This window comes from Emys orbicularis, chromosome 9 (assembly GCF_028017835.1).
Source record: "Emys orbicularis isolate rEmyOrb1 chromosome 9, rEmyOrb1.hap1, whole genome shotgun sequence".
Lineage (NCBI taxonomy): Eukaryota > Metazoa > Chordata > Testudines > Emydidae > Emys > Emys orbicularis.
The window spans coordinates 84,058,318-84,202,496 of record NC_088691.1 but is presented as its reverse complement, the minus strand read 5'-3'; the positions used below and the strand labels follow the sequence as shown (position 1 = coordinate 84,202,496).

The window sequence follows — 144,179 nt, the reverse complement described above, 5'->3', positions numbered from 1 at the left end:
TGCGAACAAAGGTCTTGACTACAGCTGTGCAAAATTTGACAGGAAAACCAAATCCAGAGCTCATGCAAAATTGAAACACTTAAAAAAACCAAGTCAGGATTAATAATTTGAGGACCTTGTGGATAGCAAAGACGGCTAAACAGGAAGACTCCATTCTTCAAATCATGGCTACTAAATCTCCAGAGGAGGGGGATGGTATTCAAAAATGGACCCTTTATGCATAGACTATGCATAGCACATTCCCAAATACAGGCAGGGAAAATCTGTTACTAGCACACAGCCTGGCAGAGCAATTATCTACACTGTGGATTTAATGGGCAAACTAAGGTCTTTTTTCCCTGGATCACAAACAAAAGAAATTATAATAAGAGAATCATAAAATTCTCATCTTCCCAGATGTAGTCCCAAGCATACAAACAAAACTGCGGGAGCTGCTTCTCATTCATAAGCTTCTTTACCTTATGCTGCCAAACTAAGGATCAAATATGGGACAAAGGCGTGCAGCTTCTGGGACACTGAAAGTGCAATGGCCTTGCTAAACCAAATCAAAAGTGAAAAGAACACTGAGATTTTCCAAGATGGATTCAAAGAGGAGGAGAAATACTACTAACATATTTAAAAAGTTAGTTTGTTGCATACAGTATATGTTGTTACTACTCCCTAATGCCAAACTACATTCTTTCCCCTGTTTCCCAATATAGGCCCCTAACCAACCCACTGGATCTTGGCAATCTCCTAAAGAACCTCAGCAACATCTCCAAAACCACTCAGTGGTGGATTAATTAATTACACTGGTCCAAAGTCCATGGCTTGCTCCAATATTTTATGTTAAATCTTGGATTAGTGCCAGAATTGCACTGCTTGTCTGAGGGGTAGCAAAATAATAATAATACTTAGCACTTACAGTGCTTTGCAACCATCTATCTCAAAGTGCTTTTTCAAGAAGGATAAGCATCTTTATCTCTATTTTACATCTGGGGAAATGAAGGCACAGAGAGGCAAATTAACTTGCCTAAGGTCACATGCCAGTCAGTGGCACAAAGGTAATAGAACCCAGATCTCCAGACTTCAGAGGCCATTTTAATTTCCACTATCTAGAAACACCAGGGTCAGAAATCACAACTTTCCAAGGATCTAGCATTCAGATTTATCCCTACTGATTCATGGGATACTGGGCCTTAAGTAAAATCATTCTGATTACAATCTTGCCTTTCCCCTCCACATCCTCTTCTTCAGTTCTAACCTGATTTGCACAGCCTGGAATCAGTGCTGTCCACTATCCGAAAGCTTGCAACTCCCAGCTTTCAGATGATGAAAGTCATTAATCTCTAGCTCCCAACATTCAGGAGACTATCACTGTTAAAACCATATAATTCAAGGATGGGGGTGGGGGAGAAATTGAGAAGTTAATTCTTGTACTTCCATTGTGGTTTCTTCTCTCAGCAATGCCTATGAAATTGCTTAAGACTCAACCAGCTGCTGTCTTCATAATCAGCTCTTATTTCCAAACTCAAGAGAAGCTACAATCCAATTAAGTGAAACAGAGAAAGTATCAATTTTTAAAAGTCCAGTATTTTTTTCATGTAATTAGACCCATAACCATGCATTAAGCATGGAAACTGGAACTGCTTAAGAAGTCAGCACTAGCATCATGGACTCAACCTTCCCCTTAACTTTGCTAGGAGAGCAAACCACAGCAGAAGAACAGTTTTTCCTAATGTTTTGCAAAACTATTGAAAAGTTTTATATAGTTGGCTTTCAATACACAATACAAATATTTTAATAAATGAAGGTCAGATCCAGCAATAGAATCAGTAGGAAAATCAGAAAAAAATGTTACTGTTATAATTCAAAATTATGTTAGTCAAGTGCAGATATCTGGCTGTTCAGTTCCTTTCCAGTATGATGCGACTGTGCAATTGGCTATGAGATTAATTCCCCCCATTTACACTGTATAGATTCTTAACAGGAAGGTTGAGGAAGAAGCTGGATGGATTCCATTGAAGGCCTACAGAAGTTATTAGATATATAGGAAAAGAAAAAAATCCAGAAGGCCTGAATTTTGGGACATTCCATTCAAAAGCCCAGTCCTGCAAGGTTCTGAACATCCTAAGCTATCATTGAATCCCATGGGAGTTAAGGTTGTTTGGCATCTTGCAGGACTGGGCCCCAAATAAAAAGACATGACCTCAAGTATTTCATAGTGGGTTCCATGTGTCTTTGTACAATTCAAGGATGCTGGATTGGGGATTTTGGCTTGACTCTATAAAGACAGGAACTATTTAAGATCTAGATCCTGATTCAGATTTCAGTTGAAAGGCTCTGAGAGGGTGTGGAGTAGTCACATTGATGTGAAATCCTTGCTACACTGAAGTTAATAGGAGTTTTGCCATTTACTTCAATGGAGACAGGATTGCATTCTAGGAGTCTGGGTTTCACAGCACTTTTAATATTTTCCTGATGTTCCTCCTCCATAGTTTTTCTATTTACTAAACATTCCTATATCTATATAGTCTTTTCAAACTACTATATATAGCTAGAAAGCTTTCAAATAAAAATAAACTTACCAATCAAGGTTTGTTTCTTTTCTTAGTAGAATAGTGTACCAGTTGATTGCATTGTTACAGCAAGGGTATTTTGACAGAAATATAACAAGGTATTCTCTTACATTTGCAGAAAATACAAGGCACAGATACCTTAGCAAAATAATATTTCTATAGTACAAGCAATAGTTCAATGCAATTCTGTTTTTTCTCTATGCCCCAAACACAGAAATAATACTTTGTCCTAACATGAAGTTTCAGCAGCATTCACTTGGGGCTGAGGGAGGGGAGAAGAAAAGGGAACAGCAGGAGAAAGCTAAAAGTAAACTTATGACCCCAGATACAGTGATATTCCAGACCCTCATTACAACATCCAGTCAGGTGCAACGGAAATGCATATGCAGCTGCACAGATTCAGTGAAAGCTGCTTGTTTATAAAAAAAAATGTCACACCAGGATCTTAAATCTTATTAAAACATGTGATTCAATTTTTGTTTTCAAAGACAAAAAATAAATCTAAATGTCACAATCCATGTGATCACCCACTTTCATACTTTTCCAAGCACACGTAGCTCCTGGTCTACCAATTTTAACTGTTTCCTTCTATTGAAAAATCTAACTCATGTTGATTTTGTGGGGGGAGGGTTTAAATCAAGACTCAACTACTGAAAGAAATGTAATTTGTCCTCCAGGACATTTCAAGGTTGAACAGCTCTTGTCTTATATTTAATTTTGAAGGAGAGTCTGGGAGATCTGTTGTTTGTAATCCTGCAGCCTTGTAAGTAGCTGAACTTCAGCAAACCATTAACACTATGGCACATAATCAAACATCTGGGCTGGAGAACAGGCTACCAGTTTTCAGCCCTTGGTTGTCCCCCCCCCCCGTAGCAGGGTGCTGGTGCAAAAGCACCTAATTAGCCCCTACCCAGTCACCTCCAATCAGAGGAAACAGATTGGGGCTGATGGAAAAGGCCTGATGATTGGTAACACCTGCTGGCCTGACAAAAGAACTATAAAGGCTGGGAAGGAGCCAGAAGGTGGGGGTCAGACAGTCAGTGAACTTAAGGTTTCCTAGCTGAAGGCTGCCTCTGCCTGTAAAGGCGGTGACTAATCCTGCAAGACTTGTATATAGATAGACACTGGTGGTGGGAGAACCTTATATAAATAAAGACCTAGGTGGTTCACAACCCTGAAGCCTCTCTGAGCCTTATTGGGGGCAGCATGCAGGCCCCAGGAAGTGGAACCATGTTACACTGCCATGTCCAAAGTATTACTCACAATATGAACATTCTTCTTCCTGTTTTTCCTAGCTCTACTAATGGGCCTGATTCCAACTTTTTTTGGGGGGGGGGGGGGGGGGTTGTTTGGTTGTGCTAACTTTAGACCCAACCCAAAGTCCACTCTGAAGCCAAAGGAAAGACTCCCATTGACTTCAATAGGCTTTGGATGAGGCCCTATTTCTGCTTTTGAATTGTTAATAGCTACTTAACACATTTTCATGAAATATCAATGATCCTGCAACTTATAGCATGCAGGAGCACAGATGTGTCCAGTAAGGACACCACTGGGGGGTATGGATCTGGATTCATAGCATGCTCCCAGCCAGTACCTGGCTCGGCCTGGAAAAGCTAATGATCCAACCAGTGGACCAAATTCAGTGATGAATCCTGGTCACGTGCCACCTGAGGCACGCTGGGCATATGCTAAGAAGAAAGACCCCACTGAAGTTAATGGGGATCTGGGGGGTGGTGGCAGTTCACCTGTGTGCCATCAATTGAAGGATTAGGGACTAAACCATTTGTTATTAACTAAAATTATATAGCTTTTGCCAGGACAAAGCCATGACTTTTCCCTTGACAAACAACCAGCCTCGACCATAATCAATTAATGTGTTAATCTGCTACCACATCATGTTTTACTAACTAAATGGCAGATTTCTGTCCCCTTCTCACTTGTTTGCTTTTTAATGTTCTTTAATTTATTTCATTTCCATGCATCTCATTTCATGAAGTGTTATTTTATTTTATTTTCTACATTGTTTGTATTAAGAAAATGATTTTTCCACCAGTGCCTGTCATGAACTGTTAGATAATTCCTGGGAAGAAATGCTTAGTGAGGAGAAAGTCCTCGGGGCTCTTTGACGAGCATCCAGCCATCTCTTTCTTGGATCAATAATAGTCTGCCTCCATAGTCCTAAACTATTGATTAGTGTCAAAACTGTTTCAAGTCTCTCATTTTGATTTATGGCATTTGCCTCATTCCTAACACGCACTATTTCAGGCATGAGTAAAATCAGCTTTGCTTTTCCTGCTCTAAGCTGCAGCCCTGCACTCACAAAAGTGTGAAGTTGCTTCTTAGAATCCAGGTGGTTAGCACAAACAAATGCAGTTTATTAAAACGTATATAAATAAAAGATATAGCCATGTAATCTGAGGCAAAAGCTATCTAGTTCCTGTGAGATTTGGTGCATCTTATATAAGCAGAGGTGCACATTGAAAATAGCTCACTTAAAAATATTTGTATTTGTCAGTACAGCTCTTGAAAGTCAGTAAGTGATACCCGGCTATGAGGAGCAGTCATACAAATAAAATGGTGGCGTTTCTTTTTGTGTGGAACTTGCCTCTCTGTTTTATTTTATTCCCAAAACCCCAAAGCAGATTAATTTAAACAGTCACAGATCAGAGAACTGCTCGTCAAATTTGAGAGGCAGCTGACAGGAGGGAGTCGCTGCAGGTTCTGTGCTTGGAGGTAGCGGGACTTAATGAGGGATGTGTTTGATCCCTCTGTGGGTTAGTTGTTGATTGTTTGTTCTCTGTGTATGGGCTGAGTAGCTCAGCCGTGGGCCCCTGAGTAAGCACAGTACCCTGCTAAAGGCCACAAGGCTCTAACCTTGGGAACTTCGATTAGTGCCTTGCTAAAGCCTGTGAGGCTCTAACCCTTGGACCTGTGAGGCTATTTGAAGCCTCTGAGTGGTGAGGGGACAGAGTTGAGTAGAGCAAAGCAGGCAAGACTTGGTTTAAAAAGTCACTTGCTAGGCAAACTTGAGAGCCACAAACAAGAGGCAGCCAACAGGAGAGTTTCAGAGGGAGCTCAGACAGGGAGTGTGAGTGATTTTCCTTCCATGTTCAGCACTACATGTGATATCAAGATGCCCAGCAATAGACACTGGTGGTGACTTGCAATGGTTGTATCATGTTCTCTTTCCTGACTAATGTCAGAAGGGATTTCCTGTGCACTAAGTGCAAATTGGTGGCTCTACTGGAGGAAAAGATTCTTGCATTGGAGGGGCAAGTGGAGATGCTACCGAGAATCGGAGAAGCTGAGGAGTTCCTAGAAAGCCAGGTTCAGGAAACACCAGTATCCCAGGAATAATGGAGCTGGCTGCCAAGGAATTGGAGAGGGAGGAGGCCTGACAGTTCATAACCACCAGATACAAGAGGTCACGGTGGCATTCTACACAGCTGGAGGGGATGAGGACAGGCAGGCTGTGGCCACTAGAGAGAAGAGAAGCAGGAAGAATTCCACATAGCTACAAGTTTCAAAGCAATACCAGATCCTCAACATAGAAACTATGAAAGATACCTCTCAAGATCCAGTAGGTCCAAGGAAATGGAGAGATGCAAGGGACAAATATGTGAATGGCAGCTTGGCTCAACTGTAAATAAATCAAGCTTGCCCTCAAAGAGTTCTCTCACCATCCAAGAGAGACAGATGATCTGTGTTGGAGATTCAATACTCAGAAGAATCAAAAGAACATTCTTCAAGGGACAGGCGGACAACAGGACAGTGTGCTGCCTTCCCAGAGCAAAGACACATGTCATCACTCTAAGACAGAACAGGCTTCTGAAGTCAACCGGCAAGGATACATTGGTGATGATTCGCAAGATATCTCACAGATAACAGATGACTTCAGGGAACTCAGAAGTATGCTGAAGAAGAACGTTCAAGCGATCTTTCTTGAGATACTTCCTGTCCCATGAGCAAAGGAAGACAGAAGGCAGAAGATTCTGGAAATGGCTAGGTAAAGCATAGGCGCTGACTTCCCCTCTTTCCTGTGGGTTCTCGACCCCCTCCTCGTCTGCCTCCGGCCCTGCCCCCACTCCACCCCTTCCATGAGGCCCCGCCTCTGCCCCCATTCCAACCCCTTCCCCAAAGTCCCTGCCCCCTCCCTGCCCCTATTCCAACTCCTTCCCCAAATCCCCGCCCCGGCGCCCCCCTTTTCCCCGCCTCCTCCCCTGAGCGCACCATGTTCCCGCTCCTCCCCATCCCTCCCAGAGCATGCTAATGCTGCCAAACAGCTGTTTGGCGGCGGCCAAGAAGCACAGGGAGGTAGGCGGAGGAGCAGGGACACGGCATGCTCAGGGGAGGAAGAGGAGGTGGGGCGGGGGGTGAGGGGAGCTTGGCTGCCAGTGGGTGCAGAGCACCCACTAATTTTTCCCCGTGGGTGCTCCAGCCCCGGAGCACCCACGGAGTTGGCACCTATGAGGTAAAAAGCAAAGGGTTTCATTTTAGTGAAACATTGGTCCACCTTCTGTGGGGAGAGAGGACTGTACAGTTTGGATGGCCTCCACCTCAGCAGAAGGGGAGCCAATCTCCATGGGGACAGGCTGACTAGAGTAATCTGGAGGGCATTAAACTCATAGAAAAAAGGGAGGGGAAAAAAAGAAGAATGATATGAACACTCAGCATAAAATTGAGAAGTTGAGAATAAAATTAATCAAGGAACCAAAGGACATGAAGAGAAGAGATTCTTGAATTGCCTATACACCAGTGCTGGTAACAAACAAGATGAACTGGGATTGCTCAGTTATGAGCAGAAAATGTGATTTAGTTGGCATTACTGAAACCTGGTAGGATGATGCCTATGATTGGAATGTTAAAATAAATGGTTATCGTCTATTTAGGAAGGATCAAGTGAGCAAAAGGAGAGAGGGAGTGGCATTACCTGTTTCCCAGTCACTGATAACTCAGAAGAAAGCAATCTTGAATGCTTATAGATTAATGTCCTAACACATAAAGCGCAAGATGGGGTATTACAGTACAGACCCGTTTATGCGCGAATCCGCTTAATGTGCGGTAGCACCATGCCTCCCAGTGCTACCTATTTAACACGCGAGACTCGTTAACACGCGCTACAGATTTGCTCACTAACTCACTGACATAGAAATCGACAGGAAGTGCAGAATGGAAACGTGTTGTACATCTTTACCGCCGACGGGGGTGGGGGGTTGGGAAGGGGCAGCAACGTTAAAGCGCAGCCGTGGCAGGGCTTTAAGGACGGTCCTTTGCTGCGGCAGCGCTTTAAGGATCCTCAAAGCACTGCCGCAGCAAAGGACCGTCCTTAAAGCGCTGCCGCTTGCCCCTTCCCCCTCTCCCCTGTCGGTGGCCCTGCTGGTAGGGACCCTACCAGCAGGGCCGCTGACAGGGGAGGCAAAAAGGGCAGGAACGTTAAAGCGCTGCCATGGCAGCACTTTAAGGATAGTCCTTTGCCGCGGCAGTGCTGGGCCGCCGACGGGGTGGGGGGGCGCAGCAACGTTAAAGCGCTGCCGCAGCAAAGGACCCTGCAGCGCTTTAATGTCCCTGCCCCTTTTGCCCCCCCTCGGCCGCCGACGGGCAGTGGGAGGGCAAAGGGAGCAGCTGGCCCGGGGCCGGCGATTTAAAAGGGCCCGGGGCTCCGGACGCCACTACCGCAACAGCGGCATCCGGAGCCCCGGGCCCTTTAAATCGCCATGGGAACCCCGGGCGGCGTGGACCAGGCGGCCTGGAAGGGCTGGCTGGGGGATGCTGACCCCTAACCCCGCCCCTTCTGCCCGAGGCCCCGCCCCTTCCGAGGGCCAGAGCCGCCTCCGTACCGGTAAGTGTCCTGAGTTACTTTCACCCCTGTGTAGTAATAATAATGTTTTAATTAGATTACACATTTGATTTTATATTCTTGCAAAGTGCCATTAACAGATAGGCCTGCAGTATTTGGGACACTGTGAATATGTATGTAATCCTAGATAATTATACATGTATATATAGATATCTTAAGATATTTCAGCATGGCCCTCTTAACCCGGGGTCTGTTAACACGCGATCGTGACAGCTTGACTCCCGACATCCGCGTGTAAACGGGTCTGTATTGTAGTTGGTGTCTGCTAGAGACCACCAAATCACACTAGGGAACAAGATGACCAGCTCCTTACACACCTATCTATAATGTGTAGGAAAAAAAGCTGTGTGATCACTGGGGACTTTAATTTGAGTGACATATGCTGGAGGTCTCATGTTGCCAGTATTAAAACATCCTTCGAATTTCTAAACACAGATGACAATTTCCTAACTCAACAAATGATGCAGCCAACTCAGGGGAATTCTTTATTAAACCTTATTTTAGCAGATAAGGAGGAACTGATCACAGAACTAAAAATCAATGATGGCTTAGGTACAAGTGATAGTGGCTTGATCACATTTATAATGTGCAAGCCCAATCAGCTTAGCTTGGAGGAAGAATGTAATAAAAAATATTAATGATAAATGGGATAATTTAAGAACATCTTACTAGATACCTAAAAAAACATAATCCCACAATCAAGGAAGAAGGCTGTACTGGTTAAAAAATAAACTACCTGCATTAGCAGGGAAGTGAAGGCAGCTATAAAAAACAAACAAATATATATATAACAAATGGAAGAAAGGGGAAGTTGATATAAATGAATATAAGTTCAGAATTGTAGAAAAATGATAAGGGAAGCAAAGGGACACTAAGAGAAATCTATGGCCAGCAAAGTTAACAACAAAAAAGAGTTTTAAAAATATATTAGAATCCTGACTATGGTATTGGTCCCTTACTAGATGGAAAAGGTAGAATTATCAATAATAATGCGGAAAAGGCAGAAGTGTTCAATAAATATTTCTGTTCTGTAATGGGGTGGGAGGACAGATGATATAGTTTCATCATATGGTGGTGATACTACTCTTTCCATTCCACTAGTATTTCAGGAGGATGTCAAAGAGCAGCTACTAAAGTTAAACATTTTTAAAACAGCAGGTCCAGATAACTTGCATCCAAGACTTTTAAAAGAGCTTGCTTAGGAATGCACTGGACAATGAATGTTGATTTTCAATAAGTCTTAAAGCACTGGGGAAGTTTCAGAAGACTGAAAGAAAGCTAATGTTGTGCCAATTTTTAAAAGGGGTAAATGGGATGACCCAAGTAATTATAGGCCCATCAATCTGACTTTGATCCTGGGCCAAGATAATGGAGCTGCTGATATGTGACTCGATTAATAAAGAATTTAAGGAGGGTAATGTAAATTAATGCAAATCAACATGGGTTTATGGAAAATAGAGTCTATCAAATTAACTTGATATCCTTTTTGATAAGACTACAAATATGGTTAATAAAGGGAATAGTGATGACATAACATACTTAAGACTTCTGTAAGTTATTTGACTTGGTATCTCATGACATTTTGATTAAAAAACTAGAATGTATAAAATTAACATAGTATACATTAAACGGATTAAAAATTGGCTAGCTGATAGATCTCAAAATGTAATCATAAATGGGGAATCATCATAAAGTGGGCATGGTTCCAGTGGGGTCCTTCAGGGATCAGTTCTTGGCCCTACACTATTTAACATTTTTATCAAATGACCTGGAAGAAAACAGAAACTCACCACTGACAGTCTGCAGATGACACAAAAATTGGGCAAGTGGTAAATAATAAATTGATTCCTTGATTCAGCATGATCTGCATGACTTGATAAACTGGGGACAAGCAAGCAGTATGAATTTTAATACAGCTAAATGTAAATGCATACATCTGGGAGCAAAGGACATAGGTCATATTGACAGGATGGGAGACTCAATCTGGGGAGCAGTGACTGAAAAAGATTTGGGGGGTTGTGGTGGATAATCAGCTGAACATGAGCTCCCAATGTGACACTAGAAAGAGCTAATGCAATCCTGGGATGCATAAACAGGGGAATCTTGAGTAGGAGTAGAGAGGTTATTTTACCTCTATATTTGGCACTGGTGCGACCACTGCTAGAATACTGTATTCAGTTCTGGTGCCCATAGACAAGAAGGATGTTAATAAATTGGAAAGCGTCAGAGAAGAGACAAAAGAATGATTAAAGGATTGGAAAACATGTCTTTTAGTGACAGACTTAAGGAAATTAGTTTATTTAGTTCTACAAACAGAAGGTTAAGGAGTGACTTGATTTAATAATTGGCTCTTCAGTCTAGCAGAGAAAGGTATAACACAATCCAATGACTGGAAGTTGAGGCGTAAATTCTTAACGATGAAAGCAATGAACCATTGGAACAATTTGCCAAGGTTCGTGGTGGATTCTCCATCACTGACAATTTTTAAATCAAGGTTGGATGTTTTTCTAAAAGATCTACTCTAAGAATTATGTTGGGAAAGTTCTATGAGCTGTGTTATACAGGCGGTCAAACTAGATGATCACAATGATCCATTCTGGCCTGGAATCTGTGAATTTGTCCCCAGTCTACAACTGGCTTTGCATGGGCAGACCCTTGTGCGTACAACAACAACAATTGCAGAATTGGGGCTTTTTTAAAAACAAAAAACCAAAAACCAAGGATGCACTTCAGCTGAAAGTTGCAACAGGGCACAACAAAGTTGTTGAGCTCCACCTCAAGTGGGATTGAAAGCTATGCATAAGTGCTGTAAGGTTAAAACTGTTGTCTTCTGCATTAGGCAGTATTAGGTCTCAAATCTCCTGCTTGCCTGCTCCCTTTCTGGCATATACTCAGGGTGCAGAATGGTTAGCTGTGGGTGGGAAATGGCTGGATGAGGAGACATCGGTTTAAAAACAATCCACCTCCTCCTTCAACGCTAGATATTTTCTTCTTTGGCCTTACTCTACTCCTAGGCAAAAAAGTAATTTGCTCCCATAAATGCAGGATTCACTCCATTGCTCTCTCTTTCTTGCCCATCATCACTTTTTATCTTGCATTTGTATATGTGCAATACTGCACCTGCAACTTACACAGGCTCAAGCTTTATGTGGAAAAAGGGCACAATCAGTATTCAGCCATTTTAACTTCCTCCTTCTCCGCTCTGGTTGCCTCATTTGGTAAAGTTTTAAAAAGTTAGTAACCATGTTTAACTTTTTAATTAAATTCTTCAAAAATATGGCAATGCAGAATGCAAGTGAACATGAGATTGTGTTGAATTTCTGTTTCTCACTTAAAATTGTGCCTAAGCTCTTGCCAAAGTACTTTTGAAAATAATTCCACAATAATTTGCTCTTGCCAGATGAACACAACAATTAGAATAGTTAAAGTTTCAACTGATTTATTATTTTTAAGAGAAACAGACTTTCTAATATTTAGTCTAACTCCAAAAAACATGAAGAGAAAATTCAAATGAGGGTAGACACTGTCAGTGATACTGCTATTCACAAAATGAATATTAACTACACCTAATCAGTGTTCCATGATAAACTGAGTCAGAACACTAAATTACTGGCAAAAATCCTCTGCTGTAGGAAATGTCTCTCTCAAGACAGAAGCTGGGAGTAGTGACATCAGCATGCACTTAATAAAAAAAAATTACTTTAGTCTTTTGTCAGAACATTTCATGGCCCTAAAAATGTTGCCAGAAAAATATTCTGGGTTTTGTTTTGTTTTTTTGAAAATCGTATCATTTTACTGCATAGGCTCAGAGAGTATGAGGCCGGTAGATTAGTGAGTGGCTATGATTAGAGATACTGGGAGGGGGATATAGGTTTTGCAAGGGACATGTGTGTGGGTGGGAGCAGGACGACTCAGAAGGAAATTGAAGGTTCTTAGGACTTTCCATTATTGGGAACTCATTCTCTAACCGCTGTTCTTCACATTTGGTCTTGGAAGTACATCTCACTGAAGACTATTTAAAGCTGAATTCTGAAACTTAGCATGTAGTTTGCGCTAACTGCATCAAAAACTGTATGGCAATAACTTCTTATACTGGAAAGAGTGCAATTTTGTTCAGTCTCTCATAAATTGAAAATGGCTAAATTGATTTTCCTTAAATCTTCATGGAGATTTTTTTCACCTTTGGGCCACAATCAAGCATGGAAAACTTCAACCACAAAGAAAAGCCCTCCAGAAAGTTTTGAAATCATGGAGTTATAAATTAAATTTTAAGTACAGCATTCACTGCAATTAATACATCAACATATATTACACTGTTGTCAATATGAATCATATTGACATTGCACCTTGCATCCCTAAAGATATTACATATTGAGGCCAGATCCTAAACCCATTTAAGGCAATGCGAGTCTTGCCATTAACTTCAGTTGGAGTAGGGCCAGGCTCTTGAAGTGATATACCCATGCCATGGATCATTTCATTCACTATGGTGAAGCAGCTACCTCAATACCCAGCAACACTATATAATAAGCACAATACACCAAGAAGGTAATGGAAAACTGGAATTCCCCACACTGAAATTTGGGCAGGATGTAGGGATAATGCCACTACCAAGAGTCATCTTCTTCTAGTCTTAGTCCTATCTGTATGGGCTTGGTTCTTTGAGTCCCTCTTCTCCATTTCAGTCTGTCTTGAAGCAGTTCTTTGGAAAGTCAGAAGTTAATCAGATTCTTTTGTATGACATCCATACAGCTACCTTTTGGTCTTCCAACTCCTCTTAACCTAAAAGTAGAGGGTAACACCCTGTTTCCTACATATTCTTTCAATCTTCTTTTCGCATCTTTTCTGTAATTGGTACCATTTTCACACTTCCCCTAATTTGTTCATTCTGAATATGGTCCATCCTTGTAACTCCAAGCAGCTATCTTAACATTTTTGTTTCCGCTGTATTCATGATCTGCGCCTGTCTTTTCCTCATGTGCCCAGCATTCAGAGCCATCCAAAGTACAGGCCTAATTACCATCTTGTAGATCTTGCTTACTAAAAATAACAACTGCAAACAATCCAGACCTCAAATATACATTTTACCTCAAAAACCACCTCTCAGGAAGCATAATGAGTCCTGTCACGTGCAGGGAGGTTGTTTCCATACTCAGGAAAATGCCCAGTAACACTTCTTGCAACAACTTCTCTGGTGGTCTCCCATCCAAGTACTGATCATGCCCAAGCCTATATGGAATGTGAATACTTATATGCCAAGATTTTTCCGTGAGGTAGATTTCACTGTAGTAATAAACACCATGAAAACTCTGCCACCCTGAATGGCAACATGAGAAGAGGTGACACTGATGTGATTTGGGGGCGGGTAGAAAGAAGAAACATTTCCTGCAAAACTTCAGTTCATTGTAGACATTCTGATTCTGTTGAGCTTTTAAAAGCAAAAGAGACGTTTGTATACAGCTGAAGCTCGTTGCCACTGAGTGATGTAAACTTGAGAGCAGAAGAGCCAAAAAGAAATGGAAAATGGCTTTTGCTATTGGGAGAGTTTGTAAAACATGTTCAGACATAGCTTCATTCCATGGACCACATATAAAGATTGATAGAAAACCCTCTGATCAGAAATGTTTCTGAGCCCACATTAAGACACGGGCTTTCATTGTTAATGTATTAGTGTCAGCATGAGAAACAAAGATCTGCCAACTTAAAATGTCAAATTTGCATCTCTGAACTATAAAATATTAATCTGGTTCCTGCTGTAGTTGCATTTCGTTAAAGACTCCCGAGGGTATCAAACCCAAATCCTTCACATTTCAGTTTTATTTAGTGAAACAGCAGAACAATTTGTCAGACCACATTGTATCCTCCGTTGAAAGGAACTTAACTAATGAATTAGCTGCATTTTGTTGGTGATAGCACCAACCAATGTTTGGAAGGGCTGCTTGCCAGGTTAAAAATAATGTGTTCTACTAATTGCAGGAGGAACCTGGCGACAACCAACGTGCACTGGCTGCAGTGCACAGATTGTGCACAATGTTGTTTGGCTGGGGCCAAGGCCTGCCAAAGAAAATGTAGACGCAACTGTCAACAAGATTTACAGTGATGCTTCCATTTATGCAGCAGTAATGGGAGTTTTGTGATTTTTGTTGAAGGTTGGCACAAACAACTACCGATCCATAGCAACATGCTGATCATTGCCAGAGAAAAAAATTTACATTGATTTAACATCATCCTTCCTGACAGTAAAATGCCCAAACCTAGCAACTCTCTGGCATGTAAAATGAGAGATCAGTACACAGACACACACAAAAAATCTGAAAAATTAGAAACGTATGAACAAATTGGAGCTTATGCTTAATTTACATGTTTGATACGCAATAGAGCTCCAGACAAGAACTAAAGCACAGTGTCTATATGGCATTAAACAATTCCCATTTTTACCTATAAAGAGCAAATGTTAAAAGAATGCAAACACTAGTTTTGATTCTATCATGTTTTGGACAGCACATATGACACATTATATTAATTATTGCACATGGCAAAAAGTGTTCAGAGTTGCAGCTGGGATATACAATTTAGACATAGGCTACAGATTGGTATTTCTCTTATCATGACTCACTCTATTGAAAATCTAATACATTTGGTTCTGATTATTTTATTAGTTAGGTTGCGATTTAATCACGGAGGTCATGGAAATCACGGAATCCATGACTTCCAAAGACCTCTATGACTTCAGCTAGCGCCAGCTGGGAGCTGCAGGGTCCCCTGCTGCTTGTGGAGGCAGGGAGCTGCGGGGTACCCCCGCTGCAGCTCCTGGCCGCCAGAGGTGGCAGGCGGACCCCCACAGCTCCCGGCCACCGCAGGCAGCAAGGGGGACCCCTGCAGCTCCAGGCCACTGCAGGTGGCAGTGGGGGAACCCCACAGCTCGGAGCCACCAGCGGAGGGGGACCCTGGAGCTCCCAGCCCACCGGCAGATGTCCAGGCTCCCCATTTTGTCATGGATATTTTTAGTAAAAGTCAGGGACAGGTCACGGACTTCCGTGAATTTTTCATTATTGCCTGTGATCTGTCCGTGACTTTTACTAAAAAATATCCGTGACAAAAATCTTAGCCTTAATTAGTAGGAATAATTCTTTCTCTGTTGATGCCTGCACGAGCACAAATTCTCAACACTTCTAGGGGTGGAATATTTCTTACTAGCCTAGTCTTCCTGTTTGTTTCCAGTCATCTGCTGCTGGGTACAGTTTTTACTCATCATCAGCACTTTCCCATTTAAGAACTGCACATGTTCGCCTCTTCCTGTTGCACAATTTGGCCAAATCAGAGGAGCTGTGGAGTGAAGAATAATGGTGGAATAGGGAAGTGGCACTGCTTACTATACATGTTCTATGGTCAAACAGAACTTCAGAGCTGCCATTATGACACTTTTTGTGAGCATTATAGTCACTTAAATGTAAAAAAATCCAAGTCGAAATGCTGGGATCGCAGCAGCCAATTTGATCTCATATTAAGGTTCTCTGAGTGAAAGAGTCTTATTTGTTTGTGCAACAACCAAAGGCAGAGCCCAGAGCTTGGAAGAATGGCAGAAGGCCGTTCCATCCTTGTAAATCTCAACAATGCTAATTTCACTGCAAGTCAGTGGATTGTTTTCTCACTTCCTCAGAACTAGCTGGGTGTTTCATACTTAATTTTGGTGTATTTGACTCAGTGGTGATTTATGTCTTATTCAGGCATTCAAGAGATTTGTTTGCGTAAGCTGGTCTATAAATTGAGATTTCCCTGAAGTGTATCCAAACCACCTGGAAGAAAACTAAAGGTCCTCACATTTTCCAAATACACAGCTGTTACATGACCAAGAACAAAATTAGCTAAGAACTAGTTAGTGAGATATTCTATGCTGCTTTTAGTGCTAGGAAGAACAACTGTTAGCAACAATTTGCTCTTCCTTTGTATAACATATGGAATTTCATCAGTTGCAGATAATTTAATATTTTAATTTTCACCAGTGGCATAGTATCATTTTAGGAGTTATCATCTGTTTCCTGCAACTTGCTTCTTTCTGAGAAGGGTTTAAGCTCCTAAAATGAGATGTGGAATTGTACTGTCCTCAATGATTTTCATAAGGTAATCATGAATTAGAGATGATCCCAAGTGGAATAATGTTAGCATGTCTTTGGCCTCTTAAGAAAGCACACTCTTCAGACATTGCTCTAGCTTGTTTCTCTTTGCATTGTAAACAGATGTTGCCGACACAGAGTGCCCGAGGACAGCAACAGCGGGGTCCGTTGCCCGGTGTGCATCACGCCAATAAACACACCAGGGTGGAGAAGCAATCAAAGTTTATTTGGGATCCCAAAGCGGTGCAAGGAGACTGGCACGTCTCAAATCAAGCACACCAACATAAGCGGCCTTTATCTTTTATACATTTTGCAGCTAAGCCTTTCCCTTCTTCCCCCCCCCTTTCTCCCCCCCCCCCCTTCCTACCTCTCCCCCTTTCTCCCTCTGGTTACATTACACGACCTTGGCTGTGCAGCTTGTTCTCACTGTTTCTTTCTGCAAGTAATCTTGTCCTTCAGCTAGAAGCATGTAGGTTTCCCTTATCACTACTGCTTCCCAGCTGCTGGCCTGTGAGGTTAGTAAAGTTTAACATGCAGGGGCTTTGATTCACTTTGGCCTAGAGCGGGGGGGCTTCATCGACTTTCGTGGTCTTCCACCCACGTCCCCCCCCCCGAGTTACCTAGGGTGATGCCTAGTGACACCAACACAGACATTCTGTTATTAGTGCCTTATGTTTTAGAGATCTCTGGTATAAGCTCATCTCACTTTTACAAATTTAATCTTCCACTTACAAGCCAAGGATATACCATGACTGTATCCACTCTGAGTATTTCAGACCAGCACACAGCGAAGCTCTCCTTTCTGCTGCAGGAAACAAGAGATGGTCGCATCTTACCATGTCTTCTATCAGTGTGTACACCTGATATTGTACACGTATCAAGAAACTAATGAGAGTTGTAAAGATGGTGGTTCTTAAGTTTGTGACCATTTACTAAGGCAGATAGCTGTAAATGTGGCACTGATATTAAATATACCCCCACAAAAAAGAATCTTTTAAAACTCCAGGTTAGTGCGTGTACTGAATTAGTAATCTGGAAACAGTACATATGCTGTCAAAGGGTATACAAACAGTTTCATTCTGAATTCCCCCACTAGGATATGGTCTCATTATTAAACAAACAGGGAAACTGACCCCAAATTACATACATATAGCATAACTAGAACTGACACTAAAATGGTGTGGTGTTTAGATGCTGCATGTGATTATTAGAACTGGGAGCACTGGCTGTTGGGAGTCTGAAAGGACAGGAAACAGGAAGGAGGGGGGAGGAGTTGAGGAGGCTGGGAGAGTTACAGAGTGTGCAGCTGCAGCTTGGAAAAGAGACTTCCACTGTAAATAAAGTTCTGTTGAAGTTGTTAATACTTTGCTTGGTGGATACAACAAATGGCTTATATTGGGATCACTGTTTAATATATGTATTAACTTTTTGGAGGATGAAAGGAAACACTGAGTTTGTTAAGTCAGCTGACTCCACTAAAGCTCTGATCCTGTGTGAATAACTTTTTGCATGCTCGTAGTCTCCTGGAGTTCACACAGTTACTCATGGGCTTCAGTGTTTGCAGGCTCAGGACCACTGTTTTTATTCATCAAAACTAAAGTAGATTGGACAGCACAAGGGCAGATTAAAAGTTATGCACACTGGCAAATATAGTTAGATTTCTTATCGACACGGAGTGCCTCTGAACTAGCAGGATCCTCTGAGGAAAAAAGGTCAGAAGTTCTCATGGATTATTCAATGGAGAGGTTTGCCCAATGTACAGCAGCAGTTAAAAGACTTCTCTGAAGCCTAATCATGACATTTTCAATTTCACTGAAAGCTGGAGTAATTTTAAAAGGGATATAAAATACAGAAAATATTGTAATGAGATAGCCATCAATTGTATATCTTCATATGAATGACTGTCTAATTTTGGTCCACTCACCACTAACACGCAGCAGAAGCTGAAAAGGTCTCTCTTAGCCTGTCCATTAAGACAAGAGCAAGGGGAAGCACAATTATATTAAAGGGCAGTAAATTTAGAGCCAATAAAAAGTTAAATAATTATTTATGCAATATATATTCAACCTGTGGGATTCACTGCTGCAAGAGATCATTGAGACACAGTACTGAAGTTGAGTTTTTTCTTCAGACCAAAAATTTTTTTATTGGCATAGAAGATACTAACAGTTTACATAAACTTACACCCAAGTTTACATTACATATAACTCATACACACATGGTATCTTGGCTGATGCAGAAGTATCATCCATACAGCATTATAAGCTCCCTGAACTTACAAAGAAAATTTCAAAATCCTGTTCCTGCTCATTGCCTTACAACCTTTCCATAACATATTAGTTACAGAGACCGAGAGGGCATTTACTGGAAGTCTATTTGCAAATCTATTCCCAGATTTCTTGAAGCAGGAAATGCACTTAAGCTCATATTACACAGTGTTATTTTGTGAACAGATTCAAAAATATTTTTGCTTTATGCTTCAAAATCAGGAAGGTAGTGTACTGTCTCACATGCCAGAAACACTTTCTTTCTGCCAAAATGGTGGGTAACAAAGGGTGGGCCTTGGATTTTCTTGTGCAGTCACTGGTACGGCTGGATTTTAACAGGTATCTGTTTTCTTTGTCCCCAAAGCTGGATCTCAAAACAGATAGAGCTATGAATAATAAAAAGGGGAACCTCTATTGCATTGCATTGGCTTATTGCATTGCTCTTTGTTTTGTTGCATAGATCACCCTGTGAGTGGAATGAATAGGTCTGAATTAAAAAAACTGGAAGTTTTTCTGCCTCCTTGTAACCCAAGCAGATTCAAAAGCATCTTCATAGTATATACCCAAGTGTTATGCTCAGCTACACAAATGTTCAGTTCACTATAATGCATTTTACAGTGCTATCAAACTCACCACTACTTCCTTTCTTCAGAAGCCGGAGCTAGTGCTGTTCTGCCCTACTCACTGGGCATTAAAACCAATGGATTAGGTGCAGACTGTCATTATATAACTGTCAAAGGGAAATGAAGTGTTCATGGTTGGATTTAATAATTAACTGGACAGTTTTCTGAGCACTAACATTTATAGCTATAAAAGCTATTGCAAATGTACAATCAAATCTCATGCTTTAGGGCCTAATCTGACCAATGCAGAGATCAGGTAGGAATTTCTCCCCTTCTCTGTGTACAAACACTGCATGACTAACTAGGTGCATTATAGAGGTCATTAGTAAATAAGGTTTGCAGTCGCCTAAAGCAGCAGTTCTCAACCAGGGGGTTGCGAGCAGGTTCCAGGGAGTCCGCCAAGCAGGGATGGCATTAGACTTGCTGGGACCCAGGGCAGAAAGCCAAAGCCGGAACCCCACCGTTGAAGTCCTAGCCCCAAGCTGCGGTGGGGCTGAGCCAAGCCCTGCCACACTGGGGCTGAAAAACAGTTGTTGTGTCACAGGTGGACTGCAGAGTTTTTATAGCATGTTGGTGGGAGGACTCAGAAAGAAAACAGTTAAGAACCCCTGCCCTAAAGGATAGTGTATTGACCATTGATCTGATCTAGTACTGTAAATTTCATGTACAGTACTACTATTAAGCAGGATGCAGTATCTCAAAAATCATCAGCATTTCATAAATCCCTCTGTATTTCTCCCTCATGGACCACTGACATATTTTGTGATGTAAAAGATATAAAACATACACACTTCACAGTTGTAGAACTAGCTGCACTTCTGTCCCCTTTGTGGTCTGAGTGCACCTCTCAAGTGTCAGGCCTAGGCCGATTCCCCCGATTCCCCGGAATCGGGCCCCACGCCTAAGAGGGCCCCGCGCCCAGCCAGAGTGCGGCAAGCCCACGGCCCCTCTCCCCTGGCCAGAGCTCCAAAGCCCCGCGGCCCCGCTCCCCCGGCCAGAGCTCCAAAGCCCCGCGGCCCCGCTCCCCCGGCCGGAGCTCCAAAGCCCCGCGGCCCCGCTCCCCTGGCCGGAGCTCCAGCCAGAGCAGGGCAAGCCCCGCGGCCCTGCTCTCCCGGCTGGAGCGCGGCAAGCCCCGCGGCCCCCCTCCCCGGGCCGGAGCGCGGCAATACAAAGTGCCGCCGAAGACTTGGAGCACTAGTATAAGCCCCACGAATCGGGCCCCGCACTTGCTAAAGCCGGCCCTGGCCTGTACCTGTCCTGGGTAGAATTCCACAGTGCTTCCACTCTTAGAACAGGCCCTGGGCTGCAGCACCCTGTGTGTCAACTGCACTTACCCAAGTCTGACTGCGTTCACACACCTGCGGTTCTTCCCTTTGGAAGTCTGTGACCAGTGGTACTGTATATGGTGATCAGACATCCTTCTTACACCAGGGCATTGTTTATTTGAACAGTAGGAACAACGCATTTAGAAAAGAAGGATTTTAAGTCTACACACACGTTTATCTCACCTAAAGGCTTACCATCTCCAGATATTAACCTACATAGGCCTATCTTCTTCAGGCACCCCAGCTGGCCAGCAGGCACCTCTGTCTCAACCTGGTTCCCCCAAACAGCTCCACCTTCTCTTGAGAGAGAGACCTTTTTAAAGCTACTACAGTCCTTCTTTGTTCTTAAGCTTTGGCTCTTCTGCACAAAACCAGTCCTATAGGCTCAGCAAGATAGTGAACCAGAGTCCACAGAGACAATGAATGGCTCTGCCATTGTCCCTTAACAGCCCTCTAATGTTTGCTGGATGGTGGCTCATCTTGAGCCATTCTTTCTTTTCCTGTTTCTTTTTTCCCCAACAGCCCTCATATTAAACCTCACAATAACCAGATCAGCACACAGTATTCAAAAACTATTTCAGAGCATCTGCACTTCCGTAATACATACTCTTAAAACATTAAAAGCCTGATTTATGCTTTAATACAGCCTCCTTTTGCATGCAAACACACCAAACAAACATTTTTAGATCACTATCACCTGCATGATAAAGCAAGGTGGTTTACATGCACAATATCCATTTGGACTAATACGTTTTGTGAATGAGAAGTCTATCACCTATGTGTGCAAGGAATGGAATCTGTCCTCAGTGGTACAAGATGTGTGCATGTGTACAAGCTGCCTTTTAAAAATCTAACCCAAAAAGGTTTAAAAATGGTAAAACTCAGTCTAATGGTAAATACGTTAAAAAAAATCTGAACTTACCCTAAGCAAGTTCAGCCTTGAAATAATTAAAAAGATCAATTCTTCAGAACTTGATTTATCCAACAACAAATTTTGGAGACTATAAAAAAAATGTAAAACTCCCTCTATGAATAATTGTTGAAAATAAAAATAAGCAGGCCATAGTTATTGATGGATAAAACAAAATGGCATGCATGATTTACTTGAAAACATGCGATGGGGCCATAAAAAACTTGTTTTGTAAACTACTGTGAGATGGCAAACTCAGAACTTAACCGTAAAAGTTGCAAAAGAAAATAAACACAATTTTGTCCAAATTCATTCCATTCCATTCCATTGCAAAGGCATCTGTTAGTGATTATGAGCCAGTGTGGTCTGTTGTAAAAGCTTTATACAGGTTATAGCCAATATTCTTCAAATATGACATAACTTCAAGTAACTGGTTGCTAAACAAATATTTGATGCATGAGAAATAGCTGTAAGAAAAAGAAAATCTCAGATTGCTTTGTACACTAACAGTTCAATAAGTCCAAAACACTTCCTGCTTCCATTTCAATTGTAAGAAACCCTAAGGGGACAGAGTCAGAGATTATATAAATTGTGGTGTAACTTGTACAATGGTAAATGGAGGGTAAATCTGTGGAATTTACAGGTTGTAGAAGGAAAGTGGTCAATAGAAGGGTGAAAACAAAACAGGCCATGAGCCCCCAACTTTCTCTTAGACTTTCTCACACTATCCTGGTGTCTGTTTTTCAACACACCCTTGGCTTATAAATTATCCTTGTTTCAGTGTCCTGGAAGGTTCTCTGCCTTGTTATATAACACACACTTACTCCCATTTATTAGCATGTAACTTACATCACTATTTATGTCACCTCTACATTTGGCCAAAGTTGTGTGAACCAAGGTAAACATGTACTCTAAAAAGATACAAAATTGCATATTCCAGCCTCTGATCATCTTGTATAAATATGTAAAGGGAATTTTTTTATTTAGACAACTAATCTTTTTCCTACTATCAGTCATTGGTCATTTGGTGGAGATAAAAAGGAAATCTGTTTAATGTCTAGAGTATAGGTACCTTCAGAACCTGCTGCTACAGAATGCTCCCTCAGTTCTCAAGGGCCACTCATTGGCAACCGGATTTTAAGTGAGTATATTTGTCTCAGTCTTGAGGAAGGTGCAGATGCCTTTGCTTTGATATATGAAAGGGTCCTCCCCTAACCCAGACCAGTGAATGAGCTCAGCATTCAAGCTTTGTATTCCCCAAATCACAACACTTGGTTAATTTAGAATCAAGATTGCTCAAGTGCAAATGTCACCTTCGTAATCTCTAAAAATCTAGGAAATCAGCACTGCAAGTCCTCCTTCTTCCCACTTCACGATATAGGTTCTCTATCCTTGTCATACTCACCCATAACCATCCACTACTCACAATGTACATACCTTCTCCACCATACTTGGGAGCAAGCGTGCAGCCTTAACTCTGACAATGCTGATGGTAAAGAGAGATGGGGCAGTGGAAGAGCACAGTAGCGTGTAGTGGGCAAGGGCTGAACAGGGTGCTTGGGTGGAGGTGAGCCTAGTGGCATCAATGATTGTAGGACTTCCCAGTGTTGGTGATTTAGAGCCTCTGGTGTACTAGGCAGCTGCACTATGGGGAACCCTTGATGCACCAATATCCTGGACTGGGACTCCAGGGTCCCTGCAAAGCGCTGATTCCCCACCACTCTAGGGTCTCCCTTACACAAATCCTCTTCCCACCAGACCATCCCTGCTCAGCCTCCCTTCCTGTCCAAAACCTTCCTCAACCCCTAATGCCCTTATTGCCTTGACTTCCTTCACCTGCTTGGCTGTGCACAGCCCTTCTCCTTAGCTGCTGCAGCCCATCCTGCCTCCAAGGGTGTCTGTGCAGAGTGGAGCAGGTGAGGCAAGAAGGTAGCATCAGGAAACACCTGGCATAGCTCAGACCACTTACACCAGATAAGGGGGAATCACTTTTTGTATTTAATTTTTAAAGTGGCCTATATCGAGATGTTATCAGAGTGTGCACGTGAGAGAGAAAGTTGGAGTTTGTGGGACTGTGGCTGTTTAACTAGAGGAAATCAAAGGGAATGTGAGACAAACATCAACAACATTTAAAAGAGAGCATTTTAGAATAAAAACATACATGGAAGACTCCATTGTTCCCTGAAAAATTATGATTCCAATTTGGACAGAAATTTAAATAAGTGATTAGGTTGTGAAACAGAGGGACTTTAGTCAAATATCCAGTCACTACTGACACCTCCAGAAGTCTAAACTTTCCATCCAGTTTATTTAGGTAACTCCAGGGTTAGCTGAGAGGTTTGACCCTTGTAACAGATGCAAGGGACTTAGTCCACTGCATGGGTTAATAAACAAACATGCATAAAATTCAAAGATATTCTTAATGGAACACGGTAACTTTGAAGCCTAAAGGCAAAATACTGCTGTAATCTGTAGCTTCTAGAATGAAGCTTTGCTTTACCAAAAGTAATAGAAATAAAATGGTGGAGTGTCTTCACTTAAAACAGGCATTTTCATAAGCTACAATTCACCCACTTGCAATGACTGTCCCCTCATCTGTTGGAAAAGGCTTAAATGTATCTTACCTGCTCGGTTGGGATAACTGGGTTACTATCAGGTAGGCAAGGGGAGTTCCCGTTCCCCATTACTCTCTTAAAAGGATTCTGCACATAATTAAAAAGAATAGTAAGATCATGATGATAACTGGAAATATATACAAGCCGCATAATTATCCTTTACTACTGACTGAAGTCTCACAGCAGAGTTAATAATTAGTGTCAAATTAACTTTTCCTGATAAATGTACAAGCTCTGGTTGGGGTGGGGGAATCCACAGGGATAGCTGGGCCTTTGAGGGGTAGGGTGACCAAAGCAGGACTCTGCTTTTGTTTTTGTTTTTTGTTTTTGCTCTGCCGGCGGGCACCCTCCCCCCCCCACCCCCCCCCCCACGTGTCCCGATATTTTCTTCCCCTCATCTGGTCACCCTATTGAGGGGGTATCAGAATGGGTAAAGGTGAGAAGCTGGACACATCAAAGAGGGGAGGCAAAGTGAGAAGAGAGCAGAACAGCTCATTGTTTGTGTGTGGAGTAGACCATGATTTTCAGAGGAAGGACCGTAGCTGGAAGAGGGGACAGGCTAGGGATCAGAAGGGAAGGCAGAGTGAGAAAGGGATGGAACAATGCAATGTTTGTGGGTTTTATTTGTCTGAATTCCACATGCTGCCATTTTGCATAGTGTCATTTCACACACACACACACACACACACACACACACTCCTCTCACTTTAGCACGCTTTTGATAAAATGACTGTTCTTGCACCAAAAACATCCAAAAGTGCACATTTTTGCAGGTTTGGATTATAAAAGCCATCTTTGCTTATAAAATATCTCCCCAGGAACATGCCGGTTTGGTTTTGGGGGAAAAAGTGCTATTTTCTTGAAAAACATCCCCATTTTTGAGTTTGTAACAAAATATTTGCAGGAGATGTACTTGTGGGGGGACGCAGCGGTGAGAAGAAGAGATGCAGGAAATGGGATTAGGAAGGCTACAAAGAATATATAGATTTCCCATTGCAAAATAAAAATAAAATGCTGAAAAGTCCTCAACTGCATACGAGTATTTCATGTTTGTGTGCTTCAGTTGTGTGTAAGTGGGACATACTTGCCACAAGCCATCTAAGTGACTTTCCACAGGATCAGAGCCACTTCTATTTAGCTTTGGAAGATGCAGATCTAATGCTTATCTGTTGTTGGGTTTTTTTGGTCTATTTGCTATCTTGTGATTATTTATATCTACTGTGGTCTTTGACATTAACATTAGTTTTGAGCAAGGCAATTGATCACCTCTGCAACAGCATTTGCCCTTTTGAGTCACATTCTCGTATTGAAGGATTTCTATATTCCACGGTATTTCTTCCAAGTCGCCTCTTATGCACAGGAGGACCTACCCATAAACATCTGCAAAACCACCTCATTGTTCTCTTGCTAATCGCTCTTAAAGACTTTGCTGTGATGCTTACAAAAAAATCAGCAAGGGTTAGGCATTGGGTGTTAATGACTGCCACTTCTCATGCTGACTAGACTTGTCTCATTGTTACCTGGTGCTCTCCCCACCGGTTTGTTATAGTCACCTGTTGTCTCCTATTTTATACTAAGGCCTGGTCTACACTATGAGTTTAGGTCAAATTTAGCTGCGTTAAATCGAATTAACCCTGCACCCGTCCACAGAACGAAGCCATTTACTTCGAAATAAAGGGCTCTTAAAATCGATTTCTGTACTCCTCCCCGACGAGGGGAGTAGCACCGAAATTGACATTGCCATTTCTAATTAGGGTTAGTGTGACCGCAATTCAACGGTATTGGCCTCCGGGAGCTATCCCACAGTGCACCATTGTGACCGCTCTGGACAGCAATCTGAACTCGGATGCACTGGCCAGGTAGACAGGAAAAGCCCTGCGAACTTTTGAATTTCATTTCCTGTTTGCCCAGCATGGAGAGCACAGGTGACCACGCAGAGCTCATCAGCACAGGTAACCATGCAGTCCGAGAATTGAAAAAGAGCACCAGCATGGACCGTACGGGAGGTACTGGATCTGTTTGCTATATGGGGAGAGGATTCCGTGCTAGCAGAACTACGTTCCAAAAGACGAAATGCCAAAACATTTGAAAAAATCTCCAAGGGCATAATGGAGAGAGGCCACAATAGGGACTCATATCAGTGCCGCGTGAAAGTTAAGGAGCTCAGACAAGCCTATCAAAAAACAAAGGAGGCAAACGGTCGCTCCAGGTCAGAGCCGCAGACATGCCGCTTCTACGCTGAGCTGCATGCAATTCTAGGGGGGGCCGCCACCACTACCCCACCTCTGACCGTGGATTCTGAGGAGGGGGTAATCTCAGCCATGCCTGAGGATTCTGTGGACAGGGAAGATGATGAGGAGGAGGAGGACGACGAGCTTGCGGAGAGCACACAGCACTCCGTTCTCCCCAACAGCCAGGATCTTTTTCTCAGCCTGACTGAAGTACCCTCCCAATCCTCCCAAGGCAGTATCCCAGACAATGAGGCCATGGAAGGGACCTCTGGTGAGTGTACCTTTGTAAATATAAAACATGGTTTAAAAGCAAGCGTTTTTTAATGATTAATTTGCCCTGAGGACTTGGGATGCATTCGCGGCCGGTACAGCTACTGGAAAAGTCTGTTAACGTGTCTGGGGATGGAGTGGAAATCCTCCAGGGACATCTCCATGAAGCTCTCCTGGAGGTACTCCAAAAGCCTTTGCAGAAGGTTTCTGGGCAGTGCAGCCTTATTCCGTCCTCCATGGTAGGACATTTTACCATGCCAGGCCAATCTCTGAGCCAAGCTTATATTCCACCAGGTCTTCCAGAGAGGTTTGCAGCTCCATCAAATGCACAAGCAGCCATCCGTTTGGAGTCCAACTGACAAGCATTTAACTCTTCTAAGATGTGGGTTGTTACAGATGCAGCCGATGTGTCTTCTATAACTTAAACATCTAGAAATGCAACTACTGGCCTACCACTGACATCAAGATAATGTACACAGTGACTTAATACTTGATGCCCATTTGCATCGGTGCATTCATCAGCCGTGTATGCAAATTTTTTTAACGTGGTGAGAGAGTTCTTCGCTTTTTCAACTGTTGAGTCTTTCACTGTTGCACCGTATGCTTCTAGCCAGTCAGTTGAGTTTCTTGCAGAAAGATAGTGAGCATTTGCTGGTCTTGTTCGGAACCAGTGTTCAACTTCAGGTGAACAAGTGACAATGCACTTAACACTGGCCTCCAGTTTGTAGTGTGTGGTATCTCTTGCTTAAATAGAAAGTATGATGCCACAGCCACGTTTGTTCGCATGAACTGTGTTGTGTCTCGAGCATTCTTAATAGCCTCATTAAGTACTTCTAAAATTGGCTTTGAAAATGGGCTTATAAGGCTTTCTGCATGTTGATGCACTCCAGAGACGTGGTGTTTTGCAGCCTTTTCACATAGTTTGTCAGCATTGGCTTTGCTGATCAGTCTGACAAACCAAGCTCGTCCACTTTTACCAATTCTAGCACTGGAAAGCTTTCCTTCTTCGTAAGCTTTTTTGCAAGAGGTGCACCAGTAGCCATCTTTTGTAACTTCAATAAATGGGAACACATTGACTGACAAGCATCAGGAACTTTAGGTTTTGGAGACACTGTTTCTTCAGTAGGTAGCTGTATTTGTGCTTCAGGCTGGTCGGATGTAGATACACCTCTTGAACCTTCAGCTGACATGTATATTCTTGGTTCATGATGTGTTCTTCACCTAGGCTGGTTTTTGAGGCCTTTGAGTGGAAAAATTGTTGCATTGTTTTTTGTCTTTTCATTTTCACTTTGACCTGCAACATATAAAAGAGATATGAATAAATTAAATGTTTTGTTAGGTTAATGCAAATTTAACATAAGGATAATGCAAATTACACCAAAACACATAACAGTTCTGGATTTCTAAAACAAATATAATTAAATATATATATATATATATAATTTAAATTGACTTTTGAAAAGTAAGCCATCATGGGATAAGATGAGGGAAGTCCTCTTATGGATCCGTAACTGGTTAAAAGATGGAAAACAAAGGGTAGGAATAAATTATCAGTTTTCAGAATGGAGAGAGATAAATAGTGGTATCCCTGAGGGGTTAGTACTGGGACCATTACTGTCCAACATATTCATAAATGATCTGGGAAAATGGGTAAACAGTGAGCTGGCAAAATTTGCAGATGATACAACTATTCAAGATAGTTAAGTCCAAAGCAGACTGCAAAGAATTACAAAGGGATCTTACAAAACTGGGTGACAGGGCAACAAAATGGCAGATAAAATTCAATGTTGATAAATGCAAAGTAATGCACATTGGAAAACATAATCTCAACTATACATACAAAATGATGGGGTCTAAATTAGCTGTTAACACTCAAGAAAGATGTTGGAGTCACTGTGGATGGTTCTCTGAAAATATTCACTCAATGTGCAGCGGCAGTCAAAAAAGCAAACAGAATGTTGGGAATCATTAAGAAAGGGATAGATAACACTGCTCTACAGCCAAAATGCTTCTGTAATAAATGTAGTCAAACTTTAATAATTCTGGGTCACTGAGAACGAAAATGATGCTTAAAATTGTTGATTGGCTCTAGTTTTCAAGATATGCTATTGGGTCAGTATATACGACCCTTGACTTGGGAATGGCGGAGGATAAGTGAGTTATAAAGGGAAGGGATCTCAATTTAAACCAGAAATGACTAAAATACATCTTTGACTGGATCTATGCATAAATCTATGACTGGGTTTGGACAGTACTTGCTTTTTAGGCAAAACAATGAATGATGCACTCTGAAGCTGGTATTGCGTCATACGTGATATGAATTGCATCATGTTATTCCTAGAAGTCATGGATGATGCAATCATAACAAAGCTTACATCACTCTGCTGAACAAGTTGCCCTATATCAGCTCTAGAAATCATACAGTGTCGTGCTCTCTTATTTGTCAGTGTTTGATTTTGCAAAGGGACACATTTCTGTTTAGCCAAAGTGAGCAGAGATGCCTTGTACTTGTGTGAACAGTGCAGATAACTTGTGCTATGTTTGTGGTGAAGTGACTTTTGCATCACAAAAGCGCAGTATAACCACTATGGTTAAGAAAGCCTATCACCTTTATTTTGGCTGCAAAATTGGAGATCAGGACAAGAGGTGGGCCCCACACATATGCTGCAACACTTGTGCAACAAATCTTCGCCAGTGGTTGAACAGGAAAAGGAAATCTATGCCTTTTGCAGTGCCAATGATTTGGAGAGAGCCAACAGATCATACCAACAATTGTTACTTCTGCATGGTGCCTCCAGTTGGGAAAGGTGTGTCAAAGAAGAAAAAGTGGACTGTGCATTATCCAAACATTCCATCAGCTATACGCCCAGTACCCCACGGAGAAGGACTGCCGGTTCCTGATGCACCAGAATCATTCTCACTTCAGTCAGACGAGGAAGAGGATGAAACTTCTGGTCCTGAACCATCAATGTCACAGGACCCACATTTTCTCCCATCCTCCTCCTCTGAACCACACCTCATAACACAAGGTGAACTGAATGACCTTGTCAGGGATTTGGAACTACGCAAGAGTAAGGCAGAGCTGTTGGGCTCCAGACTACAGCAGTGGAATCTCCTGGCAGGTGATGTTAGGGTTTCCATGTTCCCTGACCGTCAAAAGGATCTTGTCCCATTCTTCTTCATGGAAGGTGATCTTGTAGCCTGCAACAACATCGATGGTGTGATGGCAGCCCTCAACATCGTTCACGATCCAGATGAGTGGAGACTGTTCATTGATTCATCAAAGACGAGTCTTAAAGCTGTTTTACTGCATAATGGCAATGATTTGCCATCAATTCCAGTTGGTCATGCAGTCCATATGAAGGAAACCTATGACAACATGAAACAACTTTTGAGGTGCATAAACTATGACCAACATCAGTGGCAGCTTTGTGGCGATTTGAAGGTTGTTGCTCTCTTGCTTGGTCTGCAGACTGGATACACAAAGTACTGCTGTTTTCTCTGCGAATGGGATAGTCGTGCAAGAGATTCCCACTACATCAAGAAAGATTGGCCACTCCGACAGTCATTGGAGCCTGGGAGGAAAAGTGTTCAGCATCCACCACTTGTTGAATCAAGGAAGATTTTGTTACCACCCTTACACATCAAGCTGGGTCTGATGAAGAACTTTGTCAAGGTCATTGACAAAACACAAGCAGCTTTCAAGTACCTCCGTGGAAAATTTCCAAGGTTAAGTGAAGCTAAGATAAAGGAAGGTGTCTTTGTTGGTCCTCAGATTCGTGAACTTCTTCGAGATGATGCATTTGACCATGCACTGCGTGGCAAGGAAAAGACGGCATGGAAAGCCTTCCAGTTAGTGGCAATAAATTTTCTCGGAAACAACAAGGAAGACAACTACAGGTTGTTGGTGGAAAACCTCCTCAAGGCATACAAAAGCCTTGGTTGCAACATGTCACTAAAGATACATTTTTTGCACTCTCATCTAGATTTTTTTCCACCGAACTGCGGAGCAGTGAGCGACGAGCACGGCGAGCGATTTCACCAGGACATTGCAACAATGGAGAAACGCTATCAGGGCAAATGGAGCCCATCAATGCTTGCAGACTATTGCTGGACAGTGACAAGAGATGCTCCATTTAATGAATACAAGAGACAAGCCAAGAAGCGCCGAGTAGACACTGAATAGGACTAAACTATGTACATAATAGTTTTTTGCCTTTTGTTTCATAATAAATTTTATTTATATAACCCTTTTGCTGATTTTTAAAGTGTTACATAAACAGGACAGGTGAAATATTATCATGTAAAGCAACCATAAACACATGAAAAGACCTAGGTTTACAATTTATGATTAAAACTCTACTATCTACACAATATACATAGACATAAAATGTAAAAACTTAAATATCTTAGAAACAGTAGCCAATCAGTTGTTTTAATGGTCATATTTGAATTCAGCACATCAAAATACATAATAAATAGCACATTTTATCTCTGAAGCAGACGACTTCTCAAAAATTGTAGACCAGTGTAATAAGACAGAAAATATCATATTGCCTCTATATAAATCCATGGTACACGAAAATCTTGAATACTGTGTGCAGATCTGGTCACCCCATCCCAAAAAAGATATGTTGGAATTGGAAAAGTACAGAGATGGGCAACTAAAATGATTAGGGGTATGAACATAAGAACATAAGAACATAAGAAAGGCCGTACTGGGTCAGACCAAAGGTCCATCTAGCCCAGTATCTGTCTACCGACAGTGGCCAATGCCAGGTGCCCCAGAGGGAGTGAACCTAACAGGCAATGATCAAGTGATCTCTCTCCTGCCATCCATCTCCATCCTCTGACGAACAGAGGCTAGGGACACCATTCTTACCCATCCTGGCTAATAGCCATTTATGGACTTAGCCACCATGAATTTATCCAGTCCCCTTTTAAACATTGTTATAGTCCTAGCCTTCACAACCTCCTCAGGTAAGGAGTTCCACAAGTTGAAACAGGAGGAGAGATTAAAATGACTGGGACTTTTCAGCTTAGAAAAGAGACGACTAAGGGGGATATGATAGAAGTTTATACAATCTTGACTGGTGTGAAGAAAGTGAATAAGGAAATGTTCTTTAATCCTTCACATAACATAAGAACTAGCAGTCACCCAATGAAATTAATAGGCAGCAAGTTTAAAAAAAAACAAAAGGAAGTACTTCTTCACACAACATAAAGTCAACCCATGGAACTCTTTGCCAGGGAATGCTGTAAAGACCAAAACTATAACAGGATTTAAAAAAAGAAGTAGATAAATTCCTGGAGAATAGGTCCATCAGTAGCTATTAGGCAGGATGGGGAGGGATGCAATACCATGCTCTGAGTGTCCCTAGCCTGTTTGCCAGAAGCTGGGAATGGGCAATAGGAGATGGATCACTTGATGATTACCTGTTCTGTTCATTCCCTCTCAAGCACCTGGCCTTGACCACTGTCGGAAGACAGGATACTGGGCTACATGGACCATTGGTCTGACCCAGTATGGCCATTCTTATGTAAAAATTAATTATAATAATAAAAATGTTTAGTACAGAAACTCCCCAATATAATGACCTCTCAGGATAGCAACAATGTGAGATAACAACCTTGGCAAATGCATTTTAAAAATCTTGGCCTACTAGGAAACATTTATATAAGTTTCCATTCCCAGTCACAAATCTAGCATTCTGGAGCAAAGTCACTAAAATATAGTCCAACAAACAAATGTTTATTTAACGTGCCCCTCACTTTTCCTTCCACTGCACCACATTCACCAGTGTTGTCCTTGCTAAGAGGAGACTCAGAGTTCAGAGGTGCTTTCATGAGTTCACCTCCCAGGTCAGGGGGCAAGGAGGCACCTTGCTCATTCCTCCAGCTACTCACTGTTCACTCTGGCCACTGTTGTTCGTTGTGCCACCGTTCACTGCATCTCTCTGTTACCAATGGCCCTGCGCCGTCACCTTCTGCTGCCACCTACCACTGTGACCTCTGCAAATTGGTCTCTTGAGGTTCCACCCAGCTCTCAGTGATTTCAGCTGAGCTCTCAGTGGGGGAACCTCACTGCTAGTGCAGACGGGCCATCTCTTCCACAGAAACACTGTCCCACAGCAGGTCTAAGCACCTAGACCTGATTATCAGTGATTTCAGCTGTAGTGGTCACTTAACAGAACAAAAGACTATCTATGGAGCCTAATCAGCTCTGTATTTAAACAGTGGAGAAGGGCAGGTCAAATAGTACTTGTGACTCAGGCAGACCATCAAACACCTGTCCCTACCCTCTCTCTTGATGCCCTCAATCAGCACAGGCTAAGTACAGTTCTACTCATACAATAACAACATTTCATTACCCTGGCATTCAAGTGATTTGTAACCCAACCCCAGCCAAAATCTATCACTTGGCAACACAGCTCTGTTTGCTGGATACCTAGGTAGACTAGGTGTGAATGTAAATACAATCTGGTCCTGAAGCCTATGCCCCCCAGCCCATCACTAGCTGTCAGGGAGAGCTCATTTAGACTTTGCTTACAAATCATCATTTGAAATGACTGCACTGACATTGTCCTAAAAGACAACAGCTGTATAAGGAAGCTAGCCTATGTTCATACTTTTCAAATCTATTCGACTTTTTCAGATACACGCATTTTATCATACACTGTATATGTTTTAAAATGTGTATTAATGTTTCAATTTCAATTCAAATTTCCAAACAATCACTAAATTGGCAACACTGCATGTAACTAGTTCACAAAGGGGGGGGGGTTGGGAAAATTGGGGGGGGGTGTAGGGAAATCCTTGGGAGCAGTCAAGGGAAGGAGCTCGGGCAGGAGGGAAGGAAAGGGAGGGAGGCTGGGGGAGGGAAAAGGGGAAGGCAAGAAGTCGCCACCGGAGACTGGACGGAGCCTCCTTGGTGGTGCTCGATCGCTTCCCGGCACTGACAGCCGGGGCAGGAGGGGCGGGGAGCCGGCCCGACCCTTGCTATTTGTACTGGCGCTTGCGGGCTCACTGCAGAGCCGCCTCTGGACGCGCAGCACCTCGAGCACCCGGCATCGCTGAACATGCAGCGGCGAAGCGCAGCCCGGCTCGGCCCCCTTCTGCTCCTGCTCCTACTGCCTCTGGCGTGGAGTGAGGGCCCCTCGCCGCCCCGAGCCGACGGAGAGCTGCAAGTCTCCAACCGCCTGGCCGGGCAGGCGGCCCGGGTGGCGCTGCACTATCTCAACTACCGCATGGGGTCGCCTAGCGCGCTGCGGGCGCTGGGACAGGTCCGGAAAGCCACGGTCAAGGTAAGGGACAGCCGGGCAGCGCGGTGCCCCGAGCCGGGGAGTGTCCGGGTACCGCACCGAGCACAGGGCAGCGCCCCGAGTCGGGGAGTGTCCGGGTACCGCCCCGAGCACAGGGCAGCGCCCCGAGCCGGGGAGTGTCTGAGTACCGCACCGAGCACAGGGCAGCGTTCGGGTACCGCACCGAGCACAGGGCAGCGCCCCGAGCCGGGGAGTGTCCGGGTACCGCACCGAGCACAGGGCAGCGCCCCGAGCCGGGGAGTGTCCGGGTACCGCACCGAGCACAGGGCAGCGCCCAAGCCGGGGAGTGTCTGGGTACCGCACCGAGCACAGGGCAGCGCCCCGAGCCGGGGAGTGTCCGGGTACCGCACCGAGCACAGGGCAGCGCCCCGAGCCGGGGAGTGTCCGGGTACCGCACCGAGCACAGGGCAGCGCCTGAGCCGGGGAGTGTCTGGGTACCGCACCGAGTACAGGGCACCGTTCGGGTACCGCACCGAGCACAGGGCAGCGCCCCGAGCCGGGGAGTGTCCGGGTACCGCACCGAGCACAGGGCAGCGCCCAAGCCGGGGAGTGCCCGGGTACCGCACCGAGCACAGGGCAGCGCCCCGAGCCGGGGAGTGCCCGGGTACCGCACCGAGCACAGGGCAGCGCCCCGAGCCGGGGAGTGCCCGGGTACCGCACCGAGCACAGGGCAGCGCCCCAAGCCGGGGAGTGCCCGGGTACCGCACCGAGCACAGGGCAGCGCCCCGAGCCCTCTTGTTCCCTGGGTACCGCACCGAGAAAAGGGCAACTCCAGGGCCTGCTGGTGCCCAGGTACCGCACCAAGCAAAGGGCAGAGCCCTGAGCTGGGGAGTGCCTGGGTACTGCACCAAGCAAAGGGTAACGCACCGAGCCCGCTGGTGCCCGGGTACCACACCGAGCAAAGGGTGGTGCCTAGGGCAACGCCCAGAGCAAAGGGCAATGCCTGGCCCTGGAGCCCACTTGTTCCCTGGTAACGCACAGAGCAAAGGGCATTGCACAGAGTGCGCTGGTGCCCGGGGTAACACACAGAGCAAAGGGGAAGGTACCTAGCCAGCTGGTGCTCAGGGTAACACACAGAGCAAAAGGCAATGCCCCTAACCCACTTGTTCCCCGGTAACACACAGAACAAAGGGCGTTGCACCGAGTGTGTGGTACTGGGGTAACGCACACAGCAAAGAGTAATACACTGAGCCCGCTTGCAAATAGCACAATGCACAAGTTTCAGACGCTGACACCTCAGCCCTTTTCTAGGGAGACGATAGAGAAAGACTTGGATTTAGTGTTCTTGTGTGTCAGGGGCTGGATGGTGTAAAAGAGACAAGCAAAGGGAGACAGGAGGGCTGGAGGAACCATTTCCAAAGGAAAGGTGAAAGAAGGATTGTGAGAGGGACCAATATACCCCCCCCAAATGTGCCCGCTGGTGCTCCCAAGCAGCAAATCTTCTAATAAATTCCAAAGGCTCCTGAACGAGCTGCTAGAATAGTAGCCATTTCCCAAATGGTCAGTGCTTGCCCCTAGAGCTCTTCAATAGCCAGTACATACAGAGTTAAACTATTCATCAACTCTCTGCGACCAAACCAGCCCAGAAAAACAAAGGCAGGCGGTCTGAACTACACACTTCATTAACATTAAAACAGCTCTTAAAATGCCCTGGTCACTAGTGAAATAGTCTATTTGTCATGGCAACTGTGAATTCTCTTCAGATTTAGCAGACCTCATGCTAATTTTTATGCTAACACTTAATTTTCAACAAAAAAAAATACCTAAACTGCTTCCAAACTCCATGTTTCCAAAGAATTTTCTGCTGAAAAGTACAATGGCCTCTTTTGTTGCCTTAATCTTCAGCTTGCAAACATAGAGTACCAAGGCTGCTAAATGAGTAACCTCACTGGCAGAAAGGGTTTACAGTGTATATATACTGGAATTGGAAAAGGTTCAGAAAAGGGCAACAAAAATGATTAGGGGTATGGAATGGCTTCCGTATGAGGAGAGATTGATAAGACTGGGACTTCTCAGCTTGGAAAAGAGACGGCTAAGGGGAGATATGATTGAGGTCTATAAAATCATGACTGGTGTAGAGAAAGTAGATATGAAAAGTAGTAAACAACACTTCCTTAACACAAGAACTAGGGGTCACCAAATGAAATTAATAGGCAGCAGGTTTAAAACAAATAAAAGGAAGTATTTCTTCACACAGCGCACAGTCAACCAGCCAGAGGATGTTGTGAAGGCCAAGACCATAACAGGGTTCAAAAAAGAACTAGATAAATTCATGGAGGATAGGTCCATCAATGGCTATTAGCCAGGATGGGCAGGAATGGTGTCCCTAGCCTCTGTTTGCCAGAAGCTGGGAATGAGCGACAGGGGATGGATCACTTGATGATTATCTGTGCTGTTCATTCCCTCTGGGGCACCTAGCATTGGCCACTGTTGGAAGACAGGATACTGGGCTATATGGACCATTGGTCTGACCCAGTAGGGCCATTCTTATGTGTATGTGATTATATCATCTTTTGCTATGACTGCAAGAGAGAAAAATCATCTACTTCCTTAAACTTGTAGAGTTTAGATTACATTTTGGATTAAATTAACAATTTCAGTGTCCTGTAAGAGAATAAAATGTGCAGCAAAGGAGAACACCTATTGCCCTATGGCATTAATCGTACTGAAATCAATGGTGTCTGATAGAAATGGGCATAGCCACTGAGCGTGCTTTTACATTTTAGCATGTTATGGGCTAACCAAGAAATCTAGGTCAGTGCTTCCAGCCTTAGCTCTTATTTCTCCATATATGGTAAATAGATATTACCTTGGTGTCAGCCTCTTCTGAAACATACATAAAATGACATTTTGCACACAACTAAAGTCCTATGCTTAAAGCTAGTGGAAGGCAAGCAGAGTGACTCTTCAATGTAACATGTTTGTGCCTTGAAAGACATCTGAAGTCATGAGGTGGGGATGTGGTAGGATTTTAGATAATCTGAAATTAAATGAAAGCTGCCAAGAAACAGCACCAAAGACTTTTTAAATAGGCTGGGACAATCCTCAAGCTATCATAGCTCAAAACACTAACTGTCCCAAGTGCCTTACATTTTTACCTCTTGATGCTGTTTCTTAGTTGCCAATCATAAAACAGACAGACCTAAGACAGCATGCAGACAGGTTAAAGGTTCTAGCTCTGGGACTATGTCAAAAGCAAGGTTTTGAAATTGACAAAGTTTGATCTGAGGCCACTATGTTGAGAGAAACCAGTGCTTTGAAAACACAGGTATGTTTCATTCCCCTGGGTGGGTCATCTTTTCCTCCCTAGAGGCTGGCCACAGCCTGAATCACTTCAGGTTTAAAATTCTGCCCTCACAACCCACCATATCAGGTACAACAATGAAGCAATACCCAAAACACTGACACTCAGGAGCAGCTTTGAGTGGATTTTACAGAGAATCACACTAGCCCGCCTGGCCAGAGAAAAGCAAATTAATAAGGAGACATGTAAACAGGGCTAAATAATCTCCATTCTAATATACTTGGTTAAATGACCCTGCTTCTTTAGATAGCAATATTTGTAACAGAATTTGATATGGATACACTAAGGGCTTGTCTACATTACCTGCTGGATCCACGAGCAGCGATCGATCCAGCGGGGCTCGATTTATCGCATCTAGTTTAGACACGATAAATCGACCGCCAAGCGCTCTCCTGTCGACTCCGGTACTCCACTGGGGTGAGAGGCGCAGGCAGAGTATCGATGGGAGAGCGTCAGCCGTTGACTTACCACAGTGAAGACACTGCGGTAAGTGGATCTAAGTATGTCGACTTCAGCTGTTATTCATGTAACATAACTTAGATCGATTTCCCCCCCTTCCCCCAGTGTAGACCAGGCCTAAGTGTATGTTATGAATTAATTGATTTCCTACTTAAAAACCTTGAAATCTTATCTCTATTTCATTTTGTGCTCCTTGCTTAAACAAACACTTAAGTAGTTTATGTCCAAAATATAGTTGAAAAAAGTTTTATAAAACCTATTAGATTCCACCTCCACCCCATAATTTTAGAAAGTGTATTTGAATGGGGAAAAGGGAAACTGACAACAAAGGTAAAACTTCCTAATCTTTTGACCAAGCAGCAGCACTTGCTCAAATTCCAGTGTCATGCATTATTAGAGTGTATAGTTCTAGGGGTTGAGTTCTCTCTTCAGAAATTTATCATGATGCTGAACAGTATAATTTCCTGTGTTAGAAATCTCTACTCTAAATGAAAGACAAGAGAAGGAAAGTTAACTCTTTAGGGACTACAAAGAAATATAAATTTCCTGGCCCGAGGTGAACAAGTGTTTTTTAATTTTCTTATAATTATAAGAATGATGATCATTGTGTACGACTGATACTTTGTTTTAATTAAGTCACTCTGGGCCTGATCCAGAGCCCACTGAAGTCAGTGCAAAGATTGGGGGAAACCTGGGGCCAGTATTGTGCCCCTCTCACTTTTTGTTCCCATAGTTGCTGCTGCCATTACTGCTGGCTGCTCCTTCCCACCAGGGAGCCATGGGAGCAGCGTGACAGAGCCAGGAGTAACAGTTGCTGGCTATCCCCACAGCCCAGCAGAACACTTGACATCTCAGTTAGTTTGCAGGGATAATGACAGGGCTGCTAGGTGTATGAGTGTCACTCAAGGTGCATGATACTTGGCAGTCCTGTCTGGAACCTTTCTAAAGCAGCTATTCTAGTATACTGAGAACTGAAAATCTATCATGGAAGTTGGATGAAGTTTATCCCAACAATAAGCTAAGTATCCATCAGCTCAGACATTCAGCAGAGAAATGTCAACGTAACCCATTAAATTATTTTCTTTCCTGTTCTGAAATCCTCCAGACACTTCCTGGTTGGCTGACAATAACCCAGCATCCATTGTTTGATGTGCTATATACCAGAGGTCTCATTTTGACCCAGGGACTTGGGGTCATGTAATAATGCATTCTGGGATATCAGCTAACCTTGAAGTGAGAGTGAAAGTGAAGACATGAAAATCTTTTCCCAGAAGGCAGGAAAGGAAGAATTTTAAAAAGGCTAGTTAAAATAAAAACTTATTTCTGTGCCAGCTGCTGCCCCCATTGTGTAGATAGGGAAATCTTTCAACATATCTTTCTATACTTAAGTCAGTTTGTACTTTAGCTTTGCAGCTCAGCCTTGAAAATTTTCTAAATACCCATGTACCAGATGGTGTAGTTACAGATAAGGAGACTACATCCATTTCAAGAAGCACATAATTCTATACTTACATGATAACAGATATATACAAAATTATGATAGCTTTTATTTCCTTCATTAATGTTTATTTTAAACAAATAAAATGAAACTACTGCAGTGTTTTGTCATGAAATTTGATTGTCATTCTTAAAGTTATTTCAGCAATAATAATAAAATGAAAATGTTTCTCAAGAGGCAGAAAGGGATGAGGCCACCATTGAGGATAAGCATCATGGAAGGAAAAACACAGCATTTATTATATGACTTCGGACATTTCTGATAGGGACGTTTTGGCTTAACTACACAGTGGCTTAAGCCACTTAAGTATTTTAAGCCTCAAAGCCCTGATGCTGCACTTAATAGCCTACGGGCAGACTGCTGCATCTCTGCAAGGCTGCAGTGACTTTAATGAGGCTCCCCAAGGGTTCAGAAGTCCCCCCCCCCACTCACTGTCAATGGCAGTCTCAAACCCACATTTCTTCTATTATAAAAGTGTTATAATCCCCTTGGTGGTAATTATTTCATGTTATCTGTGTAAACACAGGACCCTAGAATGTTTTTTCTGCTATGCAATATATGGAAATAATTCCTTGTGTCCCTTTAAGGCTAAATTGCAAGCTGACATAGGGACCATCTCTCCTTAGTGCTGAATGCCTCCTTGGGTGCTCAATCCCTCACAATATTGGGTTTTGGTTTCTATGCCACAAACACTTATAACACTTTTATAAGTCGCTCATAAAACTCCAGGCAGCTACTTTGTTACTATACTAAGAATGCCTGTTCATTTAATAGCCTTTGTCATTTTGACTTGACAGTTGAGTAGATCAAAAGGACAACACATTTTTAGCCAGGGCTCAAAGTGGAAGGGAAAAAGAAAAGAAAAGCAGATTATGAGGGTCAACATTCAGTCTCCCTGCCCTCCCCGAAGTGATCGGAGGCCAAACTCTCCTGTTTGTAAAGGTACAGGCTATTTTAAAGTTGTGCAAGTGGCTAATCCACTGTTGCCTCTTATCTGGAATATATAACCAAGTGTATATACATAGGGCAGGTGACAGGTCCACAGCTTTGCTCTCCTAGTAAAATTTTACAAACATTTGGTAGTAATAGGTGCCTGGAGAAAAATATGATGTGTGTGTGTGAGGGGAAGGAGAGCCAAGTTTGGATAAGTAAAATATGTGCACATCTGCTCAAGGTTCTAACCTCTAACATTGTACAAACAGCCAGAATTCTTTTAGCTGTTCACTTGGAGAGGATCTCATGCAAAACAAATGTAAGATTAACAAATTGTAGCAATTTTTGCTATCATACAGTAATTACCCTTTCATTTAAACACACACATTTGGTAAACAACTAGCACTCTCAAATAAAATACTTAGGCACTGCAATATAGACAACCCCTTAAGGGAAAATCTGTATGACAACATCCAAATAGATTCATTTGGTTTGATTTTCTTATAATTGATTTTATCAAAGAAAAATGTGCAAACATCCCAGCCATTTAACTGATGCAAAATATTAATTTACAAACAAAAGCCTTCAATAGATAAATAACTCATTTATAAACACCCTTTACCTGTATATGTTCAGTAGCTCCCAAACCACTCAAACTCCCTGCTTGCAAAAAATGAAAAATACAAAAGTTAGTGGGAAGATAAGTGATTGACTAGCAAAGGAAGGAGCAGATCCTGCAAATACTTATCAGGCTTAGTGCTTACTAATTTGAGTGGTACAATGGGACTTGTGTTTTTCAGAATCTGACCCTTACATATTAGTTTCTGTGCAACTTGAGTGCACTTTGTACCAGGATATTCTGTGGTTAAGCAGACCACTTCAGAATTAGAGTTGTTAGTTGAAGTGTTTCTGTGAAGATCCACTGAGGAATCTTGCTGAACCACTTCAGTCAGCAATCATCATCATGAAGGACTGCAATGTTAAACCATAGTGACAAGATTTGCAGATCTGAAAAATGCCACATTTCAAATTTGCATGCTCAGACATAGGTGCTAGAAGTAGGGGTGCTGGGCTGCTGCTGCAGCACCCCCTGGCTTGAAGTGGTTTCCATCATATACAGGGTTTACAGTTTGGTTCAATGGCTCTTAGTATGCCCACTATACAAATTGTTCCAGCACCTCTGTGCTCAGATTTTCCAGTTTCCAAAAGTCTCCTGAACCTGTCTGCTAACTGTGGGGCCATTGGTTATTTCCACTCAGCAAGAATTGAATCTTTTTTGTTTGAGTCATAGCTTTTAGGAACTGAAACTTCTGATGAGATGTGAGGGTCTCTTACCTGCTAGCATCTTCAGGGATGACAGACTCAGTCTTCACTTGTAAATCAGTGTGCGACATGAGACAACTAAACTGTATGTAATTAAGGGAACTCCCGTAGGCTATGTTCAAAAATACCACCTTGTCTTTCCAGCACTGATCTGAAGAGGTGAGTTTCATTCTTTTGAATCTAGACTATCATCCTCTTCAGTACAGAATCTTAAACTGTACTACCCTGGCTTTAAAACATTCCTTAATATAAGCTCCACATTTGGGGCTGGAATGCTGTGCCCAGTATTGTACTCCTATACCATCTTCAGACCAGTGTTTTGTTTTTTCTGACTTTTCAGTAAAATATATAAACTACAGGATACATGCTCTGAATTAATTTTGGAGACTACACGCAGCCAGGCAGAATGGTTCGTGGACATACTTGCATGTTTCTTCATCACCTCTTTAAGGCCCAGATCCTGCAAAGACTTACTTATACATGTGCTTAATTTTATGCACTGTGAGTAGAATCCAGTTGAAGTCAATAAGACTACTCGTGGCCCCGTGGGTGCATAAAGTTAAGCACATACATAAGTCTTTGCAGGACTGCTGCAAAGACAGCTCTTAGGCTGTATGCACTTTCAATGTGAATCAGCTTGATGTCCATATCTAACAGTGGTTTTGGAAGGTTTCTGCCTTTATCTTTGTCAAACATGTCCTTTTTTACTTATCTATCACATGAAAAACCACAATCAAACGGAAGTTTGGGTTACATTTTTAGACAACATTATTTCTGATAAAGTGAAGGAAGTAGCCTTTGCACACTCTACTTTGCTACTCTGTGATAACAGCATTATCAGTAATAATTAATTATTATTCAGAGTGGACTCACACTAATTTGGCATTCAGTATAATGAGGAGGGAAGAATCTTCTGTCCAGTGGGCCCTGATCATCACTTCTTCCTGACAGAGATCCCATCTGAAAGTCAGCCGAGGAAGAATTCACCTGGTTTCTAGGTCATTGGGAATGCAGCGACCATGTATGACTGTGCTAGGGTTACCATATTTCAGCAAGCAAAAAAGAGGACGGGAGGAGCCCCGCCCTAGCCCCGCCCCTGCCCCTCCCACTTCCCGCCCCCCTCAGAACCCCCAACCCTCCCCCCGTTCCTTGTCCCCTGACTGCCCCCTCCTGGGACCCCTGCCCCTAACTGCCCCCTAGGACTCCACCCCCTACCTAAGCCTCCCTGCCTCTTGTCCCCTGACTGCCCCCTCCTGAGACCCTCCCCCCATCCTAACTGGCCCCCTAGGACCCTACCCCCTACCTCTACCCTGATTGCCCCAACCCTTATCCACACCCCCAGACAGACCCCTGGGACTCCCACGCCCCATCCAACCACTCCCCATACCCTGACAGCCCCCCCCGAACTCCCGACCCATCTAAACCCCTCTGCTCTCTGTCCCGACTGCTCCGATCCCTCTCCCCAACCCTGCCCCCTGACAGCCCCGCCCCCAGAACTCCCAACCCCCCCCCCGCTCCTTGTCCCCTGACTGTCCCCTCCTGGGACCCCTGCTCCTAACTGCCCTCCAGAACCCCACCCCCTACCTAAGCCTCCCTGTTCCTTGTCCCCTAACTGCCCCCTCCTAAGACCCTCCCCCACCCTAACTGCCCCCCAGGACCCTACCCCCTACCTGTACCCTGACTGCCCAAAACCTTATCCACACCCCCCAAAAAGCCCCCGCCCCGAACTCCCGCCCCCCCCGTCTCTTGACTGCCTCCTCCAAAATCTCCCTGCCCCTTCTCCTGCCCCCCTTACCCTGCGGCTCAGAACATGGTGTTGGGCTCTGTGCGGAGCCGGACACGTGGCTGCGCTCCCCAGCGCAACACACAACCCGGTCCCTGCCCCCCCACAGTGCTGCCGGAGCGAGGGAGCAGGGGAGAAGGAGAAGTGGGGGGAGGAGGAGCTGCCGAGGCCCGATGCAAACGGCCCGGCAGGCCGGCCGGCTCAGAATGCGGGGGAGGAGGAGCTCTACAGCTGCTCATGAGTCCAGCCCGGCAAGCTGCGGGGGAAGGGCTCTGGCTGCCAGAGCCCCATGCGAGCGGCTGAATTTCCTGCAGCCCTCCCAGCCGCGCCTCGCTCTGCCTGGGGGGGAAATCCCGGACATTTTTAATGATTTACAAATTCCCCCCGACACTATTTTTAACACAAAAAGGAGGACATGTCCGGGTAAATCCGGACGAATGGTAACCCTAGACTGTGCCCTGGGAACAGAATAGACAAAGGCAGACACAAAGCTGAAATTGGTTTCCATGGCCTTTCAGAAGAAGCAGCAGAGTCTATGACTGTGTAGGTTAGCAGAAACATTTACAGACTTGCAGGGCCTTTGCAGACTTGAAGCTGCATAGATGTCTTTGGGCTGGATAGGGTCCTTAGTAGTAATTTGTATTGTTCTGTAACAAATGCATATACATATTTGTGCTCCCCTGACTGCATTTGGTTTTCATTGCTCATAGCTGGGACTAAAATAGAACCTATTTTCATAGCAGCTGTGGTGCTACTATTAAGTTTTGCTTTTGATAGATTGAACAAATTGAACGGAGAAAGAACAGCAGAGTTTAGTTTTACACTATGCTGATTTTTAAAGCTGGCTCAATTGGTACAATTTTGCTTCGAGTAGAAATGGGGCATAACTAAATTTCTGAAGCACCTTGGGAGACTCAAACATCTTTCTAAAAATATATGCACCAAATTACACCCCTTTCAATTGGTGGTAAAGCTAAACTAGTTCAAGCTCCTTGTTTAAGAAAAAAAAAAAGGGTCTTATGAACAGTTTCTGGGCATTGGTGTTAGTAATGTAGATGGTGCCTTTCTCTGTAATGCTTTGTATCCAAATCTCTTAAAGAGTTAGGCGTGGTAGAGTAGTTATTATGTCAGCACATAAACCAGCCATTTATGGATCAGCTCCTGCTGCTATTGAAGTCACTGGAACTCTCCATTTCCATTCCTGGGAGCTGGATCAGGCCCTGTATGCTTATTCGTAGCCTTGGACATTATAAAACTGGTTTTTAATAAGAACAGGAATAGTCAGTAGGGCACTAAGGTTATCCCCTCATCTTTTCAAGTAGTACCATGCAATCTTTAATTTCAGATTGGACAGCCAGAGCAAGGCAAAAGTGACCCCAGACACCACCTCTAATAATGCATCGCTGTCTTGTCCCTAATATCACACTGTAGTGCCCACACTGGATACAAGGGAAAGCCACAGCGTGGGTTTCCGTGCTATCACCTGAATACTGTATTTAGCAATAATCAGTCAATATTTTAATGATGATCTTCCTAGGCAGCCAGAACAATATGTGCTAAAATACAATCTGAACTTCCCCTTTTATAAAGGTCTTGTTTCTCTCACTTCCAGACTATCCCAGGAATTGGACATAAGTACTACCTGCAGTTCACTACAGAAGACTACAAAAGCAGCGTAAGTTTGTAATGTAAGATGGTCCTTCCTACACAAAGTACAATACTTACCCCTAAAAACACAGGTCATTTCAATGCTTTTGTGAGTGGATCCTTCATAGGGTTTATTTTGCTCAATGCCTGAGGAGAATAATCCTGACCTGGAGCTATATTGTCCCATCAAGCTTTTAAGTCAAACTTCCTATTGATGTAAAAATCAATGGCACAGTATGGCCCTCATTATCCAAATGTATCTCCTGTGGTGTCCACACTCCAAAATCTGAATAAGTACTTGATGAATTTGTTGAAATTATAACCCTCACTGCACTTACACTCTACTGGGGATTTATCATTACTGATTTCACCATATGCATCTGGGCTTCCATTACAGGCAGATCTACCACATACAGAATGATTTTTAAAATGAATCCCTAGCTCTTCTCTGAATAAAGTCCATATTTATTATACAGTGAAAACTTGTCCAAGAGATCTCTCTTATCAGTTAATCTCCTGTCCTGAGAGAGACTATCCCAAAGTGAACCATGGACAGCTCTGCTCCCCTGTACTAGAAGACCAGCTCTGTTAAGCAACTTAATTTTTGTCTGTTGCTCAGGACAGGTTTGACTGTATTTTTTCTGAACACTGTTTACTTCAAGAGAAGTGCAAAAGCAATAACTGACAAATCATAGGTGTTTGCCCCAATCCTCCTAACCCTATACAAATCCTATATAGTTTCACATAACGTGCCTACTATATATGCTGTGCCTCCAAGATTAACACAATGGAGTTTTTTTGTTTTGTTTTTAAAACGTGGTGCATGCACATAAAGACATGGAGTGAAATATAATCGCTTTGATATTTATGTTTTTAGCAAAACGTTGGGACCTGCCTTGCTACAGTGCTCTACCTGAAGAGGAAACCTCGACCTGCTGTTAATATAAACTGCACATATACCAAAGATCAGAAGCAAACCCGAGAAGATGACTACAGCTTTTACAAAAAAATGAGGCAACAAACCAAACCAATCACTGGAAATGATATTCCTGGTACATTCCCTTTCAGTCATTATTTTAAATTTTGTACTAAGCAGTTTTTGTAACCACTACAAAACCAAGTAAATATGCACAAACGTCTTTTAAAGATATTTATTTTGACAATAGCAGCTTTAAAACAAAGAGCTTTAAAAAAGGGGCCAACATTCCTGAAGATTCCTGAAAAAATGTTCTGGGCTTTGCAGGATGAAGACAACATGATGGACTAGAGATATCTGTATAATTAGACTACAAATAATTCTGTGCAAAATTCTGCAATGAAAGACCCCCTCTAACTGTTTTTAGGGAAATCATACGGTAGTAACAAGTGTCTTTTAGGCCACTGGTGTTCCCTCAACTGAGAGGAGGCATATAGGGGACTGACTAGCAGAATATTTGTATACTGGAAATAGAGTGATAATGTGCCTCAGTCATTCATCCACTCTGGATAGGCTTATTATAACTCTGTCATCATGGAGATTGGGTTTCTTCATTGTGGGGACCCAGTGGATAGTGTTGCTTGCTAAACTCAATTCCATCAGGGTCAGCCCATGCTTTTGTATTTCTGTAACTACAATAAGCTTATTATCAGTTCATTACCCGCCCCATTCAATATTGCAACACAGACTTTGAGGAAACAGTTACTTCCTGGGAGTAATCCAATGTCAGTGCAAAAGTGGTTTCTTGTGTATCTGATATAAAAGCAGAATTATTTTTACATCACTGTCTTTTACTTCCCCTTTCAGACAGCTATGGAAATATTGAACCGGCCTTGGAGCCAGCATGGGCTTTGGCAGTTGCTGGCAGCAGTTACCTAATGTGGGAAAAGTCAACAGAGAACGTAGGCTATTTCATGGCACAAGTCAAGAATGTGAAGCAGTGGGTAAGTGAAGCTGAAATTAAATCTGCATTACAAGGTTAACACATCATCTCACAATAAGCAATGCACAATAAACCAGCAATCAGCAGCTCATAGTCACTGTCAAATATCAGATTCATACAAGATCTCAGTATCCGAAGTGCAAGTATTTCAATCAAAAATTACTTATTTTGTCCAAGAATTTATAGCAAAAAATGTTAGTACAAAGTGTGAGCCAAATCCTGCTTGCTTCACTTATGCAAGTACCTCCATTGATTTCCGTAGGACTAAACATGAGAGTGAGGATTTGACCCCGTGTTACTGTAATATACTGACTTTATACCAGGGGTGGGCAAACTTTTTGGCCCGAGGGCCACATCGGGGTTGCGCAACCGTATGGAGGGCCGGGTAGGGAAGGCTGTGCCTCCCCAAACACCTGGCCCCCACCCCCTATCCACCTCCTCCCACTTCCCGCCCTCTGACTGCCCCCCTCAGAACCTCCAACCCATCCAACTCCCCCTGCTCCTTGTCCCCTAACCACCCCCTCCTGGGACCCCCACCCCCTATCCAACCCCCCTGCTCCCTGTCCCCTGACTGCCCCGACCCTTATCCACACCCCCACCCCCTGCAGCCCCCCAAGGGACTCCCACCCCCATCCAACTGCCCTCTGCTCCTCGTCCCCTGACCACCCCCCTCCTGGGACCCTCCCTCCCCTAACTGCCCCCTAGGATCCCACCCCCTTATCCAACCCCCCCTGCTCCCTGTTCCCTGACTGCCCTCCCGACCCCTATCCACATCCCTGCCCCCTGACAGGCCCCCGGGACTCTCACTCCCAACCCTCTCTGTTCTCCATCCCGTGACCACCCTCACAGAACCTCTGCCCCATCCAACCGTCCCCTCCTCCCTGACTGGCCCTCAGGACCCCCCGCTCCCTTACCCAACCCCCCCACTCCCTGCCTCCTTACCAGCAGCAGGAGCTCCCAGCTGCGACACCCGGCCAGAGCCAGCTGCGCTCCCCAAGCTGCCCAGTGGGAGCGGCGGGCCAGAGCGCGGCCTGCGCGGCGGCGTGGCTGCGGGGGATGGGACACAACGCGGAAGGGGCCGGGGACTAGGCTCCCTGGCCGGGAGCTCAGGGGCCGGGCAGGACGGTCCCGTGGGCCGTAGTTTGCCCACGTCTGCTTTATACTAACTCATTCCGGTTGTCTTTTGGCCTTTTAGCTAAGCTTAAGTATAATGCCAGTTGAATATTTGAGCTGCCCTCTCTCAGGGGACTATATCTTGTATCCGGAGGGTATGGAATCAGTGATCGAATAGGTTTTTTCCATCTCTAACTTCTATGATCGATACGCACAATGTGTTTAGTTTTTGCTCTAGGTGTTTAGGGCCAGATTTTCAGAAGAAAAGTTTGATATTCAAACTTTGGGAAGATGAAAGATCCTTTTCTCAGTGGCACCCTCCAGTAGTTGATGAGGTAGGATTCTTGAACCTGGGATAAGTCTTCATTGCCCAGTTAACTCAGGTGAACAGCATCCAGCTCTGAGCAGCTTTGGTTCACCTAGCCCAGGTGTGATCAGTCAAACTGCAAAGCCATATCCAAGTTACTGTGTCCTCACTGGTGCCGCCGTATATATCACTAGGAGTTCTTGGGGCACATCCCATGGTTCTTTGTGCTGAAGTAAGCTGAGCTGCCGTGGTTCTTTCCCAGTGAATTGTGGGAGAAACTGTCATTCCTTCTGGTTACATGGGAGAAATTGTGGGAGTTCACTGGAGGACTATCAGCATTAGAGTGATTTAGCTGATGCCATCATTTCAAAGTGAGGTTACTAGCTCAAGCGAAAGCAGCATCTGAGCTTTAACCGACAGCCCCAGCAGGGCCAGCTATCTCAGGCTGAAAACACACCACTACACTTGGGTGAGAGGGTTTTGTGTGTGGATGGAGGAGAGTTAGAGGCAAACCCCATGTTAACTCTGTAGTGAAGACATACCCTTCGGCATTTATGGCCATATTTAGCCATTTCAATAAGTGGTATTTGGTGCCTACAGCTCCAGAGGTGATCCTGGCAATTACAGAACAGTAAGCCTAACAGTAAGCTTAACTCCAGTACCAGGCAAATTGGTTGATACTATAGTAAAGAACAGAATTATCAGACACATTTATTGGGGAGGGGTCAACACAGCTTTTGTAAAGGGAAATCATGCCTCACCAATCTATTAGGATTCTTTGAGAGGGTCAATAAACATGTGGACAAGAGTGACCCAGTGGATACAGTGTACTTGGACTTTCAGAAAGCCTTTGAGAAGGTCCCCCACAAAAGGCTCTTAAGCAAGGTAAGCAGTCATGGGATAAGAGGAAAGGTCCTCTCATGGAGTGGTAACTGGTTAAAAGACAGGAAACGAAGGATAGGAATAAACGGTCAGTTTTAAGAATGGGGAGAGGTAAATAGTAGTGTCTCCCAGGGATCTGTACTGGGTCCAGTGCTCTTCAACATATTAAAAAATGATGTGGAAAAAGCGGTAAATAGTGAGGTGGCAAAATTTGCAGAACATACAAAATTACTCATGATAGTTAAGTCCAGAGCAGACTGTGAAGAGTTACAAAAGGATCTCACAAGATGGGATCTAAATTAGCTTTTACCATGGAAGAAATAGATCTTGGAATTGTGGATAGTTCTCTGAAAAATCCGCTGAATGTGTGGCAGCAGTCAAAAAAGCTAACAATGTTCCGAACCATTAGGAAAAGGATAGATAATAAAACAGAAAATATCATAATGCCACTATATAAATCCATGGTATGCCTACACCTGGAATACTGCATACAATTCTGATTGCCTCATCTCAAAAGAGATACAGAGAAGGGCAACAAAAATTATTAAGTGTATGGAATCAAAAAGCTACAGCATGTATTAAATATCCAACTGGCCTTACTAATGGTGCCAGGAAGAATTGCTTCTGAACATTAGTCTAATTTTGATTGACCCTCTTCATTGTCTTTTGTGTGCATCCAGATAACTAAAGATGATTCGATTGACTTTGACTACTCGGTTGTACTACATGAAATTCCAACACAGGTACAAAAACACATATTGTCTGAAATCTCTTTTCATCAACAAAAAAGACAATGTAGAGATAACCTTGATTTTGTTTGCTCTCCAGGAAATGATTTCATGCCACCTCCGTGTCATTTGGACTCCTGGTCATCCCCTGAAAGTGAAGTACTTCTGCTTGTCAGAGAATCAGCGATCAGAATCTGGAGAAGGGTCTGGAACAGAATCTGGGTCTACTAATGGAATTTTCAATGAGGAAGAAGCAAATTTTTAAAAAGATTAATGTTGGCTTTTATATAAAGATTTGAAATGGAAAAAAATCTTGCATTAATAGTTCCAATCGGTATTGTGATAACTTTTCTACACAAATTGTATTGCAATGAATTTGAAGCCTTTTAACTAGTCAACTTTCACCAAAAATAAATCTCTGTAGAATTTCTTAAATGAAAGAAATCACACATTCTATATAGCTACCTAAAAATGTCCTTATAAAATATATACACACACCCTTGATTTTATGTCACTAAATTACTTAGCTGTAACTCAGAATGTGAACAAAGTTAATATATGTGGATAAAAGTCTTGAGAAAAGTATTAATTTTCCATCTCCATAAGAAAAATATTTGTCTACTAATTTTTTTACATTTTTGACCAGAAATATTATGTTAGCTTTTAACTTATATCAACAATAAAACAAATACCATTACATTTGGAGGAAATTGTGTTTTATTTTTGCATGACACTGCTGATTCATTCCTTATCCTCAGCAACTCCAAGCAATCTCCATTGTGGGCATTGGTTCCAAATCCATGGCCATTACAGGCTGCAGACTAGCCTAGGCAACACTTCTGTAAAGAGCAACAGGCAAGGCAGAGAAAACATTCTCTATCACAAACTAAAATAAACATAAACCAAGAAGAAAAATCTGGTGTATTCCACTGTTCTGTGACAACATCTTTAGTGCACAAGCTACTCGACACAACATTGTGCTCCATTATCTAAGCTTTCATTTAAAAAAAAAAAAAAAAAGTTTCTAGCCCTCATGGCTATGAAGGCAACTGTGAAAATATGGCCAGAGCAAAAATTGATGTAGTGTCATCTTCCTCAGCGTGCAGACAGCCTGGAACAATTTGCTTGGAGAAGTACAAATTTGTCGGAAGAAAAATGAGGACAAAGACCCAGGAAGGTCATTCCTAGTCTATTTTTGTTTACAATATGCACAGAGTTCATGTTATTACCTTGAACAAAGATGGATAGAACAGAAAAAGCTTTGTATAGATGTAGCCCCACAGCAGGGCTCCAGCAAAACACAGCTGTTTTCAAGTTACCCAGCTAGTACTCCCAGACTGTCTTTCCTACTGCTGCCTTTTTGCCCCATCCCAAACATATTAAAGTCCTTTTGTAAGAACATTCATAGTTTTTCACTCAAAATTCCTTGCCCTAAGCCATGTGTTCTAGGTTTAGGGCAAGTGGGGTGTCCCCTCACCTCCCACTCTTAAATCTATGCCAATCTAGCTGGGATTGTCTTAATAGCAGGGAAAACAGCATTTTTACTTATAACAAGTTAAGGGAATGCCTTGCAACAGGTGAAATACTATGGTCTACATTCAGGGCCGGCTTTATGACCCGCGGGGCCCAATTGGAATACTTGGTGGTGGTCCGGGGCTTCGGCAGCACTTTGGCAGCGGGGGGTCCGATCTGGGTTTTCCGCGGCACCGGAGCCCCCGCCGTCAAAATGCTGCCGAAGACCCCCAGAGCGGGGCCCCCTTAGGCGCGGGGCCCGATTCCGGGGAATCGGGTGAATCGGCTTAAAGCCGGCCCTGTCTACATTATTGGCTAAATTCTCCCAAATGTTTTAATCAGAGTCATCAAGCTCAGGCTGTATGGAGATAGGGGTAAATTAAATAATGGTATTTCAATAAGTAAGCCCAGATTCAACAAAGTATTTATTTTCAAAGCTTTGCCACTTTGTTAGAATGTTTTGGTCCTTTCTGTTCTTTCACCCTGAGAGGACAGCTGCCTCACAAACCTATGAACAGCTGAAATTCACCCACCTGATGCAATGGACTAGTCATTTACTGAAAGTGTAGGAGCACTGCCTCTTTTTCCATAAAAATTGAGATTGGTGACTGATACAAAGCTAGAAGTGACCCCTAAAAATTCCTTGAACAAACTAATGGTTACTATTCAAACAGAAAACAATGGAGCGGTCTGAACGGTTACCTAAACTCCTTACATAGACTGTGTTACCATGTTACGGAACCAACAAAACCTGTGCAAGACACCATCCTTGTTAGGTAACCTCTTGTCTTAAAAGAAACTTCTCCCACCAAACAACCCAGAAATGTATAGGGTCTGATTCTTATTCACTCATGTGGGTTTATATTGGTGTAATTCCACTGACTAACATGGAATTTCTCCAATTAACACTAGTGTGAGATCAGAATTAGGGCCTAAATTCTGAGTGTTATTCTAAGGCCATGTATATTGAGCAACCGGCTTTTGTCAGTCCCTTCAATAACACTGTATCCCTGTAGAGGGATTTTTAACCTAAATTCAGGAAACACTTGTGACGTTTAGATAGATAAATCTGTGTCTATGTAAGCTATTTGTTAAAAAAAAGTGATCCTCTGATAAGAGGACAAAATGAGGGCCACAAATATATGGAAAAAAGTGACAATTACCCAGTTTTTACTTTCTCAAATATATCCTTATTACTTTTATGAGGGGGTTTATCTGTTTGTGGTAAAGGAAGTTCCTGCTAGAACATTTATTTTACTTGATTAAAAAAGAATAAGCAATGTGTGGGGCATTTTTAAAGGCCAAATCCAGTTGATCTTGTTCACAAGACTACTCCAGGTGAGAATAGCTACATACATGAGCAGGGCAAGCAGGATTTGATCTTATGAGGTTTAGTGTGCATGGAGATAGATGCATCTATTTTGTGTCTAAGTGCACCTGGCAAATCCTTGAAATTGTATTTGTTTACAATAGTTATTTAAAAATAACCATCTTCGCTATCTTTTTGTGAATGCTGATGCAAAGCACGTCACCACAGTTCTGTTCTGTGTCTGGACAACTAGAACAAGGTGCCGGGAACGTTGTCTCAAAACGCTTTCTTGATTTTGAGCTTCACACCCCATCCCCAACCCATGGCCTGTTAACTGAAAATCTGCAGAGAATGTTGTAAGCATAGCAGGAGTTGGAGTGGTCAGGGACAAACAAATGTGCATGTGAAAATCTAAGTTATTCTTCTGTCTAGGTAATAAAAACTCTAATTAAAGCACATGAACAATATCCTCTCTCTTGCCCAATTATAATAGCCTGGCATTTACTCTGTGCAACCACCTGATGGGAAATAATTAATTGATTCTGAGGATCACTGTTGATGCCAATTACAATGGTGGATAAAACTACCTTCTTGAATGTGAGATTTGGGGAAGAATTAGCACAGCTTTTGTTTGTTTTTGTCTGTTAGGCAGTCACACAAAGATCCCATTGGAAAGGCAGAGAACCTGGTGATGGGCAAGCAAATGAAATAGTAGCTAAATCCATAATACATTTCAGTTTATGAAGGATATTCACTTTAATTCTATTTAAGGCTGGTATAATCCTAAATCCTGGGCAATTTTTTTCAAATTCACTCTAGTGGGCTCATCTGTCCTGAGCAGCGCGGGTGAGCAGCAAATTGCATTGACAGATAAATTTGGATGGCGGATTATTTATGACTTTGGAAGATCTTAGATTTTTGTTTTGGAATCAGAGTAAAATAAATATCTATGTTCACTTCCTGAAATCACATATTGCTAATGAGTGACTTGCAGAAGCAAAGGGATTGGTTTGGGAGCAGCCTTCAAGGGCAAATTTCATTCTATTGGATAAGAATTCATCCACCTGATGCCCATCAAGCTGTGTAAATTTAGTCCTCTGAATCGGGATCCTTGAGGATTCAAAATAGAGGCACAATAGTCACAGTATCGTATTTTCCCAAGTAACAAAATAAAATAATTACTATATCATCATTTTAATACAAGTGCTTTAAAACAAAAAATTCAAAGACAAATTATTATTATAATTAAACATAGATTTTTTTGCTAATGAACCGAATTTGTATGTGACCATTTCAGCCGTGATCGCCGGTAACTTCTGAATGTATCATAAAGAAAGGAGCTTTTAATAAAGATACAGTCTGAATTCGTCTATTCGCCCTGGATGTGTTGAGTCACTGAGGTTACAGAGCTTTGCAGGAGAAAGAGTTTGTCAGAAGATTGTGAAAGCTACTAATTAACACTCAGGAGGAGGCAAGTCAGCTCTTGGCCTTGCCCTTTTTCACGGGAAGCTGTCCTGTTGCTTCTAGGTATTTGTGAATTAGGTCCTCTTGAACACTAGGTAAACATGGCTGGTATCTACTGTATTCCATTGTATATTCACCCTTTCCCTGAAGGGGAAAAAAAATCAAAGTTAGGGACACTGTAAACACACACATACCTGGCAGCTAGATTGCACAGTGCTCTGCAAAGCAGTATGCAGTAATAACGGTCAGGAAAGCAAGCAGAGCCACACAATGAAGCATCCTGTAATGTCAGACCAGATTTATTTCACATACAATATATTTTTCTTGGAAAGGAGCAGAGACAAATAGTTTTATAACAACCAACTGACCATCACTAGGTTATAATTTTGCTTCCTTTTTTTTGGAAAAGAATGATGCTGCTGTTAATAATGACCCACTCAACGCCTCACAGGTAGAAGTACCTGCATGTAACAGAGAATGTTGAGCTGCCACATGTGAGTGATTTATGTACAGAAAATATCTCACTTGGTAAAAGTAACTCTAGTAATTAAGTCAACATACAGTCTTAAAAATTCATATTGTTAAAGATGGAGATCTTGCTTGCTGAAGTGCTGCTTTCAAAGATCTCCATTACTTGCACAGAAATTCGAAATGGGCAACACATATTGGACTTGCAAAGTAGCTTCTATGCCCAAGCTTTTCCATTCTGATAGACACTAAGAACAGTGTTAAATTCATGCCTTACATTATCACTTAAGATTAGGGAAGAATTTTTTCCCCAAAGCATGTGAAAATCATTAGTCTGCAATGACAAAGCAAATATTTAGGAGGTATCAGAATTTAGATTCTCATTTTCAGTGTAACAATATTTATTATTTGTCTTTTGTAGAAGACATAAGTGAAAGCCCACCCATCTATAAACACATTTTACTGACTGTAAAATATGGAGGTGTCCTCCTGTTTAACGTATCTTCCTGCCTCCCACCAAAGATGCATTTATACAGCAACACCTACTGGTGGCAATGACTCCAGCTGTGTAGACAATGTAGGTTTCTGCACAACATATCAGTGCTCTGGGGTTCAAAATAGGCAGTATTATTCTCCTCAGTTCTCACTTGCCCTGCCCTGACAACTGTCTCCCCACTCTTTCCCCATATTCCCTCCTCCCAATCCACTCTATGCCCAGGATGCAGGGTAATTGCCCAGGGAGAAATACTCTATTTAAAAAAAACATTTTTTGGACCATGCTTAAGCAATTCCAGAATAAGGATGGATTTATGCACATGCATAAATCCCATTGACTTCAATGGAATAGGGATTTTCTTGAACCAGGGTCATACAGAACTTAATTGGGAGAAAAAATGGCAGAATTCTCCAAATTTCAGTCCTGCCAATACTGTTCCATTAACTGTTTGTTCCGAGTACTCTCCATTCCTTTCTAAAAGAAAAAAGTGCCCTAGAAAGATTAGGCTCCTCATGCAGATGGTATGAAATAGGTTGCTTTGATTCCTTCAGTACTCTATGGTACCCCTACCTGACTCTCTTCAACAAAGGAGACAATACTTGTACATTTGCTGTATATTCTAATCAGCTGAAAACTATGGGCCAGAGTCTCAGGTGGTATAAATTACCATAGCTCTACTGACTTCAAAATAACTGTTGTTGTTGTTACATCAGCTGAAGATCTGGCCCTTTATTTCAACCATCCAACAACACCAACATTTTTTGCTTAGAAGAGAGAAATTTCCATCTCCTAGAACTCCAAGAATCTGCAGTTTGAATATCAGCCAATTTGTAAACATTTACAGTTTCTAAAATCATTAATTATTATTGTTAAAAGAACGTAATGCTACAGGAAGTTTACATGCAATGAAACTCTGGCAAGAACATAGCAGCCTTGGATGATAACCATGTTAAGTACAAATGCATCATACAAGGATCTAACCTTTCACTCTCCTTTCTAAACTTCTCAACAGGCATTGCTTCTAAGAGTTACTGCTACTATTAATTACTGGCATACAATTGCCAGCAGGTTGTATTGTTTTCTGTGGAAACTGCCATGGACCCAGACAGACCAATGGGCACAGGCCTTTCTAAATTTGGTTACTCTGGGGAGGTCTCCCCTTTTAGAAGACCTGGCCTCAGTTGAATCTGGAGCCCATCTCCAGAATGGTGTCAAGTTAGATGATGATATGCCACAGTGTACATGATATGTAACGCTTATTGGACCTTCACAGTGAACTAGACACCCCAGGGCATTGGCTGTTTGTATGGCTAAGCCATTCCCCTTATAGTCCAATGCAAGGCAGTGCAATTTGCTTCCATCTCTGTACCTTTTTCCATGAATGAAACTCCCCCAATTCTATTCTATGCCTCTACCTGTCTTAATTCAAACTACTACTTAAAAGTCCTTCTTCTGTGTTGCCCCAATAGTAATTAAAAAACCCAACTATAACATCAAAATGTGTATGTGCTCAACTTGAGTACAGTAACTCCTCACTTAACGTCCTCCCGCTTAACGTTGTTTCAAAGTGATGTCGCTGCTCAATTAGGGAACATGCTCATTTAAAGTTGTGCAATGCTCCCTTATAACGTGGTTTGGCTGCCTGCTCTGTCCACTGCTTGTAAGATTCTGTGGAAGAGCAGCGACTTTACAAGGGAGCATTGCACAAGTTCCTCTTCTCTGCCTCCTCCTCCTCCCTCCCAGCGCTTCTGTAGGAGCAGGGTTTTATAATTGTACTATGAGAATTAATGTATGATTTGATTTTATCCTGCCAGCCACCCCTTTTGAATAGGAGAAAGGATTGACAGACCAGAACAATCCTTATGGCTGATTATGGTCACCCTTTTGTTTTAGGATAAGTTATAATGTCTACTATGGTTTCCTATATGTATTGCAAATTAGGCACTCTAGTTAAATATACATTTCTTTGTTTTAAGGTTTTAGTAAGTAAGGGTACATCTACACTACCCGCCGGATCAGCAGGTAGCAATCAATCTATAGGGGATCGATTTATCGTGTGTAGTGTAGACGCGATAAATCGATCCCCGATCGCTCTCCCGTCGACTGCTGAACTCCAGCAGTGCGAGAGGCGGAAGCAAAGTCGATGGGGGAGCCGCGGCCGTCGATCCAGCGCCGCGAGGATGCGAAGTAAGTAATTTTAATTCGATCTAAGATACATCAACTTCAGCTACGCTATTCTCGTAGCTGAAGTTGCGTATCTTAGATCGATCCCCCCCACTAGTGTAGACCAGGCCTAAGAGACAGGATCTTGTATTGTATCTATGTTAAGGAGATTAGAGGAATGTTGAGGGCCTGAAGCCCCAATGTGAATTGTTTTAGTTATAAGATTTAGCAAGGCTTGATTTACAATGTATTCTGCTGAATATACAATACTGCTGTCTGTATACCTTTGAAGGTTTCTGTAAGAGATTGTGTGAATGAGGAATGCATGCATCAGGAAAAGATAAGGTGTGAAAGCCATCACAAATGTCCAGATGGTCAAGAAAAAGTGAGAGGCCATTAGATTGACTCGAGCTACAACAGACTGGTAACTATAAACATCAACTGGTGTGTGTGTGTGTGTGTGTGTGTGTGTGTGTGTGTGTGTGTGTGTGTGTGTGTGTGTGTGTGTGTGTGTGTGTGTGACTAAAAAGCATATGCTAACTGTTGTATTTTCAATAAATGCAGTGTTTTTGTCTTCTCCTTTATAAAGATCCCGTGTGTTTTGTATAGCATAACATTTTCCCCACTGCCAAAAAGCTGTTTGGCGGCGCTTAGGACTTTCTGGGAGGGAGGGGGAGGAGCGGGGAAGCGCTGCATCTCCACTCCTTCCCCTCCCTCCCAGAAAGTCCTAAGCATGAAGTGCTGGGAGGGAGGGGGAGGAGCGGGGAAGCACCGCATCTCCACTCCTCCCCCTCCCTCCCAGAAAATCCTAAGCGCCGCTAAACAGCTGTTTTGTGATGCTTAGGACTTTCTGGGAGGGAGGAGCAGGAGCAGGGAAGTGCTACCTCCCAGAAAGTCCTAAGCGTTGCCAAACAGCTGTTTGGCGGCACTTAGGACTTTCGCGGGGGGGGGCGGGAAGGAGTGGGGATGTGGCGTGCTCCAGAGAGGAGGTGGAGTGGGGGTGGGAAGAGGTGGGCCTGCAGTGGAGCGGGGACAGGAAGAGGCGGGCCTGGAGCATTTCCGGCAAAGTCTGCGCCTGTTCTTCTCCAGGGAAGCTGCCGCTGCGAAGGTGCTTCCTAGCATTCTTGCCTGCAGAGGGCTGTGCCTGTGTGGGGTAAGCCAGGGGCACTTCCCAACCACAGTACTGTACAGTATATAATGCCTTTTGTCTACCCCCAAAAAATTTCCTTGGAACCTAATCCCCCGCATTTACATTAAATCTTATGGGAAAATTGAATTAGTTTAACATCGTTTCACTTAAAGTTGCATTTTTCAGGAACATAACTACAACATTAAGTGAGGAGTTACTTTAACCGTAGATCACCATAACCCACATCTTCCTTTACTCCATCCCCTCCCTACCAATTATTACTCTCACTTACAATTGTTGTGTCTAATATTAGATCACAAATAATTCATCGCATGCATCTTTGGCCCATTTTTGTCCTAAAGTGTCTAACACCTGTACAGCTTCTGACTGCTGTAGAAACTAATAAAGTTGAGTACTCTTGAATAAACTACATTAGCTATGCACATGTTTATATTATGATTCTACTCCCTAACTAATTGGATTCTCTTTCCTATTGTTGCTGTCACCATTGTTACCCACTGATAAGCACATCTTAGGTTGCTTATTTCTGTAAATCCAATATACTTCAACAAAAAGTATCCAGAGTTTATTTGCTGACTTACCTCTGTGAAGGATCTCAGTTCTGTGGCGTAGCTAAACATATTATTCAGTGGCACCTGAAATCCAATTTAAATTGTATTATACATGTTATTCTTGTGCAAGCAAGGAATTTTTCAATGTAATTTTGAATTAAAGGCTCCATTCTCCTAATCTTTACTATGACATCAAAAGAGCCAGTTGGTAACACTTTAAAAATTATGCTTTGCGTTTAGTATTGATTTTCTTATATGGTTTTATAAATGGTGTTTATTTCAAAGCATTAATTTTCATTATGCTCAGCAGGAAAACAAGGACATTCTCAGTTTAAGGACATCTCAGCTAGCTTAATGGCACAACCTCAGTACTCTGTAGTTCCACACGAGAGGTCCCACTTGGAAATATCTCAGGGCTGCAGATTTTAACCACAATTTCTGAAACAGCACTGAAAAGGTTTGTCCTTGGCTGTACTTGCATTTAAACCATGTTAAGCAGTGATTCGGCTGCACATGTTACTGACACCCACTGTCAGCAATGGATTATTTTTCCTTATGTAGACAAAGCTATAGATGGAGATAAAGTGCTGCCATGGTGGTTAAAAAATGGTTTTGGGGGGGGGGGTAAGGGATGAAAATTAATGACAAGGCAGCCAGAGATAAGTTGTGCTGAGGTATTTTAACCTCCTACAACTGTTCAGAAATACATTTAACCTGAACTAGCAAGACAATTAAATGTAAAAAGGGACACTAATCAGCTTGAAAAAAATCTCATTTGTCTGAAAATCTGCAATTGTTACTTGTAACAGTACAGGTTTCTATAACTGGAAGAAGTTAGAGGAAAAAATATTTCTTCTACTTTTTAGGTAGTTTACTCTGTGCTTCTTCCAGGACTTTATGTATATTTGGTTTCACTGCTTTCACTGTATAGTTAGTTGGTCAGACTCTCCCCCTGGCTGAAAAGACGTTTGTAAACAACAGAGGAGAGGAAAAATCCTTTTAAAAACAAACAAACAAAAAATAAAAAAAGACGTCTGGACATATTATTTAGAGTGTGCTCTACTAGAAAACTTAATTATTAGTTTAAAAAGTTGGCAGTGTCCCTTTCAATCAGTGAAGGGCATTTCAGCTATACCTCTCAATGCACAAAGCAAGGGAAGTATCAATATCCCTGTTTATAAGATGGGACTGCTGGGCAGAGTTACCCAAGATCATATAATGGCAGGGCAGGTAACGGAACTCAGGTCTCCCAAGTCCCAGTCTAATGCTCTATCCACTGCACGAAACTGCTTTGCTAAAATAGCGGAGACTTACAATAGGTTTAATAGTACTGTTCTACATATTACTATACAATGACATTTAACTTCTTCCACCAGGTCGCACTTATCCCTTGGATATGGTTTACTTATCAGACTAATATGGGCAAATTTCGAGCTCAGAAAAAGCAGCCATAGACTTAATAATAATGCAGGAGAGGAAACAAGAAATTGCTTCTGTTCATAACATAATTGCGTATATTTTAAAATAAAGTTCCTTGTAAATCAGCTTTAGGTCTGTCATTGAAAGAGGAAACAGGTTTAGACACATTGAACGGCACATACATCAGCATACAGAGTGAAATAGCCATCTACTCCATCTTGTCCTGTGATCACTCCGTGACGACGATTAACTCCAGCAATCACAGCTCCTTGGAATTCATTCGGTGCTACAATTTCCACAGACATAATGGGCTCAAGTATACACAGAGTTGCATTTTCCACAGCTGGGTAAAAAGGAAGATGAAGTAGAATTAGTCACATCCTTATGCTTCCGGCATCCATGCATATTACACATTCTTCAAAAATTATCTAACTCAGGCGTGCAAAATTCTATTCAACCACTAGCCCACAGGACCTGGTCCAAAGCCCATTGAAATCAATGCAAGTTTTTCAAAGTGCTTTGGATAAGGCCAAAAGTGACAGGCAAGTGTGTTCATTTCCCATTATAATCATCATGACAGTAAATGGTGAGAAAACAGATGTTGCACCTGGGCTTGAAGATTTCCATGGCAGTTTTGAAAGGTAACACTTAGCTGTAAGTTATACTTGTGCATGGACCATCATAGGAACTAGTGGAGAATCCTGGCTGTGATTACTTGATATTAATAATATTCTGGCACACAACAATGTCAAGAGCTTTCATGATTAATGTTAAGGGTACTTCTTACATTACTGGAGAAGAATGTCTTGACTTCCAACCTCCCTCAGTGAGTACTTGCACTCTTTATATCATAGATTTTAAGGCCAGAAGAGGTCATTATGATAATCTACTCCAGTGGTGCCCAAACTTTTCCTCTCGCGCCCTCCCCTTACCTGTAATGGAATGTGTCCGCACCCCGTTGCCCCCGAGGCCAGGAGCAGAGTCGCAGCCGGGGGCTGGGAGTGGAGCCCGAGCTGGAGCCAGGGGATGATGCTGCAGCTAGGGCTGGGGGCTGAGCCACAGCCTGGAGCTGCAGCCAGGGCCAGGGGCCGAGCCGTGGACACAGGCCAGGAGCAGGGCTGTGGCAGGGGGCCGGCAGTGGAAGTGGGGTCACAGCTTCAGCTGGGGCCAGAGCGGGGCTGGAGGCAGAGCAGGGCTGGGTAGTTTTCCCTCCCCGCCCTCTGTGGGGGCTGGCTCGGCCCCCCCCCCGAACCCCTCCAGACATTCCTCCATGCCTCCTTAGGGGGGACTGGGGACCACTGGTCTAGTCTGCATAATACAGGCCACAGAACCTCCTGCATAATATAGGCAACAGGACTGCACCCAGTTATTACTCCATCATGTCCATAACTTCAATTTGAACTATAGCTTATCTTTTAGTCTTGAAATACTTGATTTAGACGCTTGAGTTACTGTGTCATCAGTAATATTTTTGAGAACTGAGAATTAATAATAAAATACTGAAAATATATTAGTTCAAGAAGATGCAAGCAGAATGTCAAAGCCTCTGAGGGCATAATGTAACTTCATATGATTCAGTGGACATTACAGATCCATAATGTGAATTTCTCGGCAACTGTTGCTAATAGGAGAGTGCCTTGAAGACATAGGACTGTCCTACAGTCTCTACACAATACGACTAACTTTTATTATAGAGCAAAATGATTAGAAAATGCTGGTGCAGATTCAATGGTAAGGTTTACCCCCTATGAAGAATTAATTTGGGGTATTTTGCTGAATGGGCATTAGGAATGGGGAAAGAGAAACCATTTCCTGAAGATGCCGTCTCTTCTAAATAATCTGACTTTACTTTAGGCTCAGCCAAATACCACCTCAGATACTCTTAGAAAAAATTTACTTCCCTGTTTCCTTGGGGAAATAAAAACTCCCTACAGAGGTCTGACACATAAATCATACTTTCTAAGTTTTACTTAGAAGGGGTTTCTATTTGCTGTTTCAGCTTGATAGAGTCAGAAAAGATCTGGCAGCATCATTTAGAACTTTTTCAACAAGCATTTGAAACTGTCAGTTTTAGGGATGGGGAGGAGGCATGATCACAATTTGTAGTATAAGAAGCAGAGACATAAACCCATCTAAAAAGAGATCAGTGCAGAGATGTTGTATTTGACTTTGAAATTAAATATAATCAATTACAATTGCTTGGAACTGAGTGATCAGGGCAGGTTCCTATGACAAGTGTTTTATTATTTCTGCAGAGTTTAAATGCTATGAAAAGTTTTCATCCCTTCTAACCCAAGTGCTATTAGAATCAATAGCTTCTTAGTACTGTTGGAAGACCAGCTTCTAGAAGAAACCCTTTATTGATTTCTCAAAAGTTGCCAATCTTTTACCCTAGCTGGTATGTCATGTGCGTTCACTAATTTGTAATGTTTATACAAGGGAAGATTAAGTTTACCATTACAATATCAGAGTATATGTTCTTTCAAATATGACTGTACAATCTAATTTTGTTAGTGATGAATATAAGCCCAGATGGAGCCATTCAGGGAGTATGAATTAAGATGTACATGTACAAACATTGGGCCAGATTTTGATTTCAGTTTCACTAGTGCAAATAAGATCAGAATCTGGCCCATTGTCTAGGTAGGAGCTTCTGAGTTTTCTGTCTTCAATTCTGTGAATCATTCTGATAAAGTCTATTATCAGATAGCATTTCTAAAGCATCAATTTTTATACCATTAAAGGAACCAATGTTCCACTGTAGCAGCTACCTACTCTGCATGACATTCCAAGAGAGACTGTTCAAACATAATTACTCTTACAGGTGTCTATGATTAGGGAAGGTGTGGTTCCCACAAAGATCTATGCAAAAAGGGTCCATTGTCTCTTTCCTACAGCTTCAGGAGTGAGGTCACATTCCTCAGAATGACTATTTGGAATTTCTACAAATCTTACACATCCACTACTCAACACAGGTTACATTTGACTGCCTGCCTCTGAATGGGAAATGTGTATGAGTAGGCAAGCAAGCAAGGAGCATAAAAATGAAATCAACAGCTTAATTTGGTTTTAACAAAGATTCAATCATGAGCATGTAAAACAGCACATCTTCAAAGTGGTTGATACCTTGTTTGAGGGCCCCTTCTCCTGCTCGGATGAAAGAGAATTCATTAGAATCCACCATGTGATGTGCACCATCTTCTAGGACAAACCGAACTCCAGAAATCTTGTGACCTATCATAGGACCCTTTTCACACGCTTCACGGAATCCCTGTGGAGAAGTGTCTCAAAGTTAGCAATTTTCACCCCAAAATACAGCTTTAAAAAAGGATAATGTTAATGGCAGTGTGTAAGGAACAGTAAACTGCCTCCAGAGATTATGCATCAAGTCTTTTGCTAAGAGAAAAAGCTTCACAGCAAGCATAATCCTAAACTATGAATTCTAGTCCTATTACTTGACAAGAAGAAAAAACAAGACCCAAAAAACATAATATAGTAAAGGAAAGCATGTTTCTCCCTCAGAAGAGTTTGAAAGCTTTTTACTGTCATTGTCTTAGACTTTGGTTTGCTGTCACTTTGGAAGAGGGCTCTGGTGAGGAATTCAGGGCAAGTTTTACTTTAAAAAAAAAATCTAGCTAGGTTTTTATAAGATTGCCCATGATTGTGGTATCTAAAGTATCATCCTAAATAGAGAGAGAATGGCTTGACTAGTATGATAGCATACTTTTTTTTCTAGGCAGTGGTTGGCCAAAATCCTTCTTTTGTTGTGCGACTGAAGTTAGGGGTGCAAAACGGAAGTGTCTGAGAATGACCTCAGTTTGCATAATTAATAAGAGATTCAGAAATACGGCAACATAAAATGGTACAGCAGTGCTATAATGGAGACATTGACATTACCATGCTAATATTAAAAGTTATATGTACTAAACTATACAGCCACATAAAAACAGACACACACAGTGGAGACGTTTGGGAAATTATTCAGGAAATTTAACTTAGTTGGAGTTTCCTGCACAAAAAGATCTCAGATATGTCACAGACATACTACATTTTTCAGAATTTGCTGCTGGTTATACATACCCAAAAGCAGGTACATTCAGGAAAGGGGATGTTAGAAAACCAGTCTCAATGGAAGTAGGATTCTTTTATTATAAATTCTGAAAAACAACTTGTTCTTTTTTGTTTGTTTGCTTGTTTTACACTGAATATCACATGCCAAAGATCAGAAAACTGATCTGTTTACATTGTCTGTTGTAATAGAAATCTTAGGAATTGGGCAAAACATAGCAAAATCACTTTTAGGCCTTGATCCTGCCTGAACCTGAATCAACAGTAAAACTCTCATTCCCGCCAATGGTCTCCTCAGGGATGACAATAGGAGGAAGGTAAGAACTGTGCAATTGTTGTATCGCAAATACAAAATATTAGAAAATATTTGTCACCTTTTCAACAGCAGGTACAAACTGCTTTGGGACGTTTGTTCCAATAGTTCTGTCTTCAAACTCCAACTGCGTGTAGTTTTCTGGATCCAGAGGCTGTAGACACCCTATTACTTTACCAAACTGGCCTGCCCCACCAGACTGTCTCTTGTGAGTATAGTCAAACCTAAAAATACAAAACACTGTGTTATCTATCATAGAAGCTATGCTCGAGTCTAGTCAGAATTCCAAAGGAATATGTCCCTTTATTGACATTTTGCTTTATCCTATTTAGTTATGCATAACCAAAATGGCTATGCATTTCTATTAATCATTGAATAGCCAAGAATATTCAAGGACCCACATGATGAACAGCATGATTCACCATTCTACAAGAGAGTAAAAACAGGCAGGATACTACTTTATAGGTCATTGCAGTCCAAACGCTCCAAAATACTCTATATTAAAACAAAACATAGCCGACAGACACCCGTATGGGATATTAGCATGGAAATCAGAACTCTTTTGCGGCCTCAAATTCATTTTCTTTTGGTGTCGAGTCTCCACTTGAGTCATAATCTCAACTGTGACATCAATTTGTGGATGCAAAAACTGGGATGTCAAAAAATGTCTGAGATGTTCAGATAGGTAAATAAAACCTTGACAGGATTAACTTGTTAGAAAGTTGTCATGCAAATGACACCTTTAACAGAGAATGAAGAAAAATATAGACAACATTTTTGCAAAACCGAAATTCAAATTTTTCATAAAGGGTTAGCTGTTTAAGCATGGATGATCCAGGTAGTCCCTCATGCGAACAAGGATGCACTGCTGGGGCTTCTAGTGGCAGAATAAGCTCCAAAAGTGAATTTGCATAATAAAATGTATTATTGACAAAGAATGTAACAGCAGAGACTGGATTTATGAATCAGGCACTAAAGGGGAAGCTGGGACAGGGCTGATCACAGACCTGCCTAGTCCCACTACTGGAAGCCCCCACTGGCAGGGTTCATTTTAGTGGCACTATTTGCAAAGGAGAAGGATTGTGATGTATAGTGTCTTACACACACACACACACTTTCCAGCCTCCCGCATTAGCTTGTCCCAGCTGCTGCGGCTTCTCACTCCTCCTCCGCAAAAGCTAAAGTGAAACACAGCTGTTCCTGTTCCACCGAAACAAGGTGACTAACAGGTGACCCGCAGTGCGCCGTGGTGCACACGTATCAGCCGCGCCGCTGGGCACAGAGGCTGTAGCGGCTGCTTCCTGCTTTCGCGGAAGCTGAAGGGATCGTACACTCCCTTGCGTGATCCTTGCTCCGGCCTCGCCCTTCCCACTTGTGCTAGCAAGTAAAGCGCCTTGCTCCATGGAGATCCCCCCGTCCCACTACCCAGCTACGAGAGCAGCCGCCGTAGCTGTGAACTACATCAACTACCAGCATGGCAGCCCCAGTAAGATCTTTATGGTGCAGCAGGTGACCAAAGCCAGCAGGGAGGTGAGTGTGTGCGGAGGGGAAAACACAGCGAAGAGGGACTGGCCAGAAACACCCCGGCACATGAACTAGAACGAGTTAGCCTGGGTCTGGAAAGCTGGCCACAACCCAGCGCATTGAAGGCATATACGGCGGAGATATGCTACTTTCCGTGCTGGCTGTGGTGTAAGGAAGTGATTGCTCCAGAGCCACTCCGTACTCCGCTGCTCAGTGCTGATTTAGAAGAGCGCAGAGTACAGAGCCCAGAGCCCGGGGAGGTAGAGTCCTGTTTCCCAGCCCCGGGGGAGTCTCATAGCAGCGTCACACTCATACCAGAGATGTTCCTTTGCAGTGCTGTAACTGAGTATTTACCAGCCACCCAATGTTAAGGCCCCCAGGCAGGCTACAAAATAGCCCTATTATAGTCTCCTTTAGTCGTGTGTGTCAGGACATTAAAATATATCTTTAAGTCACATAGACTTAATCTTCTAATGTTAAAATATTGTTCCCACACAAGACCAAGTTTTAACCCAGGAAAATTTAGGCTAAATTATGGTTCTCTGCTATGGCTTTAAAAAAAAAAAGTGTCCACACAGGTAAAACTAAAGTGTTACCCAGGCTCCTGATTTTATCCTGAGTATTGCTGTGTTTGGTGTTTTGCCTAAAGCCCCAGTTCCTGGAGTCCTACAGTTCTCAGCTTTCATTAAACAAATAACATAGCTCTCATGGTTGCAAATAAAAGCCTGGAAACATAAACCACCCCCGCCACCACAAGACAAATAAAAAGAATGCCAAATTTATAATTTAAAATCTCATGGATTTCAGTGGGGTATTTCCGATAATAAATGTGTTACAAATTAATTCTGCTCTTAAATGGCTCCCAGAATTTGTGATGTGGTCTTTGTGTTTTAAAATTCCCCCTGCTCAGTCCTTCATACATCAGAAACAAAGCACATAACTTCACATTAAAAGAGAAACAGAAGATGCTGTGAACACTTGAAGGCTTAGATTCTACAAAGACTTATGCACATGCTTGACTACTCACATGTGTAAAGTTACTCATGTATGTACATGTCTGCAGGACCAAAGCCTAAAAGTCCATCCACTCAGTGTATATGCGCATGTAAGATGCCTACATTAGAACTTTGCTGTTTTCAGTGACTAGGAGGCCCACTGGGAGATTTGTGTACATTTGTTTAGGTTTTGATGAACAAAAGGACTAAAAATCCTAAGTATACAACTAACAATGTGTACTTATTTGACAATTGCACTTTAATATTATGTGCTCATAATACTTGGCATATTAAAAAAATTGATGATTTAATAAGAAAATATAAACCCTTACTAACCGCTCTGCTATAGTTTTTGCTGAGATGTTTGGTGGGACTACTTATTCATGGGAATTGTAAAAAGATTTGTATTAGTGAGGTGGTACTGTATTGGGCCAATCAGTATTTACTTTTGAAGAGAGGAAGGAAAAGAAGGTTATAACTGTTAAAGTGGGATTTCTTGTTCATCACTTAGCAGGAAAGAACAAAACTGCTTTTACACCTTTCTCTAAAAAGATCTGATTTACCTCTTAGAATTGATCTTTCCCTATGTCCAGGAAGATTAAAATCCTTTCTCCCCTCCACTGAGATCAGCTCCCCTATCCATTCTACCTGTCACCATAAAGCACTTATAAATGCCCACAGATGATTAAGTCATTGTTCAAGAGTTTCTTCCTTCCATACAAGAATTCTGTAGCTCTCCTCAATCCAGAAAGGATCACTGTTGATAGTTATTCCAGGTCTGGCTCCACAAGTAACAGAACCTTGGATTCTTTCCAGATTGAATTGCACTAACCCCTAACTTGCCATACTTTCTCTCATTCTCAATTCAACTCTCCTCTTTAGGAGACTACTATGCATGGATGAAAGTCATGTTTGAAACTGTGCCTTTAGTAACTTGAGTTACAGATTAACTTACATATCAATAACCAAAACTGCTGCTTTATCCACAAACATCTATTTGATAAGTAGGCTGAATTGTCTACTGGATTGAACACGTCAGGAAGCCAGGAGCTCCCGAATTCTAATCCTGACTCTTACTTGATAACGATGTTGCCTTGGACAAGTGACTTGACTAACACTGAACCAATTCTCCACAAGAGTGTAGTGAGGATTAGTCACCATTTGTGCATTCTGAAAATGGACCACAATATAAATGCAAAGTATTAATAAACCTGTTTGTCACAGCTTTGAGCTTTTTCTTCATTGTTCTTACAGATAATAGCTGGGACAGATCTGCTCAAATGTCCCATGAACCAGTTGCTCAAAGATGTCTTAAGTGGCCTTGCTCCCATTACTGGCACAGTCTGAAGACTAATAATTCGCCTGTGCCCATTTTCTTTTTTGTAGTTCTGAAGTATGGAGATAAAGCTGTTATTACATCTGCACTGCCCTCTCCTCAGACGACGTCCTTTTATATCAGATCAAAGCAGCAGAGAAAGCATAAATAACCTGGTGGTGATAACTTCTTGCAAAGACTGTTCTCCAGTTCAACACTTCGTGTACTATACAATCTATTGTGTTGAGATACCTGGTTACAATGTGATTAAAGCAGTGTAGGTATGAATGAACTATGTTCCAATGTGTGCAGCAGCCTTGCTAGTGCCCCAGGAGGTAGCACAGTTCAGGAACATAGCTTGATTCCATCTACAATGCTAGTATGAAACATGTTTAATAGAGTTGGGGAGAGGGAAAGGACTACTGTGTAGTAACTGTGCCTGCCAACACTGCAGCTCCTACTGTACTGATGGGATTTTAGGCTCTGTCTCTATTGGCCAAGGAATCAGTTACCACCTTTCCACCAAGAACGCTGGAAAGATATTGTCATGGTTACTATCAGAACAGCTGGGACTCTCTCAGCAAAAAGCTGCCCTGGATTTGAGACTGTACCATGTTCCAGAACACAGTTAGCTTAGTCTTGAGGATAAATCTATGATAGTCTGTAGTGTTTTCGTTTTACAGCTCAAATACTTTAAGACCATATACAGTTCTTAATTCCTGGAGGGTGAAAGTCACCCAATGCACATGGTCCTCACAAGGCTACTATTATTTGTAATAATTTGTGCTTAGGCGCAGTAAGGATGGGTTTTATGTGGCAGATAGGACTCTGCATGTTCCCTCTGCACTGGATGTATTTCACCCCATTGGACTTTAAATAAACTGGACCATGGATAACTAACCAGATGTGACATCAGGAACGTTGGTGCTGTGTATTAAATGACTAAACTTCAAGTCTGGTCACATGTACACAAAAGATAAGTAAAGAGTTAAATATGTACTGTACAGGGTGGCACTGTGCATTGTCATACTTCACAGGAATAACCTGAACAATCTCCATCAGGTACAGAAATGAGGAGGATTAAAAACAAAACAGTTTAACTTTTTAAAAATATTTCCTCACTTTAGGACATTGCTGATGTTGGGCATAAATACCATCTTAAATTTTCACTGGAAGATCTCCTCCACAAGGTGAGTTCTGCTTTATATACTTGAATTGTGAATTCTTTAGGGCAAGAATCATCTTTTAATTATACACGTAGACAGCACATAGCATAATGGAGCCCTGCTCTCTGTTGGGGCTTGTAGACTGTACCAGTAAATAATTATTTGAAAGTGAGCTGGTTGTAAAATTGGAGCACAATACACACACTTCAGAGCTCCCTTCAGTGCTAATCAGGCCACAGGACTGTATTTAACCAAAAGAAGAAACAGCCAGCTTTGGCACCATGAAAGCCCTGAAAAGTCACTTTTTGCTGTACAATACCATGGTATGGCAATTAGTTGAGAGAGGCAATTAGCATATTTAAAAACAAGGATGTCTTAGTGTCATCCACTGTGAGTTAGATCACATCTTCAATTTGCAGACCTAATTTGAATATATTTCTCTAGCTAAATAACAAGCAGAATACTGTGTCAAATTGATATAAAAGGGAAAGCACCATCACTAAATATATAGCTTTGACATGTTCTATATAAACTACACAGAAAGTTTGTGAATATATTTTAAGGGTAATTAAGATTTTGACCCTGCTTTAATCTTAATGAAATAGTCTGCACATACTCACACACATCAGACTTGCAGAAAAAATGGCTAATACATAAAACAGTAAAATAGATGCATTGTGGAGTTTTCTACGTATTAACTGTCTATTTTACTTTATTAAAATGGATTAAATCCATGTAACTATTTCTGTAACAGGACAATGCCATTAACTGCACTGCTGAAATTCTTTATCTTCTGAGCAACCAACGTACTGCGCCACAAGTGCATTTTACAGTGGAAGGAGAATTTGGGAAGAACACAGATGAAGCAGATAAGAAATTTTACAACAGACTCAAGAGCCTTCAAGAACCGTTGGTTGCACAAAATATTCCAGGTATGAAGATGAGGGAAGGGATTTTGGCAGAAACCTTCACCTTCTTCATTCAAACTTTAGTGTCAAGCATAGCAGCAGTGAGCATTCATTAGTTTTGAATGTGCCAAGATTGACTCAATTTTTTTTTTTAAATTGCTCTTTCCTTGAATACTTATTAGGCTAGTTGCTTTGCTTTAAAAACGTACGGTTCATCACTGTTGTTAGCATTATAATAGCTACTGGAGGCTCCAACTGAGACCAGGCCCTCATTGTGCAAGGCTCTGTAGTTAAACACTGGAATAGATAATCCCTCTTCTGAACAGTTTACCATCTAAATAGAAAAGCCAAACAAAGGATAGAAGGAGAAACAGACCTTTCCCAAGGTCACACAGCAGGTCTGCGGTAGAGCCAGGAATAGAACCCAGGTCTCCTGACTCCTAGTCCAGTATCCTACCTACTAGGGTGAGATTGAATGAGTTTCAATTTCAGTTTTTCACACATTTAATACAAATTATTTGCTTTGGTTCTCAGACAATTATGGCAACATGTCCCCAGAAATGGAGCCCATCAGCCATCTAGCCCGGGTGGCCTGTGGTTATATAATATGGCAGAACTCCACTGAAAATACATTGTACAATTTGGTTCAAATCAGAGATGTCAGGCAGGTGGTAAGTAATGCACCTATCAATGCACTGGGATGATAATAATTAGGAATAAATTCAGAGAAGCTGCTATGTAAGGATACTCCATTGTTAAAACTATAGATTGCTGGAGGATAAGTAGAAACATATACATTCAGATTTAAGGTCTACAATGGAACAGATTCTGTGAATCCGACTGAGATTTGGACAATATCAAGTTTTCAAATGGGTTCTTTGCTCACCATTCACAAAACTGTGTAGGCAATGTCCTACTCTGATTAGGGTATAAAATAGCAGTTTGAAATATGTACATACTGACTGACCTATTCCTTATTCTCTCTATCCTTTGCACCTCAAAGTTGATATGCATTTATATATCAATACTAAAAAAAATTCAGGACACTGAACATAACAGGACAGCTTGCTCTCTCTAGGTATTTATGCAACAATCATGGTATTAGTACAAGGTGTTTCTGGAATTTAATATTCAGTGTCCCCATTTCTGAATTCATGCACGTTCATGTGATTGCATGTTTTATAGACCGTGTTACAGGAGCACTCATACAATGGATGCAATTAGATATCACTATCAAAGAGTGCATCCATAAAGGAGCAAACCTACCCAGTCCTAATCCCTCCCAAACAGTTAGTATGTCAAAGGACATGCTCCAGGCAGAAAATTGAGCTGCTTTATGGCACAGGCCAACCTACACCTGTAATCCATACCCCTCATGTGAAAAGCATACCTCTAGGATTGAGTCAAAGCAAAAGTAATTACAAAGATTTCTATTTTAAACCATTCCAAGTAAATATTTTTTCTGCTCTAGCAAAACAATGCGCCTACTTGATGATTGGAGTGTTCTCCTGGGTCTTCTCTTCATTAATTTAATTTTGCTCCATTTCTCATACAGTTTCTTGGTGACAACAGTATTGCAAATTTATTAGTTATAAGTCTTTTGACATTTTTTCTGGTCTAATCACTTCATTTGATTGGGTTTTCTATTACTTTTCCTTCCTTCATTTATATTCTCTGTAGGTCCAATTTACAGTAGCCTTACATCTGCACAATATCAAAATACTTTCCTTTATCTTTTAGTCTACACTACAGTCTCACAATCAGTCACAGTAATATTGTTTGACATCTCTATGCTATCTGAGTTTGGACAAATAGCAATGGGCTGCATCTCAACTCCAATAAGATCAAAATCCATCTATGTTTGTACTGGTTTGTAACACTCCAGTCTTCAACCATTGTTAATTTACCTAAAAGGATATTCAAAGATAGGATCAAGTCTCAGTTTAATTCTTAATTTCATATCACCAAATATTACCTTTTTTAACCTTGCTCTTGCTATATTTGCTTTTATTAATTTCTGTATGTTTCATTTCACTAAAGCACGTGTTTTAAAAGAATACTGAAGCAGCTCATACCTTGAAAGAGTTATATACCTGTAGTTGGGAAATGCCCTCTGAATTCTTCTCTCTTAAAACTGAAAGAGGGCCATTATTAATGATTCATATAATAATTACTTCTGCTGCAGAAGCAGCCATCCAGCTGGCTAAAGCAGTACAGTATTAGCTAGTTAATGTTCACAGAATTATATGGTATAGTGATCACTGATTAAGTTTGACAAGAAAATAAAATGCATGAAAAGCAAGGCGATGGTCCCTAAGGGAAGGGCCAAAACATGTAGACATTATTTCATGTTTTATCTTTATTACTCTGTCTGATTGTCCATTGAAAATTTCTTCTTACTGAATTGATCTTGATGTGCCCTAAACCATTCAGGAGTACATGGCCTGTGGCTGCCAAAACAAATTATAGCTTTTCAAGTTAGTCAAAAGTAACCCATCTGCCACAGCCAAAAGACCCTGTGGATTTCTTACCAGAAAGAGACTTCAACTTGTCTGAGTATAAGTTTCCTTAGGAAAACCATAGATGGTGTTTAGGTAAGTGGAGATCTGTTGACTCCCTGCTTCTATTGTCTACTTGCTGAGAAGAAATATGGATTTTCTTTTGCAATTACTGTGAGACAACTTACAATTCAAACACATTAATCCTGGACACTGAAACACAGAATAGGACCTGACATTCAGAATAACCACAACTGGCATATCGTTTAGGATCATGCTGTTGTAGTCTAAACAACTAAGGGGCCATCATACATTTTCAAAGCCCAGTTTTGGACATTCAATATGTGCAATTAACTCAGCTGAGGTTGTGCGTGTGAAAGGAACACAGAGTCACAAACTCACTTTGGGAATGAAAAACTGTCACAGAATGGGGATAAAGACTAATCACCTGAGCATCATCACTTCAGTGGTGTTCATATCATTCTGGGAACAGAATTTGTTAATTAGCTTTTCTCCCTCTGGTGGCTGACTTGGAGCAGGAGTGGATCATGTGTGGATTTTAACACAACTGTCTGCAACAGATAAATTTTAGAACAGGGAAAAGCAGACACCATATAACACTTAAATTAGATTAAATTTCAGATCTGTGCTGTGTTCCTTTCATACAGAGCTAAGATAAATTATTGGTAATTGGAATTAGCAGGTTTCACTTATCCTTAGATTTTAGTCTGTTTTTGTGTATTCTGCTGTCCACACCCATCTCTTATAACATGTTACCATGGTGAGACTTCCTGCAGTGCCTGGCATGTCTCACCCTATTAACATAATTTCATTTAAAAGTTATTTTCCTTGTTAGCATACCTTACAGACTTGAGATCTTGAAAATCAGTGGGATTTGTGCTCCTAACTCATTTATGCGCTTTTGAAAAGTCCCACTCTATTCACCGTTCTTAGGTGCAAAAACACATCTGTACAGAAGGAGTAATAAAGAGACCGGGGCCCTATTGTCTCTTCTTGCAAGCAGAAGAGATCCTTATTGAGTGTGTGGAATGCCAACACCAAAGTATCATTTCCCTCTTCCTTGGAAACCTGCAGAAATGCATGTGCTGTAGGGATTGGGTTAAGAGGCTGATGAGAGGCCATAGGAACAGCAATGAGGGAGTTCCCTTTCTCACAGATCCCTGGAGTTGGGAGGCTACATCCCCCTGCTTCCTCTAACCCAGGGGTGGGCAAACTATGGCCCAAGGGCTGCATCCGGCCCTCCAGACGTTTTAATTCGACCCTCGCGCTCCCGCCTAGGTCGGGGGCTTGCCCCGCTCCGTGCGGCTCCCACAAGCAGCAGCATGTCCCCACTCCAGCTCCTACACGTAGGGGCAGCCAGGGGACGCCGCACGCTGCCCCCGTCCCATGCACAGCCCCCATAGCTCCCATTGGCCAGGAACCACGGCCAATGGAAGCTGCAGGGGCGGCGCCTGCGGACGGGGCAGCGTGCAGAGCTGCCTGGCTGTGCCTCCACATAGGAGCTGGAGGGGGGGACATGTTGCTGCTTCTAGAAGCTGCTTGAGGTAAGCGCCGCCCAGAGCCTGGCCCCCTCCCACGCCTCAACCCCCAGCCCTGATCCCCCTCCTGCCCTCCAAACCCCTCGGTCTCAGCCTGGAGAACCCTCCTGTACCCCCAGCCCCATCCCAGAGCCCGCACCCCCAGTCAGAGCCCTCACCTGCTCCCGCACCCCAACCCCCAATTTCGTGAGTATTCATGGCCCGCCATACAATTTCCATACCCAGATGTGGCCCTTGGGCCAAAAAGTTTGCCCATCCCTGCTCTAACCTCTTCACCCAAGGGAACAATTTTTTCATATCTCTGCATGGTGAAGTTCAAACACCTATACCCAACATTTATGCAAAAGGATACAATTTCTCTGAATTCCAACACCTTTCAGATTAGATCTGGCCTTGAAATATTCATATATTATGGACATAATGATTAATTGCCCCAACTGACTGGACAATGGCACATGCAAACATTTGCTACGCTTGAAACAAGATGTATAGTAACAGTGTTTAGTATCAACAGAAACAGAACTAACTTCTATGGGATTCCATCTGGCAGTGTTCTCCCATTCAAGATTATATTATGAACAGCAGTATCAGTGGCTGGAGGACTAATCCAACTGATTGCTGCTGCTAGTTTCCCAAATCAGGTATTTTTGTAGCAAGATTTGCTTTCCCTAAAATATGTACTAGCTTCTGCTGTTTACAATTCCCATGTAACTTTGGATTTTCTTAAATGACCAATTGCTCTACTCGGCTTCTTTGCCCAAACCCTAAATTATTCACAGTCACAAAAATCTAAACACACAACCAAAGCAAAGAATCTCTATAGTAACATAAGTAAATGGAAAATGAGTCAACACTAAAAAAGTTAAGTTGTTTTGGAAAATAAACCCAGTATTTCCCTTGAAAGAGAACATTACATTAGTCATGCCTGACTTTATAAACAGAGCTGTTTGAGCAATCAGTGTGGAGTTAAACTTTGTGTTCTGTCTTTCAGATGTTATTTTGTGGTTAAATGAAGTGCAGCATAGAGCAAAACTAAATTTCATCTGTTTTATTCATTACTCTTTTGTAATATTTTGGACTTTTATTGCCGCCAAGTGACTGTTTTTATGAATGAAAAGGTAACTTAAATCTCAGTCCTTATTGTCTTGTCTTTATGTTGGTTCCAGAAAAGAAACGATGATTACTTGGAATTTGACTACACGGTCCTACTTCATGATATTGTTTCACAGGTAAAAGTTTTATTGTCAAGCAAAAGGGAAAATTAGATTACCACCTATGAATTGTCTTTCTAGAACCCGCCACGTTAGACAGACTGACAGTGAGGTGTTCCCCCTTCACCCTGATGCTTGGACCAGTAGATTGGCTGCATAACAGGGCTAGACGACCCCTTCCACCTTGCATTCTCCAGAGTACTCTGCCTTCATTTGTATGCAGGTAGCAGACCAAGGGTCTCCGCTTATGTCAGAGCTTCAGGGATCTTAAATTCTTTGGTTATAATTCTAATTGACTACAAAAACTAAAGAGAAAAGGGTGAAATTCCTGGGCCGTTCCTGTGAGGTGGAGGAGGTTCTTTGAGCAGCTGCTCTCAGACCTCTCCATCAAGGGGAAATTATTGCTAGGGTGGACCCGTTCCCCTTTCTGGCCATGTCTGAAGGGGACAAGAAGAGGAGCCAAAAAACATCCGGATCTGCTTAAACGCCCTCACAGGGACCAAAATGCTCATGTGTTGGAGCAATTTGGGCACAGAAGGGCCTGGTCTACACTGGGGGGGTGTCGATGTAAGATACGCAACTTCAGCTACGGGAATACCATAGCTGAAGTCGACAGATCTTATTCCGACTTACCTCCCATCCTCACAGCACGGGATCGACGGCCACGGCTCCCCCGTCGACTCCGCTACCGCCGCTCGCTCCGATGGAGTTCCGGAGTCGACAGGGAGCGCGTTCAGGGATCGATATATCACGTCTTAATGAGACACGATATATCGATCCCCGATAAATCAATTGCTACCCGCCGATACAGCGGGTAGTCTGGACGTACCCAAGATGACTAGAGACATGGGGGAGGGGTTAGGTCCTCCATAGCCTGGAGGAATGAAAGCAGTGTACCCAACCAGCATGAGGGCAAGGTCCACAAAGAGCTGTTGGGTCAGGCCATGGAGCTGCCCTCCACACTGGGCATGGCACTGGCAGCAGCACCTTAGATTTCCAAAATGGCACTATCTTACTACACAGTACTGTGTCTCAGGTAAATCTTTTTTACAAAGAAAATAATTTGCATTTGATTTAAGGAAAATGTTTTAGACGCAAAGCTTTAGATATTGTTTAGTGTAAAATCATACACAGATAACGAGATTCCCCTCCCATTACAAATATTACCATTCAGACACCCACTGCATCTTCATTAATATTTGCATCTCGTGAACAACACATACCATACTTTAGTCATCTGTAGGGAGGGAAGGTCCTGAAAGGAATTAGCCAACTAACTGCAGTACAAAGCACAGTTTTTGTTTCTTTTGCAGTCCTGCACTTGTTTTTGTTTCTTAAACAGCAATCGGTATTCTAGTTCAGTATTGTTCTAAGAAAATTTCCAGTCTTCTCCAGTACATTATGTATGTTTTATCCACAGGAAATTATTCCTTGGCAAATGCAAGTTCTTTGGCATCCACAGCATGGAGTTAAAGTAATAAAGAACAGCTGTCAGCCAAAACATGCAGAGCAGGACTAGAAGCATATCCAGTACGGCAATAATAGAATCTCAGAAGCTATGGTGATGGAGAAGTCATATAGACAGACTAAGTGATGAACAATATCCTCACTCACTCTGTGAAACCCTCTATTCCTTCCATGTGTATTTTACTTCATGCCCAAACAAATCAAAATAAATGTTATGTATTTCTTTTCTGTAGTGTAAATGGTGTGATGAAGATATAATAAAATGTCTCAGTGCTTGGCTAATTTGGTGTATTATGCTGGATAAGGAGAATACTTACAGTACAGGTTTTGTTATGCTCTCTCTGAAGGCAACTTTAGGCTTTCCCATGGTACAAAGACAAGCATATTCTCTTTCCATTCGCTGCAGAGAAAGCAGAAAAAATCCAGGACTGTTCCTGTCAGTGACCATGTCTTTGATCACAGTCATTGAAGTAGTTTGAAAAAAAACAAACTGCGTGTCACTGTCATTCTGATATAATCCCTGTTTAGGAGCAGTAACTTCTGAACTGGAAGTGTTCCACAATACAGGTAACATCAACATTCTTATTCAGATTTAAGCTGTACAAGATTTTCTATGTTCTATAAAATGCCAGCTCCATTTAGTGTTCTATAAAATTGTTAAAGGGACACTTTCATCTTGAAATACCATAAATTTTATAAAGTCAAAATTAGTTTTAAGGGAATAACCTCATACAGACTCCAGATCTCCCTGCCAATTAGTTTTACAACCCATTTTCCTTTATAATTTTTAGAGCTTTTTCTCCTTTCTGTTGCTAAACAGGGGAAACTGACTATGGTGACATTCACTGTAAACAAAAGGCTTTCAAATGTACAAAATGAGCAAACAGGGAAGAAAGTGCTCTTCTGAAATTTTAATTATAGTAATCTTAGGTTGTGTTTGTACTAATAGGTAAAAAAATTTCAGACCAAAGTCTGATTTTTAAGATGATAGAAAGCCTTCAACTAAAACTATTAATGCCCAGGAAAGATGACTAAGATGTACAAATATCTATATCTAGACATTTATTAAACCACCACCTTAAGCAGCCAATAATTATTTACATTAATATTTTAGTGCTTTTCATTCTGGAGATCCAAAAATCCTTTATGAACTATGGCCCCAACCCTCCATTGGATCTAAACAAGTGGAATTTGCACTTTTGCAGAGCACTGGTAGTACAACTTGTCAGGAATTTTTCAATTAAATGGTTTTTCATTGGAAATTACCGATTCATCAAAATGGATGTTTTCACAGGAAAAGGTCAGTTTTGATGATACTTTCATCAAGGTTTCTCAAATCCAGACTCAGACCCAGAATGTGGAAGACCTTGGTTCAAATCTCTGCTCTGCCTAATTCACACCATGAACTTGCACTTATGTCCAAGTCATCCCAGGTGACTGCCCCAACTACCAGGCTATTGGCTGCTGACTTTTTTTTTTGGCAACACATGTCAAAAGATCAGTTTCATCCCAATGTGCAGTGGGAAATCTTTGAAATCTCAAAACAGCTTTCCACCCAAACTCTACCCATTGGCACCACACAAGCATAGTGATTCACAACTGCAGAATCAGGGCCTGTATTTTGTGATCACTTAGCCCACCTACATGAAAGATTGTGGCAGATGTTTTTAAAGCGCACAGCAACACTACACAACATCCTAGGGCAGAAAGTAAAGAGCAATACTTTCCCCAGCCAAGACTCGACTGCATAGGTCTCAAATTCAGTTTTTATAATCACCTGAGCATAGATTTCCAAGTGCAGTTCTCCCATTCCAGAAACGATTGTCTCTTTGCTCTCATTGTCAAAGTGGACTCTAAAGGTAGGATCTTCTCTTGTAAACCGGTTCAGGCCTTTTGAAAATTTATCTAGGTCATTCTAAAAAAAAAAAAAAAAAAAAAATTATACACATGCAAAATAAATTAAGCACTTTATTCAACATTCTATGAACAGCAGATGATGGAAAGGTCTGAAAAATTCATCCTAACTAGTTAGCACCGTTCCTGCCCAATAAGAGGTACATGGATTTGCCTCCCAAACAGATCCATAAGCTTATAATCAAGTTCATTCTCCAAACTCTTGTAAGTGTGCCTGCATGTGCCTTAACAAAAACCAAGAACACCCCTAGAGTAGGAAAAGAGGTCATGATTAGGTCAGCGTTAGCTAACCCCAATCTTTTCCTTAGTGAACATGCAGGTTAACACCTTTTACCTTGATTTAGCGGATAGCCTTTTCTTAATGTAGATAAATCCCTAAAGTTAATCAGGGCCAGCTAACACATTTTAATTCACATGTTAAACAATATGAGTAGCATGCTGATAAATGCATCAGTTAACATGTTTTAAGACACCACTCATTTTCACAGCATAGGCAAATACAGAGGGTTTCCCTCAATAAACTGTAAAATGACAAGAGTAGAATGATAGAGGAGGGAACTCAGACTGAAAGTTTTGTATTATTGGCTATAAATTTGATTGACAGGCTCTTACCTTGTTGGAAGGCTTCATGGCTACTGAAATGACAGGTTCAGGGACATGAATCGATTCCTGTAGTAGTTAAAAAGGAACAGTTGCCAAATAAACAAGTTTCAGTACAGCTGGCAATGCGATCATAGCAGAAAACTGAAGGTTTTGTCTCAGAGACCAGGGGTTCCAAACAAAGGTGACTATTTTTATAACATGGTCTTGTTCAGATTTACATCTAACATAGTAAAAGTAGGGATGCAAAATACCAAACGGTAAACTGGTAAGCATTAGTCTCCCGGTTAACCAACCCTAACCGTTAACCCCCAGCCCCGCCAGCCGGAGCAGCCCCGCGCCGGCCCGCCAACCCCAGCCGCCCTAGCTCCCCTCCCTTTAATCATTTAACTGATTAAACGACAATTTTAATCATTTAAACGTTTAACTTTTTAAACGGATATTTATATCTCTAGGTAAAAGTTCAATTAAAATAATGTTATGTTCTTACAATCACAAAGCCAGGAAAATTCTGATTTAAGACTGTCACTTTGTCCTTGACCCACCCTCTATTGTGTGTAGTTTGGGCTTGTGTCTTACGGCATTGGGAATGAAAGGTGTGCATTGAAGAGATCTAAATCTATACTAGAATACTACCCTGATCACCACCAACCCTCCTAAGGAAGGAAGGAAGGAAGAGTACTAAGGTGGAAGGAAAGGGATAAGAACTTGCCCATTTGCCAAGCTCAAACCTTATGCAATAACTGCTGAAGGACAGTGGGATGAGGTGAGCATGACACATTCATATATACAATGTATTCAATTATTTTTGCAAGCATGAGTGAGTGATATTTGTACAGGTTTATATTTCGGGTAACGGGGAGGATTTGTTTTTTATTGAATTATAAAACTGGATAAACATTGCCACAAGTGGACATGTATTAGAACCAAGAATCCTTCTGACCTAACATCATTTCAAACACAGTAAAGGAAACTGACTAGTTACAATTCTTTTATGTATATCAAAAAGGTTTTAAAATCTTAAGCTAATGATTTAATGGTTGATTGCTCATCAATGATGGTGCCCCAGCGACCAATGCAGTTATGGGAGTGATGATAAATGATTTTATATATTGTACATGACAAACCACCAACATATCTGCATTAGTTTTACAGCTCTCTCTCTCTTTAAAGCGCTTTGCCTTATCACGTATTTTTAAAGCACTATAGCTCCTTCCTAATTTTCCTACTAAATTCTGTTAGTTCCTCTCAAGACCATGACAAAACTATATTCCAATACATACAGTAATTATAAGAAAAATATTTCTAATACTGTTGCTTGAATGTGAAATTACCTTTTTTCTGGACTGTGGCTCTTCTAGTTAGTTAAATGGTTTGGCTTCCATGTTTTTAACTCCAAATTTTCTATTTATATTGACACACACAAAAAACGTTTTACCTATTATACCCAACTGACATTATACCTCCCCTGAGAGCTGACATTTGGTATTGTGTGTGTGTAATATCTTATATATATGCCTACATATATACCACAATTTTACATGTTTGTATCATTTTTAAGGAATCTAAACTGGCATCAGAAATGTTTCTAAAAGTTATTTTCAGTTGGATATCCTTTGTCTGAATAAACAGAGCATTTAAATTAAGAAAAAGTGGCTTAAGAACTGAAAGAATAAAAACGCGATAAAGTCCCAAGGTGTAATGGATCAGGTCCATGAAAAAAGTTGTACTTACCATGGAAATGTCAGTACTGGTTTTATCAGTGAATGTATCCCCACTAGCACAATCAATTCCAAACAATGCACATATGTCTCCTGCATAAACTTCATCTACATCCTAAGAAGAGAAAGTCAGGTTAGGTATGTACATGGTATTGAAAGGAAATGGCAAAGCATATCTAATATACACACACAGCTACATCTGGTTTCAAGTGGAAAGAACTATGATAAAAAGGACTGGGCTGGGATTTGCAAAAGGGGCTTAAGAGTCTACCTACTTTAACATTCCAGCTTTCATAGAACCATAGAATATCAGGGTTGGAAGGGACCTCAGGAGGTCATCTAGTCCAACCCCCTGCTCAGAGCAGGACCAATCCCCAACTACATCAGCTTTGATAAAAATGTGCTGTAAACAGCTGGATACAAACTTGACACGAAGATCTTCAGTGCTAATTCATAAAGGGTCTCAGTTTCAATATTAGTTAGCCCAAGAGGAAGGGTGCTAAGCATGTCACTTGCTAACTTTCACGCAGTCTTGACTTGCCCATAGTATTTAGGTTGCAAGAACTCTAGAAGCAAACCTACTTGCTTTCCACAGTTACATGTTTTCTGGATGGGGTAGTTTTTGTAGCATTTTGGGAGGTAGTTTTTAGTTTGAGAATTATAGTAAAAACCTCACAGCAGAGCTATTTCATTGGGGGAGCGAGGAAATAGCCTTGGAAAAATAGACATGAGTAAGGAAGCTGAAAAGGAGAAAGTGACATCTAGCCTTCTTCAGCCAGAAGGCCAAGAGCCATATTGTAAGGCGTCAGGGGCGGAGAACAGACATATGTGGAGAATCCTCCAACTCAATGGGGAAAACAATACAATGGAGCAGATTTTAATTTCCAGTTCCACCTTTGGAAATCTATTAAAGGAAATAGGGTAACATGGGTCAAATGAGAGCAGAATTTTGCCCTGTGTTGCTTTATTTTGAGATGCTGAACAAGCACCTCAACTTTTCAAAAAGCTTCAAGGACAGATAACATCATCCAAAAGTTTTCCTCTATTTTCTAGTTCCTACACTTACCTCCATCGAGTCTGCATGCATGCGAACCAGTCTCGGCACTCGCACCTTTTTCCCTGTCCTGGTGTTGTAAATGTAGTCACTTTTCTTCAACTTCCCCTGATAAACTCGAATGTACGTTAGCTGCCCAAAACGGCCAGCCTGCAAATGGCATTAAAAAAATGGAGATAAAGGTTAGAATCACCATGAGAGTCAACAGCACAGCTATTCTACATGCACTCTGCTCTGGCTATCGCTAAAGGACCATTAATTTGGGTTTATTCGTTTGAAACTATATATCAAAAATAATTTCATCTACATTTCTAAAACAGTCAAACCTTCTCTCAACTCTGGGGTAGAATTTGGCATCTCCTGACGAGTTTCCTACCTCCCCAACTCACCAGTCCAAAAGCTTGCCCGCTAAAATGTATGCCACAGCATCCTAGCAATCCAGATGGTAATGTCTCATATGACAGAGGTCTCTGTCACTATCTATAATTAAAGATGCAACCACATTTTCATTTTAAGCCTTATTTTCCCTCTCATATATGCACAAACCCACCCCCTTTTCCAGATTTTCACAGGAATATAACATTTCCCTCTGAAAATATTTGTGATAAATCAAAGGAAAGCTAAACTTTTCAGCTACAGTTCCAACCACAGAGAAGGAAGGTAACATCTTTCAACCCAGAAAAAGTGGAAAAATCAAATCCTTTTGAAAAAATGTGATGTGTATCAGGAATGAAACCATTTTAAAATTTCCAAATTCACCCATGTTTAGAATCATTCAGACACAGCAGAATGTAAAAATGTTATGAAAATTAAGAAATGTATTAGAAAACAGTCATTATTAACTAGATCTCTGATAGTAAGATCTCCATTTAAAGATTTACTTGTCAGTCTGTGGCAACAGGCACAGACATCAAAGGCGCACTGAGACCAGAGCTCAGCAGCTCTATGGGCCTGTGGGAGCCAGGATAGCTGCTTACCCTACAAATGTTACAACACAGCTATTTTTAAGATTCTAAGACGTCTTTCTGAGCCAAAATGGAAGAAAGGGGCAAGGAAGGTCACAAACACAGGTATAAAAATGGAGCTGAAAGACAGCACAGAATGGAGTCAAAGATATGGGCTAAATGAGTTTGTCTGGACTAAAAGAACTGACTGTGGGTTTTCAAGCCTTCTGTTAAAGCTACAAATTGTTACAGCAATAAACCAGAATCACCTTAAGAAGAAGCGATGTCCATAAATGAGCTATCTGGAACAATTAACAATTGTTTTGGACATTTTTCTGTGGAAAAACTTAACTCAATGGGCAGCAGCATCACCACGTGGGCTATTGTCAGCATCCTCTTCATGGTCATCACCATGTACCAGGACCTGCCATTTACCAATACACCACTATCCCTTTTTCCAGACATATTCTAACTGGACTAAATGAGAGGACATCACCACCCCCTTGGCCTGTCCTAAGAAACAACCACTGTCCTTGCTATTCTCCTCCTAGTGTATCAGCTTCACTGTCACTTTATTCCTACCTCCTGATCACGTGTCTCTTATTTTTTGCCTTCTATCTCATAAGATCTACCAACTCTGGTAAGGTACAGTAGTACACGTTAGAGGCCATCCATGTTTTCACCCACAATTAAAATCACAGACATTTAGGGCTGAGGACCTCAAGAGATCATCTAGTCCAGGGGTGGACAAACTTTTTGGCCTGAGGGCCACATCGGGGTTCCAAAACTGTATGGAGGGCCAGGTAGGGAATGCTGTGCCTCCCCAAACCCTAACCCTATCCACCCAGTCCCACTTCCCACACCCTGACTGCCCCCCTCAGGACCCTCGACCCATCCAACCCCCCCACTCCTTGTCCCCTGACCACCCCCTCCTGGGACCCCACCCCCATCCAACCCCCCATGCTCCCTGACTGCCCCGCCCCCTATCCACACCCCCACCCCCTGACAGCCCCCCTGGAATCCCCCCCATCCACCACCCCCCAAAGCCCCTTTCAGAATGCTGTCCTGGGAACATGGGCGGAGGACTCAGGAGGAGCAGGTGCAGCCGCCGCAGCCAGAGAGAAGCGGCGGTTTCCCCTTCAAAGCGCCGCTTCTCTACGGCCGGCTGTGTGGCTGCACTCCTCCCGAGTCCTCCACCCGCGTTCGCCACGCTCCCGCCACCCGCACTGCCCGCCTGCTCCCCTGAGGCTGCAGGTGAGCCTCCCTTCCTGCTCTCCCCTTCCCCCGCAGTGCAGCCCCCTCCTGCGCTGGCGGCACGTCCCGATGAGGCTGCGGGGGAGGGTGAACAGCAGGGAGGGGGCTGGGGGCGAGCCTCCCCAGCCGGGAACTCAAGGGCCTGGCAGGATGGTCCCGCGGGCCGGATGTACCTGCGGGCCGTAGTTTGCCCACCTCTGATCTAGTCCAGACACCACCCCGATTCTGAGGCAAGATGAATTATACCTGCACCACCTCACCCCATCCTACATCCATTTGTTAATGCTTTTTCCTGGCAATTCATCTTGAGATCAAAGCTATGCTCATGAAATAAAAAGCTGGTTTAAAAATCAGTTCCCAGAATTCAGTGCATACTGAATGTTAGAGTCAAATTCTTTTGCTAGCCAACCAGAATACATGTGGTGCCTTACGCAGGGTGCCACATACTGTAATCATTAGAAACAGCATTAAACATCTACCTCATACAGAATGGAAGAATTCTTATCCCTCTGCCCCTTTTGAGAGATTTGAGCTATATAAATTATGGCAGATCCCTTTGGTTTCGTTTGCTCTGTTCTCTAACCAGGTCACAAATAATGAATGTGGGTACAGTATATGTCTTTAAGGTGATTAACAGAAGTTGTATTCAACACTCTAAGTCAATCAGCTGGAATCAGATGTTGGCAGCAAGAAAAAGATAAATGAAAAACTCAAACAACTGAAGCAAGGATTGGCTAATGTACGGAAATCCATCTGCTAGAAATCCTTAGCTCAGCCATGTCATGAACATAATAATGAAGTAACAAATGCGTCTCATGCACAAATAGACACATTTACCAGAAAGCTTTTTAAACAAAACTCTAGTATGTTTCATTTACAAAACCAATAACCATCCCTGTGTAAGACATTTCCTGGGGATTAATGACAAACTGCCATTAATGGCCCAGTGCAGATAAACCTTACTTAATCCATCAGTTCTCCCAGGAAATGCCCTGTGCCTCAATTGTTCTTGCTGAACTAGAAATTCCTCTCAAATGAAAAAGAAACATTAATAACCCACCTCCAGTTTGAAAGCCAGACCTACAAAAGGCTCAGAGTCATCTCTGACTGAGTTCAGCAGAAGTTTGGTTTTATCCTCAGAATCCCTAAAAAAAAAAAAAAGGGGGGGGGGGGAGGGTTTAAGTGATGAGACAATACATGGCAGCTTCTCCTGACTGTGTGCTCAATCCTGCTAGGTGCTGGAGTGCCCTACACTCCCACTGAATTTGTTTGGGAGTTGCAAAGTGCTGCTCAGCACCTCCTAGTAGGATCTGTGCACCTTGCAGGACCAGGCCCTCTAGAGACAACTTCAGACAAACTACAGCCATCACTGAAGTAGAGGTCCATAGCATTGACATATTTATCACCAGTGTTCACATCATCTCACTAAAATTCCACTGGAAGAAGTGGCTAGCACAACGCTCTATTACACATATTTCATTCTTCATGGAAGATGCCATATTTAAAGCACTAGGGACAGAATTCCAAGAGTGAAATCCTGGCCCCCTTGAAGTCAATGGCAAAACCCGTTGACTTCAAAGGGGCCAGGATTTCACCCCGATCCTCAAAGCAAGTATAATTAGAGAGAGGTGTGCGTCAGGCACAGAATTGGGAGCCAGAAAGTCTCAAGTACAAATCCAAACTCTAACAGTGACTCCCTTTGTGATCTTGGGTGAAACTGGCTTAACCTCCCAAGTTCTAGTCTCCTCATGTGTAGGATGGAGATAACACTGCTGCCTCTTCCAGGTATTTTGAAGATTAGTTAATATTACTGAAGTGTGATTCTACTCCGAAAGAAGACCTAAGGTTTGTCCACACTTAAAATGCTACAGCTGCGCCACACTAGCGCTTTAGTATAGACACTTCCTACACCAATGGGAGGGACTCTCCCATCGGCGTAGGTAACCCACCTCCCTGAGAGGCAGTAGCTAGGTTGATGGAAGAATTCTTCCATTGACCTCGTGCAGTCTACATGGGGACTTATGTCAGCTTCACTACGCCACTCAGGAGAGTGGATTTTTCACACTCCGACTGATGTAGTTAAACTGACCTAATTTTCTATAGTAAGAAAGACAGTGCAGAACATTTCTCTTTACACTGGAAAAAAACAAAAGCAAATGTGGCAGAGAGTCTCAGAGCCCGAATCTACAGACCAGGCTCGCACTACGGTGCTAGAAATAGCCATGTAGATGCTCCCACTCAGACTCTGATAGGATTGGGTAGGTGGGTTGTGGATTTCAGGGCCTGAGCTCCACCTCGAGTGTGAACATCTATACAGCTGTTTTTAGTACAGTAGCACGAATACAAGACCTTGGCGCTAAGACTCACTGCTGCGGGTGTTTTTTTGCAGTGTGGACATGGCCTTTGTGGCCAAGTGTCCTCTCAACAAGTCACGCTCTTCCTGCACATGCAGCAGATACGCATACTTGTAAATGTCAACATAGGGAGTATTCATGAGAACAGAACAGAGAGGGAAAGCACATGAGAACCTCAACTACAGCTGGCAGGTCAAAAATTCAACTTATCAGTACCAATAAGGGTACAAGAATGGGTTAGCTTGGCTGTTGGACCATATGCTACTATTCAATTCGGGGGCTCTAACCTCAAAGCCTCTGGGTTTGGTCTTGCAATTGTGGGATGGAAGTATTATAAAGAAAACATTCCAACCTGGATGCTAGAAGGGCAGAGAGAACCCTCAGTAGCAACTGCTCACACCAGCTCAGAAGTAACACTGATGGGTCACATAAGAAACTTTATCTAACCTTTCTAACACAGAAGGATGGTCATGATAGGGCAGGGGGTTAAGGAGGGGTGAGGAGTCAACTGAAAAATACTGGTGCTCGGGTGTGGGGGGGTGGTAAACGACATTTACTAGTATAATTTCTAAGTATGAAGGTTTTACATTGTACCTATCACTGCATTATCTGAGCAACTCAAATACAGCAAGAGAAACTCGATCATCCTTCTAAGATTTATTTCTACATGAAGAGATGTCTGAAAATATGCACATATGTACAGGAGATTACTCAAACCACCATTTATACACAAAAGGATATATGTTAGCATTGAAGATTTGGGTGGGTTTTTTTTGTTTGTTTTTAAACTATGAGGGCATATCTATAGTAAGAGAGAGCAAACACTTTTTAAATCATGCCCTGACATTTTTAAACATGGCCTATGTCCTAGTCTAGATACAACCTAAGATGTTAATATCAATTTATCCTTACAAAAAAGACCTGACCAGATCACTAAATATGTCAGTTTTAATATTTAAGAGGAAGTAAAACAATGTTATACTACAAGTGAAAAGAATGCCCCATTGATGGAGGGATTTATCATCTTTTAATGATCATGCAAGCCTACTACACCACACTACTATACATGTTTTTTCTTTAAAGTGACTAATGAATTGTATTATTCATGCATTTTGTTAAAATTTCCTGCTCTGTTTTTTTTGAACCTGCTTGAAATCCTGATTCTATAAACACTTTGTACACCCATAAAATAAATCTGTCCTCCCCACCCTCTTCCCTCTGGCACTCACTCCTGGTTGAGAATAGCATAGTTCTGGACTTCAGATGGATTTGGGAGATAGTCTAAGACAGCATCCAGCAGGGGTTGCACTCCTTTGTTCTTCAAAGCACTTCCCATAAGTACAGGCGTAAAGGACTTTTTCAGTGTTGCTCTTCTGATTGCAAGCTAGAAAAACATTTATGAATTACTTCTAATTTTGTAGCAACTCCAATATTATATACATAGAACCAAAAGTAGTCGCCTTTAACACTGTAGCAGTTCAGATTGTCAGCTTTGCTGGGCAGGGATTGTGTCTTTACTTATGCCTTACAAGGTGCCAAACAAATGGTTAACAAGAACAAAAAATGATAATCATTCATAAAGGGACAGGGTTGGACCGGAAGCATTGTTATAACATTAATGATGTATGTAGCACCGTGGTCTCCAACCTTTTTACGCCCAAGATCACTTTTTGAATTTAAGTGCAACCCAGGATCACCACCACTGAAGGCCATTTTGGGCTCCATTCACCTAAGGTCAATTATGGAAAATTTAGTCTAGTGATTTGACTGCCCAATTTAAAGGGGTCCATTTTTATAAATTACTGAGCACTCAAATTAAGGCATCCAAAATCACTTGTCAGTTTTGAAAATTTAGACCTGAAGTTTAGGCTTGAGGTTCAAGATCTCTTAAATGAAGGGCTGGAATCAATTTGCACTGAGGTCAGGCCTAAGCATGAGGCATTACAGATACACATGGCTCTTCCACGTAATCAGGACTTTTATACAATATCCTAAAACTCAAACTACTTGCAAAAAAGGATTGTTGGTGCCTACATTAAATAATTTTACTTGTCTTTTCCATTAGCACAAACTCTTAACCATCCACCTTGCTTTTATTTTTAAGCTCTCTTGATAGAAAGAATATTTTGAAATAGCAAGATGGTTCATAAGGAGGATACTGGAAAAAAAACTTACAGATCTTGAATTGGAAAAAAAGTCTTGCTGGATGCTTTTTTCTTTTCTTTTTTTCCATTGTCATCTTTTCTGCTTAACTAGTCATCGAGTGTGTGTGTTTTGGAAACCTATTTAATTATGTTAATGCCTATTATTCCTATTTTGCCAGCCTAATGAGACATTGGAAATGTATGGCTCCATTCAATTCTCATCAACAATAATTTTTTAGAGATACAGAAGTAATTTTATTTCTTTTTTTGTGAAAACTATTTTCATTCCATTGAGGAGCTGGGGCACATCAGACAATTTCTTGCAAATAATGTTTTGGTAGCAGAGAACCAGGTATTTGTTTAAGCACTTGATCCTTAATGATCATCCACTAAAACTGTGACCTTCAGGATTGATAGCCAACATGTTTTCCAAGAAAAAATATTTTAAACGAGAACTTGATTGCCTGCCACTGAAAAAAATTAGTATAAGTAAACCCGCCTTTGCTCTGTCACAGCTATTAAATAACTAATTAATTTGCTTTCAGGAGAGGGGATAAGAGCAAGGCCACTCTGAATAGACAAATTTACTTTTGTAACAGACTGCCTTCCCAGACATCCCACTGGGTACTACCAACAACAAACTCTTAGAATCACTCCTCTCTTACAGCAAATCACAACAGGAACACAGAGTGTACAGATTACTGCAACACTCCCTCCTCTGGCTAGAAGAGCTTTGCAGTTCTCTAAGGCTACTATAAAGGACTGGTCACACAGCAGAGGGGGTGCTTTATGCGTGGGCCAGTTAGTTTTTCTTGCCTTTACATCTCATCAAATAAAGCACAGTGGACCGGATTTTCAAATGTGCAGAGCACCCAGAATTCCCACTAAAGTCATTGGGAGCAAAAGCTGCTCAGCACCTCCAAAAAATCAGGCCTTTTGCCATCATGACACATGTTTTAATAGCATCTTGAGGTATAAGCTTTCTGAGTGCTCCTGAAGCCAGAGCACATGCTGGACAGCAAATTCATGATTAAAACTCCATGGAGCAAAAAATCAATATTCTTTCAATCCTAATCTGCATTACATACATAAAAGGATCAAACAAATCACTTACTCGACTCAAAAGTTAGGGGCCCAGATCATCCAAATAAAGTTTACAATAGAACCCTCAATGCATCCCTAACTTTGAGTGACTATTGTGCCTCCATAATACATCATTAATAGCAGGTACAGGGGGCTGCTTCCTATGGTGATGAGTGCAGTATAAGAACATGAATAGAACAGGAAACAATTACAAAATGGCAATCGCACATTGACTCCCTTGTTATCAGAGTAAAGAGATGCTGATAAAGGCACTTTTAAATCTAAAGCTATGTTTTAAAGTTATGATTTCCATGATCAAGTCTGAGTTAAATTCAGCCTAGCCTAACTGGGTTCAATTCAGTGAAATGGTGCCCACTTATTGGCATGGATTTGGCCACTTTCCTGAGATACGGAAAATACATTCAAACCTGGAACCCTGGTACTCTTGAGGGAATTCTGCACCAAAAAAAATTAAACTCTGCAAAGTTCTGCACATTTTAATTGTCAAAACAACACACAAACAACAGTATAATCACACCATTTTCAATTATTTGCTGACAAGTATTTTGAAATAAATTACCAAAATGATTGAAAATGGTGTGACTATATTGTTATTGTGTTATTTTGACAATTAAAATATGCAGAATTTTAAAATATTGTGCACAGAATTTGTCATTTTTTTTGGTGCAGTATATTTAATTTTTTGGTGCAGAATTCCCTCAGGAGTATGTATATATACTCAGCACTGCTACTGGATCGCAGTGTGACTTTGAGCAAGTCATAATCTCTATGCCTCAATATCAGTAGGGCCATCAACAGTGATAGACTAATGCTTACAGAACCTGTGTGACTAAACAGATGGCTCAAGGATTCAGAAGCGAATAGAGAATATGTTTTTGCTGAACACTAAACCTAGGGTCTGACTCACATTTGAGCCCAGACCTCCTTTCTGTCCACACACAAATCAGTTTGACACGGGTCAGCAAGCACTCAGGACCTAGGTCCTAGGAACCTGCTAGAAGGTGGGTCAGAGCGGGAGTCCTGCTGTAACTCAGGTCCAAGTCCTGTCATTATGCAGTGTGGAAGCAGGTCACATCAAGAGACCTGAGTCACAAATTCTGTGTAGTGCAGTATGGTCACGTTAGCACAGCTGAGACACCTGGGTCCAGGTTTACAATGCAGTGTGGACACTCGAGCACTGGCTTGGAAACACTGACTCCACAAGCCTGAGTCCCACAGACCTGGACTTAGTGCGAAGTGTAGACATACTTATAGAGGAGACTATCAGAGTTATGAAGGGCACATAAAAGTTCAAATCCACTCCAGACCCCACGACCTTTTGGCGGTGTCAGTCCAGTTCTCTGTCCACATTACAAAACCCACCAACACATCTGGCAGCCTTGTTAGCCATCTGAGCTGATGTAGGGAGCGAACGTGCCTCTCACCCATGGGAGGTGGTGCCTCTAGGTAAAGGCACACTTTAAAGGGTAATGGTGGCCCTCCAATATGTAGCACTGTGGCGCACTTTGGGTAATATAAAGAACAATTGTAATGGTATTTAGGCACCTGAATCCCATAGGAGGCTTTGAAAAATCTCACCGCTAATAAATAATACATGTTCCACAAGAATCATCATTTACCTTTAAATCAGTAACTGTAGGGATCTTCTCTTCCAGAAACAGCTCCCCCAGTTGTTCATCTGAGTTAGCAACACATTCAATCAGTTCCTGGCGTCTTTCTGTAGCCTCTACTCTAAATTCAGCTGGGATTTCATCGTATCTAATGGTCTCACTACAAAGGCATAGACAACATGATCAGTTTTGTGGACAGCCATGTGAGTTGAGCTTTCATCCATGTGGGCACCACAGTGGCCATGAAATTTTGAGTCAGTTCAACAGTCTCAGCATCTAGGTGGGTAATAAAGTTACTGAGGTCTATCAATGTTGCATCTCCAACACCACAGCACAGAAGAACTTCAACAGTTCACGTTAGGGCTTTGCAGTGCAGTGGAACAATTTGTACATCAGCCTCAATTCCACCTTACCTTTAGTTTATTCCAAGACTCACATACCAAACGGGCACTACTGGACCTCGTTTTAGAGCAGGAGATCTCCTACTCTTTAGGTTAGATGCAACCAGACTAGAGCTAATCCAAACATTTTCGACTACATGAAATTTTGTCAAAATATCCTGTTTTGTCAAAGCCAAAACGTTTCGTAGAGACATATTGGTTTTGACAAAGTTCTCACTGGGAAGGTTGAGAGAGACTCTGCCATGCTCTCTAGCCTGGTGGTTAGGGCACTTGCCTGGGATGTGGTTCAAGTCATTGCTCTGCCTGATGCAGAGTGGTCTGTGATGAAAAGCTCTATTCTGAATTAGGCAGAGCAGGGTGTCCCACAACCTAGGCCAGTAGGCTATCCTAACCACTTGGCTACTGACACACACACACTCTTCTTCCCAAATCAAAAAGTTACGGTTTTGGTCTGAAAACTGACATTTCAACCAACTTCTGTTTTTGTGAAAACATTTGAAAGGTCTTGTTTTGTTTCCAATGGGGAACAAAAATTATTTTCAAAACTTCCCACAAAACAGAATTGTTGTCCTCTGGACAACTGTAATGTCAGACCCCTTTGATTCATGCTCCACCAAGTTTCCGGCAGCTACAACTGCACCCTAAACTGGCCCTCCTGGCATCTCAACAGGTTTTGAATAAAGATACAAAGTTAGGGGCCTCATCCCCTATTAAATTATGGAGGAATGGATGGATGGATATTTTATTCACAGCCAACATGAAGTGAGGAATGGGATCCTTGCCTATTACCCTCATGAGAGATAATGGGTGAAATCCAGATGCACTGAAGTCAATGGGAGTCTTGCCGCTGTGTTGAATAGAGACAGGATTTCACTCAACAAGCTTAACCAATGGCCACAAGAATAAAAATCTTGCTCCAGATTTCTGCCATATATGTGATCTAATACTGTGTTGTCTTCCCACCTTGCCCACAACCACAGAGATTGCAAAGATTTGGGATCCTCAATCGAATTGCATTCCCTATATCCTTAGTGAACAACAGTGCTGTTTTACCTTCTCAGCCACATTCAGGTGGCCATCAAAGGGATGCAGCTAACAAATCTGGGCAACCAAACATGGACCTCCCAGGCAAGCCACTAACTACCCCTCTCACTACCAAGAGAGAATTTTTTTTTAACGTCTTTTTTTTTTGGCAACTTGAACAATTTTCTACTCAGTTTCAGCATTCAGCAAACAGGGAGTAGTCTCAGCAAATAATAAATGCCTTCAACCACTTACCCAAAGTCACCATCGAAGTATATGGCCCTTTGCTCAAGGAGATCAATAAGCCCCCTGAAGTTTCCCTCCAGGCCAATGGGAATCTGGATAAAGGCTGCATTGTGATTTAACTTGGATCTGAAAAGTTTAAAAATATAAATTAGTTCTCAGTACAAGACAAGGGAGCATTTTAACTCATCTGTCTTACCTGTGTCCTTCAATAGTGTCCCCGGGACCAATAACCTAGCCTTCCCTCACTCAAATGAAAAGCCTCACTGGCTCATGTCATAGCATGAGAGCCCCAGTGAAATTGAAATGCTGGCAGAACATCAAGGTTTGCTTTCACCCATGTTAGTTTGTTTTCAATAGTAATTTTAATCCAGGGGGTTACTTCTCCCTCAAGTGCGTTAGTACTTTGGAGCCAGCTTGTTCTTCTATTACAAATGGAATCTATGCACAGACTTAGAGGATGGGGGGAAAAGATGAGATACAAGGCTAAAGACGACTGCCTGCCCCACCTTTAGGTCCCTACTCCTTCTCCATGAGATACTGGAACAACACACTGCAGCACTATTATTATCCTAGTGTAGAGGTAATCTTCTTATTAAATCTTTATAAATGACTCCATAAACATCTCCATTATCATAATGAGTCCAAATGAGGCACAGACCCAATTCAGTAGCCATGAAACTGGCTTCTTTTTGGTAAATGAAAGTTTCATAACCTAGGCTGACATTGACAGCTATTCTATCAATGGGAGAGTTATTTTGGTACCACCTTATGGTGACGTTAAAGAAGAGTTGTTTCTGTTACCTTGCTACCATCTGATGTAACCTGAAGCTATGCATTGTTCTCAGAACACACAAGCTAAACAGGCTCATTAACATCTACTCTGAACATCAAGAAACATCACAAACAGTTTGGAACTGCACTGCAAACAAGCTAAACACATTAGTTACCTCAATTGTTGCACAGCTCTGGTTGGATTTGAGCCCATTCTGTCCAGTTTGTTGATGAATGTTAAACACGGGACATTGTAACGCTTCATTTGTCTGTTCACGGTCATTGTTTGGCACTGGACTCCTCCAACAGCACAGAGCACCAGGACAGCTCCATCAAGAACTCTTAAAGCTCGTTCCACTTCAATTGTGAAGTCCACATGCCCTGAATGAGAAAAACAATTTTCTGTGATGTTTTAAGCTGCAGCAGGGAATTACACTCAATTGGGTTGTTTTCTCTTCTGTATCCACATGAATAAGTCTTTAGCTATACTGAAAGGGACACTGTCAAGTCAAATTTTGTCCAAAAATTAGATTTTGAAAAGAAAAATGTTTCTGAGAAATTGTTTTTAAAGGAATTCCACTGGACAGCGTTTTGATTTTATCAGATAGAAATCCCCATACAGTGACTACAACTCAAACACTACAACATTATACTAGTGCAAAAAAGCCAGAAATGGAAACTGATTTGAAACAGACTACTGTATAAACAAAAATGAAACAATCACTGATACCACTGCTGATCGTGATTACTAATATTGTCTCACTGTTTTCTTGTGCTCCCCATCTCCCTCTGTATCTGCTGTCTCTTGCCCAACACTTAGATTGTAAGCTGTTGGGGCAGAAGTTGTCTTTTTGTTCTGTGTACAGCACCTAGCACAATGGGGTCCTGGTCCAAGACTAGGGCTCCTAGGTGCTATATTAATACAAATATAATAAGAGTTTATTTTTCATAGACTATGGTGACAGAAGTACAAGATATAAACAGCAGTAAAAAGTGAAACACAGATCTGATATTTACTATGCTTCCAGTTTCAGCAATCCAAGGTGTTATTAGAAGCATAGGTGAGAACATTGTACCTTGCCTATTTACCAGATACTGCTTAGGTACCAACAGTCATCCTCTCTGTTCCAGAAATGTGGTTCATATCTGTTCTGGAGGGATCAATGTTAAAAGTAACAATTTTTTGCCCATTGCTATTCAGCCTTGGTCTCTCTTTTAATACTGCCAACAAAGAAGCTAATTGTCCACATAGTTAAAACCATCACAGTTGTCTACCAGAAGCCAGGAAACACAAGTGCATTTCACAGGACACTGAAGAATGGTAAAGACATTAAGCATTTTCAGTCTATACCAAAAGCCCCTAATTCCAATGAGCTTCACGTGGGAGACTCCTGCATGGAGGCTTCTGCCAAGATGGGGGCCTTGGAGATGAAGTGCTCTGTATCTTAACCCATTTCAACTGGGATTGAGATAAACATTTGGTCCAGTTGCTCTAATGTTCTCAACCACATTCTACAAGAGATGACTGTCATAAAGAGAATCTAAGTCTGCATGTTTGTCATACTCAACCCTCAAAGACTCCAGTAGAGCAGTGAGTTTTACATGGTTACCCCCAAGTACAGTAGAAACATGCAAAAGTGTCAAATACTTTTTGGAAAAGGCTGCTGGGAACAGAGCTGTAATACCTTTCCGCCTTTATTATTATTATGCACTGTTTTGATGGTGCCATTAATGTGCATTTATAGACCAAAAGAAGTCTGTGCCTTGGCCTGAGGAGCTTACAAACTACATTGAAACAAGATGCAAAAAGACTGTGGACAAACCTGCATTCCACAGTTGGTGAGGCAACTAATGATTCCCAGAACAATTACACACTGAATTTCCTCTGCTCTGTTGATTTCCACACTGGCAAACAGACAGAAACACATACATGGAAGTCTCTGTTCAGTGCAACACTTTGTGTGATCAGCTCAGATAAACAGCTAGATTACTCAAGTATCAGAGGGGTAGCCGTGTTAGTCTGGATCTGTAAAAAGCAACACAGGACTCTCTGTTGCTTTTAGCTAGATTACTGTTATCAGATTGGTAACAGTGGTAGGGGAGAATCAATGTCTTCTTTGGACACAAGATATTTTGGTTAGGGTAGCATTTACAAAGTTCTCAGAGTTCACGTTACCTGGTGTATCTATGATGTTGATGTTGATGTCCTTCCACATGGTATATGTTGCTGCAGACTGAATTGTGATACCGCGCTGTCGTTCCAGCTCCATAGAATCCATGACAGCCCCAACTCCATCTTTACCTTTTACCTAAAGGCAAAAAGCAAAGCATTTACTGCAAGAAAATCTCCCAATGGCTTCAATGAGAATTTTGCCTGAATAAGCACTGGCTAAGCATCTTTCACACAGGCAACAAAATTCAGCTGAGTTAGTGGCACAAGTCTACAATTCTAACTAGCTTTGCTCTTTCCTTTGCACATCATTCCTGAAGAAGACCTGGTGGTCAAAAAGCCATTGCAAACTATTTCTATTTCACTGTGAATTTAATAAGCCAACATATCTGGAGCCAGTGAGCACATTCTTTATGTTTTCTATTCCAGTTTGTCACGTCCACCTTTGACTGCATGGAGAAGTTTTCCATTTATGTTGGTGGTGAGTCTGTTGGGGGTTTTTTGTTTGGGGGGAAGGGGTTGCTGGGGCATGTATGTGACAGCAAATGTGTGTGACTTAAGGGAGGAGTCAAAGAGCAACATGAGAAAGCTGTCTCTAGGATTCCCCACTTGGCTTGTATTTCAAACAGGATCAATGGGCCTTTAAGCACAACCTTCTCATTCCATTCAGTACTCTTTGTGGTTCAACAATTCTAGACAACTCAATAGCTGAATCATTGCATATAATGTTCAAAATCCCCACGCCACCAAAATGAGTGTCATACCAGTAATTCAGAGACAAACCTCATGCATCTGTGCTATCCTCCCAGTGTAAAAAAGGACTCGTTCTGTTAATGTCGTTTTCCCAGAGTCAATGTGAGCAGAGATTCCAATATTGCGAATCTTCTCATTGGGAATGATTCCTGAAGAACACTGTCTGCAGCCGTTCAAGAGAAACTGAAAAACAAGAGCAGAAGGCAGTTCAGCCCCTTTTGTCCATGTCAGAACAACAATAGCTCACCATAAGCATGCCTCAAGGAAGGTAACTTGTGACCAATAAAGTGATTCTTTTCTCTGTTTTACTGCGATAGGAAATAAATCAATTAATCTGAGCAGCCTTAAGCATATTCCAGAACCCCCACCCAACTAGGGCAGCAGACAGCCTCCAACCTAAGGCCCAATCAACCCTGCACTTAGCCTACCACTCCCTTGGGCAAGCAGAGAGAGATGCTGCAATGAGGTTTCAGAGAAACTGGCTCCCTGCACCCTCTTGCTTTCTGGGATACCAGGGAAGATGCTGCACACATTCAAAGACAATGTGTGAAGTAGCAGTCTTATTTTTCCCTACGTTTACCAGCTATTAATTCACTCAAGCAGCCTCCTAGTTCTCCTGTTGTGAGGAGGGCCATAGTGTGGATTTAAGAGGTCTTTGGACAATGTATGAAAGCCTATGCCTTTATGCCTAACGGGAGCAGCAGAGAGACAGTAGGTCGCAAGGTGACAGGAGAGATCAGGAACATCTGAAAGTGAGCAGACAAGATAGCCATTATTGGTGAGTTCATCCCTAAAAGTAGTGTGTGTGTGTGAAACTGAGGACATGGACACTTATAGACTCACCCTGTCTCCCTTCTTTTCTATCCCTTCATTCCACACACTGTTCTCTAGGTCTACCTACTACTTTCCTTAGTCTTACTTTCCATGCTCTAAGATATTGCCCTCCATTTAGTTTCCTTTTTTCCATTAATCTCCTCTTAATTTCTAGTCAATGACAATGTGTCCATGGAAGTGCTCCCACCATTATTGGCATCACTATTACAATAATGGTAAGAGGCTTAAATAAAAAAAGTAATCTCTGTGCAGATGAAGTCCCATGCCAGTAACCTGCAGGTGAGAAGCAAAACCTATAGGGAGGGCAGATCAGGGCGAAGGTGAATAAGCATAGAGCAGTTCTGTGCAGAGGCAGGTCAGTAACAAGAGGGGACTAGGAATACAATTAACAGAACTTACAGAGCCCTAAGAAATACGAACCACAACTGCAGGAAGAAGGGACCTGTTCCTTAGTTTAGAGCCCTCAACTAAAGCGGGGGGGGGGGGGGGGGTTAAGCATTATATTCTAACATTGTGTTATAGTAGAAAAGAAGCAGCAACATACTGTATCCAAGTGAGATTGGGGGGTACTGAGTTGGTAGAATGTAATTATCAAGGCAATGTTAGGAAGCTTTGTCTGGTGATTAGAGCTGAGGTATAGAAGCCAAAATTCTTTAATTCTGTTTCCAGCTCCATCATTGAGTCTGCATGGCCTTTAAATCAGTCAAGTCATACTTTGATGTCTGTAAAACTGAGATAACATTTACCTGCCTCACAAGGGTATGCACGGTCTACAGGGACACTTTCAGATCACTTCAGACATAAATTTAAGTTTTGTGAACAAAGACTTAAATATATATATTAAGGGCATTTTTATTTCCAACAAAAGCTTTTATTCTTTGTTTGGATTTAAACATTATCCTGTGGTGTTTGCAACCCAACCACTGCAGGATTGTTCTAGCACTCGAGAGCCACAAAGGACCACTGACTAAACTAGGATGTAATTTGGTCAAGATGCAAAGATTAATCCCATACTCTTGCCAAGAGTCCCACAGGTTTAAGGTTTGTCTACGTTGCACATTAAAGCTTGGCTTTGACTCAGGTTTGAGCCCTAACCCCCCTTCCATCCAGACACATCAGTCTAACTCAAGTCAGTGATCACTCAGGACCGGAGTCCTAGGTCTCTACTGGGGGGGGGGGGGGGGGGGTGTGAGTCAGAGCCAGAGTCCCACTGTGATTCAGGTCCAAGCCCTGTCATTTTGCAATGTGGACACATCTCAAACTGCAGACCTGAGTATGGATGCATTTGCACAGCTGTAAAACCTAAATCTTGCAATTATAAACCCAGGTTTACAGTACAGTGTGAATGCTAAATCGTGGAATTGGAAACCCCACAAGCTTAAGCCCACAAGCTTAAGTCCCACAGACCTGGGTTCACAATGCAGTGTAGCCATACCCTAAGTGACCATGAACTTTTATGAGTTGGGCATAGAACTCTGCAGACGCCTGCTGTTTTGACAGGGCGGGGGGAGGATGTTCAGCACATCTTTTGGGTGGCATATGAGATGGGTTGCTCCACTGTAAACACTCGCAAACCCCCTTAGTTCTGCTCTGAGCCTGGGGTCTGCCTGGAAGTCTGCCAGAACTGTGATGCTTCCCCTAGTCCCCATGAATCCCTGCCCATCGCCCATCCCATGCCTGGGGGGGAGGGGGACCCATCCCAGGCTTTCCCCCCAAAGATCACGAACCCTGCCAGACACAGGTCAGGCAGGCGAGTCCGGGCTTTACATCTAGTGGCAGAGGGAGCGGCGTGGTATTCCCTTTGGAGCTGTGCTCCGGCTCCGCTCCAGCTCCAGGCAAAAACCTGCAGCTCCGCGCTCCGCTCCAAAGCCCTGCCTACTACCCCCAGCCCGGACAGCCCTCGCCCCTGACACGACGGCAACAGCCCCGAGCGGCCGGGGCAGGAACTGGCCCTTTGCCGACATTCCCCGGGCCGGGGGCTACTCTCCCACCCAGAGGAACTCCGGCCTCCGGGCCAGCTTGGCCCCGCGGAAACAAGCGAGGCTGCTCGCCTGGCCCAGTACCTGCTGCCACAACAGCGCCGAGCCCTGACGCCGCCGGGGCCCCAGCACCAGCCCGGCTCTGAGCAGCTGCAGCATGGCGCACCGCTCCCCCTCAGGCTCTGACCGTCAATGTCCTGCTGCCTGCGCGCTTCCGGCCCGGCTGGGTAACACTTCCGGGGCACGGAGGGGACCAGCCCGGCCACGGACTTGGCTCCTGGTAGCGCCACCTGCAGGGCGGGAGGGGGAGGGGCTCGGCGAGCACAGGGCGCTGCTCGAGCCACCGGGATGAGGGTCTGTACGGATGGGAGCCAGGCCCTTCCGCTTCGTGTGGCTTCCATGGGGCGCTTCCCACTGGCGGGGGCAGTCATCATAATTAATGAATGCCTCGCTCTCAACTAGCACGCGCCATCAATGGGGTGCGCAGCGCTTTACAAAGAGGTCAGTGTCGCTGGAGTCCTTTTACAGCTGGGGAAACTGAGGCACGGGCGGTGAATTGCCCAGTGGCAGCATAAGGAAAGGTGTCCTCAGGATTGCCAACCCCAAGCATTCGATAAACCTGGCTTAAAAATCACAAGATTTTTAAAATAATAATAAATATATTAATTATTAGTATTAATACAATAATAATAAAGGTTGGATTCTGTGTATTGGCCTCCTGGATTATGAGCCTTAGGGTGCCCGCAAATCACATTTTTCAAGCTTCCTTTTCCTCAACCATGAAGGTTAGAAAGTTAAAAAAATTTTAAAATGAAAGCTGTGATTCTCCTGTAATCACTTGATTCCAGGAGCTGGAGCTTAAAAACTACACCAAATATCATGCGAGTTGTTGACAGTGTGACCACGGTGAGAAAATTCCCTTCCCTGTCCTACTGTGCTGTCCACCAGCACTTTTCAGGCTAGTGAGGGCTGTGTTTCAGTAGTACTGTATGTGTATAGTATATTAAGTGTTTTGTATAAAATATATAATTAATACAGTGGCCTTCCCCACCCCCAGACACACTGATTACAATATCTAGATTAATCTGGAAAACAATGTCTTAATTCTAATCTAGGCACAGCAATAATGAGATGGAGTGTTTATACCTGTTATTTATATTACAGTACCCCCTAGAAACCGTATCATGTTGGGCCCCTTTGTGATAGAAGTGGGATGGGTACAAAAATTAGTTAGATAAATAGGACTTTTCTGGAATGTTAAAGACTAGTCAGTGGTGGCCAAGCAGTTCTCAGTAATAGGAAGAATTCAGTCCCAAAAATGAACAGGATGGAATGGCTTAAAGGCATAAACCAAGTATAAAGACTTAAGACACCCTGGAATCATAAGTTCAAATTGCAGCAAACCCCGCTGTCTTTCTAAAGTAGGAAAATATCATACCATACCATGCACTATAAATGTGTGTGAAAGGGAGGAAGATGGGGCTTATGTGTCTTTCCGACAAAATCTTAAAAATTAAAGCTGAGTCAGTTCTTTGTTGACAGTAAAGGTCCATTGCACTGATTAAGAAACATGTATACCTGAGGGTACCTCACTGAATTCCCCTCCTGCAATACTGCAGTGCATGTTATTGTCCACCCACAGGTGGGTGCATTTCAGGGGCACTGCTTCGCAGATCATTTGGGATAAACTGTACTATAAATATGTAATAGAAGACTTGAAAAAAATACACCAAACATCTGCTAGCCAGAGCCTGATGTACTAGGGATGGGATGAAGGTGGACACCAGACAGATCCAAGGACAACATCTTGGTAAGAAGCCTGCTGCAGCAAAAGGGCTGGAAGGTTCTGAGATTTTTACTAGGGTGCTGGCCCAGAAACTGCTTGTGGCCTTAATATTCCATATGTCACTGACCGGTATATGTAGCAAATGTTAAGCTTCCTCCTTGTTCTAACTGCTGAAAGGGAAAAGGAACCTCACTATCTGTTCTCTTCCCAGAGGCAGGGCCGGCTCCAGGCACCAGGCAACCAAGCACATGCTTGGGGCGGCACCTGGTAAGGGGCGGCCAATCTTGGGGTGGCGGAGGGCAGCGCGGCGCAGGGCAGCATTCCGCAGGGGGGGCGCTCCGGTGGCGCGGCGCTTGGCGGGGGGGGGCCGCGGGGGGGGACGGGCTCCGGCGGCGCGGCGCTCGGCGGGGGGGCGGCGCGGGGCGCGGTGCTGGGGGGGGGGGTTCCGGCGGCGCGGGGCGGGGGGGGGCGGCGCTTTTTTTTGCTGCTTGGGGCAGCAAAAAAGTTAGAGCCGGCCCTGCCCAGAGGAGACTCTTCTCTACTGCAGGTGTGGAGGATCCCACCTATTCTTCTGTACACAGAGTTTTCTAGATGTTATAAGGAGGCAGGATGTCTGTCTCTGATGTTCTCTACCCCTCCCCTAGCCTCCTGACTGAGGGTAGAAAGGTCTCCAACTACTACTATCTTTCCCAAGAGCATCCTGCCAGCTGTGAGAGGGCAGTCTCCATTATTCTATTTCTCCCCTCCCCTCTCCCCATCTTCTCTGGACTCATGGCTTTTGTGCAGGGGGAGAGAAGGAGGGCTAGGGAGTGTGGATGGATGGAGGGAAAGACGTCACCACTGCATACCTTTTCTTTTAGTCACTCCAAGGACTGCCTCTGCAGCTGCTTGCCATACGGGAGGAGGATGTTGGACAGAGAGGTGCTCTGTAACTGTGGGGCCTATTTCTGCTCCTCCCTCAGATCACATATCTGGGCAGAGATCCTCTGGGCCGAATCCACTGGCTTCCTGGACTCCTTCAAGGAGCAGTGGGTGCTGTCCAGGGTTCTCTGCTCAGTGTCCTCTTCTGGATCCCTGATTTTGACCCTGTAACCCTCACTCCTGTTTTCCATTAGTTTCCTGACTTCAGTTGAGACCTGGATTCAGTGGCTCCTCCCCTTAGGCTGGGAGAGGGGCCTTTAGTTGTGGGCGGGCTTCCGCTCATCCACTCCCCCCCTCCTTCCCCGGAACTCAAGAGGTGCTCAGAACTTTGTCTTGCAGTGGAGGAGTAAAACTGACATATTTGTCAGTTTCACTGCTCCATCTTTATGTGTCACTGCTTACACTGAGCAGCAGCAGAGGCACTAGAGCTGGATAGCAGCAGGAAGACAGTCCTGAACTAGTTGACATTCTTATAGCTGTCTTCACAATATATGGATTTATTTTTTTTAATGAAAGGCTACATTCTGCAGTAATTTATGTCATGCACCCTCCTTCACCAAGCAAAGTTCCCCACTTGCCAATGGTAAATTGATTTTCCAAGCCCCAGTGTAAATCATTAAACCATTTTCAAAGAGGGCAGGGGAAAATTAAAAGCTAAGTTGCACTAAATTCTAATAATTATTTTATCGGGAGACACAATTATGGTGGCTTATTGGCAGCAAGGAAGCAGAAACATTCAGAATATTTGTGCTGTCACTGCTATACAGTTTTTGATTATACTATGTATTGGTGCATAAGCACAACACATGCATTACACTCTGCTTTATTCTGCCACCTATTATAAGCAGTTATCACACCCTGAACACAAATATGTGCCAAAGTGGAAGATTTAAAACTTTAATTTGGTTTTTAATGCTGTGAAATTCTCCTCAGAGTACACTGGATCTGTACTTCAGAGCAGGGCTTAATGATGGCAAGGAGAGATGTATAAACATTCCTAATGCAGTATGTTGCGCTGGGGCAGGCAGACGTGTTTGATGCAATAAGACTGAAATTTGAATATCTAGTGACCTAAATTGGTTAAAACATTGTCACAATAGCTATCCTATCAGTACCATCCCTTAATTCACTGCTGTTCACCACTGCAAAAGGTTATCATATTTGCACTTTTCCATTTTTTCAGAGTAGTTATCAGCATTACAGCCATCATGGAAGTCTGCCTAAATGGATCACTACTTCATATGTAGTTCGTTCCAAACAACCTTAGATCGTTCTAGTAATAACAGCAACTCTACTCACAACTTGAACTTCAGCAAGTTGAACAGTCTTTTTCCAAAGGAAGGCAGAAAATGCGTTTGGTTCTTTGGATAGGAATATATATTCTTCAGTTATTTTAGTTCAACTTTTAATTCGTTAGTATGTTTGGAGATCAGAGTTATTAAAAGAACCAACTCTGGCCTCTAGCCAAATAATTCATACATTTGTGTATCCACACCTCTCTGTACTGTACTTCTATGTTTGGCATTCCTAAATTGATTGGTAACTTTAGATACGTACAAAATGTATATGCCATGGCACATACAACACAAAGCTTGCAAGCAGAATCCACGTCTGGGAAATTCCTTTCTGATTGAAGCCTTCGTCAGCTGTTCTATCATAGGTGTCAATTACATGATTTATTGTCCTTGAAGTTTAACACATGCTTTGTGCGGTGGGTGGGTGGGGTGGGAGGAAGGGAGGATAGAGGAACTACTGCAGCACTTACTGTTTAAGTGTTCAGGTGCACATTAATGTACAGCCAGGAAACAAAAATACCTTGATGGAAACTAAATACACCATAAAATTCTGCCCTTATACTCTTGTATCCCCACAAGTCAATAGGGCTGAACAGGCAGAATTAGACTAAGTTTTGTACAAATAAATCCATTTTCTTTGTTTATATTACTATTAAGGAAACAGAACTTCAACTACCAAGTGCGCCGACACATTTTGAGAAAAATTTGCACTGAGCAGCTGTGACACACTGTACAAGTCACTTCAACTCTCTGTGCAAATTTCCCCTCCTACTCTTTGTGTCCCTAATTGTACTCATCAGGGCAAGGACTGTCTCTTATTATGTGTTTGTGCAATGCTTAACATAATGTGGTTTTTTTATCTCAATTGATACCTCTAAGTGCTACTGTAATACAAATAATATGAACCTCCATCTAGTCAAACTGGTACATTGCGTGTTAGAATTTGTGATCTAATTTGGTGTCATCTTACTCCTGCAATAAGTTCTACTGACTCCAAAGGGATTGCGTTTATAAGTAGGGCAGGTGTAATTTGGCCTTCCAATAAGAAGCTTCTTGGCTGATGCTTAAGTGCTTTGCTGACTCAGTGCCTGAGTATTCAGTTGCACAAATACATCTGAGGACTCAAAATCCAATGTGATGTAAATTTGAATTTTACATGCACAAGTCTCACAGATGTCTACCTAGTTGACGCTGTATGCAAATATACATGTAAATTGAATGTTGGGCACCAAAGTGCAGACGCCAGACTGAGGCCACTGGGAAAATTAGGCACTAAATACTGAGCTTTAATAACAGAATACTGTAGGGTTGTCACAGGTTCTGGAATCACTACACTGGGAAAATGAATTCATACATATCCCAACCATTGCAGGTTCAACCATAAATCTTTCATCAGGCAGGTGGAAGAACAGGTTCTTTCCCTAGTGAAACTCATTTCCGGTGTGTCATCTTTTACTCTGCCAGGGTAGATTTCACTAGTCAAGGATAGGTATGGGGGGCGGGGGTAACCTCATCTGATAATAACCTCATGTGGAGCATTTTATATCTCAGGTGCATTACCACTCAAAGGAATAGTCTTCAACCATCCTACCTTCAAGAGCATAGAATTATTTAAAAGTAAGCAAAGAATGGGATAGGTGTCAGATTTATAAATTTAAGTAACTACACACAGATGAAGTTTGTTACTCACCAGGGATTTTTTCTTTTTAAAATATCCAACAAGAGTTTCTGGATATGGCTAAATAGTTCAGAATTAAACCCTCCAAAAGGCAGAGTCTCACTTTGGGTGAATGCTAGTGTTCAGCTAGTAAACACGTTTTTCTCCTGCCTCACTGCTCCTCTCTATTCCTGCAGCATCACTCCATCTCTACATTTGTACATTTTAAAATACTGATTTGGTTAGTCACTTCAGGAAAACATTAAAGAGCAAAAGATTCTAGTGTCTTGGACAAAAGACTTTTTACACAATGAGGCTTTCATTTATACCACATCCTTGAGCAAAGTATTCTTTCAATCCTAGCACTAGTCAGGAAATTCTCACCACCCAGCAGGGTGTTCATGATCAGAGGCATTACTTTCCTTTGCTAGTGGGACAAACTGGATTTAGGTGTGGACTTCAATTTATCTTCTGAGGCTTTGAAACTTTGAGATGACATCCTCAAACAGCTTTCACACTGAGTGAAAACATGACTTATGGCACAAGAACTAATAGAAGCTTGTTAGAATATGTGATTTTATTCTAGAACCTCTCTGCACGTGACAATGTCAACTGAATTAGAGTTTCTGACACTTTCAGCGTCTGTCCCCTAAGAACATTTAAAAAACGAAAAATAGTACAGGGAATCACCCTCAGGAAAATTTGTGGAAGAGTTGGCACTTTTACTGGTATATTTTAAATACACACAAAGGTATCTGCTAGTTTTCTTTTTTTAGAGTCCTCATGAAAGTTGCTAAATTGAACTGCAGTAACATGTAGAGCACAATACAATGTGTTTGAATCATGAACTATGAGCGAGGGGTCCCAGCAACAAGGAAGGACTAGGTTGGAAAGGAGGAGGGCTGATGGCAGCCCTCCCAAAAGTTGGAAACTTTAGGAAACAATGTCCTCGACTTTACAGTTCATTGCCAGATATTTCCCAAATGAACTAATGAAGTTGCAATCTATTTAAAACCACACTCCTCCTATCTTGTCTTTATTCCTGCATGGCTAGGACAAGGCAGTAATTCAATGTGCATGTTTATGCAATCCCTGGCCTCTGTTGAGTACTGCATTTGGCACTAATGCAATTGTGGTTGGGGAATTGTATAGATAAGGAGGAGATTGTTGATATGAGAATATGGAGCCTGCCTTTCACATAGAGGCTACAAATTCAAGGTCAGTAATGCCCAAATGTTACAACCATTTGAAAGCCGTTCAGTGGTTGCTGCAAAAAGAGTTAATGGTCTCTGTGCTAATGCATAAGCATCTATATTGTAAAAAAAGATTGGAAGAAGCCAGACAACCTGGTGAAGCCAGAAAGAAAAATACAAAACAAAACCCAGCCAGGTGAGAAACTAAGCTGAATACAGGAGATGTTTCATTTGCCTTGACTTAGGCAAAGAACTGTAACACTGGACAGCTTGAATCTGAATTTTCTGTGATGCCATGCATTAGTCAGTGATACTAAAGAGGAATACTCTACCAATTGAAAGAATCACCTGTCTGAAATCCATCCTAGTCATTGCACAGAGATATTAAGAATAGTTTTCCTATCTTATCCTTGTTGCATTATTTTAGCTGCATGTTTTTCTTTTAACAGCCAGCACATTTACTTCCCTACAGAATATTGCTGTATGAAAAAGTATTTATAACAGCCCAAACCAAACACAATGCACATTGTGGTACAAACTAAGCAAAAAACCAAAAAGTTAAAGAATAAACAACTCTTTATTAACCAAAGAATTATATTTTTATACTTTTAGAAACAACTTTTCCTGCATTAACTTTTAGATTATTTAACATTACATCAAATTCAGCAATGTGTATTAGTCCTCCACTGCTTCTTTACAATCATAGTATCTGCTTATTTAATAAAGAATGAAGTACTTTATGTATGTGTCAGTAATGTTTCCTATTCAAGTACACACATAAAAGATGTAAAAAGAAAAGGTCAAGTATAGTCAAATAATATGAAGGGCTATAAGATGTAGAAATTTTTTTATTAAGTTACAGAATCTCCTAAACAGAAGATTTCCTTCTGATTTGATTTTAATATTACATTACAATTCTAATGTCTAAGTGTTCGGTTACATTGCTTGTTATTAGAGAATCTAGGTGACAAAACTGAAACATACATTAAGGGCCTAATCTTGCTCTAAATGAAATCAATGGCAAGATCCACGTTACTGTCAATGAAAGTGGGATCAGGCCTCAAATTTGTACATTGGTTAGTATCCAAGGACAGTACATTTTCAGATTAAGAATTATTATCTGTAAATAAGTCTGGCTCTGACTGTAAGATGTATGAACTACAAATGGGTCTTAGTAACATTAAACCATAGGCACTGGCTTTTACTATAATACTTGAAGAAAACCCATTGCATTAAGCAAGCCGAGAGAAAACAGTCTTCCATTCCAAAAATACACATAACATGCCCTGTTTAAGTGCAAGAATAATAATATTCAACAATTTAGGGATCTGCAGGGGGGGAAAAAATCAATATGGTTTAAGAGTAAACATATTTTAAAAACACCTCTGAGGTTGATATGATTAAAAAAGTGTACATCTTGGCCATGAGAAGTCAAATGCTCTAACTTAAAAATAATAATAGATTCATTGTTCATGCTTATAATTTATATATCATCTACAATACCTTCCAAGTAACAAAATGATGCATGAACTTTGACACAGATAACATACATTAAGAGGTTTACTTTTCCCAATAAGTCATTCAGTTTGTTTTCGCCTAATAATTTTAAGCCAAGGAAACTTTTAAAAAAGAAAACAAAAAGTACAAACAAGGGAAGAACTTTGAAATAGTAAAAATTTCAAGGGAGGGCAACAATTTTTAGGTTTACCAGATCCTGGATTCCTTTAAATTAAAAATCAGGACACAAAATGATACAACACAGCCACAAACTTAGCTGATAGAAGAATAAGAATGACTACGAGTAGCATTTCCTACACATATGTTTTTAAAACTATCATTTACAGAGGGAATGGTGTAATTATTCAGCGTTTAGTTCATATACTCCTACTGTCTGTTGAACCAAATTTGATTCCCATACTAATCTGGTTAAGAATGCCAACAGTCATATCTATTGTCCATACAAGGGAACTGCAGTATATTGCCACAGAAAATAGAAAACCCATCATGCTACTTAACTCTAGCCCTAGTATAGAGAATCTGCAATGGTGAAAAATAATGGGTCACCTTCAATGGAAACACACAAAGGATGTAGAACCACTTAAGAGATACAATATAAAGCCATTGAAATTAATAAACTACATACAGAAAATCAACTATGCAAAGGTGATAAATAAGAATGTTGAAAAACTTAAATTTTACTTAAAAACAAGTTACTTGACTACTTATTTTTAGACTCAGTTAACATTCTGAAATCAGGGCAATTACCATGAATCTGGCGATTTTACAATAGCTATTTAATAATTTTATAGTATAATTTTAAATCTAATTACACCAAAACCACACTGGTATTGCTTCAGCCACAAAAAATAATTTTACAGAAAGTGAATTTAGTTCCTGTGTAAGTTGTACTGCATGGGTAATAGATGTAGTTTTACCACCAAGCCTGCTGAAAAGTTTGAGAGATTAGCATAATTGTAGGAAAAAAGCCTTGGAAGGCAAAATATTATAGCTTACAGTATACAGAAAAGTGATAACCCAATAAAGTGCTTTTCAGTGGTAAATATTTTCTTTTACTGCTCAGACCCAGATGTAGTCCAAAGAGCTGGTGTCTTCAAGAACATTCAGTGGTCAAATGACTAGACGAGCAAGGCACACTAACACTTAAAAACCAGGGATTGGTCTATGATCTAGCACCGTTATCTTCTCTGAAAAAGACCCCCAAAAAGATCCAAACCATTGTACAAGCCATTTATCTTTTGCTGGTTTTGATTGGGACGTGCGATCCTTTCACATTGAGGTTCTCCACAGAAACTTCAGGTCTTCTGGATCCTGCAATCAGTGGTTTTGGGTGGGGTTTCTCCCTGAAACAAAAAACCAAAACACAAATCAAAACCATTGTATAATGCTTGGTGAACAAATATGATGCATTGGCCAAGTATTTTTTCCATTTACAAAACACACAATGAATAATCTAGTTATTTTTATGTAAGCCTTTATGATATGTATTTAAACTGGTTTACAACTTAGAAACATCCTCTGCTGGTAAAACTACTAGCATGTTTCAGTGGATGAGAAACTTTAGCAGCCTAGGCTTTTTGTTGAGTTTATTGTATACCTATGTATTTGAGAAGAGACAGCTGCAAATTGGCATGTTGGCAGAACTCACTGAAGTGAATGGGAGCTGTGCCTGATTAAAAACTGAGCAGTAATCAAGAGCTAGATTTGTCTCTCAGTTTAAATGAGCACAACTTGCCCATGGAATACTGCAGGAGGGGCTAATGCAGCCTCTGCAGTGTTTCCCCTCTAGGACTGTGCAGAAGTGACACATGGAAAGCACTCTGCACGGTTTGGGAGAAGGTGAAGCAAGGACTAGTGCTTCTTACCACAGTATTCCCTACTCACTCCAGAAATTAGTTTGAGCCAGCATTAACTCTTGCTGCATATCCTCCATGGTTGATACCAAGCAGCTGACAAGGGCAGCATACCTCTTACTGGAGTTATGCTGATAAGAAAAAACCAAAAGAGCAGCATGGGGAAAACAATCTATGCTGGACAGACAACTACTGCCTTCATAGATATGGGGCATGCTCCTCCCCACAGATTCCCTGGTCTCTGGGGTTGGATGGCCTTGTCTCCTCCTGAACCTATGCATCTCACCCCAGGGGATACTGCCAGGAGAGGAATACAGCAATTTTCTGACCTTCTCCTGCTCTTTTCCTCAAGGAGATGGACCAATCCACCTCTGAGTAAAGAGTGGAGGATTCAGCCTTAACGCAGTGAACCCAATTTGCATGTGATCAATTTTACCATTATCTCTCTCTCTCTCTCTCTCTCTCTCTCTCTCTCTCTCTCTCTCTCTCTCTCTCTCTCTCTCATTGTTTGAGATAAAAACATACTTGTCTAAAAAAAAAAAAAAAATTGTAAAATTTACAAGTCGAATTATAACCAAATAGGTTAAATGGTCAAAACTTCTGAAAGCCACACCTAGTATTTCCTCAAATTTTAGTTATATCAAAATACTACTCTGAATTACACTTCAGCTACATAATCTGTGAAGCAGAGAGTAAGTATATTATTTCTTCTCGATGTTCCTAACATGAAGTTCTTATTAATGAAATAGAGCATAGTCTTTCCTTTTGCTTAGAAGAAAATGAGTGTATCAGCATAATTAGAGCCGTTACAGAAACCATTTCTACCTCCTTGATGCATCTTCCTTGCTTATATGATGGTTACTTCTGTGTTTTGGAGCTTCTAAATTGCATCTAGCTCCAGATGTTCCAAACCTCATAATCTCCTTCTGCCATTCCTCATCAAATATGTGGGCCTCAGCTGCAAACAGTTAAAAACATTTTTGTTTTAAACTTGATGAAAACATAGGAGAGAGTATTTAGCTACAATTGATATGCATCCGAAGAAGTGGGTTGTAGCCCACGAAAGCTTATGCTCTAATAAATTTGTTAGTCTCTAAGGTGCCACAAGTACTCCTGTTATTTTTGCGGATACAGACTAACACGGCTGCTACTCTGAAACCTAGCTACAATTGCTACATCACTAGTCAAAGCAATTGTATTAAAACACAAAGTTTTGTAACTGGAATTTTTATATAATTTAATATTACTGTCCATTCAAAACCATAAAATGTTACAACTCAGATTACCCTCAAGTATGACCAAAAAAACCCACAACACCTCCCTAGCCCCCCCCACAGAATAGTATTTTCAAAAGTGACTGATGATTTGGGGTTCCTCACTTTTTAGGTGTCCAACTTGATACCCACTGAAGGGGCCAGATCAACAAATCAGCACTTCCTAAAAAAATCAGAGGTGTGTGCTGGAAGACTTACATTCATCCAAGTTGATAAATTCTTGATTCAGTTCTCGATCACCAGTTTTGTTGTTCTTTGATTTTTTAATTACATGGGCACGTTCATGAATGTGATGACCAATAGCCATTTTTTCCAGCCCACTTTCAGAATCTTTAAGTGCTTTTCTAGTCTCTTTGATCTGCTCAAAGAAGGGAAATTATATTGCAATTGCTACTTCAACTGAAAAAGTGGATTATACAAATTAGTTCTCAGAGTTTTATATTTAACTCAAAATAAATTTGCTTTAAAATGAAGTTTATGAAAAAAAACAGATGCTTCCTACTGAATCTATTTTTGTTGCACTGGCTGAAAGACTGATAGCTCAAACAAAGTATTGAGCAAACAATACTCATCCCACTGTTGGCAGACAGGAAAGATAATATTACCACCCAACGGTTTTTAAGAAGAGAATATGCATGCAGGTTATTATTAATTGTTTCAAAATCTGTCAGAGCCCAGCCTAAATATAACCCCTGCAGAGAGTCTTAAACATTCTCCTTGACAACAGAACAGATAAGTATGTGTTGGTATTCTCTACATGAAAGGGCAACTAATTACGAGGCTGTCATGTTGACTTGTCTGAAACTCTTGGCCACTGCTTATCACTGTGTTCATAGGTATATTATTAGAGCCTTTCTGATAACCAAGTGCTGGCTTGAGCTCTGACATGATTGGCTGTGGGATATTTTCAACAGCCTCATACTGCTTGCATATAATCTTTCATGAACCTTGCCTTGAGGGTTCAAATTTAAATTTGAATTTCTTAGCAGAATTAGATGCACAACAGCTGCAACGAAGCTAATGAGAGGGCATCTTAATCTGAAGCATTATGTAAGCATTTAAAAGTCAAGTACTTAGGCTCAGATAATTCAAAGTAGCTATTTTGCACTATTATTGGTACATAAAGTGATTTGAGGTAAAGTCGTGTATAAATGTGGAGACTTTTAGTATCTTACGATTGCAAATATTTAGGTGTAAATATACCCCAATAGGCAAAAGGAATAGGACATTGTACACTGGTTCAAAAAGCAGCAAATGCAGAACTGGTAGCTGTATTACTGACCTATTCAGGTTTTGAGAAAATGGGTATACAAATAGCTTTAGCACAGGATATAATGCCTTAAAGAGTATTTTCAAACAATATCTACTCTAAGATATAGCAATGGTGTAATAGAGTGTACATCTTTCTAAATTATAGAAATGATTCACCCCAGTAAGCATTTTAAAGGAGACAACTTGAGTCTGCATTAATATACAGTCTGACAATTTAACAACACTCTTCAACCATGTCTCAAGAATACTTACACCTCCTGGAGCTGTGCGGGTCTGAGCTGAAGCTTGAAAAACTTTTGGTGGGTCATCACCTATCTTGGAATATGTCATCACAGAAGAAGAACTGAATGAGTGTGCATCTGGATTGAGTGAGAGATGATCCTGAAATTGATACACTTTAAATTAATAAAAATATTAAAGCGGACAGATAACCTAAGAAGAAAGAACAGTATCCCACATTAGACACCTTCTCCATTTCAATATTACTTTTGAGGAATTATATCAGGAAAAAATAGGAGGGAAAAAGCCTGAGTTTGCAGTATCCTCTGTATTTGCCAGTGAATCTTGCTTTAAGCCCTGATCATGCAGTCTATCCACACAGAGGAACCCCTCTGCCCATATACAGCCCTACTGACTTCAATGAGATGTGCTTTTGTGGAGTTTATTGCAGGATTGGTACTTCAGAAGGGAAGGAACTGTCTTTGGCCTGGTCTACACGGGGGGGGGGGGAAGGGAAATCTATCTAAGATACGCAATTTCAGCTATGAGAATAGCGTAGCTGAAGTCGACATATCTTAGATCGGCTTAGAATCACTTACTTCGCATCCTCGCGGCGCAGGATTGACACCTGCCGCTCCCCCGTCGACTCCGCCTCTCGCCGTGATGGAGTTCCGGAGTCGACGGCAGAGCAATCGGGGATCGATTTATCGTGTCTACACTAGACGCGATAAATCGATCCCTGATAGATCGATCACTACCTGCCAATCCGACGGGTAGTGTAGACGTACCCTTAATGTGTGTGTCATATACAGAACAAAGTACACAGTTTGCACTTAAATAATAAAATATTCATTTAATGTATTTGGGAGAATAAGGGTATCAAAATGTTCGTGTGTTCTATTGTCTTCAGTACTGATAATGACAAAACTGTTTTACCAGAGCACCTTAATAAATTAAACACAGTTGACCACATTCTACTCAAGTACATAGACATAACTGGCATACAACTGATCGTATAAAGAATTAAAATTTCAATACTTTCTGGACTAAAACCAAAACAAAAAACAAAACATTTTCTCTCTGCACCCCATAGATATCATAATATGGCTTTTTATAGGACTTCCTGAATAACTGTTTTAAACACTATTATTCTGTTCAATATAAATAATACTTTTAAGACTGATTTTTTGAAATGTACTTACAAAATTTCTTTGCAGTTCTAGCATACTGTTTCTCATGTTTGATATAGTTCTGTCAATTGCAAAGAAAGGATCCTTGAAATCTGAATTCTGTTGGAGGAGAGAAATTATTAGCTACAGGAAAACACAAACAAACAAAACAATGAAAATAGAACTGTGACTCTTAAGGCTGTTCTTTGACAAGACAATCACATGCATGTTTCCGAAGATGCAACCAAATAAACTTCTCACAAGCTTTGTAGAGCCTACGAGCAATTCACAAATACAAAAGAGCTGAAAACAACTCCCTTTTTTAAAAATTAAAAGCCAAAAAGCACAGGTGGGAAACATGGGATTGTGGAGGTGAAAATAGAAAAGGGAAGATCATAGGTTTTTAGAAATTATTGGCATGTCAAAACAAGCACACATTTAGGATGGCATTTACGATTGTTTGGGGTCTCTGTCCCTTTAAACCTCTCTTTGCACTGACTAACCTGTCAATTCTGGTGACATCCAGAGAACCAAACAAACTAGAACTGCAATATGCCTTTCCATTCCTTAGAACACCTTAGACAGAGCATCTCTAATGTGCAAATCTCACTGGTCGCATTCATAAACATAAAGCAGTCAGCCAGAAAAGGACATGAATGAGGATCTAGGGCGGACTCCAAATGTAATCAGTGAAATTCTTCAGACATTGTTAGCAATTGTTCAACAAATGTCTCATTAGGTAGTGCTATAAACTCCATAGAGCAGGGGTGGGCAAACTATGGCCTGCGGGCCAGATCTGGCCCACGAGTTCCCACTGGGGGTCTAGGGCTTGCCTCGCTCCGATGCTCCAGCCGCAGAACAGGGTCGGGGGCTGCTCCACGCAGCTCACGGAAGCTGCGGCATGGCCCCCTCTTGCTCCTACGTGCTCCAATGGCCCCCTCTGGTGCTGCAGGGGCAGTGCCTGTGGCAGTGTGCAGAGCAACGTGACCGCGCCTCCGCGTAGGAGCCGGAGAAGGGACATGCCGCTGCTTCCAGGAGCTGCTTGAGGTAAGTGCCGCTCCAAGCCTGCACCCCTGAGCCTGTCCCCACACCCCCAACCCTGATCCCCCTCCCACACCCTAGCCCCCTGCCCCAGCCCGGAGCACCCTCCCATCCTCTGAACTCCTCGGTCCGAACCCAGAGCACCCTCCTACACCCCAAACTCCTCATCCCCAGCCCCACCCCAGAGCCCGCACCCACCCTGAGGGGGATAGTCAGGGGGCGGAAAGTAGGAGGGGTCGGATAGGGGGCAGGGACCAGGCTGTTTGGGGAGGCACAGCCTTCCCTACCCGGCCTCCATACAGTTTCGCACCCCGATGTGGCCCTCGGGCCAAAAAGTTTGCCCACCCCTGACTTATCAGATCCCCCTTCAGTCCTCTCTTCAAGACTAAACATGCCCAGTATTTTAACCTCTCTCTATAGGTCAAGTTTTCTAAACCCTTTTTATCATTTTTGTCACTCTCCTCCGGACTCAGTTTGTCCACATCTTTCTGAGGGTGTGGTTCCCAGAACTTCAGCTGAGGCCTCACCAGTGCTTAGTAGAGCAGGACAATTATCTCCCATCTCTTACATATGTCACTCCTGTTAGTACACCCCAGAATGATATTAGCCTTTTTCACAGCTATGTCACATGGTTAACTCGCATTCAATTTATGATCCACATTGATCCTTTTCAACTGCCACCTATTCAGTTATTCCCCATTTTGTTGTGCATTTGATTTTTCCCTTCCTAAAGTGTAATATTTTGAACTTGTCTTTTTTGAATTTCATCTTGTTTTCAGACCAATTCTCTAATTTGTCAATGTCTTTTTGAATTCTAATCCTGTCCTCCAAAGTGCTTGCAATCCCTTCCAGCTTGGTGTCATCTGCAAATTTTATAACCACTCTCTCCACTTCATTATCCACGTAATTAAAGTATTAACTAGTACTGGACCAGGAAAGACCCCTACAGGGCTCCACTAGATACTTCCTCCCAGGAGGACAGCTAACCATTGATAATTCTTTGGATATGGTCTTTCAATCAGTTGTGCTTCCACCCTGTGGTAATTTCATCTAGACCACATTTCTTTAATGATATACCAGTATTTGTTACTCATGGCTAAACTTCATTAGGCAGAAAGAGGCGTGGAATGGTGTTCTGATCAGAAACAAACAGAAACAGACATATCAAGAAATACATTTGCTTGACAGACCTTTGAGTAGCCTCTAATTTTTATAATTCTCAGTCACAAGACTTACATTTACACGTCAAATGCATTATATCTCCTTTGGATAAAGCAGACAGCAGACCTAAGAGAAGCAGCAGGTATATGAGTGACTCCTTTCTGACTAGCATGCACCACACTGGGTTAACCTAATGAACTACTGGAGGCTTTAGTTGTTTCATACATCCTGCATAAGTAAGCATTTCTTCACAGTTTAAAAGTTAATTGCATAATTCACAACATATTGTTTCAAGAAAGCACTATGGAAAAAATGATTTTCATGGTCATCCTGGAGTAGGGATGGGAAGGAGATCTTTGCACATCACTGACAAATGACTAAAATGCAAAACTATAAAGTGAGCAGCTAATCCCAGGGCGGCACAAAACCTCCTTATGAGAAAACATGTCCATATCAAAAGGGACAGCCTGAAGGAGAAAAGTGAGCCTTTGAAATAGTGTAATTATTGTCAAGGGTCTGAAGAAAATCCAGTGACATAGGCTTGTTCAGGTTAAGTTAAGTAAAGCATCGGTCTCTGTCCAGACAGGGAAGAGATTATAGGTTGTTACTATACTGCTCCCAAAAATATACTTCAAAACACACAATTATGCTGGCTGAGTAAGTTTAATTTAAGGATGTCCATTCCCGAAGCCAATTTAAACACTTATGTATATGGTAAATACATTGACACCAAAATTCCATTTTTGAATTTGATTTGAAAATCATGACTGTTTCATTAAGAGTGGAACAGGCAGATCAGACTAGTGCACATTTTAGAGTGAGAGATAGAGTTCTCTTGTCAAAGGAAATGTTATCAATGTTTTTGGGTCCCACAAATTCTCTACTCTCTTCTTCCATCCAGAAAGTCTAATCATGGCCATGACTACCACGTTCACTCCCATACTCCCATATACAGGAGATATTATTGCTTAGAAGGTTCTTGACAGTGTTATTTTCTTTCACCGTCAATGGAGAAGCTAATGACACTACTTCGGTCTACTTTTGTTTTGGAGAACCAGTATCATTGATATCATGGTATAGCTATGGAAACAACATTTCCTAATTAACTATTTAATTGCAGAGCAGCAAGGAGCTTGCATATCGTTTGAATGTCTTGTATCAGAATGATAGCTTCCAATCACACAAGCTAGTGTGCATGTTCCTATCAAAGCTCTCAGTATTCCCATTTTCTTTGGCACTGCACTCTCCACCCATCCTGCAATAAACCTTGAGACATTATGTCAGAGGCACTATCATTATGGAAAACGTCTCCATTTGTTAGAGTTGTTTTATGTTGCTTCTGAGTTGGCTACAAGGGCCAAAGAATGACAGTGATACAGGGCTGAGTTTTATCTGTGTAAAAAATGTTAAAAAGGATTTTTTCCAGCTATTTCCCCCCCGCCCCCCCAAGCTATTGAGGACATTCCCCAACAAACTAAAAATGTTGGCACAATTCAAGTTCTGGTCCTAGAGCTGATATTGCCCTGCTAGTAACAAACTATAGAAATGATTACTAATCAAAGAAATTATCTTTTCCCCAAAAGTTTTGTAGATGAAACAAAAGTATATCAAATTTTAAAAGGACAAATCAAACTATTTTGGAGAAAAAAAAATTTCAGCAGCAGTATCAAACTTGATATCAGTGGAATATTTACTCAACCTCAGCATTTTCACTAGATAAAAACAAACATTCCTTAGTTATATCACTCAGCATTTCTAACAAGCAACTACAGTAGTTAGAAAGCACCATGTAGCTACGATTTATTCTTGTTTTAGTTAGAAAGACAATACATACATGTTAGCAAAAGTTACAAGGGCTATTTCTCTCAGGATACTAACCATGCTACCAAAACTGCCAAAGGGCATGAGGGAGCAGCTCACTGCCTGGAAGAAAAGTACCAGTTCCTTTTAGTTATTGTACCGATTATGCATCATGGTTAAGGGAAATCCAGTCCACTTTCACATATAGCAACTGAAATAATATGTTTTTGGTAAATTAAAAAAAAAAAAAAAGTCATTTAAGGGGACCTCAGTGATTTATAATTTGTTAAAACAACATAACAAGAAGCAGTTTTCTGTAGACACAGGAGTACAATTATTTCAAAATGAAAAAAGATGACTGTACCCACGCTGAATAAATCATATTTACACAAATGTAATAAAAGTACTTAAATCATAAGAAATCTGTGTATCATAGCAACCTTTATACTAGAGGTAATTAAAACATAAGGTGTACTTCAAATGTCCCCTGCTTCCTCTCACACTCTCAATTCTGCTTATGTAGCAGAGGCAGTCACAGAGAGGATAATTAAAACCAACAAGTCTGTTTCTACTCGACAAACAAATTTACATAACTAAATTACAAAAGGCTGGCATAAATTTTAGGGCAGAAAAATTAAAGTAAGTGATACAGCTGATCTACTCATAAGCTCTCATTTTATGTAATGCAAGAGATTAATGTAGACTTAAAAATGAAATATATACATATTCTCTAAAATATTCAGATCCCTCAGGATAAACCAAATCAGCTCTACCATGTCAGCAGTTTCAAAGGTCATTGCAAAGAAGTTCTAAGTATATCTATCGTCACATACAGAACAGTCTGAAGACTAATAAATCCACAGTGCATAAATATATTCTTGTACAGATGCATAAATAGATGCAGCTATGAACACTGTCAGATACAGTGCCTGTAAAACTGACTAGTTGGTCTTGAATATCCCTGTATGAGAGAGCAGTTGAAATGCTGGAAAACAAATTTAAATTTCCAGGAAATAAGGATGAGATGTTAAATTCACACACACACACACACACACACACACACACACACACACACACACACAAAATGTGTGTGGCTCGTAACAGTATAACACTTTCTAATAATGCAAGTTCAAAATGGAATACAACATCTGATTGCAGAATATTATACACTGTATGGAGCAATATACATTGCAGCTAAGGCTGATGGCTAGTATTGGGGAAAAATGCACAAGTAACTGTCACGACTTCCTTTCATATCTAAACAATAATTTAGTTTTTGATCATGGTCAATTAGAAATTAAATATCCTTTATTTTATGATAAAAATGTAAAACCATTTAATATTTGCCTAATAGTTTAAATCCATAAAAAAGCTCTTATTGCACTATGACTGGACATTCATGAAGGTGGCTTGCTCAGTAGTAGAGCAGGTTAAAAAAATGGAAAAAGGAAATCAGCACTTTGGGGTTTTTTCTATAGCAATTTTGAATTTTTGGAACTTTTCTCAACCAGTTCTACTTAATAGCTGTGGTAACCAAAATCCAACTGTTTATTAAAAGAAACTAAAAATTCACAAATGTGACAAGATACAGCTCGAATCAGACACACTGAAGACAACTTAAGAAATCAGAATATTACTGCACGTGTTAATGCATTGTATTCTTCCACTCCCCACCCCCCGCGTCCCTCCCCTCCAAAAACAAAAGTTAAAACAAGCTTTGTGATCTGTTTAGAAAACAGTGTTCAAACAAATCTGGAAGAACAGTTAAAATCTTAAAACAAAGAAATGTGATTGCTCCCAGACTGTTGCAACATACATTTTGTTCCTTTTTAAAATGAAGCTTAGGCACTATAATTTACTTAAACACAGTAGGAATTATACTTTCATTAATGACTGGATAATTTCCCAGCATGGACTCAGACAAAAAAGTTTTGAAGCTTTTAAATAAATTAATTCTTCTCAAAGTGTATAATTTAAATCTGTAATAAAGACACTGATATGTCCCTATACAACAGCCAAGGTATAACACCAAGTTTGACTGAACCATCCCTTGAGCAAAAATATCTACACCCAAAAATCCACAGTAGTTTCTAAATATTTATGCTTTGAAATGTTCCTCTATCAAATACATTTCTATTTCATCTGAATTCTTCATTCTTGCCTCTCTAACACTTATGATTGGAGCAAACAAACACACTGAACCACCATCAGGTCACAGTATCCAGCTCTAAGTTTTCTGTGCAACTTGGCCACTGTTTTAGGGCAGCCACAAGGATTTTTTTAAAAAGGATATTGGGGTGACTTTAGGCACGAAGACCAGGCAGATGTATTTTTCTTGGTGCTCTTTCAAAATACTTCAGTGTCCCCAAACACTAAGCTCGTACCAACCACAACTCATGTTCCTTTGTGCCCCACAATTGTTGAGATTAGACAGTGAAATCCCGCTGTGATTTTTTGTTTGTTTGTTGTTTTTTTTAAATAAAGTCAAGCCCATATTTAAGCATTTGCTGAACTGAAGCCTGAGAGCCTACTCCTCCCATGGACTTTAATGGAAGCCGAATCAGACCCCAAGTGGGTCCAACTCTATCTATAGTTTAAACTAACTTTCAGCTTATAAGCATAGGGGAAAGAATCTGGCAGTTACTCTTTTGACCTGCAGGTGACAGTTTGTGCTCCAGCTATGTTTATTACGCTCCAAATATGTAAGTTTGAATTACAGTGACTGATTTTGGCAAAGTTCCACAACCCCCTGTAGATGTGTTATCCTTGAACTAAATGGCAGCGGTTCATATCTAATTTAAAACAAAGTCAAAATGCTTTGAACATAAAATATATTTGTCATGTTATTTAAAAACATATATCCTTTCTAAACCAAAAAATCAGATTAGATTTAGCAACAGAAACATTGCCATAATTGTCACTGCACGACCAGTCAGTTGAAAGTGTACTTTATATAAGACAGACTGTTGCGAATTTTCTTCTCTTTTGCAGAAAGCCTCCAGGATTATTAGATTTCATATCATTGACTTGATCCTCCTTAATTGTTACAGCCATATAACAGGAGGCAAGACATTTAAGGATCAGGCTGAATGCAGAATATGAAGCGTCAATTCAAAGTAAAGAAATTGTATAACGCTTAACATTTTCCCAACGATTTTAGATGTCTAGGTTTCAAGTGCGTCTTACACCCACAAAAGTGGAAATTCAAGGTTAACGACGAGCAATTACAATACTTAGGCACAGACATAACTGAATGAATTATGGGGAAAGCAAGACCCTCCACTATTCTGAGGCCAACATCATATGAACACAACATGGTAAGTAAATTAAATGGAAAACCAAAAACCTAGGGCCCACAGCATTATAGGTTTTCTTCCACAGACTGCAGCCTTTCCACTTCAAAGAGCAGATGGCTTGTGGAGGCTTTGCAGGCCAGTAGCTTCAGACAGCTAAAAGACATTGATAGTGGCTAGCTATGAATCATCCAACTTTGTTGATTTAATCTGCCATACACGTTTAGGGGCAAATTTTCAACTGGAACAACATTTATGCACCCTCATACTGCTCCCAGTAATTAAATGCATAAATTCTTGACTACATTTGTGTGTATAATTATGTAGGCCCAAGAGATGAGTTTATAAAATTAAAGGCATAACTTAGATACCCACTTTTAAAAATCTTTCCTTTAACATTATTAAATAAAGGAAATTCATATATAAAAATAAGGGAAGTTTAGGGAAAACTCTTCCATTGGAAAATTTTATCCCCTGCTATTTAAATATTAGCCATGCACAAGTGTTTTTTTCATCACCAGTTCTAACATAAAACAGCTACAAATGAGTTAAGTAAAACTCTTATATAGTGCTTTTCATTCAGAGATCACAAAGCACTTTACAACAGGTAGGCAAGTACCATTATCCCCATTTTAGGGTAGGTGGAGAGATTAAGTAACTAGACCAACGTCACATAGGCCAGTTGTAAGGCCAGGAATATAACTTTGACCGCCTGTTCCCAGACCTGTGTCCCATCCATTAGACTAGGTTAGAGTCTAAAATTCAAGTGTTATGCCAGATACCTGAAACAATTAATTACTGATAAAGGAAAAAAATCCTTTGAGATTATGAAAGAACTTACTCTCTGATTTCCTCTCAAAGCAACCTGAGAATCATGGTGTCCTCTTTGATCTCGAGCTCTTTCGCCACCCTCTGTAATACTGAGAAATGGATCTCGTCCAAAAGGATCAGAAAAGCTTCTCATCATTTGACGCATGTATTGATGCTGCGCAGCAAAAGGCTCCCTAGGGAGCGGGAGGAAGAAACAAAGAAAACTCATGAATGTTCTTTTAGAAAGTTAACGTGTCCAATTCCAAACGATGTAAAATTATTAGGAAGTAGGCCAGGCCTGCTGAGCAATAACCAGAACTCCACTTAAAGCCGCTAGACACATGGATCTCCAGACACCTCATCACCTTGATAGCAAAAACTGTTTTCAATGGACAGCTCCATTGTAATAAACCCTAGGGAGGCAGAGATTTCCACTTCTTCCCGCCATCTTGCTGTTCATTTCCCATAGATTTCTCTTCTATTCCCCATAACTCTTTTACCTCATCCTCCCATCATCAACCACTCTGGCTCTCAACTCTCCATATTTCATTCTCTTCCTCATCACCTTTAGTGAGGTCTCACATGCTTCAAATCCATCTTCTCTTCAACCCAATCTCACACCTTTCCTGCCTGCCAGGCTTTAATACCATCAATTCTATATTTGTTGCCCACACTTCCCATTCCTTTCACCTGCTACATCTGGAATTCCCTCTCAGTATTAAGAGCATCACCCTGCTCCACTTTTGTCTCCCAGTTGGTCCATACACTAACCAAAAGCCAGATCTCTAAAACTTGAATACTCCTATCTTCATATTAGGCTTGGTTCTTCACCTCTCCATTTGGTTGTTTCCATCTCTCCCACATTTGTTTCCCCCCCACACACACACCTTCTTTGATGCCCATACCATTCACTAAATCCATTCCTGGCTCATTCTCCCTTATTTTAAGCTCTCTGCCCACCTCTACTCTTCTCTCTTTCCCTCCAAATATGCCCTTTTATCCCCCTCTCCCATCTTGGAAAGCGTTTTCTCTCCTCTCTCCTACCCCCACTTACCCCTCTAAATCTGATCTTGTTTTTCCCCATAAACTCCCAATCTGTGTCTCCACATTCCTGAAGAACAGTGAACTCTTTCTTTTAACCTCCTCCAGATCCCCTCCACTCCAGTTACTACCTTCTCTACTACACTGAAGCCAACCTGAACAAGGTAGCAGCATCTCTCCTTTTAGCTTAATTCAAGGGATACTTCTTAATCCTTCCCCTCATCCTTTTCATGTGTATCCATCAGGCTTCTGTCCTCAGTCCTTCTTCTTGGCTCTAGGAAACCTTAACCCCTCCCATGGTGCTAACTGTCTCTATGTGAATGAGTCCCAAATCACCCTCCTAGCCTCACAGGCATGTCGTCTCCAACATCCAATCATCTCCTCATACTCAATAAAGGTTAATTTCTTTCCTTACCACTCTCCATTAAATACTACATCTCAGGCTTATAGCCATGTTGCCACCCTTGACTTTTCTCCTTCCCCCATACCTATATATCTCACTAGGCCCCATGGTGTATGGGAGTTTTTTGTTTGTTCGTTTTTAAAACTGGCTACATAACACTTGTATTAAAAATCTAGAGTTATATTTGTAATATTGGGTGAAGACATTTGTTTATTAAAAACATGATTTTTAATCAGTGTCTCTTTAAGCTATGCATGTACTTTACATCCATGTCAGTGTAGACAAGCAATTCCATGTCTAGAAGTAGTTTTTCTATTGTCAAGAGCAGTCCCTAACCCATCCTACACACATGATTCCTAGTTTTAGCTTCAATCCAAACATGATAAGCAACTATAAGGCATCAAGTGTCTTGGCAGTTATTCACAGGATAAATGCCTTACTCACAGTGTGAGAAATACAAGCACAAGCAAGTTTTCACCTGTACAACCACTGTTCTCAAAACCATAAAGCACAGGAGTGCCACCACAATTTATAATTGCACACATACACTTCCATAAAGCCTCCTCCCACTCCACAGACTTTAAATATGTTTAGATACCAAAATACAAAATGCATATACCATTTCTTAAATAATTTAACACATAGCAAAACTATCTGAAGGCTTTTTCCATCTTCTCCTTCCCACACAAAGGATGAAGCAAGTCAAAGAAACATGAAAAAAATTGAGGTCTTACTTTTTGGCCACCTTGTGGGAAATGTTGAACGATTTTTTATTCTTAACATCATTCCTCCAATATTTCTGTAAGAGCATGTGCATATAACAGTAATGCATTCTAAGAATCTGAAATATTTCATACATAGCACTTAAAGCACTTTTCATCTAAGGATCTCAAAATGCTTTACAAAGGTGAGATTGTAAAATGTAGGTATTGTCTAGGAAGCAGACACAGAGAGATTAAGTGTTTTGTCAAAGGCCACACAATGAGTCAGTGGCCGACCCACAAATAAAACAGATCTCCCAACTCCCAGTCCAGTAACTTATGCACAGGATCTTGTTTTGGGATGTGGCTAAAGGAGAGCTGCTGGTGCAATCCTACATATAGAGTATACAAAATTTCCAGGTTTGCTAATAACCAACAAGACAGGTTTCAGAGTAGCAGCCTTGTTAGTCTGTATCCGCAAAAAGAACAGGAGTACTTGTGGCACCTTAAAGACTAACAAATGTATTTGAGCACAAGCTTTCGTGGGCTACATCCCACTTCATCAGATGCATAGAATGGAACATATAGTAAGAAGATATATATACATACAGAGAACATGAAAAGATGGAAGTTGCCATACCAACTCTAAGAGGCTAATTAATTAAGATGAGCTATTATCAGCAAGAGAAAAAAAACTTTTGTAGTAATAATCAAGATGGCCCATTCCAGACAGTTGACAAGAAGGTGTGAGGATACTTAACATGGGGAAATAGATTCAATTTGTGTAATGACCCATCCACTCCCAGTCTCTATTCAAGCCCAGGTTAATGGTATCTAGTTTGCAAATTAATTCTAGTTCAGCAGTTTCTCATTGGAGTCTGTTTTTGAAGCTTTTCTGTTGCAACATTGCCACCTTTAAGTCTGTTACTGAGTGACCAGAGAGGTTGAAGTGTTCTCCTACTGGTTTTTGAATGTTATGATTCCGGATGTCAGATTTGTGTCCATTTATTCTTTTGCGCAGAGACTGTCCGGTTTGGCCAATGTACATGTCAGAGGGGCACTGCCGTCACATATCACATTGGTAGAGGTGCAGGTGAACAAGCCCCTGATGGCGTGGCTGATGTGATTAGGTCCTATGATGGTATCACTTGAATAGATATGTGGACAGAGTTGGCATCAGGCTTTGTTGCAAGGACAGGTTCCTGGATTAGTGTTTTCGTTGTGTGGTTGCTGGTGAGTATTTGCTTCAGGTTGGGGGGCTGTCTGTAAGCGAGGACTGGTCTGTCTCCCAAGATCTGTGAGAGTGAGGGATCATCTTTAAGGATAGGTTGTAGATCTTTGGTGATGCGCTGGAGAGGTTTTAGTTGGGGGCTGAAGGTGATGGCTAGTGGTGTTCTGTTACTTTCTTTGTTGGGCCTATCCTGGAGTAGGTGACTTCTGGGTATTCTTCTGGCTCTGTCAATCTGTTATTTTACTTCAGCAGGTGGGTATTGTAGTTTTAAGAATGGAAAGCTAATAACTCTTTGTTTTGGGGGACACATGTTCAGTTGACTACTGTTACATCTCTGAAGATCACAGCTCAAATCATAATTACAGGGATAAGGAGTTAGCCAATCTCATTCATACTAGCTTTGGGTTTTGTTTTGTTTTTTAAATTTGACTCCAGCCCATTGTTGGTCCTAGCAGGACATACAAGATTTGCAGTGGTACAGTCTGGTCAGGCATTATCAGACATTAAGAGATGGAGAAGCCTATTTAAATTTAACAACCCATCATGGAGAGAGAAGATGCTAATTCTTTTTAAAATATTTATAACTCATCTGTTGCTCAAGTTTGAATTTGCGGGTTTCGGGGGGGAGAAAGAGGAAGATGTAATGGCGAGGAAAGTTGACGTACGAGTTCCTGCATGTTTTGTTCCCCTATGCTACAAAACTGACTGACTTTCTCAAGAATTTTTTTTTTCTTTTTAAAGCTTCACTACTAGATAAGGATCTTGCACACCAAGCTTCTGTTCTTCACATGTTAAAAAAAATGTTATAAGCCACTATAAGTAAATTTATAATGGAAGCAATGGCAACTCTGATAGCAAAGCAGATTTGTTGTTCCACTATTATGCAGTAATTACATTTGCATTATGATCTAATTGGTAGATAAATTTCCAGTAAAGGTCAAATTAAGACTTTGAGAGGATTAGTAATAGGATATAGAACCTCTCTCATCTGAGGCACAGTTCATACTCCATCCAGGTCAATAGTAACCCAAAGTTTCTTCAATCTGATGGTGAAGGGGTTTACATGAAGGGAGGTGAACTGAGACCAGTACAAAATCTCAGACAAATGTTCATATCACAAAACCCTTGTGACACTTGCAGTAGAGAAGCTAAGGATTCAGTGGGTCTGAGGACTGAACTATTGTCACTTCTACAAGCAGGTCCTCCAACTCAGGAGCTGGTGTAGTTGGTAGGAAAGAAAGCCCTCGTTACTGCCTGAATTGTGGATGTTCTGTGGACAGAGGAGACTCCAGTCTTTTAAACTATAAATCAGATATAATTCATAATCACCAGAGCAAGACAAAATATAAATCATTTTAAAAATGAAAAGCCAGATACTGCAAACACTTATGCAAGCAAGTAATTTTACTCTTGTGAGTAACTCCACTGAAATATGTTACCTGCAAGTGTAAGCATTTGCAGGACAAAGGCTGAAGTTCCTAAATTCAAGTGCTCCTTGTTCCCAGTTGAAAATAACAATGTTCTCAGAAAATGGTAACAAAAATATTATTGCTACTCTTTATTTTAATCATACATTTCTATTCTAAGGAGTGTGTTCAACCAAATAACCATAGTTTTATTACTTTAGAAGATCACAGGGTGGATAAAAAATATTTTTCTTTAAATAAAAAAAAAAATCGGATTTATTTGATAAAATGCTTTTTGAAGAAAAACCCCATGTAAAGATAGTTTTAATTAAGATACATTATAGCTCAAAGATATCTCATCATGGAACAGGGATTATAAATTCTAATTATAGTATTAGATAACATATTCATGTAATGTTTAAAAACAGTTTTGTAAATGAGTTCCAATAGTTCATGGATTAGGGACCCAATTTTATGAGGTTCCAGGGGCTTCTGTATAGATTATTTAGGTTAATCTTTCTTTCTACCCAATGGGACTCAGTATTCAGTCTAGAAGATACCATCAGAGATGCTTAGATTTGCAGTTCTCAAACTGTGGATTTGTGTCTCCAGAGATAACATGCTTGTTAACAGCAAAAATGTTTTCAAATAAATAATATATAGTGGTGAGAAATAACAGAGCTCAACCCTATTGTCCCTCTGCAAATTTGCGTACACAGAGTCAAACCCTTACCTCTCTCTAAAAGTGCAAAATTTCAAAAAGTTCAGTTAATAGAAGATTGTTGGGGGCAGAATAGATCTCAACAAGGAGAAGAAGTCTGGAGATAAATGTGAGAAGGGAAGGACAGGCAGTAGAAACAAAAGTGAAACTGTTTGAGCAGCATATTCTAGAAGTCTTGAGGTCTTTCTGAGTGTAGCCTTCCTTGATTTGAGATCTACCATACCATTCTCTCACTAGAAGGGAAAATGGCAGCAGGCTGTAAAATATTCCCAGTTTGGGAATATTATAATGAAGTTCCTCTACCTGTGGGTAAGACAGGCATGCGTGCAAAATGCAAACAGTGCAACAAAGAAATGCAAGTCCTGGTTGGCTGAATGAAACATCATCATGAGAATTGTTCCTTCTCAGGAGAAAGCTGCGTTGAAGAATATGAAAGGAACATGTCTGAACATGCAGGATCTTCAGGTTGGTAAACTTTTTTATTTCATACTTCTTTCTTAAGGACTGCCTGTCTTCCTTCTGGACTATTCTTGAATTCTCATGTTTGAGCAAAAAAATGTAGTTGCTACTCTATGGTACTATCATTTTAAATGCAATTGTGATAAAAAATAAATAGCTGAAATAGGCAGATCTTCCTTTTACAATTTCACCTTTAAAGTAGTACTGAGTGTTAGTGAATGCAATGAGTAATACTAAATGAGCAGTATGGTAATTAAATAACTGCATTGACTTATTTTGTTTAGGAGAATCCATCCTCAACATACAGGATTCTGAAGACTATCCACCTTCAAGATCGCCATTATTTTCTATAGTTTTAGAGTTATCTGCCATAGTGTTTCAGTCACATCATGTATGTCACATAGCCACAGTATATCACCTGTAGCAAAAAGAAAAAAAAAAAAATCTCCATCATCCAGAAACAACCCTAGATAAGTTTGTGATAAGAAACAGCAGATTACAAAAAGAGGTAATTGATGGAAAAATTGCCTGGTTTGTTTATGCAACAAACTCTCCTTTCTGTATGATTGAGAACCCACACTTCATTAACATGGTTCAGTCATTAAGACCAGGACACAGTCCACATAACAGAGCAGATGTCACAGGCAAATTGCTTCTAAAATTGAAACCTACATCTGTCTCTGACTTGTGAAGAATATGTATTAAGGTTATAACAACCAACAAGAATGCACTTTTATGTAGAAATCCATGATTAAATCAAGTCTTCCTGACTAGTGATTTAAATCAAATTCACCCTGGAAGATCACATTTGTAATTAAGTTTCAGAGTGGTAGCCGTGTTAGTCTATTATCAGCAAAAACAACAAGGAGTCCTTGTGGCACCTTAGAGACTAACAAATTTATTTGGGCATAAACATTCGAAAGCTTATGCCCAAATAAATTTGTTAGTCTCTAAGGTGCCACAACGACTCCTCGTTATTTGGAATTAAGTAATTTAATTAATTCACTATTTAAAAATAAAATTACGTTAGTTCTGATTTGGAATGAAAAGTCAGAAACAGCAGAAAGTCACACTGAAGATAACATCTGGAGTGATATAACACATTGGCAAGTTAAAAACAACAGAAGAGATCTAGCTTCTGCACTTGCCTGAGCTATTCAGAAGGAAATTCATCTAGGTCCTGGAAGCATTTTGGCCAAGATCAACTAGTGCTTCCCAGGAACAGCTGTCTAGAGACGGAGACATTTATAATATTACTCTTAACCCAGACACTATTTCCAGTTCATCAAAAATCTCTCCTTGTGAGGCAGTGGAAGCCTTTATTATACTAATTTGGCAGTTAATCTAGTCATTGGTTGAAGAAGTAAGCTGATCCCCGTAGCTGTATGTAAAGCAGTTCTGCAAGAACTGTTCCAGCAGTCAATCTCTCACTCTCACACACTCTCTCTTACACACACACACACACACACACACACACACACACACACACACACACACACAGTTTTTTTTCCCCTCGCAAACAATCCCCCATCTGCTAGAGCAGCACTGGAGCCAGAAAAAAGGAGGAATTATGACAGTTAAAAGTAGGGTGGTGTTTCCACTATCCTTTAAACATGTGACCTACAATAAACTAGACTTTACATTTTTCATCTTTCCTTTCATATATAAATGAAAACAGTTTCTAAATGGGACAATTACCAGCAATTGTGGTTTTCATAAGGGAATCCTCGTTAGGGGAAATTTTGTGGTTCCTGTAAAATCTTGCACATCTAGTTGCCACAATATTGTACGAGTTTCTAGAGGTCAATGGTACCAATCAAGTATAAATGTAGGATAGCCTGAGGACTACAGAATGTTAATCCTACAGGTAAGAATATTCTTCTTGAGATAAGGCCCAGAGCATGCTCTCAGGTGTGCATATGCAACATAAGAATGGCCATAGTGGGCTAGATCAATGGTCCATCTAGCCCAGTATCCTGTCAGTGGACAATGACAAATGCTTCAGAGAGAGTGAACAGAACAGGGCAATTTATCAAGTGATCCATCTTCTGTCATCCAGTCCCAGATTCTAGCAGACAAGAGTTTAGGACACCCAGAGTATTGGGTTGCATCCTTGACCATCTTGGGTAAAAGTTCATGGAGGACAGGTCCATCAATGGCTAATCTAATTCTTTTTTGAAACTAGCTATACTTTTGGCCTTCACAATATCCCCTGGCATTGAGTTTCTGTGCTGACTGTGCATTGTGTGAAGAACTTCCTTATGTTTGTTTTAAACCTGCTGCCTATTAATTTCATTGGGTGACCCGTTTCATGTGTTATGTGAAAGGGTACATTTTTATTCACTTTCTCCAAACCACTCATGATTTTATGGTAGCATATTCTATGCTAGCATACCCCACTTACTCATCTCTTTTTTAAGATGAACAGTCTCAGTCTTTTTAATCTCTTCATATGGAAGCTGTTCAATACCCCTAATCATTTTTGTTGCCCTTCTCTGTACTTTTCCCAATTCTATGTTTATTTTTTTCGGATGGAGTGACCAGAACTGCACATAGTATTCAAGGCATGGCAAACCATGGATTTATATAGTGGCATTATGATATTTTCTGTCTTATCATCTATCCTTTTCTTAATGGTTGCTAACTTTATTAGCTTTTTTTTTTTTTTTTTTAAAACACTGCTGCTGCACTGTGAGCAGATGTTCTCAGAGAACTATCCAAAATGACTCCGAGATCTGTCTTGTGTGGCAATAGCTAATTTAAATCCCATTATTTTGTCTGTATAGTTGGGATTATAATTTTCCACCATGCGTTACTTTGCATTTATCAAGATTGAATTTCATCTGCCATTTTTTTGCCCAGTCACCCAGTTTTGTGAAATCCCTATATAACTCTTCCCAGTCTACTTCAGAATTAACTAACTTGATAATTTAGTATGGTCTGCAAACTTTGCCATCTCACTGTTCATCTCTTTTTCCAGATCATTTATTAATATGTTGAACAGCATTTATTAGTGCAGTACAGGGTTTAATGTTTGTTTTGGTTTTATCCACAGCCAGTTTTGTCTAATGAACTATGTACTCAGTCAAAATTGTTGTAAACCATGTTAATCCTTGAATAGTCCTTCCCCTAACAACGTCTTCTGTGCAATAAACATTTCCCGCAAGGTATTGTTAGCACTGTTATGTCAACTCATCTTGCACAGATCACCCGTGAGGCAATTTCACAGTGATACGTACCGAAGAGAATTAGCTCCACTGGTTATAGCTTCTTGTCTGTTTTGGAAAAATGGATGGTGGTTGCTCAGTTTCTTCTTTGCTCTAATCCACTGTAGTTTCTCTGAACTCCTGCTGCAGATACATTTGCCAAAGGTAACACTGGCTATCTCCTCATGTTAAAATTGTGCAACCCTGTCTCTGCAGCTCAGGAGAAACATAAATAGAATGCTAAACCGTGTTAGCCGAGGTTAGAGATTACTTCTTATAAATAATGCTTGTTTTGACTAGTTTCCACCTTGTATGTCAGCCCTTCAGCCAACCAACTCCTGTTTTATGTACAAGATATGTGAGCAACAGTGGCTTTTCGGTTATAGTATACTTGCATATTCAAACTGTAGTATAACTACCAATTCGCATAAGCATCTTCATTTTTTAGCAGGAGCATGGCTTGCCAAATGTCTAAAATAAACTCCCTTTCTCGCATGATGGGTAAGACCCTACCAAATTCAAGGCCATAAAAAACATGTCATAGACCATGAAAGCTGATCTCCCCTGTGAAATCTGGCTGTTGTATTATATTGCCACTCATATTTGTGTGCTGCTGGTGGTGGCGCTGCCTTCAGAGCGCGGCGGCCGAGAGAAGCTGCTGGCTGGCAGCCCAGCTCTGAAGCCAGCGCATAGAAGTGAGGGTGGCATGGTGTAGTATTATTAACCTTACTTCTGCACCGCTGCCAGCAGCAGCGCAGAAGGGTGACAATACCATATCATGTCACCCTTACCTTTGCGCTGCTGCCTTCAGAGTTAGGCAGCCAGAGAGTGAAGGCAGTGCCGCAGCCAGCAGCAGTGCAGAAGTAAGGATGACAATATCGTGACATCCCCCCCCCCCCCGAAATAGCCTTGCGACCCCACCATGCATGACTTTCTTTTGGGTTGGGACCCCCACGATTACAACACAGTTAAAGTTCAGATTTAAATATCTGAAACCATGAAATTTAGGATTTTAAAAATCTTATGACCCTGAAATTGACCGAAATGGACCATGAATTTAGTAGGGCTCTAATGATTGGGAAATCCAGAGATGTTAAAGGTTCCTGCCTTGGCTGCTTACTTTTGAAGTAAAGGTACTTCCATGTGGTAGGCAAGCATTGAAGCAGAGAACTGAGACAGCTGATATGATGGACGTTCAAAATACAGCCTGTAGTGTCATGTGTAACTGGAAAAAAAAAAATCTTACAGGAAAAAAAATATATATACAAGGGCAAGGAGTAACCTTGACAAGTACTGGGGCAGCATGAACTTGCGACTGGAAGCCTCAAAGGTAGCAGCAATGTTTGGATTTTTCTGTATGGGAGGCCTTTTTAAGGGGGAGCTGCGGGGTCGTATATAAAGGCTAGTGGTTGTTCTGATTCATAAAGTTCATGTATTTTCTTTTCTCCCACTCAGCAATCCCCAGTATGGAATCATGTTATAAAGACATTATTAGAGCTGGGTGGAAAATGGTAGTCCCATCGTGGGACATTTTTTTTTTTTTTTTTTTTTTTTTTAAAAAGAGATTTTGAAAACATTTCCTGCCCTGAACCCAGATAAAAAGCCAATCTCAAAAATGTTTGTGAACCGACAATCGGGTAGGGGAGGGGGGAGGAATTGAAATAAATAATTCAGTCAGGACAATTGAAATGTTTTAACATTTTCAAAATGTTTTGATTTTTGATCCTTTATTTTACTATAATTAGCTTACATTTTAAAATAAAAAATTGTTTGGAACAAAAAACCCAGAATTTTTTATCTCAGAAATATCAAAATGGGACATGGACATTGAAGAATTCTTGAAAAAAATTTTTCCAACAAACTGAGAAATAGGTCAACCCTTTCTCAGGAACAGTCAGTTTCAGACAAAAAAAAAAAAAAAAAATTACCCTGACCAGCTTTACTAAAGATATTTATTGATAATTTAATCCTTACAAGTGTCAATAAATGCAATAATGAATATTCTGTTCCTAATTAGTAATGATGTAGGGCCAAATTCTTCTTTCAGATATTATTCTACAGCACCATTGATGGGTGTGTGCTTTAGAACTGTAAGAAGACATTGTATCTATTCTATAGAGGTTAGAGTTTATAATCTAGATTAGAGACATAAAAGGAGTGGGGGAAGACGGGAATGAGAGAAATTACATAGAGTGATGTGATTTGAATTGTTTTGGCATATCTCATACTTCAAAAGTTTTTTTTGCTTTAGTGGAGTCCAAAGCAGACTGCAAAGAGTTACAAAGGGATCTCACAAAACTTGCTGACCGGGCAAGAAAAAGGCAGATGAAATTCAATCTTGATAAATGCAAAGTAATGCACATTGGAAGACATACTCCCAACTATACAGACAAAACGTAAGAGTCATTGTGGATAGCTCTCTGGAAACCTCTGCTCAATGTGCAGAAGCAGCCAAAACAGCTAACAGATATTTGGAACCATTAGGAAAGGGAGTAAGACAGAAAATATCATAATGCCACTATATAAAATGCATGGTATGCCCACACCTTCAATACTGTGTGCAGTTCTGGGTCACCCCATTTCAAAAAAGATATATTAGAACTGGAGAAAATACAGAGAAGGGCAACAAAAATGATTGGGGGTATGAAACAGTTCCCCCTTGGAAGAAATTAAAAAGACTGGGACTATTCAGCTTGGAAAAGAGACAACTACAGGGAGCTATGATAGAGGTCTATAAAATCATGAACGGTGGGGAGGAAGTGAATAAGGAAGTGTTATTTATCCCTCCACATAATACACAAACCAAGGGTCACCCAATGAAATTAACAGGGAGCAGGTTTAAAACAAACAAAAGGAAGAACTTCTTCACACAATACACAGTCAACTTGTGGAACTCGTTACCAGAGGATGCTGTGAAGGCTAAAAGTACAAATGGGTTCAAAAACGAATCAGATAAGTTCATGGAGGATACATCCATCGATGGGTATTAGCCAAGATGATCAGGGATGGAACCCAAAGCTTTGAGTGTCCCTAACCTCTGACTGCTAGAACCAGGGGGGGGGCTCACCTGATGAAACTGCCCAGTTCTGTTCACTCCCTCTGAAGCATCTGGCACCAGCCACTCTCAGAAGACAGGATACTGGGCTAGATGGACCACTGGTCTGACCCAGTATGGCCATTCTTATGTTCTTATTGATGCACAATCTTCTCAGACTGTGATCCTTAATTAAAAAGTTTCTTTAGGTAGAGTACATAAGAAAAAAACCTAGTAGATTTTTCATAATACCTGTGCTCTGCAAAGTCTATTAGGGCTCTGCATAATATTTAAGTTGTATAATCATAAATCACTTTTTGTAGCCTGTTATCTTTACAGTCCCACTGGATCAACTGAAGCATCAGGCAACCCACATTTTCTGCAGTTAGGAAATCATAAAAATATGGATTAGCCTCGAGTGGGGAAAGTGGGAGAAGCAGGGAGATGAGAAAAAGAGTACCAGTATGATAGTTCTGGAAATCAATTCATGCTTTCCTTACCTGTCATCTCCTTGAGATTAAAATAAGAGATGTATTAACCCAGTGTTTGCTGGAACATACTGTAAACCAAGAAATCTATCTGTATCTAACACACCTAAAGGCATTAAACACAGCCACAAAGATGCCACACTTCGCTATCTGGAGGACAGTTATGCAACTAGGAACTCCAATGCTTCATATGGTTTGCATGTACTGGCCTGACCACCCGCCACCGGCAGATCTCAAAAACACAACGATAAAAATGCCAACCCACTCCCACCACTGTTAGCAATGGAGGCTCTGTGGACAGAGCTGCAGCCTAAGTCCCTGACCCAAAGTCTTCCTTAAGTGGCTCTATCAGGTTTCCTCCAGTCCCAGCTGAAAGGCGCAGAGCAGGACGCTCACAGCCATGCGCCTTCACCATCTTCTGCTTTCAAGTGTTTTCCTGGTTAGTATTTCAGGGGGTCGAAGATCCCGGTTCTGATTCGGACCCCTCCTCTTCATGTCTCCTCAGCGCGCATCACACTCACAGCCACCTTACCTACCCGCCCGGCAAGGGCTGAGCGCAAACACCGCTGGGCCGCAGCCAGCGCTTGGCTCTCACCCCCCCGGGAAGGAGACCGAGGAGCCGGCTCCAAGCCGCTCTGGGTGCGAGCGAGGATGAGCCAGGCGAGGCAGATAGCCGCACGCATCAGGCCGGCCGGTGCAGCCCCCCAAGGCTCGGGCGGGTGGAGCAGCCAGTCCCTTCCCCCCGGACAGTCCAGCCGACTCCGAGCGCCCCGCAGGCTGGGAGCCGTCCAGGCACGCGCAGGGGTCGCTGCCCCCGCCGCCGCCTCGCCCCGCCGACCACTCACCGGAAGAAGGGGTCTTCTTCGAAGAACTCCCTCAGCCCCCCGGCCCCGAACATGGCTGCGATTCCACTCCTCGGCCTCCCTCCCGACTGGCTGTGGCACAGTAGCTGCAGCCCCAGCGCGGGAGGGGAGCACGCCGGCTCGCCACGGCTCGCCTCTCCCTCCGCCCACCAAGCTCACGTGATGCGCCGCTCACTTCCCATTGGCTGCCACTGGCCTTGGCTGCCTCTCAATAGGGTGGGAGAACGGAGTGGGAGGGTGTCGTGGCGGGGCTGCTACCCTGGCAACCGCTTTCAACACAAGGCCTGGCTTGGGCTGCTGGCCAGGTCTAGAAGCTTCTGGCTCTGCCCGAGCCTCAAGGACAGTAGGTTACGCAGGCGGACAGCACCATGACAGCGGGAGGGGGGGCCCAAGGACAAGGCACGGGGTGGAGGGGACACAGCAGCACAATAAAGTGGGTTGCAGCATAAGTACTTGGATGCACAGCACCAAAATATTAGGGGCACCAGAGCATAGGAATGGAAAGCCATGAAGTAGGGGGGCCTGAGGGACAGTTACCTCAGAGAGAGGCTCCAGAGAAAACTATGGCACAGGGGCACTAAATAACCATATGGCACCCTAGGGCCTCTTCTTAGGTGGAAGCACAGGCCCATGGTATATAAGTCTAGGGCTACAGCACGTGGGGTTTGCAGCACCCAAAATGGAGTGCTACCCCCACAGCACTATTGTACAGGGGACTATTGTATTGTCCCTAGTGCTATGGGTCACCAGGAGGAAGCCAAAGAGAAGTCCAGGGGCAAGGGGCCAAAGCAAACAGTGCACTGTAAGACAATGAAACAATGAAAAATAGCAGAGACTTGGGGAAATATATTCTGTAGCTAGGAAGTAATAGTCTATTTAGAGACAAGGAACAGAATTGGCACAGAAGGTGGAGATGGGAAGAATTGCCCTTATTTCCACTTTCAAATTATTCATTATTTGTTTTACTCTAGCCTTAGGAGCCTTAGTCATAGACCAGGATCCCTGAGTGTTAGGCCCTTTGCAAATGCAGACCAAAAAGACAGTCCCTGACCCCCAAGGCTTACAGTCTACATCAGTGATACTCAGACAGAGGCTCACGAGCCACAAGTGGCTCTTTAGTGTGTCTCCTGCGGCTCTTTGCAGCATGTGATATTAAAACAGTGTGATTTAATTATTAACCAATCTAAGTTGTTAACTACTCAGGGTGCTTTTACAATGTTATTAACCAATTGTACTGGACAAAATAATAATACTTGGCCCTGGTCTACACTACGAGTTTAGGTCGAATATAGCAGCGTTAGGTCAATTTAACCATGCACCCGTCCACACGACCAAGTCTGTTTTGTCGACTTAAAGGGCTCTTAAAATCGATTTCTGTACTCCTCTCCGGCGAGGGGTTTAGCGCTAAAATTGACCTCGCTGGGTCGAATTTGGGGTAGTCAGGACGCAATTTGATGGTATTGGCCTCCGGGAGCTATCCCAGAGTGCTCCATTGTGACCGCTCTGGACAGCACTCTCAACTCAGATGCACTGGCCAGGTAGACAGGAAAAGCCCCGCAAACTTTTGAATTTCATTTCCTGTTTGGCCAGCGTGGCGAGCTGATCAGCACAGGTGACCATGCAGTCCTACTACACTGTCTGCTTCACCAGTGGAGAACCGCAATTACCATAAAGCTCCGCTCACTCCACTCCGCCAAGCTGTCAAAGCCCGGCAGCAGCAGCAGCTCGCTCAGCCAGACAGCGCGCCGGGTGCAGCTCAGCCCCAGCACACTGCCGCTGGGGAGCGCTCCGCCAGCCCAGCCCAGCGCCGCTCCCTGGCTCAGTCCCGCTCCTGCCTGTGGCGTGGGTTCTCGGGCCCTCTTTAGTAAATACATGGTAAAGGTAATAAAATTAGTTTTTTTAAATTATGTGTGTTCATCCATACAAGTTTTCTTTTCATAGAAAAGGATTCTGAAATGTCATTATCTGGTGAGAGGGAGAACAAAGTGTTTCAGTGGTAGGGGTTAGCTATTGGCTGCAAGCTACAAGTACTGTGAATTCTATAGGCTGCTAAAAGGCTTTTGGGTCCTCTGGGATTCTAAAATCTCAATCCATTACTTTGTGATGTACTTTTCATTACTAAGATTGTTTCTCAGATTCTAAATATTCCCTACATACTAATGCAAAGATATCTTAAGAGAAAAATCACTATTTAGGAACAGAACCTATTGGTACCAATGAAAGAGTAAATAATCATAGAATATCAGGAGGTCATCTAGTCCAACCCCCTGCTCAAAGCAGGACCAATCCCCAGACAGATTTTTACCCAGTTCCCTAAATGGCCCCCTCAAGAATTGAACTCACAGCTCTGGGTTTAACAGGCCAATGCTCAAACCACTGAGCTATCCCTGCCCCCTAAGGCTAAGGTTTTGTCATGATTATTTTTAGTAGAATCATAGACTATCAGGGTTGGAAGGGACCTCAGGAGGTCATTTAGTCCAACCCCCTGCTCAAAGCAGGACAAAGTCATGGACAGGTCATGGGCAATAAACAAAAAATCACGGAAGCCCATGACCAGTTTCTGACTTTTACTAAAAATAATTGTGACAAAATGGGAAGGGGCGGGGGAGTCCAGCACCCACTGCTGCTGTGGCTCTGGGGTCCACAGGTGCCTGTGGGGGCTGAGAGTATGGAGGTTCCCCCCCATGGGAGCTAGGAGCTGGAAGTTGCAAGGGGCCTCCCATTGTGGAGCTGCGGGGCTGGAGGCTGGGAGCTATGGCGGGGCTTGCCACCTGCAGCAACTGAGAGCTACAGGGCCCCGATGGCTTAACGCTCCAGCCCTGCTGCCCCAGTGCTGAAGTGAAAATGTCACAGAGGTCTCTGGAAGTGATTAATTCAAACCATTGTTCAAAAAATGACAGTTTTTGTGATACTATTAACTTTTGTGGCGCAAAGCAAACTTTGATCCAGCTTAACTGGTATGTGGGAATTAAGCTGCGTAGTTAGCTCCACAGTGTAGGGGCTATTGCTAGGGAAAAGATGGCATGACTGCTGCACTCCAGTAATCCCCAGCTGCTGGAATGGTCCCTGGTGGATAACTTCAGCTGGCACAATTTAGAGCAGCAATTTGTTTCTTGGGATCTGATTGGCAGCCTGAGGATCAGACATACAGCCATCTTTATGGTCTTCCTACCTGAGCTCCTCTGAACACCAAACATCCAGTCCCAAGGATCAGCAACACAGCTTTGCAAGGTCTCCTGGCATCTTTGCATGCCTGAATGTTTAGGAGATGGGGCTAGAGCAGATCAGGGAAGTGATTTGTTATGATCTGGGTAAAACCTTGTTGTGGGTTGAGTAAAAAGTCATTCAAACTGATGTGTGAACACACCCTTCATTCAAGATATTTGTAAGAGACACTTAAGGGGCCACACCTTAAAGAAGGACTAATAGAGTCTGCCCAGAAGCTAGCAGTTCTCTGTGAGCAGCGGATTCCACTGTGTATTGGGACCAGGGGTGTGTGTGTGAGAGAGAAAACAGAACACAGAAACGAAAGCAGACACATAACAGAAAGTGAGGCAGAAACAAAAAGCAAGAAAGCCAAGCAGTAGCCTTTGAGCACAGTGTGTGACCCTGGAAACACAAAAGAGAGCACTTCTGGATTTGGTGTTGGGTAAAGAGGCTTCAGTCTGTAAGTTAAGAAACTGCTTCTTTTGTTCTTAGTTCCTCTTGTATTCAGAGAAGCAGGACTTAGTACAGGGGTCGGCAACATTCGGCACGCGGCTCGCCAGGGTAAGCACCCTGGCGGGTCGGGCCAGTTTTATTTACCTGCTGACGCGGCAGGTTCGGCCGATCGTGGCCCCCACTGGCCGCGGTTCGCCGTCCCGGGCCAATGGGGGCGGCGAGAAGCAGCGCAGGCGAGCGATGTGCTGGCCGCGGCTTCTCGCTGCCCCCATTGGCCCGGGACGGCGAACTGCGGCCAGTGGGGGCCGCGATCGGCCGAACCTGCCGCGTCAGCAGGTAAATAAAACTGGCCCGGCCCGCCAGGGTGCTTACCCTGGCGAGCCGCGTGCCGAACGTTGCTGACCCCTGACTTAGTACATCATTTTAAATAAGATTGCATCAAAGAAAAGACCAGACTCCATCAATTTTTATTTCCAGCTGGAACATCCCCAGAGCACCTATTTTTGACTAACTACTCAGATCAAAAAGGGGCAACACTGATGTTAGAAGTAGGATCCAGTTTCCAAGGAGAGAGATTGTGAGCTGGTATTCCTGTTGAACCAAGATGGAACTGTGATGCTTTGGGGGTCCACCCAGACCTGTAAGAGGTTCTGGCACCACCTGTCTAGTAACCCTAGGTGTGTGTGCTGTGCAGGTTTGACTTGGAGCCCTGACCCTAGCAACATACAGGATAGGGGTCTCACCCTGGCTTCCACCAACCTAGTTACTCCTTACAGAGTGACACCAACAGCTCTTCCAGTCCCAAGTCTCCCCAAAACTAACATGACACCTTTGAGACACAGATTATGACACCAGTGTGTTGGGGCAATGAGTGTATCAGGTCTGATGTAAGTTGTGGTATGGTGTGCCCTCTGCTAGTTAGCACTGAGGGACTCCCTGGGTCACAGGAATATATAATGGAATTACTTGCAGAAATCAGAAATGGCCAGCAGGAATTAAAATGAGACCTAAAACTGGAGCTAGAGATTTTGAAAAAGGAATTAACACAGGACCTAAAACAAGAGCTGGAGGTTTCCCAGAAAGAGCTCAGAGATGATTCGTAGGTTGAGATAAAATCCCTTTTGGAACAGAAACTACAAAGTGCCTGGACAAACTGGAAACCAACTGCCATGCAGCAAAGCTAGAATGGTAAAATAGCTTGATGAGGTAACCAGCAACCTGACTGCCACAGAACAGAAGTTTTTCCATGAAATAGTGGAGACCAACCAGGCTTTGACCAGTTTGGAACTTGCTAACCAAGATGAGCTGTAAGGACTTAAGGAGCTGAAAATTCAACTCCAGAAGGAAATTAGAGGGTCACAGATCACAGTAGAAGGCAAGCGCCTGGATGTGGAAATGACCAATTAGAGGACTTGGGTGAGACTGGACATTTACAACAGTTTTTTACTCTGTAACCCATAGAGGCGAGGTCAGGCTGTCCCAGCTCAGATGATGCAAAAGCCTGCTATCTTTGAGGGGAAAACTCCCTGTGAAGCTTATTTGGCTCAATTCAACATTGTAATTCGAATGGCTGGGAAGAAAGACAGAAAGGGGCAGCCAATTTCGGTGGCCCAGCTCTGATGCAGCTGCAGAACTCACACCCAGAAAAGAAAATGAGTCATCCAGATCTGGTACAAGCCTTTGACATGTAGTTCGGAGCTAGCTATCAATCTGAGCTGGCCAGGGCACAGCTAAAAACTAGAAGAGGGAAATATGAAACCCCACCTCAACTGGCAGAGGACTTGTGGAGGCTTGTGTTCCTGGCATACCCAGATACCAGCGAGGCCTTCCAGGATAAGTTGGTGATGGATCAGTTTATAGATGCTTAGCTGGACTTGAACTTGCAGATCAAGATCAGTAAGAGGAGGCCAAAGCCACTCTAAGGGTACGTCTTCACTACCCGCCGTATCGGAGGGTAGCAATCGATTTATCCGGATCGATATATCGCGTCTCGTTAAGACACGATATATCGATCCCCAAACGCGCTCACCGTCGACTCCGGAACTCCACCAGAGCGAGCGGCGGTAGCGCAGTCGATGGGGGAGCCGCGGCCATCGATCCCGCGCCGTCTGGACCCCAGGTAATTCGATCCAAGATACTTCGACTTCAGCTACGCTATTCGCGTAGCTGAAGTTGTGTATCTTGGATCGATTTCCCCCCCCCCCCCAGTGTAGACCAGCCCTAAGAGGCTATGGAATTTGCCACAGAACTTGAATCTTTCTTTGCAGCAGTGCACCAGAAGAGGAAGCAACTAAGCTGATCTCCAAGAGCCCTGTAAGTACAGTTCTGTGCCTGATGAAAAAGGGGATTCTAATTTGGTCCATGACATTGTTGAACGATTAAAAAAACTGATAAATTCAGTTTGCAAAAGAAGGGAAAGCTGCAATAATGCAAAAATTAAAGGAAACAGTTCAGTTAAATGCTAGTAATGTGACAAAATTGGCCACAGAAGAAAGGATTGTTATAAATATAAGATAGGTCAAGACAGACAGCCACAAGTGTCTTGTGAAAGGCAATCTCCCAGTTTGGGAAAATGGAAAACACAAAACTGAAGGGTCAAAGCTTGGTAGACTCACAAAGAGCAGCCCCACATTTTTGTGTAGATCTGGGCAGCTGAACACCAACAATGGGAGTTTGGCTATTGAGTGTGTATTAGTATCTATAAAATGCACAGGGGTGATTGAGACTGGCTCAAACATAAGTTATTAAACCAGACTTTCTAAAAAAGTCTAGGGAATCAGGTATCCAAACTGAACCACCTAATTGGACTGAAATGGAGACATTGACTGGGGTAAGGGTACCCATTCAAAAATTGGGTTTGGAGATTGGCCCTCTGGAATTTGAGCAAGAAGTCTGGGTGACTGAAATAGATGAGTTAACAATGGACTTGGATTTCTTTATAGTTAATAACTGTGTACAGTAATCAGTGCCAGGAAAGGTGTCTTTCAAATTCAGTCTGTGGAAATTCCCTTTAAAGGTATGGCCCAGGTGAGACAAATGGTTTGTTGGAATTGGTTTGCAGTGAACCAATTGTCCTGTCCCTGAGGGCAGAAACCATTATATCAGATACATGCTGTGGTAGGCTTCTGGCATGGGAAAGATGGGGAGTGGTTGAAACTTGTGTTGAAACCCAGAGTCTCAGTTTGCGGATGGCACAAAGCTGGGAGGTATTGCCAATACAGAGAAGGACAGGGATATCATACAGGAAGTTCTGGATGACCTTGTAAACTGGAGTAATAGTAATAGGATGAAATTTAATAGTGAAAAGTGCAAGGTTATGCATTTAGGAATTAACAACAATAATTTTTGTAATAAGCTGGAGACTCATCAGTTGGAAGAAACAGAGGAGGAGAAGGACCTCGGAGTATTGGTTTATCACTGGATGACTATGAGCTGCCAATGTGATATGGCTGTGAAAAAAGCTAATGCGGTCTTGGGATGCATCAGGCAAGGTATTTCCAGTAGAGATAAGGAGGTGTTAGTACCGTTATACAAGGCACTGGTGAGATCTCATCTGGAATACTGTGTGCAGTTCTGGTCTCCCATGTTTAAGAAGGATGAATTCAAACTGGAACAGGTACAGAGAAGGGGTACTAGGATGATCCGAGGAATGGAAAACCTGTCTTATGAAAGGAGAATCAAAGAGCTTGGCTTGTTTAGCCTAACCAAAAGAAGGCTGAGGGGAGATATGATTGCTCTCTATAAATATATCAGAGGGATAAATATCAGGGAGGGAGAGGAATTATTTAAGCTCAGTACTAATGTGGACAGAAGAACAAATGGATATAAACTGGCCATGAGGAAGTTTAGATTTGAAATTAGACGAAGGTTTCTAACCATCAGAGTGAAGTTCTGGAACAGCCTTCCAAGGGGAGCAGTGGGGACAAAAGACATATCTGGCTCCAAGACTAAGCTTGATAAGTTTATGGAGGGGATGGTATGATGGGATAGCCTAATTTTGGCAATTAATTGATCTTTGACTATTAGCGGTAAATATACCCAATGGCCTGTGATGGGATGTTAGATGGAGTGGGATCTGAGTTACTACAGAGAATTCTTTCCTGGGTGTCTGGCTGGTGAGTCTTGCCCACATGCTCAGGGTTTAGCTGATAGCCATATTTGGGGTCGGGAAGGAATTTTCCTCCAGGGCAGATTGGCAGAGGCCCTGGGGGTTTTTAACCTTCCTCTGCAACGTGGGGCACGGGTCACTTGCTGGCGGATTCTCTGCACCTTGAAATCTTTAAA

At 42.0% G+C, this 144,179-nt stretch overlaps 4 protein-coding genes across 4 annotated transcripts; 2 read left to right on the top strand and 2 right to left on the bottom strand.

The window, feature by feature from the left end:
* Positions 1-33,824: 33,824 nt before the first annotated feature.
* On the top strand, positions 33,825-50,945 carry RARRES1 (retinoic acid receptor responder 1). Its single transcript, XM_065411051.1, has 6 exons — positions 33,825-34,074; positions 45,005-45,067; positions 45,917-46,091; positions 46,823-46,959; positions 49,941-50,003; positions 50,089-50,945. The coding sequence occupies exons 1-6, from the start codon at positions 33,850-33,852 to the stop codon at positions 50,251-50,253; spliced, it is 828 nt and encodes a 275-aa protein (XP_065267123.1). The 5' UTR covers positions 33,825-33,849; the 3' UTR covers positions 50,254-50,945.
* A 3,044-nt stretch (positions 50,946-53,989) lies between these two features.
* Positions 53,990-100,613, bottom strand: GFM1 (G elongation factor mitochondrial 1). The gene is made up of 18 exons (XM_065410364.1): positions 100,505-100,613; positions 97,638-97,790; positions 96,861-96,993; positions 94,861-95,065; positions 93,923-94,039; positions 92,253-92,403; positions 88,615-88,769; positions 86,092-86,176; positions 82,846-82,983; positions 81,793-81,894; positions 80,071-80,127; positions 79,322-79,459; positions 77,862-77,944; positions 64,963-65,125; positions 63,647-63,791; positions 60,703-60,863; positions 59,132-59,185; positions 53,990-54,417 (listed from the first exon to the last, which is right to left on the bottom strand). The coding sequence occupies exons 1-18, from the start codon at positions 100,577-100,579 to the stop codon at positions 54,286-54,288; spliced, it is 2,247 nt and encodes a 748-aa protein (XP_065266436.1). The 5' UTR covers positions 100,580-100,613; the 3' UTR covers positions 53,990-54,285.
* On the top strand, positions 66,262-77,826 carry LXN (latexin). The gene is made up of 6 exons (XM_065410365.1): positions 66,262-66,431; positions 69,863-69,925; positions 70,656-70,833; positions 71,344-71,480; positions 76,033-76,095; positions 77,498-77,826. Exons 1-6 carry the CDS (start codon positions 66,303-66,305, stop codon positions 77,594-77,596), a joined length of 669 nt encoding a protein of 222 aa, XP_065266437.1. The 5' UTR covers positions 66,262-66,302; the 3' UTR covers positions 77,597-77,826.
* Positions 100,614-109,720: 9,107 nt separating the features above from the next.
* Positions 109,721-136,341, bottom strand: MLF1 (myeloid leukemia factor 1). Its single transcript, XM_065410830.1, has 7 exons — positions 136,218-136,341; positions 122,714-122,876; positions 114,611-114,697; positions 113,442-113,570; positions 112,116-112,275; positions 111,469-111,601; positions 109,721-110,133 (listed from the first exon to the last, which is right to left on the bottom strand). Exons 1-7 carry the CDS (start codon positions 136,268-136,270, stop codon positions 110,022-110,024), a joined length of 837 nt encoding a protein of 278 aa, XP_065266902.1. The 5' UTR covers positions 136,271-136,341; the 3' UTR covers positions 109,721-110,021.
* Between the last annotated feature and the right edge of the window lie 7,838 nt (positions 136,342-144,179).

Bases quoted from the DNA above. Each gene is read 5' to 3' on its own strand.
- MLF1 (XM_065410830.1), bottom strand. From the start codon at position 136,270: ATGTTCGGGGCCGGGGGGCTGAGGGAGTTCTTCGAAGAAGACCCCTTC. The intron at 113,571-114,610 runs GTAAGTACATTT...TATCAATTTCAG, and splicing joins TAGAACTGCAAAGAAATTTT to GATCATCTCTCACTCAATCC. The intron at 111,602-112,115 runs GTAAGTCTTCCA...AACTGTTTGCAG, and splicing joins ATTTATCAACTTGGATGAAT to CTGAGGCCCACATATTTGAT.
- LXN (XM_065410365.1), top strand. From the start codon at position 66,303: ATGGAGATCCCCCCGTCCCACTACCCAGCTACGAGAGCAGCCGCCGTA. The intron at 69,926-70,655 runs GTGAGTTCTGCT...TTTCTGTAACAG, and splicing joins TGGAAGATCTCCTCCACAAG to GACAATGCCATTAACTGCAC. The intron at 76,096-77,497 runs GTAAAAGTTTTA...TTTTATCCACAG, and splicing joins TTCATGATATTGTTTCACAG to GAAATTATTCCTTGGCAAAT.
- GFM1 (XM_065410364.1), bottom strand. From the start codon at position 100,579: ATGCTGCAGCTGCTCAGAGCCGGGCTGGTGCTGGGGCCCCGGCGGCGT. The intron at 92,404-93,922 runs GTAAGTGGTTGA...ATGCCTTTGTAG, and splicing joins TACTTCGATGGTGACTTTGG to TGAGACCATTAGATACGATG. The intron at 60,864-63,646 runs GTATCAACCACT...CTTTTTACCCAG, and splicing joins AGAAGGGGCCCTCAAACAAG to CTGTGGAAAATGCAACTCTG.
- RARRES1 (XM_065411051.1), top strand. From the start codon at position 33,850: ATGCAGCGGCGAAGCGCAGCCCGGCTCGGCCCCCTTCTGCTCCTGCTC. The intron at 45,068-45,916 runs GTAAGTTTGTAA...TTATGTTTTTAG, and splicing joins CAGAAGACTACAAAAGCAGC to CAAAACGTTGGGACCTGCCT. The intron at 50,004-50,088 runs GTACAAAAACAC...TTTGCTCTCCAG, and splicing joins TACATGAAATTCCAACACAG to GAAATGATTTCATGCCACCT.